Here is a 142647-nt window from a genome sequence, read left to right as displayed (position 1 = left end):
GGCCCCAGCCATGCAACAGCAGGTGCCAGCCCTGGGATCACCCCACATCACTCCTGGCCCCCACTACGTCCTCCGGCCCCTGTCGCATTGCTGCAGGGCTCCAGTCCTTGGGATCACCCTCGCCCACCGCCCCGGCCCCTGCTGCCTTCCTCCCCACCTCCCTACCCAGGGCTTAATTTGTCTGCCAGCTTGCCAGGGCTGAGTAAGTCTGTTGTGAAAAGTGATATTTGTATGTTATTGTCACTTTTCACTGTCTCCCAGCTAGCTAATAAGTCTGCTGCTGTGGAAAGTGATAAACATTGAAATATCACTTTTCACAGTAACAGACTTACTAGCTAGCAAATCTAAGGGAAAAAAAAGAGGCAGCCAAAAAGCAAAAGAAACTACAGCAAAAAAGACAAAAAAAGACAAGACCATGCAAAGTACTTATTTGTTTCTATTCTGTTTAGGTCCAGTAAAGAATAGAGACAACTGTACATTATTTTTATTACTGAGTCTGCAAAAAAACCCTACATCAATAAAAGCCACTGATTTGGATGTGTCTATGTGCATATTTCTTGTTTTCCGAAAGTTAAGTAAGTATTTTAGAAAAAAGTGTGAGAGCGGCCACCAGAAAGAGTTGGTGGCTGCACTCCGAGGCCACCAAACAATTTGTTGTGAGAACCCCTGACCTAGTGCTTTCCACCTGTAGAACTCCAAGGGCTTCACAAAGGAGGGCGGTGTCATTAGCCCCATCTTACAGGTAAGGAAACTGAGGCACAGGGAGTAAGTTGCCCACAGTTGCCCAGCCAGTGGGAGAGCTGGGAACTGAGCCAATGGGTAGAGGCCCTATTTCTTTGGGTCCTGCAGTATTATATATGATTTTATAGCAAGTGGCACTATATTGTTTTGTCCCAGTTGAAAGCACGTTACAATCTAACTACAATCAAGTATCAGAGGGGTAGCCGTGTTAGTCTGGATCTGTAAAAGCAACAAAGAATCCTGTGGCACCTTATAGACTAACAGACGTTTTGCAGCATGAGCTTTCGTGGGTGAATACTTGCATCTGAAGAAGTGGGTATTCACCCACAAAAGCTCATGCTGCAAAACGTCTGTTAGTCTATAAGGTGCCACAGGATTCTTTGTTGCTAACTACAATCAGCTATTCAAAGAGACTTGCAGCATAGCTTCATTATATGAGTATATAGGCAGGTGTTGTGTTTGCTGAAGTAAGGTTAATAGCCTCATTTATGATACAGTAGCTGTCATAACTATAAAGGGAAGGGAACAGCCCTCCTGTGTACAATACTATAAAATCCCACCTCTACCACCATGGCAAGGTTCCTTCCCCACTCTGAACTCTAGGGTACAGATGTAGGGACCTGCATGAGAACCTCTAAGTTTAATTAAAGAAAGAAAGGTAAAAATCATCTCTGTAAAATCAGGATGGAAAATAACTTTACAGAGTAATCAGATTCATAGAGCCCAGAGGAACCCCCTCTAGCCTTAGGTTCAAAGTTACAGCAAACAGAGGTAAATCCTCTTAGCAAAAAGGAACATTTACAAGTTGAGAAAACAAAGATAAAACTAATACGCCTTGCCCGGCTGTTACTTACAAGTTTGAAATATGAGAGACTGGTTCAGAAAGATTTGGAGAGCCTGGGTTGATGTCTGGTCCTTCTTCGTCCCAAGAGCAAACAACCCGAAAACAAATAGCACACAAATAAAAGCCTCCCCCCACCAAGATTTGAAAGTATCTTGTCCCCTTATTGGTCCTTTGGGTCAGGTGTCAGCCAGGTTACCTGAGCTTCTTAACCCTTTACAGGTAAAAGGATTTTGGTGGCTCTGGCCAGGAGGGATTTTATAGTATTGTACACAGGAGGGCTGTTCCCTTCCCTTTATAGTTATGACAGTAGCACATAAAGGGCACAACTGAGATCAGGGCCCCATCATGCTCGGTGCTGTGCAGACCCATAGGCCTGGTCTATGCTACAAAGTTAGGGTGATGTAAGCCACCTTGTGTAGACCTCATGCGTGTCTACACTTCAATTTGTCTCCCACCAATGTAAGTGCCCTGTTATGTCAATGCAGTAACGCCACTGTCCTGAGTGGCATTGAGCCATGATAGAGGTACTGAGGTCGACACAGCCTGACTGTAAACTGTGTCAGCCCTAACCATCCTCCAGCAGCTGTCCCACAATGCCCTGCACTGACCACTCTGTTCACAGTTGTGAACTCCACTGCCCATTGCTCCCTGAGACCAAAAGGCCTGCCCTCCCTTTTAAAGACCCACAAATGTTTGAGTATCAGAGGGGTAGCCGTGTTAGTCTGGTTCTGTAGAAGCAGCAAAGAATCCTGTGGCACCTTATAGACTAACAGACGTTTTGCAGCATGAGCTTTCATGGGTGAATACCCACTTCTTCGGATGCAAGCAGTGGAAATTTCCAGGGTCAGGTGTTTATATATAAGCAAGCAAGAAGCAAGCTAGAGATAACGAGGTTAGATCAATCAGGGAGGATGAGGCCCTGTTCCAGCAGCTGAGGTGTGAAAACCAAGGGAGGAGAAACTGGTTCTGTAATTGGCAAGCCATTCACAGTCTTTGTTTAGTCCTAAGCTGATGGTGTTAAATTTGCAGATGAACTGGAGCTCAGCAGTTTCTCTTTGAAGTCTGGTCCTAAAGTTTTTTTGCTGCAGGATGGCCACCTTAAAATCTGCTATTGTGTGGCCAGGGAGGTTGAAGTGTTCTCCTACAGGTTTTTGTATATTGCCATTCCTAATGTCTGATTTGTGTCCATTTATCCTTTTCCTTAGAGACTGTCCAGTTTGGCCGATGTACATAGCAGAGGGGCATTGCTGGCATATGATGGCATATATTACATTGGTGGACGTGCAGGTGAATGAACCGGTGATGGTGTGGCTGATCTGGTTAGGTCCTGTGATGGTGTTGCTGGTGTAGATATGTGGGCAGAGTTGGCATCGAGTTGGAACAGGGCCTCATCCTCCCTGATTGATCTAACCTCGTTATCTCTAGCTTGCTTCTTGCTTGCTTATATATACACACCTGCCCCTGGAAATTTCCACTGCTTGCATCTGAAGAAGTGGGTATTCACCCACGAAAGCTCATGCTGCAAAACGTCTGTTAGTCTATAAGGTGCCACAGGATTCTTTGCTGCTTCTACAAATGTTTGAAATGCCTTTTCCTGGTTGTCCATCTTGGCAAGCACACCTAGCAGCTTTCCATTGTTGTGTGCAACTGCCCAGCTGACTATGCCAGCTACATGCTCCAGATGTGCTCCAGCCTGGAGTAGACAGGAGATATTGGCTCTCCTGTGCCTGTGGGGAGCAGAGGCTGTGCAAGCACAGCTACGGACCAGCTGTAGAAACATGGACATCTATGAGCAGATTGCATGGAGGATACAGGAGAGGGGAGACGACAGGGACCAGCAGCAGAGCCGCGTGAAAGCCAAGGAACTGCTGCAGACATATCAGAAGTCCAGGGAGGCCAACAGTGAATCCAGTGCCAAGTCGCAGACCTGCCACTTTTACAAAGAACAGTGTGCTGTACTTGGCTGAAACCCCACCATGACCTCACACACCACCATGGATACCTCTGAGGAGTCCAAGTCACAGGCCCCTGGAGGGAACAGCAAGGAAGAGGAGGGCATGGAGGAGGAAGAGGAAGAGGATGGGGGACATGTGACCAGGGGGCTCCAGTGAGGCTGCAAGCCAGGACCTGTTCAAGATTCTACCACAGTCCAGTCAGTCCCAGCAGTCGAGCAGGGGAAGGAACCTTGAGAAAGAGTGTAAATGTATTTCCCATACAGTGATGGTGCCCCCAACTTAGCAGGATACAGCTGTTGAGGTTTCATTCATGTACTCGTACTAGAAGAGATAGCGGTACAGCAAAGCGAGGTAGAGCTGTTATCTGCTTTTCATTGCCCTGCACAGTTAGACGGGGTGGCCATGTGGAGCAGTTTGTTTATGTGCACAGGGATGTCCCTTGAATCCTCCTGAGAGATCTCAATGAAACGTTCCTGGAGGTTCTCTGCAGTTCTCTCCTGAAGGTTTCTAGGGATGGCTGCTTTATTTCCTCCTCCGTGGTAGGACGCTTTCCCACACCAGTCAGCAATAACTTCAGCAGGTGCCATTGCAGTACCCAGGCTAGCAGCATACAGGCCCGGGTGGATTTGGGACCCCAGCAGCAGCTGTATTCTCTGCCTTTGTAACCCTCAGGAGTGAGATATCAGCTAACCCCGCCGCCCCACCTGTGGAACACGATGCCACTGTTCATTGCCATTGGCCCACATTCATCATGCAACTGAGCAATTCCCTCCTCATTTCCCTCACCCTGGTAGGCCACACACACCATGATTGGGCCTGTGACTGGCACCGTGTGCAAGCACTCCAGATGTGTCAAGAAGCATGTCTCTTTAAAACTTTAGGGGAGAAATAATCTATTGTAATAACCTTTGTACAAAGTATCCCTTGGAAGATATCATTTGAAAACTCATAATTTGCTGGTCATTATTGTCCTGGTAAAATATGAGTGGCAACATTGTATGTGAAGTTATAAGATTCTCCTGTGTGGTGGTGTTAACACATGTTCCAAACAGAAGTTGTCAAACAGGAATATGGGCTTTGCTTCATTTGCATTTAAGCAGTAAACAGAGTCATCAAGCAGGAAGGGAAACAAAGGAAGCCCCAACAGGTGAGGAAAAACAGCAGGGAACATCCTTCCACATAGACTTTTTGTATCCTGGTGCCCAGCTGGAAATGTTTTTCAAGAGGGGAATTGAAACTATAAAAAGGAGGAACAAACACTCCCAGGGACCATCCACCCACCTTTTCAATTCACTGCATCTGAAGGGACAAAGGTGGCAGACATTGGACTAGGGAAGGGGTCCTGACCTAAGAAGTTTGGTCAGTAAGACTGCTGAAAGCCTGGAGTGAGAAAACTTTGCTTTGAATTGAACATGGTTTGTGAAGTTAGGCACCAACAATGCTTTATCCTTATTTTTCTTGTAACCATTTCTGATAGTTATGAGGCATAACTTGCACTCACTTAAAATCGATCTCTGTGTAGTTAGTAAACTTGTTTTATCTAATCCAGTGTGCTTAAACTGAAGTGTCTGAATAACTATTTGAAACAATGTGCATTTTATTTCTATTAAAGAAATAACGGACTTCATGTAACTTGGATTGTTCAGAAGAGAGCTGGGCAGTACAGGACATACATTCTGGGGGGCTGTCTAAGGCTCGGTGTATGTTGGGATCACCCTGCAGTTTAGCCAAAGCTGGTGAGAGCCACAGTGTAACCCAAGTGTGGCTGGCAGGCTGTAGCTACACAAAGACACGCAGAGTGTGACTTACCTGCTGGAGGCTGTTTGTGAGCGACCCTGGTGGGAGCTACTTCAGCAAGGCATTGTAAAGCACCCTAGGTTTCAGGGCAGGGGTGACGCAGCCATTCATCAGTCTGGATTGTACCTGGTATGTCACAGAGTGTGTTCTGAATCTGAAGTGTCACTTTCCATTTTGAGGTGACTGTACCAACAATGGTACCTCTGTGTGTTTTATCTGTAGCTACTGTCGTTGAGGAGTTCTCCCTCCACACCTGCAGAACGCCTGAGACAGATAAAGAGGACAAAGAAGAGGATTCAAGGTGACACATTAAATGAGATCCTGCAAGCCAGTGCTGCATCAGACCATGAGCACTGGGCCTGGAGGGTGAATATTGCAGACAGCCTGGAGAAGGAAAGAGCAGAGAGTAGAACAGCCCAGGAGTTCCAGCAAGACAAGGAGACGAAGATGCACCAGACCATAATGGGGCGTCTCTGGCAGTAAACACAAATGCTGCAGACTCTTGTGGACCTACAGATTCAACAATTCCAGGTTCACCTCCCTCTACAATCCATGGAGAACTCCATTGTGGGACCTTCCTACACCCCCCTCAACATTCCACACAGCATCAGGGGCCACATCCCTATCCCTGCCACTCCATACGAGGGGACATTAAAGACAATCACAGCTTCAAATACACTGACCACAGCTGCCAGCTTTCACACGGTAAATAAGCACTCTGGCTCTCACAATAAGCCAAAAACCAAGCTAATCCCATTTCAAAACTAGGCCAAAAGAAGCCAATCCCTAAAAACCCCAACACTCTATGTGACTAGATCCCCCCAGCCTGCAGTCTGGGACTGTGGTGGGCCTGCTGTGCACCCCGACTCTCTCCCCACCTTGCCCCTGCTTGCCGGGAGCCGATCAACAAGCTGCAACAAGCAACAAGCTACATGCTACTAGCCAACAAGCAACTCACAAGCCAATTAAGCCAAAAACAAGCCCAATTTCTATGTTTTTTCCATGGGTTTGGCATGTCTGGCACTGACCCGTAAAAGCCACAATTGGCGTATGTGTAGCTAAAATGGACAAGAAAGTTTTTTCCCCTTCACGAGTACTGTTCTATTAATTTATTAAATTTTTAATGTATTTGCTTTTAAATTGCAAGGATTTTTCTTTCCACTGATTTTATTACAGAATACAATTCTATTATCTGGAACATAATTCATCTTCATTAGTTCACAGCAGAAGCTGCAGAGTGCCTAGCAGTTCTGAAAGCAACCAGTTACTTTTTACTGTACGGTGTGACACAACTCCTAGAATTGGTGACAAATAGTGTAATAATTATAAATGTATAGTAAGCACTGCAAAATTAATAGGTACTGTGACGGACTCAAGCCAGAAGGATATAAGAGGGTAGTGGAGGCAGGTATATCAGCCTCAGAATGAGCAGGTCCCTGTTCCCTGGATAGCCAAACAAGGGCCACTCCAGGCCAATCAAGACACCTAAGACCAATTTAACCAGTTAAGGTCATTAGGCTAATGCCGGCACCTGACCTCAGTTAACTGACAAAGGGTCAGTTAAGGCTGTTAGGCTAATGGAGACAGCTGGAACCAATTAAGGGCCCGCTTATACAACTTTAAAAGCTCTCCTTGCCAGTTCTCTCAAGAGGAGCCCAGGTGAAAGAAGCTGGAGGTGAGGAAGCATTACTGAGCCCTGAGGTAAGGGTGAAGCTTGGAAAAGGGGAGCACAGGGAATTGGCCCAGGGAATCAAAGCAGTGTCAGTGGAGGAGGGAAGCTGCTAACAGCTGCTATCATTAGGGTCCTGGGCTGGAACCTGGAGTAGAGGGTGGGCCTGGGTTTCCCCCTTCTCCCCAGCATGATCTACAGAGATCCCTAAGAGAGGGGAAACAGACTTTGGTCCAGGCAGGAGACCAAATGGTGCCTATGGAGCTCTAAGGAGCAATGGAGACTGTGGGTATTCCACCTTCCCACCTCCCATACCAGCCTGATGAAAATAGCTCAATAAACTGTAACCTTTGCTGCCATACCGGGAAAGGGAGATCATATTGAGGGCCTTAGTGAGCTGCTGAGGCCACTGAATCTGCCAGGAAGCGCGGGACCTACCAATATAGACTTGGAGTTTTGTCACAGAACATTCGCAGTGATATTCATAAATGTACAGCAAGCACCACACTGTTCCTAACAGGCCCCAAACTGCAGGGCCAGGTAGTCCACCACAATGCATTACTGTAGCTCACTGTTAAAGTGCTCTTTCAAAGCCTGCATGAGCTGTATAGCTCCATACTGAGCACTGCTGATAACTTGTGTATCTGACTGTTCAAATTCAACAAACAGCTGCTCCACCTCTGCCCTTCACCCTGGCATCAATTTTTCCCCCTTTGCTTCACAGATAGTATGCAGGACACAGCAGACAGCTGTAACATTGGGATGTTTTTTCTCACTGAGATCCAATCTTGTGAGTAAACAGCGCCACGGTCCCTTCAGTCTACTAAAAGCACATTCAACTATTATTCTACAACTGCTGAGCAGGTAGGTGAATCTTTCCTTGATACTGTCAAGGGGGTCAGTGTCTGGCTTCTTGAGCAAGGGGTAGGCTGGATCCCCCAGGATCACTGCTGGTCTTTCAACATTTCCAGTGGTAATCTGCTGGTTGGGAAAGAAAGTCCCTGCTTGTAGCTTTCTGAACAGCTCTGTATTCTTAAAGATGCAAGGTTCATGCACCTTTGCTGGCCAGCCCACACTGATGTTGGTGAAGCATCCCCAGGGATCCACCAGCGCTTGCATAACCATAGAGAAGTAGCCCTTTCTGTTGATGTGCTCTGTAGTAAGGTGCTCTGGTGCCAAAATAGGGATACATGTGCCATCTATTGCTCCACCACAGTTCAGGAACCTCATTGCTGCAAATCCATCTACTATGTCCTGCACATTGCCGACTCATCAAGCATCACAGCCATGCATAGCTGGTGCAATTAATGGCCCTGTACAATTCCATGACAATAGCCCTCTCAGTGGATTTTCCAGCTCCAACATGATTTCCCACTGACCAGTAGCAATTTGGCGTTACAAGTTTCCACAGTGCGATCGCTACTCGCTTCTCCACTGTCAGTGCCGCTCTCAGTTTGCTGCTCCTACACTGGATGGCTGGGGCAAGCTCGACACACAGTTCCAGGAATGTGGCCTTGCGCATCTGAAAGTTCTGCAGCTGCAGTTCACCATCCCAAACTTGCATTACAACAGGATCCCACCCATCAGTGCTCTTCTCTGATGCTCAGAAGCGGCACTCCACAATCTGCGGCTGCTCCACGAATCCCACCCACAACCTTGAATTGATTCTCACTATGTCCCACAGCAGTCTGTCCTCCAAGAACTGGTCATGTTCCCTGCTGATTCAGTTTTTCTTGAGGCTCTGCAAATAACTGAGCATCAGACATCCTGTGTTGCAACATTTGTGACAATAGTGCAGAGCTGTGCAGGCTCCATGCTTCTGTCAGAGATGGCGGATGGTTAGGTGGGCCATGCCAATTTGTGGGATTTTGAAAAAAAGGCATGGAAAATTATGGGATACAGATGACATTATGGCACTGGGCATCGATATAAGCTCTCCTGATGAGTACATGCAGCACCCACACAAGGAGCCGAGTATGCATGTGCACAAGTGAAATACTAACTATGCTAATACCCAAAGTTTGTAGAGTAGACATAGCCATACTAACAGTCCCTATCCTGAAGATCCTGCAGTCTAATAGACAGAGGGAGTGTTAATGTCCCAGCTTTGCAGATAGAGAACCAAGGCCCGGAGAGATGAAGGCACATTGACAGCCTCACACATGGCACCTGTAGCAGAGCCCAGGTCTCCCAAGGCCCACTCACGTGCCTTCACTGAGTAGTAAAGTGGAGCAGAACCATCATAATCGAAGGTCCATGTCTGAGCTGCATATGGCATAGGACAGTTTGTCCTTTCTGTTCTAAACAGAGCATTAGGTGAACCCTAGCAGCCGCCAGCTCACAGGGCTGTCAGATTTCCGCTGCCATTTGTCCCATGCCTAGTGTTTCTTGCATTGCCATTTGCTCATAGACACCGACTTTCTCTCTACTCAGGGGGTGCTCGACCCCCCCCCCACACACACACACACTCCACCCCAGGCTCGCCCCCACTCCACCGCTTCCTCCAAGCTCCCAACCCTACCCCACCTCTTCCCGCCCCTGCTCTGCCCCCTCCCTGCCTCATCCTGCCCCTTCCCCCAAGCATGTCCTCGGCCCCATTCCTCCCCCTCCCTCCCAGCATGGTTAGACCCACAATAGAGGTTTTTCTATGGGATGGGGAGCAGGCAGATACCGGACACAATGTTGGTATATAATACTCTAGATGCTCTTTATTGATTACAAAACAAACCCTACTCACTCCACATTCACACCCCAAACATACTATACCAGAGTCCAAAAGTCAGAATGGTCCCGATGGCCAGTCGAGATTCTTTCTGATCATAAGATGCAGGGAGCCGGTGAAAACCACATCTATATCCACACAGGGCTCTGGATCAATAAAAGACTCCGATTTGCAGAAATCATAGGCAACCATTTATAGTCCATTCCATCGTGTTATCAGTTCTTTGCCTTTGTTTACTAGGCCTTCTACCCACACAATTCCAAAGAGACAATCCTGGGCAGGCTGCCATGATCCAAGGCGTGCCATTTCCTCCAATTCTTATACAATTTTATATCAGTTGAGCTGGTGGTGTTTCCTTTTCTGCTCATTTTCCGTATTTTTCATGGAACATAACATGATTGGTTTTGCACAAATAGCTCTAATAGTTCTTGACCTTAAGTTCTTGCTTCAGTTGCCAACTTGCAACTCATGTATTCATGTCAAGCATGTCCAGCCCTGGAGCACCCACAGAGTCGGTGCCTATGCATTTGCTGCCTCTTTGTTGTCAGATTTGCATTGGAGATAGGCAGCCCCTAACCCTGTGATGTGTCTCTGGGCACCTGTTGAGGACAGCTGCCATGAGTGACATTCTCTGCTGCTGGGAAGGGCTCTCCCCTTGGACAGAGGAGCTTGGGTTTTGATCCGTCCATCTGGCAAAAGGGTCTTCTTTGCTCTGCTGTTTAGTTGTGTGGTATAGGGGCTGCCATACCCACACCCAGCAGAGCATGGGGCCAGTGGAGGTTGTCATTTAAGGTCACTGGCATGCAGGACCCGTGTGCAATATCTCTCCATTAGAAATTGGGAGGATGCCAGTCCAGGCTGTTTTCTTTGGCACCCTGGATTTCTGCTTCCTTCCCTCATATATAATCTACACCCATCACTGTGCTATCTAGGATCCTTCCTGGACCTCTGTGGTCTTCAGAGAGGCTTTGTCTGTGGAATCCAAATACCCAAGGATTGGGCTTGGGCAGACAGGTGGTCAGGGTGCTTTTGGATCCCCTTGCCCATCGGGTCTTGGAGCACTCTGAGCTTGCATGTGAGATGGCCTCCTCCCAGTGTGGTCTGCTGGGCTGAAACCTAGGAGCTGCCTGGCTGGAAAGGGCAGCAGGGCCAGGCTACAGGCCTGCTCACTGGTGGAAACAAGCAAAGCTTAGCCCCCTCCATGCAAACAGTTGCACAGGCACTGTGGGCTTGGGGAGAGGAAGCCAGAGCTTGCCGTCCCCTTTGCTGAGTGCCAGAGGCCCCTGCTGCTGCCCTGATTGAAGGGGCAGGTGCTGGACCAGCAGGATCAGGAGCCACAGGCCCTGCTCACTGTGTGACCCCACGGTAGGGGGCTACGAGACCCCACAGGGAAGGGGCTGCAATGCCTCACTGAATGGGGCCGTGAGAGCCCTGGGGAATGAGGCAGGAGTGGAGCCTCTCTCTCCCTTGGTCATTAGGACTGAAGAGGAAAGTCCAATTCCAGGCCAATTCAGCGGTGGGGTGAATCAAATGCTGATATTGGCATTGCTGAGGAGGGCAGGGGGGAGGTGGGGCCTGAATTCTGCTCTGACTGAAGCCAAGGCCTGAGAGCAGGACTGGCCCCCTGGGTTCAGATCCAGATCAGTGCTAGGTTAAAATTGCAGGCTGAGGCTCAGGATCAGACCTGATGCAGCCCAACTCCCCTCTGCCCCCAATGGGGGAACCTCCCCAGATCAGCCAACATTGCCTTGGGCCACATCTGAGCAGGGCCTGCCAAACTGCCCTCTCTGGAATTGGATCTGACCCAAATGCAGGATCACTGGAGTGGGGCCAGAGCTGGGGATTAGCCTCTGAGCCCAGGGCCGGCTCCAGACCCCAGCGCGACAAGCACGCGCGTGGGGCGGCATTTGCCGGCAGGGGTGACAGATTGGGCCGGCGGACCTGCTGCAGTCATGCCTGCGGGAGGTCCACCGGAGCCCCGGGACGACCGGACCTGCCGCAGGCATGACTGCGGAGGGGGCACTCCTCCCGCGGTCCAGTGGACCTCCCGCAGGCATGACTGCAGACGGTTCGCTGGTCGTGCGGCTCGGCTGGACCTCCCGCAGGCGTGCTTGCGGCAGATCAACTGAAGCTGCTGGACCAGCCAACCGTCCGCAGCTGCGGGAGGTCCAGCCGAGCCGCGCGACTAGCGGACCCTCACCAGTCAAGCCAGCGGGAGGTCCGCTGCTCCTGGGGCTCCAGGGCGTCTCCCGTGCATGACTGCTTGGGGCGGCCAAATAAGTAGAGCCGGCCCTGTCTGAGCCCCTCAATATTTGGAAGGGCTTGGATTGGGGTTCCCTGCTACCAGATCTACCCCACCCTATCTAAGGCGTGGGTGAGTTCTAGGTGTCCTAGGTGGCAGGGTGCCAGCGCTGTTGCAATCGAGGCCGAGGTGCTAGGGGAGATGTCAGCACCTGGGGTGACTTCATGCCGCTGCAGCAGGCTAATGCCAGCCCTGGGTGACATAAATACAGCTTATGCTAATTCCGCTACTCCCTGATGTGCCTTTTATCACATCACAGAGGATCAAAATATTTCCCCTGTTCTGTGGGGAAGTGGCCTGATTGGCGCTCGCTCCTGGCATCTCTGCGCAGAGGGGATGCCACGCACCCAGCCAGTGGCTGCAGCTGCAGCACTGGGGGAGGTGGGGCAGCCTAGATGCCGACACTCAGCACAGCAGCAGGGAGCAGACCGCCGTGGGTATCTAGGTGGCACATGCTGGGTGCAGCCTCCTCTGTTTGCCTCTTGTGGGTGGTCTAGTGCAGGAAGTGGTGCTGGATTGGCAGCCCCCAGGGGACTGAAGACTTCATTGGGTTATCAGGTGTCCACTGTCCAGAAGGAGCTGACCACAATGCTGACAGACCTCGGCCACCTTCTCCCTGGAACTAGGGGGAGGACAAAGTTGAGCAGCTGCAGGTGCAATCAAACTACCAGGATGAGCTGCTCATCTGCCCCTTCCCAGCAAATACTGCACTGCTGGTGTTAGCAGCCGCTTCACTTCATCCCAGGTCCCTGGCAACCTGCCAGCACAGCCCTAAGTATCCCAGGTCTGGGCACTGGGAAGGGGAGCTGAGCTGCCCTGCCAGCGGTGCCCCAGGCATGGGGAGAGGCCCCCTGGCAGAGTAATTGCATGCCACAGCCCAGGTCAGCCCCCAGAGCCTACAGAGGTTGGGGCAGGGGAGCACCTCTGCTTGGCTGTTGTATGCACTAGGAGGAGTGGCAAGTTCCGCCTAAGGTGGTGCTGGGAGCCCAGCATGCAGGAGAATGGGCTCCAAGACATGTACGTGGCTTATTGTCCAGCCTCTGAGTTGGCCAGGGCCCTGCTATGCTGGCAAAGCGGCTGCCTCTGTGCTTATGAATCACCCCTTTCATCATAAATCAAGAGATTCATCCTCCCAACCCCTGGGAGGCAGGTCAGAATCACCTTCCCAAGGGACAGTGGGGGGGAAACTGAGGCACAGGCCAGTCCATGTATAATGGGCATCCCAGAGGAAGGGCCCCCTTGCTCGGGATGGGGATGGGGAGAGCCCTTGGTTCAGCTTCCCATAGTTTTATCCTCACCTTGTGCTGACAGTTCCCGAGGCGCTCACACCCCACCCTCTGAGGTTCTCTTTCTCCTTGTCGGCCACCATGTGCCCCAGGCTCACTCCATCTCTGGTCTGTCCCAATTCTCTCCATGGCCAGCAGAGGGCGATGCTACTTGTGGAGCAATTCACGAAGTTTGCTCACTTGCCACGATGCCCCAAAGCTCTTTCTGGAAGCATCCACTGTGCCCTGTGAGGCCTGCACCAGCAACATGCACCAAGCTCACACATGCAGGGATCGCACGTGGGAATGCCCAAGCCCTGAATTCAATCTGCACTAGCCACCCTGACATCATCCAGGCAGGACAGATGTGCTTTTTCCAGTGTTTTCCCCCACTAAACACCATCTGCTGGAGACCCTGTTTGAGTAGTGGGTGTGACATTGGCCCAGCCCCATAAAGAAAAGAAAAAACCTGCAAAGAGGCAGGTTCCAGACTGAAATTAGCATCCCCTTGCTCCCTACCCTGCTGTACACACACACACACACACACACACTATTGCTGGTGGGCCAAAGAGTGGAAAGTGGGGCTGGCCCCACCAGCAAATGCTCCTGCTTGGTGTATTGGCCTGCTCCTGGTCTCCCCAGGGATCTGCTCCTCCACCAGGCACCCAACCAGCCGCACAGCCACAGACATGCTGCAGAGCCCAGTGTGGGAAGCAGGCACACCCAAGCCCCAAGCAGGCAGCAGGTGCAGGAGCACTCCCAGGTGTGCTGTAGGCAAGGGCACTGGGGGCCAGAGTGTGGTGAGGCAGCTGATCTTCAGCAGCACCTCGGATAGCCAGGCAGATCCACAGAGCAGCTCCCTCTGCTAGCTCAGCCCCTGCCCACCCCCCTTTCCCTGTTCCTGGAGCTGCCCCTGTCCTAACGGGCTGGGCAGGGGCTCTGGCCTACAGGTCGGGGAGTCACAGAGCCTAGCATCCCCTGGTGCAGCGGGAACCCAACCCTAGCAGCATGGGGCTAGATCAGGAACCTCGGTGTGAAAGCGACCGGCCTAGCGTAACGGCACCAGCTGAGCAACCCGCTCCCAGGAAAGAGCCCACCGGGGGGGCGGGGGGAGGGAAGGGAAACAGGTGCCTGCCAGGCCAAGCAGCTCCACACCACCCAGGGAAACGTGGCTTTGAAGGGGCTCTGGCCCGCAGCCTGCTCTTTAAAGGCTAGTTGCTCCATTACCATGGCGCGCACTCTATTTATACACCTCTAGCAGGTGACCTTTCAGGTGACATTTAATGGCAGGCAGTTACATACAGGAACAGGGACGGAGAAGGAGTTCAGCCCAGCCACAGGCCCTGGTAGGAGCAGAAAGGAAGCGTCCTTCTGAGTGGCTCAGAGTGTATGTGTGTGTGGGGGGTACTGTGGAGTTGCTGTATGGAGAAGTCTTCAGTGGCTGTGAGACCATCCCCCTCCCCCTTGATGCTGCCCTCACGGCACAGCTGGCCGCTGAAGGGCCATTGCCCCTGTGACATTGCACTTCATATGCTTTATGAAAATATGCTTATGAATGTGAATATGATGTAACTGGAATATGCTTCATGCAAAAGGTCTCTTGTAAGGTATCATCACAAAGCTTATAATCTACTGACTGTTCATCCTATTTGTTTGCATGTATTATTTCTATGTCTGGAGTTAGGAGAATAAGATATAAACTTGTATTACTGATGTAAATATATTAAATGGGGGCCATTAAGGGTGCTCCAGAAACAATCAGTTGTAAATGGCCCTAGTTACTTGAAAGCCTTCCTGTGTACATGTGGGCCAGCCCATGGGGAATGGAGACTAGGGGTCTTACAGTGACATGTGACCATGTCACCTGGTACTGGAATCCATCTTAAATCTGATACTTTTCCATTTAGAAGGAGGGGTGGGGACCCAGAGAGACAAAAGATTCCTGCCTTGTGCCAATGCCATAAAAGGAGGTGGAATAGGACAAAAACGGGCCAATCATGAGAGAACCCCTGCTTACCTCCTGAGATGTTTGCTGGAACTAACAAGGACTGTACCGGGGAAAGGATTGGGCCCAGACTAGGAAGGAGTCTAGTCTGTGAAAGAAGCTTATTGGACCATCTCTGAGGGTGAGATTTTTACCTGTAATCAGTTTCTTAGATTTGCATGTTTTTGCTTGATGACGTACTTTGTTCTATCTGTTTTTACTTGAAACCTTAAATCCTACTTTTTTACACTTAATAAAATATTTTTTGTTTATTAATAAACCCAGAGTAAGTGATTAACACCTGGGGGAGCAAACAGCTGTGCATATCTCTCTATCTGTGTTATAGAGGGCGGACAATTTATGAGTTTACCTTGTATAAGCTTTATACAGAGTAAAATGGATTTATTGGGACCGATTAGCCAGATAGACCATAGCTTGAGTGGAATAAGGTGGCCTAAGAAACCCCTGACTGATGATGGAGCCCGGCTGAGAAGGAACAGGGAGGCAGGGCTAAGATAGCGTCAGCATGCAGGCCAAGGAAGGGGGATGCAGGGAGGGAGCTTGTAGCCACTCTCTGAACATTAGAGCGGGAAGGGAGGAGACCTAGGGGAGAGAGTGTAGGAAAAGGCTCAAGGGAATGGCAGCAGGTTAAGATAGTGCAAACCCTGGCTGCTGATTAGAGGGTCTCTGACCTGGAACTGGGAGTAGAGGGCAGGGCTGGGTTCCCCTACCAGCCACTGGGGAAGTGGCACCGGCCAGGCAGCGAATGAGAAGACTGCCTGAGACAATTTGCAAGGATAGACTTTGGTTCCCTGGAAGGAGGAAAAGACTACAGTGACCTGGCCGGAGGGCCAAGCCCTGAAGGAAGAGCACCCGGAGTCACAGAGAGGGAGAGAGAAGTAGCAGGACACGCAGTGAGCGGCAGAAGGGGGCGCTGGCCCTGGAAAGAGCTAATTCCCAGAGTGGCTGGGGGAGGACCCCTAGCGGTGAGTGACAGGCTGTGTAATGTGCTAGGGCAGGGAAGCTGTGCTCATAGCCAGTTGAGCTGTGCGCAGGGCTGGTGCAAGGATGTTTCATGCCCTAGGCGAAACTTCCACTTTGCGCCCTCCCCTGTCCCCGAGCCCCTGCCCTGAGGTGCCCCCCCTGCGGCAGCTCCCCACCCTGAGGCACCCCCCGCCCCAGCTCACCCCTGCTCCGCCTCCACCCCAAGCACGCTGTCGCTGCGTCCCTTCTCCCGCCTCCCAGGCTTGCGGCACCTAAGCTGATTGGCACCACAAGCCTGGGAGACGGGCGAAGTGAAGCAGCTCACCCCTGCCCCACCTCCTCCCCGAGCCCCCATGAGCAGGTCCATGCCGCTGGTGTTCTGAAGGGTGTCCTGGAGACGCTGAGCACTGGACTAGCAGGGGGCTGTGGGTCAGGCTTATGGGGCATTGGCAGAGCTGTTGGGGGAGGCCCCGGGGCTGGAGCAGCAGGATGGGCTGTGGGTTGGGATTGAGGGGCCTTGGCAGAGCTATTTGGGCCTCAGGACCGGAATTGCAGAGGGTGCTGTAGTTCAGGATAGGAGCGTCTGGTCCAAATGCAGCCCTTGGCTGAACACAGAGGTGCAGGCTAAACACCCCCGGGCAGCGAGGCTGGCTGCTGGGATCGAGATGGAGCCCAAGGTATGGGCACAATGTGTGCCATGTTATGCCTTCCCAGTGTGGCCCCTCATCAGGCCAAAGCCCACCTGCCCTGACATGTGCCATGGTATCATGCATGAGGCATCAATGCCAATATGAAGGGGGGGGGCAGATTTTTGCCCTCTGAAAGGGGGAGGAGCAAAGCCTCCTCCCCCTCCATCCCGATGGGAGTAAGAGAAAAATTCTTCATCTGTATCTCTGAGCCAGCAGCAAGCAGGGGCCTCCTTTGACAGATTCAATCCTGGGTGCACCGTGCCGCAGGCTCCGTGCACCAGGAGCCCCCTCGAAGCTGCATTTACAGCTGATCAAATGGAACCAGCTCTGCTTGGAAAGTGGAGGTCAGAAAGACAAGCCTCTGGGGACGTGGCAGAGCGGATGCTCTGCTGCCTTTCCTGGGCAGCTTCAATCCGCCAGCATGCCCTGGATATTCCACCCCAAAGAGAGCAAAGCGGATTAGCTGAAAGAAACCTCCCCCAGCTCCTTCCCACTCCTGGGAGCTGGTGCTTTTTGCTCTCAGAAGTGAGTGATGCTGGAAGTCGTTAATGGGATTTGCAATGTGCCACAGCCTTCCTGCTGAAAACTCCAGTCCAGGTGAATAATTGTCCCTGCACTGAAACCGGGCTCAGTGCCTTGGCTTGGCAGGTGGGAATCGCTGGGGAGCACAGCCAGAGTCAAATCATGTCTTACAAGCTGGGAGGGGAGCTCAGGGCATGAGACTGCAAGAGGAGGAGGCTAGGGTGGAATGGAGGATCTGTGCCCCCACCCCATCTATCCGTGCCAGTTCCTGGTGGATGGATGGGCTGCTGAATGTGATCTGAAATACGTGGCATGGGTTATGGGCGATGCACAGCTGGCAATAGACCCAGCTGCTGTCAGGTCTGTGTGGTGGGGAGATTTGTTGAGATGGCGGGTGGAAGGGCCCTGCACGAAGGGTTAATCGGCTGTGAAGAAGCAACCACAGCATCATCCAGCGCTTCTGGATTCAGCCCCATTGGTGGAGTTTGTCACGGCTCTGCACCTGGCCGGGGGAGCTGCATGGGTGGGGCTCTGGGAAAAATAAGCTCCTCCCCTTGAACTTTGCTTGGTTGGTTTGATGTCTCTTCATAAAAACCTTCTGACGCCGTCCTCCTCATCTCAGCCCAGCAGGAGCAGGTGTGGCCTGGCTCCAGCTCCTGCTCTGACCACTAGGCATGACCGCCCCATCCTGGTTCGTGACTGTGCCTGCTCAGGGATACTGCATGCCAGGAATGAGGGGCACTGGCAGATCTGCAGACCAGGGGATAGAAATGGAATAAGGGATCATGCAGGTCTGTATTAAGGTGCTTGGCAGAACTGGGGATGGTTAGAAGTGGAATAGTGACTGGTAAAAGGCAACAAGCTTACAGTGACTAAAAGGAAAGGCATTTCTGTAATGTGGAATTGAGCTGTGGAACTCACTGCTGTATGGCATTACTGAGGCAAAGAACAGCTGAGGTTCAAGAAAGGATCTGGTATGCGTGTGGATCTCTGTAGTGACAGGAGCTGAGATATAATGATGGGGGTTCTCAGGCCTCAGCCTAGATGTCACACTACCTAGATTCACCTAGGCTGCCGGCTACTGTCTGAAATGCCTCTGTAGCTGCCTGCATCTGCAATGCTATGGGCCCAATTCAGAGGCCTTATTGTCAGGCTCCCAGCATGCTATGCACTGCCAGGGAGTGAAGGCTCCTTCCTGGGCATGCCCCATCAGCCATGCCAGTGCAGGGATGTGTGACATGTACCGATGTCAGGGTGACCCTGGCTGGGGAGGGGCAGCATGTCAGCACCATGAATAGCCAATGACACAGAACATGAGATCATGGTCCACAGCACAGGTACCAGGCCCTGTGCACCCAGCAGTGAGAGCCCCTGCACCTGCCCACCTGGCTCATCCCCTTGCTAGGGTTCCCAGCCAACAGAGGCTGTTCTTGTTCAGCCATCTGAGCAATCTGAGGAGTTTGAAGAACAGCTAGCCAAAAACTCCAAAGGTAATAACAAAATGTTTTTTAAGTAAATCAGAAGCAGGAAGCCTGCTAAACAACCAGTGGGGCCCCTTGATGATCGAAATACAAAAGGAGCGCTTAAAGACGATAAAGTCATTGCGGAGAAACTAAACGGATTCTTTGCTTCAGTCTTCACGACTAAGGATATTAGGGAGATTCCCAAACCTGAACTGGCTTTTGTAGGTGACAAATCTGAGGAACTGTCACAGATTGAAGTGTCACTAGAGGAGGTTTTGGAATTAATTGATAAACTCAACATTAACAAGTCACCGGGACCAGATGGCATTCACCCAAGAGTTCTGAAAGAACTCAAATGTGAAGTTGCGGAACTATTAACTAAGGTTTGTAACCTGTCCTTTAAATCGGCTTCGGTACCCAATGACTGGAAGTTAGCTAATGTAACGCCAATATTTAAAAAGGGCTCTAGGGGTGATCCCGGCAATTACAGACCGGTAAGTCTAACGTTGGTACCGGGCATATTAGTTGAAACAATAGTAAAGAATAAAATTGTCAGACACATAGAAAAACATAAACTCTTGAGCAATAGTCAACATGGTTTCTGTAAAGGGAAATCGTGTCTTACTAATCTATTAGAATTCTTTGAAGGGGTCAACAAACATGTGGACAAGGGGGATCCGGTGGACATAGTGTACTTGGATTTCCAGAAAGCATTTGACAAGGTCCCTCACCAAAGGCTCTTACGTAAATTAAGCTGTCATGGGATAAAAGGGAAGGTCCTTTCATGGATTGAGAACTGGTTAAAGGACAGGGAACAAAGGGTAGGAATTAATGGTAAATTCTCAGAATGGAGAGGGGTAACTAGCGGTGTTCCCTAAGGGTCAGTCCTCGGACCAATCCTATTCAATTTATTCATAAATGATCTGGAGAAAGGGGTAAACAGTGAGGTGGCAAAGTTTGCAGATGATACTAAACTGCTCAAGATAGTTAAGACCAAAGCAGATTGTGAAGAACTTCAAAAAGATCTCACAAAACTAAGTGATTGGGCAACAAAATGGCAAATGAAATTTAATGTGGATAAATGTAAAGTAATGCACATTGGAAAAAATAACCCCAACTATACATACAACATGATGGGGGCTAATTTAGCTACAACGAGTCAGGAAAAAGATCTTGGCGTCATCGTGGATAGTTCTCTGAAGATGTCCACGCAGTGTGCAGAGGCGGTCAAAAAAGCAAACAGGATGTTAGGAATCATTAAAAAGGGGATAGAGAATAAGACTGAGAATATATTATTGCCCTTATATAAATCCATGGTACGCCCACATCTCGAATACTGTGTACAGATGTGGTCTCCTCACCTCAAAAAAGATATTCTAGCACTAGAAAAGGTTCAGAAAAGGGCAACTAAAATGATTAGGGGTTTAGAGAGGGTCCCATACGAGGAAAGATTAAAGAGGCTAGGACTCTTCAGCTTGGAAAAGAGAAGACTAAGGGGGGACATGATAGAGGTATATAAAATCATGTGTGATGTTGAGAAAGTGGATAAGGAAAAGTTATTTACTTATTCCCATAATACAAGAACTAGGGGTCACCAAATGAAATTAATAGGCAGCAGGTTTAAAACAAATAAAAGGAAGTTCTTCTTCATGCAGCGCACAGTCAACTTGTGGAACTCCTTACCTGAGGAGGTTGTGAAGGCTAGGACTATAACAATGTTTAAAAGGGGACTGGATAAATTCATGGGGGCTAAGTCCATAAATGGCTATTAGCCAGAATGGGTAAGAATGGTGTCCCTAGCCTCTGTTCGTCAGAGGATGGAGATGGATGGCAGGAGAGAGATCACTTGATCATTGCCTGTTAGATTCACTCCCTCTGGGGCACCTGGCATTGGCCACTGTCGGTAGACAGATACTGGGCTAGATGGACCTTTGGTCTGACCCGGTACGGCCGTTCTTATGTTCTTATCGCTCGGCACAGCACCTGGGCACTACCAGCACCCTTCTTCCATAGCCCAGCACATGGCCTGTAAGCATTGGGGTCATCACCTCAGCAGGCCTGGAATCGCATGGGGCGAAGGTCCTGGGATGGACCAGATTGCCCAGAAACCTGATCTGATCTGCTGTGGCTGATCCTATGTTTTCAGCGTTATCTCTGTGCCGTCTAATAGCTGCCACGACTGGGCCAGCACTGATGGGGGTGTGTGCGGGGAGGGTGGATCCCAGTGTGGCTGGGTAATGCCCTGGGTGGGGGGAGGCACAGAGAAGGCCAGCATCCCCGCCCATCCCCGTTCTGGGGTGATTCACAGAGCGAGTGGAAACGCAACGTATGCAGCTCTGTTCACCTTGTCTCTTTGCATCAGCCCTGAAAAGTAGGGCAACGCCGACATGACAATCCATCTGCCGCTGAGCTGATGGGCCCTGACAGCACCATGACTGACAAGCGCTGGGGCGTAGCAGGAGGGGTGTGAGGGGGCAGCGAGGGTGGGGAAGTGAGGGGAAGAGTGTGACGACGTCTGTTTGCATAAGCCAGGCCGGATGGCAATGGGCAGTGACAGTGGCAGTGGCCCTATGGCGTTGTACTCAGGACTCAGCAAGCAGAGGTATGGTGGGATCTCCAGTCCTGCTCAGATCACAGCCACCTTCTTCCACCCTCCCCTGGCCTGTACCAGCCCCACACACAGGCAGATTCAGGGACAGAGGGAGACGTTCATCTCCCCACCGGAGCCACCAACCCAGTCCAGCTTTGAGCGCAAGAGCTCCAAGTCCCCTCCCGTCTCCAGCCATGGGCAGCAGAAGCCCCAGTGGAAGCAGTGGGGAGGGTTCAGAATCGAACACTGCACAATGTCATTACGGGGGCAGGAGGAAGGGGGCCTCTGCCCCCCAGTCCGCTCCCATACGTGCATGTTGCTTGCAGCTTCCTGTCCCTTGCTGCAGCCTGGCCCCACCACAGAGCCAGGGGCTGGAGGCTGTTTCCTTCCTCCACTCAGGCGCCCCCTGAACTCCCCTCCCCAAAGGCTGTTGCAGGAAGAGTCCAGCAGGCGGTGCTGGCAGGAGAAAGTTGCTGCTTCTCTCCCAGGAGGCATCTGCTTCCCACTGCCTCACGTGGCAGAGGAGAGTCAAATCACAGGATACCCCTAGTCATGGGGGCAGTATCCCCCAATCCCTGCATCTGTGACCAGCTCCATGTGGCCCTAGAGGTGCAGCAGCTAGGGGAGTCACTGTTCTGCCGCACTGAGCATGCACCAGGAACCCCACTTCCCAGGGAGGGAGAACGGCCAGAGCAGCACAGGTGTGTATAGTGCCACTACGCCAGGGGTGTGGCAGCACCAGTGAGACCTGCATGCTGTCAGGATCCTCAGACCTGGTTCTTGGCTGCTGGGATTATTTGCTTCGGCAGCGCCACAGGCTGGCCAGCAGGGGGAACTGGGCACTCTGGGGGCAAGCCAATGCACCTCAATACTACACCAGTCCTGGATCGCCTTGGAGAGCCCTTCAGGTCTCAGCTTGGGGAGCCATCCCCACCTGCTCAGCTCCTCTCTTTTTCCCTGGCTTTTGCGTGTGCTCCTAATCAGGCTCCGTGCCAGCCAGTCCCCAGAGCTATTCCCAAGTCCCGCACTGCTGCCCCTGCATCTTAGCTGCTGGTTAACTGGAACCGCTTCCTCACTCAAACCCGGGCACTTCACATGCTTCTCCATCCTTTGGATTGCAAACGCTGTCCCCTCTGTTCTCTGCACCTGGGCTCTGGCCCTTCAGACACATCAAAGCCCCACTCAGCCCTAATTGGGACATAAGCTCTGAGCGCTGCTCCAAGCCCTCCAATGCGCAGTGAGCTGCTGCTCGACGGGCTGTGCTAATGTGCTGGCTAATTAGGGACACCTGATTATACAGAGCATCCAGCTCTCAGCCCAGGGTCTCATGTCAATGTTAACGTCACCAGTAAGGCAAATCAGCCACAAATGGGAGGTGGGCAGAGCTGAATGCTCCTCCCTCCCCTGTCTAGCCTGTGCCACCCCTCCTTGGGCTGGGAGCTCATCCACACTAGGCAGGTTTGGGCCTGCTCAAGGCCTCACTGGATAGGCAGTACAGACTTGTATTAGTGGGGCTCATGCCATCACACTAAAAATAGCTGTGTGGCCCCACCCAGGAGTCAGGTGGCAGGTGCCACAACAGCCACATGCTATTTCTGGCGCACTAGCTGGAACCCTGCTAGCGCGAGATGTAAGGACAAGGCCTTTTCCTGTAGCCATATAGTAAGGCCTAAGGCCTTTGTCTGCAGCCATATTAACAGAGCAGCAGCCATTAGCTAAGAAGCAGGAGGTCACAGCTGCACAACCCATCTAAATTAAACCAATGTAATATCAGGCTGTTAAGAAGGAGACCCCATCCTAATAGCACCCACTATCACCAACTAAAGAAACGGATCTTAAGATGGTTAAAGAAAACTTAGTGTGACAGCATCCTGTCTGGCAAGAAATCATTTATCGATAGTTGTGGCTGTGAAATCCTCATTTCATTATTGTTTTATCTTTATGGTCACCACTGCTCTCTTGTTTGCCTGTATGATCTGTCTGGTTCTTTGATTGTTTCTGTCTGTTACATAATTAATTTTGCTAGGTATAAATCAATTAAGGTGGTGGGGTAGGATTGGTTAGAGAATTTTGTTACAATATTTTAGGATTGGTTAGTAAAATGATTGGTTAAGGTATAGCTAAGGAGGACTCAAGTTTCACTATGTAAACTGGGGTCCAAGAAGGAGACCAGCAGAAGGAACAGAAGAATAAGAAGAAGGAAAGACCTGGAAGAAGAAAAACTCACCTCCAAGACACAGCCTAAGATCAGAGCTGCTAAGAATCCTCTGCACGACTGTGACATGCAACAACCAGAACCCAGACGAGACTGACCTTGTCTGGCCAACAGGGAAAGTCTGCCTGCCTGATCAGGATCGGTGAGCATAGCACTGTACGCTTAGCATGTGTATTCTGCTTGGTAATTGTTAATAAATAGAGGATAAGGATATTACTGTGTAAGGCTCTTTCACTGGTAAAAGGTTCTGCAGACCCGCAAAGAGTTTGCCCTGAGCCCTAGGAATTGGGTAAGAGTGGGTGTCTAAATTAAGAGGGTTACACCTTGAGCCCTAGAACTGGGTAAAGGAGGGTGTCCCTAGAGTGTGCGAGTAACAGAGAATTTTGTGCAGGTAACAGTCTGTCTACCCAGGCCGGGACACTTGCTTGCCGCTGTGGTGTAGACATGCGCTACAGGACAGTGGAACCAGTGATGCAGTAGGTGGTGCTCTTCCCTCTGGGCCCTGTGCCAAAGCCCACTGTGGGCTGGTGGTAACATCCTTCAGCTGGGACATAGCTCCCAACCCCCTGTGATCAGCACAGAGCCCCGGGCACTTTTTTTGCATGTGTGTGCAAAAGCAGCACTGTTAATCCTAGAGCCCTATCCCATTCCACTCTGAAACACAGCATCCTGCTGAGCCAGATTCACCCCTGAATACAGGAGTCCCCACACATCTCCTAAACCACCCTCTGTGCTACTGTGCACAGTTAAACAGCTGCCATGTTCCACTTCAGAAGCAGCTGCACTTCAGTGATGGGTTAAATTTTCCCTAGACACCACATCCCCAGGCACCAGATTATGCCTTCTTTTACTGGGGTCATCAGATCCCCTGTGTCCACGTATTTAGTGGCTATCACACAAACTAGATCCTCCCTGCTGACTAGCACCACAGGTGCTCCCATATTCTTGGTGACCCCGCTATTCTCCTTGCAAGCCCCAGTACAGGGGGCAGGCTGGGGGCTGGGATTCTAGGCAGCTCCAAACCCCAGATCTGCCTACAGATCTGCCATTGGGAGGCTGCCATAAATTAAAGCAGCCTGTGAATGGTCTAGTTATGCCAGAGATACAGCAATCCCTAGAATCCTGTGAGCACCAGCCTGACGGGACCGTTGTCCCCTGTCCCAGGCTGGCTGGCTCCTTTAAGGGGAGATGAGCCCAGCCCCACCTGTGACACAGCTCACCTGCCCAGGTGGGGCAGATGAAGCTCATGAGACTAGGGTGAAGGCTGCCTGGGGCAAGCAGGGGAGAGACACCATGGAGACTGGTTTTGTTGCCAGCCTGGGTGGAACAGCAGAGGGTGAGTCCCAAGCCCTGGAAGGAGAGCTGTGAATTTCTGTTAGTCAAGAGGAAAAGGTTTGGCCCTACAAGGCTGCTGGAAACCATGTGACAGATTAAACTAGCCCCCCTTCCAAGAATCTTGTTTTCAATTCCTTGGACTGTGGGAAGTTTAAGGAGTCCTGAAAAGGGGAGATTGTGCTTGGTTGCTGCCTCCAGAGTGCCTCTTCCTGGCCTGGGGTGGCTCTGCAGCATCCTGCCTCAGTTTCCCCTTCTCAGGCCTCCTTAAACTCTCCACACACTCCAAGGTATCAGAAAGGGTAAATAATGCCTCCTGAGCCAGTGCCTCAGGTCTCTGTCAAAGTGATCCTGGATGGTCAGGGGTGGGGGAGGTCTGACAATCCTTGCACAGCCTCTCCCTGCTATGCACAGGTGGGGAACAGCCCCTCCCTGGCAGAGGGGCTGAGACCCAAACATGGAGTGGGGGGAGCCAGGAGGCAGGGGGATGGTAAGGCTGTGTTATCAATTTGGGAGCAGCAGATGTGGCCCCGGATGTGAAAACAGGGGGCCCCTGGTATGTGCTGGAGGGGGCAACCTCTATGGCTGGAGGTGGTGGATTGTCAGAAGCTAAAAAACCCTCTTAGCCTGAGATCCAACCCTGCTGTCACTGGGTACTGGGCCAGGAGCAGGACCGAGCCTCTCCAAATTGCCCCCCAGGCAGAGGCCACAGCCTGGGACGGGGGAGGGGGCCCTATCTGGCCAGGCTGCAGTCAGCATGAAGGAGATTTCCAGGCAGGGCCGGTGCTACCATTAAGGCAAACTAGGCGGTTGCCTAGGGCACCAAGATTTGGGGGTGCCAAAAAGCAGTGCCCCCAATTTTTATTTTATTTTTTTACAACAGTTCCTCCCCAAGCACGCGGTCACTGCTCCACTTCTCCTGCCTCCCAGGGTTGCAGCGCCAATCAGCTGTTTGGTGCTGCAAGCCTGGGAGGAGAATTAGAGTGGGGGCAGCATGCTTGGGGAGGACGCAGAGCAGAGATGAGCTGGGGTGGGGAGGCACTGCACGGCTCCCTGGGGCGGGGCGGAGCTGCTGCGGGGGGGCGCCTCAGGACGGGGGGGAGCTGCCACGGGGGGGACGCCTCAGGGAAGGGGGGCGGGGAGCCGCCGCAGGGCTGGAGGGGGGCGCAAGGCGGAAGTTTCGCCTAGGGCGCGAAACTTCCTTGCACTGGCCCTGTTTCCAGGCATCCCAAGGTATCTGACCCAGAGCAAACCAGCCAGCTGGCCAGTGCCCTCTCCTCCCCAGGTGTGGGATACAGCCCCCCGGCCCATGGGCTGAGCCTCGGCAGGCCCTGGAAGGACAGGGACAGACAGAGCCTGGGGAAAGCAAACCTCAGCTCCTTCCCAATGCTTTGCTGCTGCTGTTGTCATGGTAACCGGGATGGGAGCAGGAGATCCTATTAAAATGAATCCGTTCAAAGCGCTGGCTGTGTCAGGCCCAGGTAGGGTGACCAGATGTCCCGATTTTATAGGGACAGTCCCAGGCCCAGGCACCAAGGGCACCTTGCATGGGAGCCCACTGCTACTGCAGCCTTGGCCATGGCAGGAATGAGTGTCTTTGTTCTCAGCTCTCACATCAGATGTCCCACTGAACTATGCTGTCACCATCGCTTGTCCTCAGCTTGTATTCAGCTCTAGCTGCTGCTTTGGAGTAGAGCTGTGGGGAAGTCCCGGGGGGCTCTGTGGGATAGTGGGGGAGAGGGGGGGACTGTATGTCAGGATTGAGGGGCATCAGCAGAACTGTGTGTGGGGCACCTAGGATTGGAAGAGCAGGGGGTGCAGGTCAGGAGTATGGGGCACTGGCAGAGGTGGGAGTATCTCTACAGAATCTTCTCTCATTATTCTACGCAGATCAGTGCCAGGGGTAGAAATGATTGGTGGTTGTCATGATCAGACATTCTTACCACCTGGTTGCTCTTGGGTGATGTGATGGGGTGGACTAGGCCCAGAGGCCCCCTGCTGGAGGCCTCAGGATCCTGCCACACCCGTCCCAGAGAGGAGCAGAAGAGAAGTCCTCCAAGCGTCCTAGAGTGGTTGCGGGGAAGCATCCAATGAGAGAGACTGCAGGGAGCAGCCAATCAGGGCCCAGGGGGCCCTATAAAATGGAGTTGCAGAGACAGTAACAGAGACAGGCAGTTTCTTGCTGGAGCTAATGGAGGGCAGATGTTGCTCCAGTCTGGCTAAAGGGAACTACAGCCCAATGGACAGCTCAGTGCTAGTAGGGACAAAGGGAGTGGGGAAGAGCTCCTGGCTGGCTGCTGAGCCTGAGCTTAGAAGAGCCCTGAACTAAGGATAAGACATTGGTGAGTGCTGGGGCTATGGGTAAGCAGCCCAGAGAACTGAAAGTAGTTTTGTTAAGGGGACATGGCAGCACATGGCTGCTGTTCTTGGGGTCCCTGGGCTGGAGCCTGGAATAGAGGGTGGGCTTTGGTTCTTCTCCCCACCCACCCCTCCTCATATGCCACTAGGGAAGGGCCTACAATTGGACAGCAGTAAGCCCCCAGAAAGGGATTGAATTGTCAGGAAGCCCAGCTGGAGTGCTAGGGCCAGAACAGAGCCAGAGGGTGAAACCATGGCCTCTAGGGAGGAAGCCCTGGGGGTATGACCTGATACCAGGGCTGGGACTGTCTTAAGACTGCAGACACACTTGACCAGAAAGGGGTTCTTGTGACAGATGGGTCCCATACCATTGCAGGTGACCTCTATGGTATGAGTTTTTAAGAAAGGTGGGGGGGAAAGGTGATCCGAGTAACTATAGGCCTGTCAGTTTGACATCTGTAGTATGCAAGGTCTGGGAAAAAATTTTGAAGGAGAAAGTAGTTAAGGACATTGAAGTCAATGGTAATTGGGACAAAATACAACACATTTTTACAAAAGCTAGATCTTCTTTGAGAAGGTAACAGGTTTTTTTAGACAAAGGAAATGCAGTGGATCTAATTTACCTCTATTTCAGTAAGGCATTTGATACTGTTTCACATGGGGAATTGTTAGTTAAATTGGAAAAGATGGGGATCAATATGAAAATTGAAAGGTGGATAAGGAATGGGTTGAAGGGGAGACTACAACGGTTCGCACTGAAAGGTGAATTGTCAGGTTGGAAGGAGGTTACTAGTGGAGTTCCTCAGGGATCGGTTTTGGGACCAATCTTATTTAATCTTTTTTATTACTGACCTTGGCACAAAAAGTGGGAATGCGCTAATAAAGTTTGTGGAGGACACAAAGCTGGGAGGTATTGCTAACACAGAAGGACTGGGATATCATACAGGAGGCTCTAGATGATCTTGTAAACTGGAGTAATAGTAATAGTACAAAATTTAATAGTGAAAAGTGCAAGGTCAGGCATTTAGGGATTAATAACAAGAACTATTTGTTATAAGCTGGGGAGGCATCATTTGGAAGTAACACAGGAGGAGAAGGCCCTCGGAGTATTGGTTGATCACAGGATGTCTATGAGCTGCCCATGTGATATGGCCGTTAAAAATGCTAATGCGGTTTTGGGATGCATCAGGCGAGGTATTTCCAGTAAAGATTAGGAGGTGTTAGTACTGTTATACAAGGCACTGGTGAGACCTCATCTGGAATAGTGTGTGCAGTTCTGGTCTCCCATGTTTAAGAAGGATGAATTCAAACTGGAACAGGTACAGAGAAGGGCTACTAGGATGATCCAAGGAATGAAAAACCTGTCTTATGAAAGGAGACTCAAAGAGCTTGGCTTCTTTAGCCCAACCAAAAGAATGCTGAGGGGAGATATGATTGCTCTTGATAAATATATCAGAGGGATAAATATCAGGGAGGGAGAAGAATTATTTAAGCTTAGTACCAATATGGACACAAGAACAAATGGATATAAACTGGACACTAGGAAGTTTAAACTTGAAATTAGATGAAGGTTTCTAACCATTAGAGGAATGAAGTTCTGGAACAGCCTTCCAAGGGGAGTAGTGGGGGCAAAAGACATATCTGGCTTCAAGACTAAGCTTGATAAGTTTATGGAGGGGATGGGATAATGGGATAGCCTAATTTTGGCAATTAATTGATCTTTGATTATTAGCAGGTAAATATGCCCAATAGTCAGTGATGGGATGTTAGATGGGGTGGGATCTGAGTTACTACAGAGAATTCTTTCCTGGGTGCTGGCTGGTGAGTCTTGCCCACATGCTCAGGGTTTAGCTGATCGCCATATTTGGGGTCGGGAAGGAATTTTCCTCCAGGGCAGATTGGCAGAGGCCCTGGAGGTTTTTCGCCTTCCTCTGCAGCATGGGGCACAGGTCACTTGCTGGAGGATTGTCTGTACCTTGAGGTCTTTAAACCATGATTTGAGGACTTCAATAACTCAGACATAGGTTAGGGGTTTGTTACAGGAGTGGGTGGATGAGATTCTGTGGCCTGCATTGTCCAGGAGGTCAGACTAGATGATCATAATGGTCCCTTCTGACCTTAAGTCTGAGTCTATTAGCTCAGTCCAGCTCTCAAGAGGGGAGTGTCCCAGAGGGGACATGCTACCCTCACAGATGGCATGAATGAGCCTCCAGGCTGGCAGCCTCAGCAGAGAAGCCAAGGGTTGAATGGGCTCGAGAGACTGAGCCTTTCCTCTCTCCTTAGCAAGAACCCTTCAGGGAAGGGGTGAGACTGGGTCACTGGGTGGGATGAAGGAGGAAGGAGTACTGCAACTATCCAGTAGTACCCAGCCTGTGAGGAGACAGCATCAGGCTGAGATTTCCAAAGCTGCCCTGGGGATTCAGCTGCTCAGTCACAGGAATCAGGTTTTTTGATCCTTTGACAATCTGAGCCTTAATCTCCAGCGCTCTCAACCCATGGTGATGACAAACCAGAGCTCCAAATATAGCCCTAAGCCATGGATCTCAGCTGGGAGCAAGTGTATCAGCTCAGAGGCTGAGAATGGGGGAGCAAGGTGAGGCCATTTGTCATACTCTGAAGTTAGTGTCTGGGTGGTGATTAATTTCCTACTTGCTAAATCCAAAAGGTGATTAAACCACACAGTAATGACAGGATCCAACTGTTCCTAGACAGCTGGGGAGAAAATAGCCTGATGAGCACAACAGGCTAGCTAGCTATAAAGTAATTATTCAATCAGTTGGGGGAAATTGGCTGTACCGCAATCCCCATATAGGGGGCAGCACACAGCTGATTTGGAGTCACAATCTGCCTCCTGCTTGTGCCCTGCTTCAGGCAGGTATGAGGGGGCATCCCCTGTGCCAGCCCTATACCTGGTGCAGGGAAGGTCCCCCCCCCAGCATCCTGGTGTGGCTGTGCAAGCTGGCATGTTGGGGGGTGGCCCAGGTCCCGGCCCCAGCCCTTCTTGCCCATGCCCCACCAACATGCATGAGGGATATGCAGCTGCCCCACGGAGGCAGCTTTCCCCTCCAGGCTGCTGCCCTCAGTATAGCTGGCTGGCACAGGGTATTAAGGGAGCATCTCTGTGCTGGTAGGCAGGTTGCCTAAGACCTCTGAATGTTAACAGCTGAGTTAACCCCTAGATCCAAACAACATCACATTCCCTTTATTGATGAGCCCTCGCATTTCTATAGGGCTTTCTCTTAGAATTGGCCAAAATGTCCCAAATGCTGAATGTTCAGTGGCATTTGATAAGAGTCAAGGAGTGAAACAAGATGGGTTTTTACTAGCATGACCCAGGTTCTTAAACACACAAATGTTCACCCACCCCCGCACCTTACCCCTGGGTCACCAGCTGCAAAGCCTGCTGGAGTCTTCTTGACCAGCCAGGGCCTTTAGTGAATGACAGTGGGTTGGATTTTTGCCCTCCCTTACCTATCTCCTCTGGGGCATTTGTTCCCCTTAGTGCTCATGCAGCCAGCTCAGCCTGCAGACATTTGCTCTGACTGCCAGTTGACTTTCAGTCACACGGACTACAGGACAGAGACACAGTGAGACGCATGCCCCAGGGGTGGTGAGTTACATGGGCCTGTGGTGCCCGTGCTCCAGGAATATTCAGGGCCTGGAGGCCCAGCTCCATCAATGTTTGGGGTGGGCTCTCTCCCCCATCCCTGCCTGCCACCCCAGTGTGCCTCCCCTGGAGCATCTCCCAGCCCCGCCTGCTGCCCCTGGGGAATTTAAAAGGACCCAGGGCCCGGCCACCACCGGCAGTGCAGCAGGGCTAAGGTGGTTTCCTGCCCACCCTCGCTCCACACCGCTCCCAGAAATGGCCAGAACAGCCCTACAGCCTTGGTGGTGGGTGCAGGGGGTGTTTCTACATGCCGCCCCCACCCCAAGTGCTGACTCTGCAGCTCCTATTGGCTGGGAACTGCAGCAAATGGGAGCTGCAGGTGTGGTACCTGCGGGCAGTGGCACGTAGAGACCCCTCCACCCCTTAGGGTGACCAGATGTCCTGATTTTATAGGGACAGTCCCATTTTTTGTGTCTTTTTCTTATATAGGATCCTATTACTCTCCGCCTCTGTCCTGATTTTTCACATTTGCTGTCTGGTCACCCTACCACCCCACCCCCCCCCACACACACACCTACCTAGGAGCTGCTGCCAGAGGGGTGTGTGGGTTGCTTTCAAGAGCCACTCAAGGTAAGTGCGGCACCCCTCATCCTCTCCTGCACCCTGCCCCAGCCCAGAGCCTGCACCCCACACCCAAACTCCCTCCAGAGCCTGCACCCCCACCCCCTCCTGCACCCAACCCCCCTCCCAGACCAGAGCCTGCACCCAAGCTCCCTCCCAGAGCCTGCACCGCACCCCCGCCTGCACCCAACCCCTGCCCCAGCCCAGAGCTTGCACCCATACTCCCTCCCACAGTCTGCACCCTGCACCCGCTCCTGCACTCCTGCCCCAGCCCAGAGCCTGCACCCAAACTCCCTCCCAGAGCCTGACCCCTCCCCCACCCAAACTCCCTCCTGGAGCCTTAGGCAGGTGTGGGGGGGCGGGACTTGGACCCATTCTGGGCACCACCAAAAATCATACAAACCTGCTGCCCCTGTGCCCTGCTGAGGACAGAGGCCAATTTAGAACCCAAGGGCATGGAGAAGATAGGCACAGGTGGTTTTAAAAAGCCTTTCCTTCAGAACAGCCACTCTTTCCTACAGTCAGCAGTTTTCCCAGGCATATTATCCACCTCTACAATGCTCCATAGCACCTCCTGCTGGGGGGGGGGCTGGAGTAGCTGAGACCTCCCCCCTACAGGCATTAATCCTCCACCATTTCCTACCTTGCTTCCCACTGAGAGAGGTCAGGAGGAGGAGCTGTGAGGTTCCCACAGCCATTACTCCTGTTCTGTGTTTGTACAGCCCCTGGCACAATGTAATCCTGGCCCATGACTGGTGCTCTGAAGTATTACCACAACACCCATAATAATAGCAATTAATTAATCCCTACAGTGCCTCCTGCTGGGAGAAGGAGCTGTGATTTCACCCACTGCCAGCCCTGCGATACTGTTCCCTGCTGGCCCTCCATCTGGGGCAGGTGGGGCAACGGGGGCTGGATGTCTGGCATAGAGGAGTGCTGATGGAAAAACTGGTCTAATAACTTCTGGGTTCTCTTCTTTGCTGATGGTATAGCCATTAGGGTTCACATTTTTAAATGTTTCTCCACAACCATGAGGAAAGCCCTTGACAAAGCCCTGGCTGGGATGATTTAGTTGGGGATTGGTCCTGCTTTGAGCAGGGGTTGGACTAGATGACCTCCTGAGGTCCCTTCCAACCCTGATATTCTATTAAATGTGTTTATATTTTTAAAGGAAAACAGATTCCCTCCTAATCGCATAAATCTAGACTTTATGAAAAGACCCAGATATTGTGAGACTTGAATTTTAAAAAAGTGCGAGTTGGCAATGGCAATGCTGCAGGAGGATGAAGTTAACAGTACTGGCCCTCTGTTGGTAACCCCCATTTCAGAAAGCCAGGGAGGATCAGATCACAAAGCTGCTTCTTGTTGCTTTTACATGGCCTGTTTAGTCATGGAGATGGATCCCCTATCTGGAGCCTGTGCTTGTTCTTCTGGTGTTGTCACTGACTGAGTGGGTGTATGTCGCGTCTGTCCATGCACAAGCACTGTGGGTGTCCTCAAGAAACAGAGCTATCTATGCTCCTACTTGGTTATGCTGAGCTGTTTGCTGTTTCCCCTCTAGGACTGTGTGGATGGGGTAGCTGTTATTTAGTAGGTTACCAGACACTTTTTGGTTAGACTCTGTTATTTTCTCCCACTTGTGATGTGGGTGACTGTAGTTTCTTCAGCTCTGGGCTTCCTGGCTTGTAGCTCGTTTGTAACTAATTCAAAGTTCATTGTACCTGGCCCCAAAACTTGACATTGAGGTTATGGATCTTCTACCTGTAAATCTCTCAAGTGTGGTGTCTAAGGCTACCACACAGAGGTGTGGTGATAAACTGTAACAATGCTAAATATTCATTCCTGAATCCACCAGTTCTTTGCTATTTGTCCTTACCCATTCAGTAAGCTTAGTAAACGGGGTGGGGCGTTTGAATTACTATCTCAAAGAGAGTTGCTGAAATGATCCACTTGTGAATAGCAGACCATTACCTCTTATTAGTCCTTTGGGAATCCTTTGTTGTTCAAATTGCAATTTACCATATGCTGTTACATTGTTACTCAAGGTGTTGTGCAACCGCAGTGGTTAAAAAATAGTCTCTTTCCTGTTTAATTCAGATACTCTAGATCTGCACCAACCTTGAGCCAAGGGCAACCTGGAATCTCCCATGATTTCAGTGGTACTTTCCCCATCTGCTTCCTGTATTTATCACAAATGTCAGAGTTGGACACCTTATCTTCAATGCTAGTATTTGTGCCTGTGTTTTCAGGCCATGTTTGTACACTTTTCAATACCCAGTTGAGCATGCTGGAATATGCTTAGCATTTATAACCTAATGCTGTGTCGTATTCCAACACCCTGACCTCTGTAGAATACCATCATATGCAGCAATTTTATCTCTGTTGTCCCAATCAGCTTTTAAGCGGGGGAGTGGCTAGGGAGCCATCTCTGTAGCATTTATACTCAAGCTTTTGTAAGGCTGGATCATTCTGTATTTTGTGTCTGAGCTTGTCAGATTTTGTTTCAGAACTGGGTCATGTGAGAGTCATATTTACTTCAAATGCTTCTTCCTGGCTTTCACTCTTTTGGGGGATTCTTGAAAGCATGTCAGCTATAAGAAGTACACTTAATGAGGACTTCTGTGGCATCGTCTTCTGAAGTCTAGGCGATGTTTGCACAAGGGCTTCTGTGATATAGCTTCCAATAGCTACTGACTTAACTGATTTCTGCTCGTAGCCATGTTCATGAAAGTGCTCACAACCAAAAAATGTTGCTTGTCTTTTTCAGTGTGTGGTGTTTTAGTCAGTGCTTTATCTGTGTGACTGGGCATTCATCTTGCAGAAAGACTGTCCCAGCCCATGTGCTCGTGCATCATCTAAGGTTCTTTGTTAATCTCAAAATATTTTAAATTAAGAGCTATTGCTTTAGCTGGCAGCAGAACTTTCATTTGTTGATAAACCATGCTCCAAATCAGTAGATCATTAGCAATTGTTCTACCCTGTTCAGAACCTGAAAGGTTTTACCTAGGGAAGCGATGGCTTCTCCGTCACTGGATATCTTTCTAATAGACCTGCTGTAGCGCAAACAGAAGTGATGGGCTTGATGCCTGTGACAGTTTTAACTAGGAACTGTCACATGTGGGGGGAACCCCATGCAGCTGACTCCAATTAGCCACTCCTCTCAGAAACTGCTGGGAGTAGGAGGGATCTGGGGGCTATATAAGCCAGACCCAGCTCATTCCAGAGGGACAAGGTGGGAGGAGGAGATGCAGCAGCTAAGAAGATTGGGAGGCTTGAAGGCGTGCCGAGAGAAAACAGCTCTAGAAAGGGGCAGGAGGAGAAGCAAGGGGAAAGATACTGAGTTTGGGAGGAGGTGGGCACAGGCTGGGGCCTGCCACTAGCAAACTTTGCCCTTGCTTGAGAGGTAAGAGAATTTATGGGTAAATGGGACTAAAGACTTTGGATGGAGGTGATGATAAACTAAATACTAATCCACTCTTTTATAAGTACTCATATGTTTAGAGCCCTGCACAGATACAAAATTTGGATCTGCATCCAATCTGTGATCCACAAACATGGTCTGTGGATGTCCACAGGTATAAAATGGATATCTACAGATTTTCAGGGATCTAGATATAAAATTTGGATCCACATCCATCCGCGATCCGTAAACATGGGCTGCAGATATTTGCAGGGCTCTACCTATGTTCTCTGGTGCCCTCCCCCACACCACTCTGTGGTAGTCAGGTCATCATGAGCCACTAGGCAGCGATGACGTTCGGGGCTGTAGAACTCAGAGCTTAGCTGGAAGGCCAGGTCATGTTGGCGATTGCCTGCCGAATTCCCTGGGGCAGGTAGGTATCCGCCAGTTCACAATACAGAAATCAGCAAGTGAGGTTCTCTGGCTTGTGCTATACAGCAGGGCAGTCTAGATAGTCAGAATGGTCCCTTTTGGCTTTAAAAATCTGGGACCTGATACTCTGCAGCACATCAGATGCTGAAATAATCCTGACAGGATGTTGCTTAGACATGTCTCTCCAAAAGGGGAATTGAAGGTGCACGTTTATGTTTTGTCTGTCTGGTTGGCGCTGCCAAACCATTAACTTGCATCCCAAACTGATAATACTCTTCCTTTTTTTAAATCTGTGCGTGCCCCCTCCCCATCTCATGGGAAGTGTTCATAGCGGACCTAATTCAGATCTTTGGGATCTTTACAAATCCTTAACTTATTTGATTTTATTAGTATCCATACTATTAACCTAGTCAGCTGATGTCTGCATGAGCTCAATAACACCTAGTTTTATCATTTGGTCAAGTATTTTTAAACTGTATTTCTCAGCCTTAATGAGACTTTATGTGGGGCATGTATTTTTGACGGTGCCCAGGGATCTATAGCAAAGTATTGTATCATGTCCAGAATACATCTCAGTCCATTAAGGTGCTCATCACATTCTTGAAGAATATCATTTGCATCCTGACCTGAAAGCAAGTTATGCACCTGTTCGATCATCTGCATTTGCAGGTGACTCTTCAACCCAAGCACATGCTTCCTGTTGCACTATTTCAAACCAGCGGTTCTGCCTTCATACAGAGGTGCCAGAATGGGTCTGCCACGGGGCTCTTGTCCCTGCCACGTGAGACAAGCTGAATTTGTATTGCAGCACTGGGGAGTCACTAATCTTGTGCTATATTGCACTTAGCTCCAGGATCTATTTTGAAATTCAGGTTTTGAGCATTTTTTTTGCCAGTATTTTGTTTTCTTCTGACACTCTGTAACAAACGCTTGGCAGATGGGGATAAGAGACTCGTCTTTATTTTCTGACTCCAGTGGCTTCTTTAATACTGAGCTTTCTCCAGCCACAGCACCTGCACCAATCCCTGCAGTGCCTCCTGCTGGGAGAGTCTGGGCTTGTCTACATGGGGCGGGGGTTAGTTCACACTTACTTGAGCTAGTGTGCTCATTGAAAATGCCTGTGTGTGTATATACCCCGCGAACTGCCTATCTGCTGCAAATTCTCCACTTCCCTTTTGAAGTGGAGTAAGGTCACTGCGAATTGAGTTAATGCTGTCTACTGTCTGTATGCATGCAATGCTTCTGGGTGCTGCATTGGCAATTCTCCAGCTGCTATCCCACACTATTTTTTGCAAGCCTCCATGACTGACCTATCTCTTTGCTTGTGTGGCCTCCACTGTTTAAATCCTGCCATTGGGTCAGGATTGGTCCTTTTGCTCCAGGTTCAAATATAGCAGTGATATTACTCCCTGCCTCATAGCTTGGCGTACAATCTGGGGAGAAGTGACAGTGCAGCAAGCTTTTGTTAGCAACCACTGCAATCAGAAACTGTTCACGGGCATCCCTAAGCGGATTGCCGGGAAGGGCCACAGCCGGGATGCTGACCAGTGCTGTATGTAGAGCACAGCACTCAGGGGAAAGGAACAAGAAAACTCGTGAGGCTAAAAACAAGTCCAGCGACAGCCATTTGACCTCGCCATTTTGTGAGAAGCTGGGCAGGTTTTTGCCAGCTCGCCATGGCAGAACTGGATGCCCTTGTGGATGCTGCTATCACTGAGCGAGGCCTCAAGGACCAGCACAGCCTATTGGAGATGGAGGAAGGTGTAAAGCTTTCTCCAAACAGCCAGGATCTCCTCAGAACTCCGGCCCCTGAGAGCAGCCCTTTAGGCAGCCAGCCAGCCAGATTCCCATCCCAAAGGGAACTTGGCATGGCAATATCACTTATTATCATGCTTTACAGCTGTGGTAACTTCCCATCTGCTGTCATTCTGGGCAGATGTGAGCTTCTGAGTCTCCAGCCCCTGCCTGCCTCCCTTCCTCCTCCAGTGCTGTCCTCCTGTGTCTGCCCACTGTTCTCCATAGCGCCCCTGGTGGAAGAGGCTAGCAGGAGGGGCTGTGCTTCCCTTCTCAGCGAGCACTCCTGTACCATACCACCCCACCTCCAGCATCTGCTGACGGAGGCTGGGGATGTGGCGTCCCTCAGCCAGAACTGCAAGGACACTGGTTCACTTCACTCCTAATCTGAGCATTGCCCTGAAGTTTGCAGTTAGCTCTGGGCAGGACTGAGGGCATGTGAAGCTGGTACTGAGTCTCTGTCCTTTGCTATCCGTGGCCCTTTCCACAGTGGTTCAGTGGCTGTGTATCCTCTCCCTGCAGCAGCAGAAGAGAGGAAGGCCAGAAAAAATGAGACACCAGGCAGTGGCCCTTCACCGAACCCAGACAGAGAGATGCTCAATGCTGTGTGAAGAGGAGGCTCTCAAGCAAATAGCATCAGGTGCTGCCTGCACTACAGAGATTCTCATCACAAACCAGCCGCTGTTAAGGACAGCCAGAGCATGCCCCACCTGAGACAGCAGTGGGAACTCAGCTCACAACAGGGCCTCTGGGAAGGCTGGGAGGGAATTTTAATTGGAGCCCCAACCACTTGCAACCTCCTGGCAGCTCTGCCAGCACCCTCCTTTTGAGGAGAGGGTAGAAACACACAGTCCCTGGAAACAAGTGCTCTGTGTGTGGGGCCAGGGAGGGAGGACAAGGAGGGCAGAGAGCTAAACAGACCCCACATGCCCATTGCCTAGGGTGACCAGATGTCCTGATTTTATAGGGACAGTCGTGCTATTTGGGGCTTTTTCTGATATAGGTGCCTATTACCCCCCCCCCCATCCCCATTTTTTTTCCCCCCACACTTGCTATCTGTTCACCCTACCATTCCCTGAACTTCCAAGCACATCCACAGCTACCACACCTGCAGTCCTATGGGACCATTGTACAGCCCGCACCTGTCTGGATACAGGACCCAAGGTAGCTACTCCCACAGTGAGCGGTCTAGATTCTGAGACAGCATTTGCAGCCAGCGGGGCAAGGTTAAGGTTAGAGAAGTTACAAACGCCCAGGGCCCATTCAAGAGCGTGGGTCACAGCTGTCTAAAGCTGGGGCTGCCCCCCTGCAATGCCCTGTGGAAGGGACCTGAGAGGCACCTGCCACAGTGCAGGCCTCTCGGGAAGTGTCAGCCGAGCAGGAAGCTGGCCGGGGAGAGGCATTGCTCTGGCTGGGCTGCTCCGGGTTATCTAATCCCATCCAGCGAGGCTCTGGAAATTCAAAGTGATTAGAGCCAAGGGCACCAGCAACTGCTGTGACAGGGCCGGGCCTAGGAGGTGCCTGGCAGACACCAGCCAAGTTGCCGTTCCCTCAGTGCAATGTCTGTTCCTTCGCCTGCCCAGCTCAGCTGTCCACCCCTTCTCTGATGCCCTGACCCCTGTCGTGGTGGGTGCTCTCTGCCCTCCCCACTTTCACTCTCCTCAGACAGGCAGTGTGCCAGAGCAGATATGACCAGCAGCGGGACCATGGTCCTCAGCCTGGATAGGTGCCTGGGAGCTGGAAGCCAGAGCTATGCAAAGGCTTCTGCAACGGCACAGCCACCAACCCTCCATAATCTCCCTATGCACCAGCAAGCTCCGTTTGCTGCCCCAGCAGAGAGACGTCTTGAACAGGGATCTCGCAGGCTTGTTCTGGGAAAAGACCAGCTGCTGGGGTATCCGAGTGAGAATAGATGTGCTCCCCGTAGCTCTGCCGATGCCCCTCACTGCAGACCCACAGCCCCCTGCCATTCCAGTGCCCCTCATTCCTGACCTGCAGCCTCCGTAAGGCTCTGGGTTGGCACCTGCCCTAGTTCATTCTGTGAGGCTGGCACCCCTGTGCCAACTGCATTGTCTCCCTTGCCCCTACCATCTCTGATTGCAAGGCTCTGCCTTCCCCCAATCTGTGTGTCTCTCTCCCCACTCCTGCTCCATCGGTGTCTCCCTTCCTCTCACATTTCCTCCTTCTCCTGTACCCATTCATCCCTGGGTTGTGGCAGAGGGGACCAGAGGGCGAGTGAGGGAGTGGAGGAGAGTGTGAGGGTTGCTGAGCAGCAAATGGGGGCAGACATTGCTTGTGCTGTGTGTGGCTGCAGGAAGGGACAGGGAAGGTGCTCAGCGATCTCCTGCCTCTGAACTGCAGGGCGCTGCCCCATTCAAGGATGGTCAAGGGCCTTTCCCTTCAGCCTTGATACAATGGGAGATGGGACTGGATCCTCCTGAGTGGAAAATGGAGGCTGCCATCCGGATGCGACACCCCGCGTGCTGTTTTTCATTTCCCAGCCCCAGTCAGCTGACAGGGGTTGGGGTTATGAAAGATTAATTCCCCATCCTGGGGCAGGAGTCAGTATCCATAGACTCCAGTGGCCAGTCCAGGAGGGATTCTTCAGTGAGGCGTAAGGATGGGAGGGCAGGGGAATAGCATTGAAACCAGAGGTCCTTGCGTGCTTGGCTTCTGCTCTGATGCTGGGCAGGGAGGAACCAAGAGAACAGACAGGAAAATAAAGGCAAACTCTGGGGAAAGACAGCAGAGGACAGCGGCACTGGTACTGCCAAACCATTGCAGCACAGCCAGGCCTGTGGGGTGTGGACTGTTGTTAATTTTGATGGCATAAATAGGCCCGAGAATCAAAGATGCTAACATGACCCTGTCACTGTACATCACTAAGCACTGGTTTGGAGTTTCCAGTACGAAGACCTCAGCCCGCACAGTCCCTTAGCAAATGCATCCTTCAAAATCTTTGAAACCTTTTATTAAAGATACAGAAAAAGAAGGCAAAACAGCTAAAGACTTGGAAGTGTAAAGAGGCAAGGAGGGTGAGAGATTATTGGACCAACTTCTGTTGGCGAAAGACAAGCTTTCAAGCCCCACGGAGCTGAAGAAGAGCTCTATGGAGCTCACAAGCTTGCCTCTTTCACGACAGAAGTTGGTCCAATAAGGATATTACCTCACCCAGCTCATCTCTATCATATCCTGGGACCAACACGGCTATAAGTATTAAGTCTTTCATTTTAAACATCTTCCTTTTAGCAGCAGCAGCAAGTGTTTATAGAGACCCCTCCTCCCCCCGCCATTGGACAATCATTTAGACGGTATTAAAGACATAACTGTCCTTTGGAGTGGGGGGAGAAGGAAAAAACTAGACAACATGGTCTGGAGCTGTTGTTTAAGTTTGATTCTTCTTCCTTTAAGACAAAACACGGCAAACACACCCAAAAGGGGAGAGAAAAGAACAGCAAAGACAGAACATGCAGCTTCTGTCTCGAGTGCTGGCTCCGACTTGCAGCCTCAGCGCTGGAGAAACACGGTCCAGCGCACGGTCTGATCAGCCACTCCAAGACCTGGCAAACTTGTACCACCAGCAGCGGGCTGGGTCGGGTATTGCTTTTGGCTGCCTCTTTGGCCACAGACTCTCAAAAGGTGTAGTTGTTTTGGCCAGCTAAGCCTGACTATTACTAAACAGAAGGTAAAAAGAGACAGTTGGACAGTTAATGCTGATTTTCGATAACTCTTGGAGTATGAGGGAAGTTCCAGAGGACTAGAAGAAAGCTAATGTTGTGTTCATATTTAAAAAGGGTAAACAGAATGACAAAGATAATTCTAGGCCTGTAACCCTGTTACTGATCCCAGGCAAGATAATAGAGCAGCTGATATGGGACTTTATTAATCAAGACTTAAAGGCGGGTAATATAATTAATGCCACTCAACATGGGCATATGGAAAATAAATTCTGTCAAACTAACTTGATATATTTTTTGATGAGATTAAAAGTTTAGTTGATAAAGGTAACAGGGTTAATGTAATAGACTTAGACCTCTGTAAGGCATTTGACTTGGTGCTGCGTGACATTTTTATTAAAAAAAACTAGAACGGCACAAAATTAATATTCCCCACATTAAATGGATTAAAAACTGTCTGGCTGATGGGTCACAAAATGTAACTGAAAATGGGAAATCATTGTCAAATGGGTTTGTTTCTAGTGGGGTCCCACAAGGATCAGTTCTTGGCCCTACGTTTTATTTAACCTTTTCATCAGTGACCTGCAAAAAAACATAAAATCATCACTGACCCAAACACTGGGGAAGTGGTAAATAATGACGAGGACAGGTCACTGATACTGAGTGATCTGGATCAGTTGGTAAACTGGGCCTGGTTCCCAGTCCTGCTCCAGGACTCCAGTCCTGCTCCTCTGCTCCGGTCCTGACTCCTGGTTCCTGACCCCAGCTTTGATTTCTGGTTCCTAGCTCTGGCTCCTGCCACTAGGCCTGGCAGCCCGTGTGTTGGTCCATGACATGCATTGTCAAGGTTCCTTCCCCACTCTGAACTTTAGGGTACAGATGTGGGGACCTGCATGGACACTTCTAAGCTTAACTACAAGCTTAGATCCGGTAACACTGCCACCAGCCAGAATTCCAGTGTCTGGCACACTTCCTGTCCCCCCAAAACTTTCCCCTCCCTGGATAGCCTTGAGGCTTTTCCACCAATTCCCTGGTGATACCAATCCAACCCCTTGGATCTTAACACAAGGAGAAATTAACCATTCCCCCCTCCTTTCCCCCACCAACTCCTGGTGAGTCCAGACCCAATTCCCTGGGATCTTAAAACAAGAAAGAAAAAAAATCAATCAGGTTCTTAAAAAGAAAACTTTTAATAAAAAAAAAGGTAAAAATCATTTCTGTAAAATCAGGATGGAAAATACTTTACAGGGTACTTAGATTTATATAGCCCAGAGAAAACCCCTCTAGCCTTAGGTTCAAAGTTACAGCAGAGGTAAAGTCCTCTCAGCAAAAAGGAACATTTACAAGTTGAGAAAACAAAAATAAGACTAACACGCCTTGCCGGGCTATACTTACAAGTTTGAAACATGAAAGACTGATTTATAAAGATTTGGAGAGCCTGGATTGATGTCTGGTCCCTCTCAGTCAGAGAACGAACAACCCCCCAAACAAAGAGCACAAACAAAAGACTTCCCTCCACCAAGATTTGAAAGTATCTTGTCCCCTTATTGGTCCTCTGGTCAAGTGTCAGCCAGGTTTACTGAGCTTCTTAACCCTTTACAGGTAAAAGAGACATTAACCCTTAACTATCTGTTTATGACATGCATAAACAGGGGAATCTCAAATAGGAGTAGAGATGTTATTTCATCTCTGTATCTGGCACTGGTGTGACTGCTGCTGGAATCCTGTGTCCAAGTCTGGTGCCCACAGTTCAAAGAGGATGTTGATAAATTCAAGAGGGTTCAAAGAAGAGCCATGAGAGAATGATTAGAGGATTAGAAAACATGCCATATAGTGATAGACTCAAAGAGCTCAATCTATTTAGTTTAACAAAGAGAAAATTAAGGGGTGACTTGATCATAGTTTGTAAGTACCTACATAAGGAACAAAAATATGATAAGAGAGGGCTCTTCAGTCCAGGAGAGAGAGGTCCAACACTATCTGATAGCTGGAGACTGAAGCTAGATAAATTTAGACTGGAAATAAGGTGTACATTTTTAACAATGTGGATAATCAACCATTGGAACTATTTACCCAGGATTCTCCATCACTGGCAATTTTTCAATCATGATCAGATGGTTTTCTGAAAGATCTGCTGAAGTTCTAACAGGAATTAGTTCAGGGAAGTCCTCTGGCCTGTGCTGTTCAGATCAGACTAGATGATCACAGTGGTCCCTTCTGGCCTTAGAATCTATGAATCTGCAAGACAGGGATGAGAAGAGATCAGATTGGGAGGAAAATAATGCAGGTGGGTGGGGCGCTGAGAGCAGGAACCCAAGTCTCATGTCCCAGGGGCTATTCAGGATTTAGCCAAAGCTGGTGGAGGGGCCAATGTCATCAGGTTCCTCTCACTGGCCTGGACAGGAAGCCTTTCAGGACCGGGACAGTGAAGGTCTAGCCGTGTTCTGGGTGATTGGGATGGCACCCATGATGGTGAAAAGCTCTCCTTCTAGCTGTCCCTGGCCTGGCATCATGACTCCCCATCAAAGTCTGTTCAAGGACTCCAAAAGGGGGTGATGAGCACAACAGCCCCTCCCCTTATGATTTGGTCCACCCATTAGGCCTCATTTCCAACCCACCAATTTTGGTTCCATTCATGTTTGGTTCCATTCTCCTCAGTCATGATGTCGACAGGCCTTGGGTGGTACCAGGAGCCCTTTGTGGTCAGACTAAGCCAGTCGCTGTCTCTAACTTTGGCTGATTTCCCTGAACAATGCACAATGGTGTGTAACGGACTGAGTTGGACTCTTACCTTAGACCGCTTAGAGCTCCAGCCTCTGCACAACAGTATCCTAAGCACCCTCATATGTTATCCTAGTGAGCTCAGGGAGATCACACTTAGCCCTGAGCTTTAGATTCAAGCACAGGGTCAATGTGGTGCTAGCAGAATCCAGGGGGAATTGGGAATCTGCAAAGGCACCCAAATCATTCATTGTCAAAGCCTGCAGAAGCCTGATGCTGGAGCAGTGATTGGAGCAACCAAACTGCCCTTGGAAACCCATACTAGCTGGGTGGCTCCTGACGCAGCATGTGGACTGCTTACCCACTGGTCTGCCTGTTTGGGCCAGCACATAGCCCCTGCTCGCCATTAACCTCTGGGGTAGCTCAGGGTTTCATTCTCCTGTCTCTGAATGAAGGCATTCAGCAGGCTTCATCTCAGCCCATACATACACACAAGTGCACACCCACAGACACACACTTAACCAGCCACACACACCCCCACCCATACATACACACACTAATCACTGAGGCTGTGCTCTTGCTTAGCAGTCCTCCTGGGAGAGGGAGACCTGCACAGCTGATCTGTGCATAGTGCAAACACAGGCTTGTTCTGCCTGGCTGACCTGGCTCACCTCCCAGCATGGAGTGGGACAGCCCAGGAATTCAGCCCTTGTCGTTTGGAGCTGACTGCCCCATTGCTGCCACACAGTAAGTATGAATTTGCCTGGCACATTAAGAGTCGCTAATGCTAGGAGTCAGGGTGCCTCTGCTGGAATAAAACGTGTGAGCCCCGGAGAGTGCATGATGTATTTGCAGTAATAATTATATGTGCCAATGTGGGCAGAGCTCCTCAGCATCTAGTGCACAGGCAGGCTTGGGAAATGGACCTGCTAGTGCTGGTGCTGTCAGATCTCGCCCCTCATCTGTGGGCAAAAGTCAGCAGACATCAGAGCACCGCAGGCCAATAGTTAGCACCAGCTAGATTAAAGGTGACCTCCCAAAGGGGACAAAAAGGAGTTTGTGCCATTTTTCACTCCTTGAGTGTGTCTGACAAAAGCCTGACAGGTTTTTCAAACACACTGTGATGGGGTGTTCCCCCCACACCAGGCCTGAAGGGGTGAAGGCAGGAGAGAGGGGCCAAATAACTGCATAGGCTGCACGTGGAGGGGAACCAGGGCTCAATAATGCTTAATTAGGGATGAAACTCACCTGGGCAGGCACAGGCAGGGCTCCTATAAAACTAAGAAGCTAAGCATAGAAGGGGGTGCATGGGTAATAGGCTAAAGCCACCCCCTGACCAAAGGGAGGTTTGTTAGTGATTATAGAGTCTGGCAAGAAGCCACAAGGTGAAGTAGCCATGGGGAGTGGAGGCAGCTCAGACAGGTGGTAAACCCTGAGGATGGAAGGAGGAAGCAGGACAGAGTCCAGGGAAGCAGCAACCCCATCTGGGAGTCAGTAGACCATAGCCAGGGAGCACAGCATCCCTGGGTGGGCTCCCAGAGTAGAGGGTGGGCCCAGGTCCCCTACCAGCTTCTGGGGAAGTGAGACAGCCTTGGCAGTAGAATGGATGACTGCCTGGACTGACTGAGGGACAGCTTGTCTAGAGGGAGATTGACAGACCCTTGGAAGTGTAGGACTGAAGTGACTCCCTGAAAGGCCAGGTCACAAGGGAAAAGACTGCCCTAAGGGCTGTCCAACTAGTGGCTAACTCCCAGATGAGCCACGAGGAGGTGCCCCATTGGTGAGTAGTGAACCCTGTTAAGTACGGATACACAGAATTGTTCTGCTTGGTTTATTTATTTATTTTTAACCTTAAAAACCTTGGGAATGTCAGCTCTGGTCTGTGCTCTTTGCTGGAGGGTTCTCTGGCTGACTCAGAGGTGAATCACAATCTTTCTTGGCCCTTCGTTGAAGGGGTGGAGGCTTTGACTCTTCAATGAAGAATGCTTTTCACCCAAGTGTTTGAATTAAGTGGCCAGCATAAATAAAAGATGCCCTCCACAGGGCCAGCTCCTCAGCTGTTGTGACTGACATAGCTCTGCTGAGGATCTGGTCCAGAGAGTTTTAAACAGTACAAATAAAATCAGGTCCCATTTCAGTTAATGAAACAGTGCTTCCCTGGGGACCACATGGTGCAGTGGGTAGGGTAACAGACTGCAGCCCAGCATTCTACTCCCAGCCTTGTGACCTTGGCCATCTTGCTTCAGAAAGAATTCTTAAAGGAGGAAGGTGCCCATCTCCCCTTGACTTTCAGTAGGAATTGGGTGCTTAAATGGTCTCTGTGCTTTGGAAAATTGCCCCCTCTGTTTCCCTCCTGTCCTTTGATGGTCTTGTCTATTTAGATCATAAACTTTTTTGAGGGCAGGAACTGCACCTTGCCAGGTGTTTATACAGGGCCTAGTACAATGGGACCTCAATTTGGCTGAGCCCTCTAGCTGCAATGGGAATACAAATAATAATCCCTGATGCCACAAGCTTGCTGGTTGTCCACAGAGTCTCCCAGAGGAGGCAAGACCTGAATTTCTAATAAAAACCTACTCTCCCAAACCTTTCAGGCTTTCTCCCTTCATCACAAAGAAGCAAAAGAAAGGCACAAATCCATGGGTAAAGGTTGCCTCGAGGGAGATGTATTCTCTGCTTCTCTTCTCCCCAGGGTAAGAAATTTAAGGACATTGTTATTTATTTCATCCAAACCAGGTCATGGCCACCATTCTGCCTGCAATGGAGGAGATGCCCTCCAAAGGGACAACTGGGAGTTACCTATCACATGCCTGCACCCCTGCAAAGGGAGAGGCAGGGGTAGTAACTGCACAGCTGCAGCCAGCCTGGAACAAGCATTGGCTGAGTGTGATTCAGAGCCAGCTGGATGATCACAGTGTTACCAAAAGTCCAAGTGACACTTGTAACCCAGTCAATTTAGGGAGGGGTAAACTGATGGAAAGATTACAGGAGAACACAAAATGAGATGAAGAATATGCAGGGTTTTCTAGTCCTGTGGGAACACCCTAGCAGCTGCTTCAGGGTTTCTTGCAGGTTCTTATACTGTAGGATGGAAGAAAGTTTTGATCATGGGTCCCTGGTGCCTTGACCCCTTCCGTTTATATCCAACACTTAATATGCAATGTGGTGGCCGAGCCAGGCTCACTTAGCTGATTCTATGCATGAGCTATGGGCTGAGATGGGTTGAACACTTGCATTTCAAACCATGGCGCTAATCAAATTTGCAGACTCTGGGAAGCTGGGAGAGATCAGAGTAGCTTGAAAATTACCCGGGGGGCTTGTCTGATTTAGCCAGTCACCTCAGGGCAGAGCCTGCGCCTTTTCTCATGCATTAGACAGTGCCATGTGTGCTAGGGAGCTGGGCAATAATTAAAACCTATGGGTGCTCATGAGCAATCAGGAAAACAAGATGGTTGGAGAGAGCAGTGCATGGGGGTGGAGCGCCTCCAATGGCGTAAATCATGGGATGGAGAAACGAATCATAGATTACAAAGCCAGGCTGTTGTGATCACCTAGCCCCTCTCAGTGCTTGACACAGATGATAAATGGAATCAGTCAACCAGGCAGAGCTGCCACCAAACAGGCAAATGGCAAATTGGGTTGTGTCCTGTCTCCCTCTTTCTAGTCTCTTGCTATCTGATCACTGTATCTAATTGCTCTCTCTGATCTCCCTCCCTTTTACTTAATCTCTCTCTCTGTATAATTTCTATCTATCTAATTTCTTTGCCTAATCACTCCTTTAGGACTTGTTTTCACCCAGGCGAGCACTGAAATAACTAACGTGGCTTGAACTCACCCCTGGCATTCTTTCAGCACAAACCTGGGCGCAGATGGCTGTTTCATGTTACAAGTGGTTTAAATGTAATTGAATGAAATCACTCTCTTAATCTGAAGCAAAAGTGTCCACATGCCCTTGTGGAACCCTCTGGTGACTCTGTGTGACCAGTTCCCCGTTTGTGTTGATTCACAGAGAACAGGAGTTGTGATGGCCCCTACCTACAGAGCCTTGGCAGCTCATGCATTGAGTTCAGTCACTGGTGTGTCGGCCCAAATGGCCATCATCACATTGCACCAGAATGGCTAGGGGTGGGAATTAAACCCAATTTCATTGGGTCAGTGCCAGTTTGTGGGTGGCCCTGTGGTGATGGGTGCCTTAGACATATCTAAGCATCTGTTGGATACCATGCTGTGAACAAGACGTGCTGTATGGCTGCTCTGTTCAAGTTGGAGCCTTGTCATTCAAAGTTGGCTGTAAGTTTCAAAGATGTTCAGGGCAGGCAGTGAAGTGATAGAAGGCTGGGCTTGCAAGCCCTATCTGCACAGCCGTGGGTTGTAGAGAACAGAAGCGTCGGTTATCCCATTAGTTAGAACAGGAAGCCTGGGGAGCCAGAAGGACAAGTCAGCTGCATATCCAGCATGGGGAGGGAGCTGAGGGCTGGTTAGAACACAGCCTCCAGGGTACTGAACCATGGGCCAGGAGCTGTACGTGTTCTACAGAAAGCTGATGCACAGGTCTGATGGGAAACCTTCATTCTGGCATTTCCTAAGTTGAGCACTTGACTTGCAACCTTAATGTTCTCTTAACATAGCGTGTCTGAGGGTGGGGGTTGGGGGGTTAATATGGAGGTAGATCCACAAAGCGACTTTGGTGCCTCACTGCCTCTTTAAAAGCCTACAGCCAACATCTAATTCCAATGACATTTTCAAAGCCACCTCTCAGGTACTGCCTAGCCCTCTGCTGGCAGGCATGTGCACAGCTGCCTGGCCCCCAGGGAATGAGCTGCTCAGCCCTAGTGCAAGCTGCAGGGCCAGCGGACATGAAGGGGGATTCTCAAACAAAGTGTTCCCTTGCCTGTCTCCCGGCAGGGACCAGGCCCCATAAAAGACATGCATATGTGGAGTGTTGGAGCTATTGCACTTGGCAGAGCTAATTCAATAGTTAGTGGAGCGGTGAGCAGGCCCATGAACCTAACTGTCCCACAGCCCCTGTGAGAACTGGGCTAGCCTTGCTCTTTCTCCCGGTGAACATTGAATTTATTTAGACAAACTGGAGCAGCTCCAGCAGGAGATGCCCTTACCCACATGCCCAGGTGGTCACCATGCTCACCTTGGGGGTGGAACCTGGCTTCAAGTCCTTGCTCCCAATCCAGTAGAGCAGGGATTGGAATCTGGGGGTCTCACATCCCAGATGACTTTCCCAACCACTGGCCTATTGGGTATAATGGGGTCTCGTTCTCAATTTATTTTTTTGCTGGTTAGCTCTAACCCCAGGAGAGGGTTCTTGGCCAGGAAGACAGAGCAGAGAGAGCACATCCCTTCTGCCTGCCAGTTAAGTGCCCAAGGCCCAGATCAGTGGGACTTAGACCCCTAAACACCTTTGTGAATCTGGGTCCTAAGCCCTACCCCTTTTCTCTGCATTTCACTCCTGCCCAGCCCTGGCAGCCCCTGAGAATGCCTTTCCCTGTCTCAGTCTCCCTATGCATAGGGGGAGCCTGGGTGGCTAACTCAGGGCTGAGAATTCCACTGGGCAGCAGGGTACCTAGGCATTGTAATGCCCATGCTCTATGTGGATCTAGCCCGTAACACATGTACACTTCTGTGCACACACTACAATAGTGTCAGGTGTATAATATACATTTAATGCATAGCATGCTTGTGCGTGGAGGCGGATCTATAGTGCACATGACAGAAGGCTCAAACACAGGTAATGGCAGAGCCCTGGCAATCCAAGAGCCATGATGTGATGCCAGAGTAGCATCAAGGCTGCGCTTTATGGCTCCTGCTAGAGCAGAAGAGGGGCGGGGACAGGATGGTCCCAGGAAATGCCTGTCAGGGAGATGGGGAGAGAGAGGGACAGACAGCAGGTGCCTGCGTTTATGCTAAAGAAGGGAGGCGTTTTGAAGGAAGACGGGAATGAGACAGACACAAAAAGGAGTGCAGGTGCCTTCATTGGAATTCAGGATTCTCTTTATCTTGTCACCTGCTGTGATGCCATCTCAGCCTCAGCTGAATGCCCCCCTAGGAAGAAGCCCCCCCCCAATTAAGTGAGCACAAATTGGAGTGTGGGATTGGTCAATCCCCTTCATTATGCCTGCCATCATTTATCTTCCGGGGCTGACACAGCCTTTGTCTCTCTCCTTCCCCTCTCTCTTTCCCTCTCCCCTTCTCTGTGTTTCCATTTTCCCAAGAAGTCTTTAATGAAATCTGCCCTTAATTAAATCCACATTCATTTGCATAATTACTAGGAAATTGAAATTAGCCCATGGACGTGGCTGGAATACATTTAGGCTTTATCAATCATTCCCATTATGCAGGGCAGAGGGCTATGATGTGGGGCTGAGTCGTGGCAGAGACACTCCGCTGGTTTGGGGTAGGGTGTATGGAGGTGCCCTGGGACCCCCGAGAACTCTGCCAGTCCACCTCAATCCTGGCCCACAGCCCCCCTGCTATCCCAGTGCTGGGCTCCCCATACTGCTCTGCCAATACCAATCAGTCCCAACCTGCAGCCCCCCTGCTCCTCCAGCCCTGGATTTCCCCCCCCCCAGCTCTGCCTGCACCTTTTATTGCTGATTTACATCCTCCCTGTGGTCCTGGGCTTCCCACAGCGCTCTGCTGGTGCCCCTCACTCCCAATGTGCAGCCCCTTTGTGATCTTTTATGTTGGCACTTGTCCTAGCCTTGTGGTGGTGGTGTGCTCCTGCTTTCTGTTAACCTCCAGTGTAGCCCACGGCACCTGGCAGTGCTCGAGCGCTCAGCAGAACTGGTTCAGCTGGCACTATGGCTGTGTGGCCAATGGACAGTATGTGCCACGCATCTCCATGGCAGTCTGGGCAACTCATTTCCTCCAGGGATTTCTCCTTGCCCCACTTCTGCTCCGACCCTCCATCGGCCCTTAGGTAAACCCAGAAGCTCTTGCACTGCGGTCCAGCCACTGCATGGCAGCCACGCATACACCCCGCTGAGAGCGATTAGATCAATGGCTGCTGAGCAGCACGGTGCCGAGTGTGAGTGTTTGCTTTCTCTGTAGGGGCAATGTGAAGAGCAACTTCTGGGGGCGGTGGGGGCGGGGGTTGAATGGGTTGGAGTGACTGGCAGTCTGCTGGCAGAGGCTGTTTGTGTTGGATCACTGGTTCTGGGATAGCTATTATCTCAGTTCAGACCTCTCCCCCTCCCCCCGCCCAGCAAGGACCAATAATGTCCACGGAGACAAATACTTTGAAAAGCCACAAGAATCCCATGAGTCCCCCCCGATTCCTGAGAAAATAGGGCCCAAACAGTGCTTCCAGCAGTGCAAACGCCATCTGCCTGGAGGAGCACTGGAGTAATCAGGGTAGCGGTACAGGGCTTTGAGGGCTAGGCCCTGAATCCAGACCTCAAAGCCACAGCTCTACTCCCCAAATTGGGCAGAAGTAGCCAGAGAAAGGAGCTGCAAGGAACCAGGTGGGAGGTGTGGGCCTCCCCAAGCCTGCTTTAGTTGGGGTTGGTCCTGCTTTGAGCAGGGGATTGGGCTAGATGACCTCCTGAGGTCCCTTCCAGCCCTGATATTCTATGATGCCACAAGACCGGCCCCACGCCAGGCTGGTTCTCTGTCCCCAGCTATGGTTACTCCATTTACCTAAAGCCAGGTAGCACCCCACAATGATAGCAGGCCTAGGGACTGCTCATGTTACTAGCAGGATAACTGAGATCGTATGCTGTGTGCTTCGTGCTATTGCTGCCTGAATGTGAAGTCTTTTATTGCAGCTGAAGGTTGTTGAGTGCTGACTGCTCAGACAGAGATGCCATCTCTGCATTGAGGAATCAAGTCTTGGAGCTATGGGCAGGACTCCAGAATCCTACTCCTGCTTTTTTGCCCCTGGCTTTTCTTTGGGCGATGCACTTCCCTGCTCTCTGCCTCAGTTTCCCTCTCTGTAATGATCCTGTCCCAGAGTCCTGGCATGTGAGTAAGGGTTAATTCATCAATGGTAATAAGGCTGTGTGAGACCCAGGATGAAAGGCATGATAGGTGCTCCAAGCAGTCATCATTCATTGGGCCTGTTATTTATTAATGAATTGCAGGATGCGCTTTCAAACCAGCCCCTCAGCTTTGCAGACAGCATCCCCTAAGCTGCAGCCACATCTATCCGCTTCTTCCAGTGTGCTGCATGTCACAGCTTGGGAACCCACCTGCCGCAAGATGTGAGCCAGGTGCCTCTGCCGCTGTGGTCCTGGCCTGTTCTGACTTGCACAGAGCAGGAACTCACCTCTGTTGCTATGTACTTGAATGAAACAGGAAGTGGCGAATGGAAAATGAGCCTGACAAGCTGCTGGATGATGCCTTCCCTGTGGTTTGGGTGATTCCTCCCATGGGACAATCCTGATGCCAGGGTCTCGGGTGGTAATGGGAAACCACCCAGGTACCCAGCAGTCTCTGGGTTTGCTGGCATGAATGCGTGGCAGCAACTTATACTGCCATTACTACGTTGTCCCAGCTACAATATAAACTACTGGCTGCAAGGCCTTCCCGCCCCACTGCCTTCTGCCTCCACCCCTCACTGCTCCTTTCTGTCATGGGCCAGAGTTACCAGTGCCACGTACGACGGGGGCTGATGATGGTCTGAACCTTTCACTGCTGGGTCGCTGGGTCAGATCCCAGCTCAGGGTGGGACTGGCTGACAGCAGCTCCCTCTAGGGGCTATGTGAGATGGGCTGCTGGACTCAGTCTAGCTTGACAATGGTCCAGGTGTCCGTGCCCTTCTGAATCCCCACTGCGACTGGTTGGCTGAGTCAGCAGGGAGGCCAAGGGTTCCATGGGGCCAAAGCTAAAAGCCCAGCGGGGATGCTTTACACAGCCACTGTCTGCCCTGTACCTGCTCTGGGAATAGAGCTAGATGCGAGGGGGAGGAGCAGGAAGAAAGATAAGCCCAGATTCTAGAAGGTATTTAGGTGCCTAACTCCCTGCCTACCTGGGAGGGTCTGGGCCACCGTCCCCTCGTGAGGGAGGAAAGATGATCTTGTGCTGGGACTGGACTGGGAAGCAGGAGATGTAGTTTCACTTCCCAGTCCCTGGATGATCTTCGTCGGGTCACAGTATCTCTCTGGGCCTCCAGAGACAATACTAATGGGGATAACCAACCTGCCTGGTGTGTTTAGACTGTAAGGGCCATCTCTCAGCCTGTGTTCACGCAGCACCTGGAGCAGTGAGCTCAGGTGAGGCCTCTAGGCACAGCTGTAATATAAATGATGATGATTCCAGTAGAGAGGAAACATTCTCATTCATAGAAAACCTCTTCCTTCAATTTGACCCTTTAAAATGGTCCATTCCGATATGGCAGGGAAGGGGCCGTTTGCCCATGTGTCCAATACATACACATATGCATCCCCCATGCCCTCAGAATGCACCCACTCCCCACAGAACCCGCCTGACCCAGGAAAAACTCAAAACACTTATTGGGATGGATTGTTGGTGTGTTTTCCCCTTGGCTTTATTTTATAGCAATTGTCCTCAATATAGAATTAAATAACACATTTAAAAACCTCCTGCTCACAAGTCAAAGAACTCCAAAGAATTTACAGCCACGTGTTCTCTTTTGATTGTTTGTTTTCCCTTTTCCAGGAGGGGGCGGGAGAAATCCAACGACAGCGCCGTGTCTGCTCATTTTCATTCTGTGACTGCCCCTCTCCAGGCACACAGTGCAAGAACAGAGTATATACACCCAACCAGTTCACAAGACTAAGTCAAAACACAACCAACGGGATGCAGTGATGCTTCATGGGGAGATCAACAAAAACAGCTGATGGAGAAGATGCCCACACTGCTGTACAGATCAGATTCAGTTGGGGAAAACGGGATGTCCAGCCTGTCACATCTACTCTCACCATCGCCTGATCCATCCAGCTGTATCTGTCAGTCTTGCTCAGTAGGTTATGTCCATTTAACACATTCAAGGGCCTTATCCAACTCCCATGGAAGCCAATGGCCAAATACCAGTTGGCTTCAAAAGGAGCAAGGTCACTGTCCTACCTGCTCTGAGTTTCCTGGTGTGGTTGCTGGCATGCTGAATGTCTGGAGAGGTTTGCGGGGTTCAGTGCATGGATTTCTTTCACAGGTTCAAATCAAATAATGTCATGAACCTTTGTCCAAAATTCCTCAACTTTCCAAGGCTTGCTACCCAAGTGAAGGGCTAAACCACCCCCCCACCAAGGAAATATCCATGGCATCCATATAGTCTAGGGTGACCAGATGTCCCAGTTTTATAGGGACAGTCCCAATATTCAGGGCTTTGTCTTATAGAGGTACCTATTACCCCCCCCCATCTCCATCCCAATTGGACACCCTAACATAGTCTCAACCAGATGGAATGGGGTTCTCACCAGGGGCAGCCTGCCTGTGGAAGATTCCCAGCCTGGTTTCTGCTCCAAAGCTGGTTCAGCTCAGAGCACATCCAAGCTCTTAGGAACTATCCCACTGATTGGGAGAAGAGCAAGAGATGCCTTCTTCATCTTGGTGTTGCCTAAACAAGAAGCAAAGGCCTCTGGATTATTGTCACCCCACCAATCACAGCACTGCAATAAGGGCTGCAGCAGGGGTCAGGGAAGGGAGTGATTGGTCCTCTGCTTGGCCACCTTTATAGCAGGTGGGATAATGGGCGCTGACTTGGAGAAACCTGTATATGGGGAGGGATGGACTGTCCTGCCAGAAGCTGCCTTCTCCCTACAAACCCTTCCCCCACACTGAAATGATGAGGGCTCTCAATCCTCATGCTCTAGGACAACAGCTTGGGTCAGGAAGAATTTCCCCCGGTGTGATAGGACTGCACAGCTAGGTGCATTATGGAAGAGGGGACTGACATCTTCAAAGCATCTGGAACTTTAGCAGTCAGGATGCAGGGCTAGATGGGCCATTGAGCTGCTCTAGTGTGAGACCAGGCCAATCACTGGCTGTCAGCCTCATGTACTGGACTCAGTCTGCAAGGGAGCCAAAGGACAAACGTTTCTTGGGATATTTTGGGCTGGACTGAGAATCTGACCAGAAAGACTGTTCCAGGGACACCTCTACGTGGATGGTCAGACACTGATGAGTCTGGCTAAGCAGCTGGTCATTTGCCAGTCATGGGAGACCTTCTCTAACTCAAGTGGGGTCTGTGCAGTGGAGTTGAGGAATTGGATTCTAGTCCAGGGTCTGCATGGGCAGGTGTGTAATATATGTAGTAACAGTGTCTGTTCTCTGCAGCACATGCATTCATTCCACTCTCCTCTGAGTGATGTCACAACGAGACTCAGGGAGGTTGTCAGAAGAGCTGGTTGGAAAATTCAACTTTTTTGGCTGACATTTCAACTTCCGCTGAAAAAACCCCAGGGCAAAATGTTTGCTAAATAAATAAAAATCACAGCCCTTCTTTTGGACCAAGAGTCAAAACACAGGCTCCAGCCCTTCCAGAAAGCAGCCAATACACTTGGTGTTTTTTGTGCTGGCAAAGACTCAGCCCCCTCCCTTCAAATGGAACAGCCCGGGGGGAAACATCACTGCATTGTTACAACAGAGAATCACTTTATTTCTTTTTTTTTTTTAAAGGCCTTCACATCCACTGAGTTTTTGCTTTTTTTTTTTTTTTTTAAACTATATCCATTTTGTTGTGGTTTTTTTTGTCATTTTTTTAATTTGTTTTTTTTTTCTTTTTAACAGTGACAGGAACTGAGGTAACACCTGTGACACTATAACCTCTCCTATAGGAAGAATATCCACAACCTGACAGCCAAAGGAATTACCACCCCCCTCGACAACCTAATAACAACAATGCAACAGAAAAAAATATCTCACACACACATACACACACCCTGAAAATCAACGAACCAACCGGAAAAATAAAAAAAGTTCTATGTGGTGTTCTTATTCCTTATCTACATTATTGCACGAAAGATCAAGGACATTGAGGGACCTAAGGCAAAAAGGAGAAAATGCGGCTCTATTATCTAAATCTGTGCAATGCTACCTCTAAAAAATACTCGAGCCCTGGTCTTCCCCAGAGCACGGGGTGACACCTAAACAGGAGGGCAAACGGATTGCGTTCACCCAAAACGTGGACTGTTGAGAAGGAGGGGGCGATGCTGTGTGTTGTAATGTTGGGGATGGGGGGAGAGGCCCAATGGATGGGATTGGTGACGCTAAGGAATGGCAGGAGATTCAGGGGTCAGCAAGCTGCTAGTCTTAAGGGTGGGGGAAGCCTCTCAGATGCTGTCCCTTCCTCACCATGGATAGGTAGTCATTTGGGTGGATCAGTCCTGCCAAGGGATGAAGCAATGGGCTATCAGACATGGTGCCCCTCGGATACTGTACCCAGAGGTGCTGGAGAGTCACCACTGGTGCTCTGGCAGTGGTGGGGAAGGAGGCCAGGGCTGGGTGTGTGCTATGGTCAGCAATGGTTATACAGAAGACACACCCTCGCTTTCTGCTGAAGTCCAGTGGCACTGGCTGTTGGGTGCCCCGTGTGTTAGGTGCAGGGCTCAGACCATACCCGCCTGCCTGGTGTCTGTTTGTAAACTGCTGTTGCTGCTTAATAGCGTGATAGCCCTTTGTGCAGTAGTGAGTGAGTTGGGCCGTGCCCAGGAGCTGCGGCTCAGGGGGCAGGAGCTGCTGGCCAGTGTGACACCTCCACTCAGCCAGTCCAACTCCCCTCCCCTGAAATGGCCCCGGCTATGGCCCCTGGGGAGTGCAGCCAGCCCTGGGGAGTCTGGGATGGGGGGGGGGGAGAAGGGTGGACAGTACAGTTCTGTGCCACTAAAGCACCAACAGTGCCCAGCCCTCAGCCAGCTGGATGGCGGGACTGACCCTGTCTGTGCCCACACTGCAAGCCACAGGCAAGGGGGCCAAGCCAGATGCCCAACAGGGATCTGCCTTTGCTGCAGTGCTAACCCAAGCATCTACTCACTTCACCCTCCCTTCCCATCCCCACACAAGCCTGATGGTGCTTTATACTTGCGCTAGCTGGCCTGGGCTATAAGCTAAACCTGGGTGCTGATTATGCTCGGACTGGTAACCTGCCCACTTTGCAGTGAGGACGCCAGCTAAACCACTCATGTTCTACTAGTCCTCTGACGACCTTCCCACAATCCCAAAAGGGCAGACAGGTTCCCCATAATTCACTGGGAATGCATCAGACAGTGGCTCAGCTCGCTGCAGTGCAAAGCACCATGGGATGGGTCACCCCAGAAGTCCTAGCAACACACACAGCGAGCACAGCACCAGATGCAGCTGCATCTGGCTTTGCAGTGGCTGTTCACATCATCCTAGAATCTGGGCACTGAGAACACCCCGCCTGTCGCCAGTGTTAGCTCTGCAGGGAAGATCTGCCCTGAGGTGCAGGTGGGGTAGGCACATGGCAGATCATGGGGGCAAGTGAAGCCCCCTGTGGGATGGCAGGGACCTGTAGTCCCTGATCTCAGGCGGCAGTCCCTTTGGTGCATGCCCTTGATTGGGAAAGAGCCCATACGCCTTGCTCTTCCAGTACCCTGGGTACCCTCTGCTCAGGGCCAGAGCTGGGAGGCAGCAGAAGAGAGTCTGGAGAAGGCAGCTGACCGAACCCTGTGGGCACCTCCTGGCAGAAGCCAGAGCCCTAGACACCCCCTCAGGGCCTGGATCCAATGTTTGTGCATGGCCTAGGGCTCTGCAATGAACTGCTTCCCCAGCCCCCTCCCCCCCCAATGCCCACAGGACCCTCTCTGGCTCTGAAGCACCCATATGTGTTAATTCGATCCCCCACCATGGCCCTGGGCTGGGCGTTCAGCCCCCTTGCTCCAGAGCCAGCCAGGCAGGCACCCTGTGCATCCCGAGGGAGGGGGGGTGTTAGTTACTGATTGGACCTGCTAAGGCCCTTCCCCAACTTGCCCATGGAGAAAGCAACTCTGGCCTCCAGGTCTGATTCAACAGGAGACCAGAGCCGTGCTTATATCCAACCCTCCCCCACACACACCTCACTCATCTCTCACACACACACCCTCCAGTCGCTCTCACACAGACTCCCACCTCTCACACACACATACATGCCCATCTCTCACACACACACACACCCTCCCATCTCTTGCTTACACACACACACCCTCCCTTCTCGCTTACACACACACACCCTCCCTTCTCGCTTACACACATACTCCCACCTCTCTCTCTCTCTCTCCCCCACATTACCAGGGCCAGCTCCAGCGTGTTTGCCGCCCTAAGCAATCGGTGGCACTTCTGTGGCAGCTCTACCACCAACTCTTCATCCTTCTGCAGCAATTCAGCAGCAGGTCCTTCCCTCCAAGAGGGACTGAGGGACCCACCGCCAAATTGCTGCCGAAGAGCCGGACGTGCCACCCCGCACCGTTGATTGTTCCAAGCACCTGCTTGCAGCGCCTGGAGCCGGCCTTGCCCATTACATGCACAAACACACATATATCTCCCAGCTCTCACCCCCCGCACCCCTTTCCCTGCGCCCTCCCATCTCGGTGCGGCCCTGCTTGTCACAGGTCAGTCTCCCAGTACACTCTGGCAGTGCAGTCGCCATGGGCCCGCCTGTGGCGCCCTGCCACTACCACAAGGCTGGGGACGTCCCACCATCCTTTGGCCACACCGGGGTTTGCAAACCTTGTCTGCCAGTGACCGAGATGGGACCAGCTGAGTCAGCAGATGCCAGTCAGCCTCCTGCAGCTGTCACAACACAGCCCAGTAATGCAGGTACGTGCGGGGGTTGATCCCACAGCTAGCGAACAGCTGAGCACAGCTGGGAGATGAAGCCCTGCTGCCATCACTGGGCTATATACAGGCTTTGGGCAGGTGGGGTGCTAGCGGGCTCCGGCATGCCAGGGAAACCCAGCCGCCTGCCCCACTCTGCATGTGGCTGTGGAAGGCTCACATTAAGAGGCAACCATGGCGGGGGGAGGGATGTCATTTCCACCTGCCTGTTCCCAAGCCACTGAAGCTACTGCCCTAGATGTGTCTGTGCCTCCATCAAACGGCCTTGCCATGGGCAACTGTTGGCAGTGAGTGGGCTCCCAGCAGAGCCCTGGCTAGGGGAGAGCTAGCTGCAGGGTGTGACAGTGGCTGAACAGGGCTCACCATGGCACTGGTGGGGCACGGAGGGTTAGGGCTGGGAGCTGGCCAGCAGCTTGGGTGTGGACTGGGTCTAAGTGGATGCATTCTAGAGGCTAGGGCAGCTCAGCCCATCTCCCCAGGGGCCCATGGTGCAGCAGCGCCTGGCATACCAAGGACATTGCCTCCCTGCAGCCCCACTCAGCCCTTCATGCCGCTCCTAGTGCAGTGCATGGTGAGTCATCCAGAGCACCCTGGACACAGGGCTCTCGCCTGCCCTGACAGCGCCACCGCCTTCCGTCTCTTCTCTGCAGCACCCCCTGCTGCCTCCAGCTTGTCATGGAAACTGGCCAGACTTTGGGGGCAGTTAATAGCTTTCCCTTCTGGCCATCACTTGGGGGTTTGGCTCCAACGCATCCATCTAAGGGATGGGTGCTGTGCCAACCCCCATGCCAATGCCTACTGGTTTGCCCTGGGCAACCCCACCAGCTGGCTCTGTTTCAGGCTGGCCTCACCTGTCCCTTGTGCCTTCAACCCAGGGGCAGACGCAAGAGCCATCCAGGCCAGGAAGCAGGTGCCAGGCCAAGCCCATCAGGGGTATCTGTGAGCACCCCTTCCCAGGCCCCTGCCTGCCATCCAAGCCCCAGCCCCATACGGCCTAGCACTGCATGCTGATGAGAGCTCCCCATATGGGTCCCAGTGCCCAGCTGGCCCATTGGGGTCAGGGACAGGGGGAGGCTGTTCCCTGGGAAGGGTGATCATGACAACAGCCGGGCCCAGCCGGCTCGACACACACTGACACATGGAACACACCGACATTTGCTACATTTAGCGCTTGCTTCCCCCACTGGCACAGAGAGGAGTGTCCTCAGGATCCCTCAGCAAGGAGGGGAGCAGCAGGAGCTGGGGCTGCCCGACTCCCCACCCCTGGGGGACGTGCCCTGGACATGGCTGGGCTCAGGCTGTCAGAGAACTGGACCTGAGGACACCCCCTTTACAGACAGGCCAGTGGCTCAACCAGGCTTACTGGCTTCTGCTTTATCTCCTGCTCCCCATCACAGACAGCCCTCCAAGCAGGATGGCAGTGGGGGATGGGGCAGAACCATTGCCTGCTTGCTATTAAACAGGCTGGTGCACGCTGCCCCCACAATCTCTCCAAAGGCCTCCTCCACAGACTGGGCTCATGAGCCTTCCACCCAACCCCCCGGAGTCCGCCCTGCCAGCCCCCCGTCCAGGGAAATCACAGGAGAGTCGCCGGGCCTGAGCACGGACACAAAGAGCCAACAAAAGAGTGACAGCAGGCAGTGCTGGAGGGCAGTGCTGCTGCAGTGCCCGCTGGGAGGGTGCTGGCCCCACGCTCTCTCACAGGGATCCTCTAGCAAGATCCAGAGCCCCAGCACCCACCCTGCCCCAGGGGACAATGCACCAGTTTGCATACCAAGCCTTGACAGTGATACGGGCCCCCCATGACCCCCAGAGCCCCACGCCTGCTGCAGCCTTGTTGCTTATTAACTACAAACCACCCATCACTGGCAGCCCCACCCCATCCAATCCCCCAACCCCCTGACACGCCTGATGGTTGTGACATCCCTGCTGAGCCCCTGCTGCCCGCAAGATGGCCACCCATCCGTGTGTCCAAGACTCGGTGCCGATTTCCTCCTCCCTGCACCCCTGTGGCTTCCCGCTCTCATCCCTGTGAAAGTCCCTGCCCACCCCCACAATGGGAGGAGCCTCAGCACTCCTCCCAGGCCCCACTGACAAAGCAGGGGCACAGTGCAGAGTGTCAGGGGAAAGAGCCTCCAACCCCAATCATGGAAGACGTGAGGGGGAGGGGTCGCCATGCCACACATGGTCCTTCCCAGCCACCAAGCCGGGGCCTTTCTGCCTGGCTCTGTGTCTGCACTCTGGCCTTTCCTCCAGGGTTTAGCTGTACGTCGCATCCTCAGTATCAGTGAGTACTAGCAGTGTGAGTATTTTTTGCTTCGGGAGACACAGCTCCTGGTCCCTTTTCACACAAAAAGGAATCCCCTCCGCCCCCCTTGACCCCCATTCACCAGTGGGGCAGGGGTGCTGACATCATCGTTGCAGGCTGTATGGAGCAGAGCCGTGTCGCGAGGACCAGCTGTCCCCTCATTCCCACTGAGCCCTCATCAGACACAAATCTCTATTGCTGTGGCCAGGACCATCTGCCCTTTGCCTTTGTCCTGCCTTCCGTCCGTCCGGCTAGCTCCCCCGGGGGAGGGCAGGCCTGGCTCGGAGGCAGAGAGCCGGGGGCCACTGCCTTCTGTCAGGATGGTTCTCTTGAGCGGGGTAGGGGTGCAGGAGCTGGGCGTCTCATGGCGGTGGGGGCCGGCAGAGAGCTTATCTCCGGCATGCTTGCGGGAGCGGTAGGAGGGCCGGCGGCGCACCTCTGACATCAGATCATACTTGATGAAGTAGAAGACCTCCTTGACGGGGCAGCGCTTCTCAGGGTCCAGGGCCAGGAGACGCTGGAACATGCGCAGGGCGCTGTCTGTGAAGCGCCGCCACTGGGATGGCAGGCCTGCCAGGCGCCCCTTCTGCCACCGCACAAACTCCTCAAAGAAGGTATCCGAGGCAGAGGCTGCCTCCCAGGGGAAGTTGCCAGTCAGGACGCAGAAGATGAGCACCCCAAAGGCCCACACGTCAATGCTGGTGTCCACGGCGAAGCCTTCGGCCCGGCCGGCCTGGCACACCTCAGGCGCCGTGTAGGGTATGGTGCCACTGATGCGCTTCACCCGGCAGCCCACCTTGCGGGTCATGCCGAAGTCAGCCAGCTTCACCCGGCGGCAGTCACGGTCAAAGAGCAGCACGTTCTCCGGCTTGATGTCCCGGTGCACCAAGTTCTTGCTGTGCATGTAGTCCAGGGCCAGGCCCAGCTGCTGCACGCAGCGCTTCACCATGTCCTCGGGGAGGCCCACCTATAAGGGTAGACACAGCGCATCAGCACCGGGCACGGGGATGAGGGGTGGGGGGTCACACGTGGAGTCAGACAGGCAGGCACTGGGGGTTAAGCCACAGAACAACAGAAGCGAATGGATTAACACAGGTTGGCTCTCCTGGGGACTGTCCCTGACTGCCAGGCTGCTCACAAGGTGTATGGGACCCATCACAGACATGTCCTGTTGGCACATTTCAGGTCACACAAAGACTCTCCCCTCAGGAGCTTGAATTAAGGAGGTCCTACTATAATTCCTTTATCAGAGCTTAAGCTCCTCCTTCCCCAGGCCTCCATGTGCCCTCACACAGATGGAAGTGTGTCACTCCGAAATGGCACATGCCCCATGCTCCTGGTTACTGCGGGGATCACCGCCCGCTCCGAGCTCTGTCCCAGACCTGGCTACACTATGTGTCTCTTCTCTGGTCAGTATCTGGTAACGAGCTGCCCAGACCTGGCCGCACCATGCTGCATGACATGGAGCCGTGGCTCTCCTCTGAGGGCACATACCCCATCCACTGTCACCCTTCAATCCCAGGTACAGTTCCCTGCTCCCAGTGGACCCAGAAGTCAATTGGAGGCTGGATCTCAGCTGTGGACCTTCTCCCTGAGAGAGGCCAAGTCCAGTGCAAGTGAGTCTGGAGATCCACCTCAGCCTCTCCTCCTCCTGGGTCTCTCTCTCTAGGGCCTGTTAATCCCCAACAGACAGCGACACCCTGGCAGGGGGCATAAGCACAGACTCCATGGATGCTCCAAGGCTGGAGCACCCATGGAAAAAAATTAGTGGGTGCTCAGCACCCACTGGCAGCCAGCTCCCCTCTGAAGTGCCTCCTACCTGCCTGCTGCCCCTCCGATCAGCGCCTCCCCCTCCCTCTCAGCTCCTCCTGCCTGCCTCAATCAGCTGTTTCACAGAATCGCCTGGTACAGGAGGTGCTGGGAGGGAGGGGGTGGAGTAGGGATGGGGCATGCTGGAGGGAGAGGGTGAACTGGGTGGGAAGAGGCGGGGGCGGGAAGAGGTGGGGTGGAGGTGGAGGCTTGGGGGAAGGGGTGGGATGGGAGCAGGGTCTGGGGTGGAGCGAGCGGGTTGAGCATCCCCCGGACCCGGAGGAAGCTGGCTGAGAAGAGCGATGGAGCTAGAGGGGCTGGTTGAGGAGGCGAGATGAAGGGTGCTTGGCCGAGGCGGTGTGAAAGGGAGGAGAGGAGGTCGTGGTGTCCATGTGGGAGCAGGGAGAGGAATTGCTTAAGGTGCTCTGGGGTTGGGCAGGGTAAGAGGAAGGAGACTGACAAAAGGGAAGTCTAGGCTGAGCTTCAGGAGAAATATCTAAGGTGGAGAGGTCCAGGGAGACATACAATAAGCTCCCACGGGAAGTGGTGGCAGCTCCATTTAGCATGGGCCAAGGTCCTGGAGAACAACCCAACACTGGCCCCTGAGTGGGGAGGGGATGGACTAGGTGACCTAAAAGGCCTTCTCCACCTCTAGTGTCTCTGATGGCAGTGTTGCCTCGGGTCCCTATCCATGTGCAACACAGAAGCTGGGTGGAAATTTGGAAACTGACACCATCCTGAAATGGCAGCCAACAAACTGTCTCCCTCCCTCCCTCCCTCCCACACACCAAGGGTTTGAGGGGGCGATCAGGCGGCTGGGTGAGAACTGCCAGCCACTGGGCAGGGCTGTTGAGTTCAGCAGGGCTGGGGATACAGTTCCCCTTCTTTTCCAGGGGGCAAGGTCTTTACCCCTCACAACCACCTTGGAGACCAGAGCAGGCCTGGTGGAACCAGTACCAAACCCATCCCACAGGGGAGATCTTAGCCAGAGCCCAGGCTAGTCTGAATCCTGGGCCAATGGCAGACACCAACGCCAGCCTCCCAAAGATCAAACTGGTGAGGGGCACACAGGAGCTAGAATTTCCTTTGTCACAAAGGAGAGGGCATTTCAAGGACTCACCCCCCCAGACACACATACACCCTGTCTCTTGTCTTTGCTACAGCACCCGCTGAAGCTGTATAATCACATTTTCCTTTATCCGCTTTACATTACGATTTCATTACACTTCCAATTCAATTATGTCTAATTATATTTGGGGAGATCTCTTTCTCCTCTTTGGTCATCCTTTCTCCTTGGTTCTCTCTCAGTTCTGTCTGCTTATTCCTCCTCTCCCCCCTCGCCTTGTTCATTCAGTGCAGAGAGGGGAAATGTTTTATGATCAGAGCAAGCAGCACTATGTGTCCCTTTGGGCTAGCTCGCCCCAGGAGACGGCTATGAACCCCTGGTCACTGTTGAACCCCCCCCCCCGCTTTTGTAAGGATAATGAATCATAGTCATTAATTTCTTATTTTCATCTAGCATCTTTCAGGATCCCAAAGCACTTTGCAAATGGTGGAGACAAGAATCACTTCACCCACCACTGAAATGCAGCCCCCTCTGGGGTGGGACATGCCAGCAGAGTAACAGCGCACAGCATCACTAGGCAAAGGTTTAGGACAGGAAGTGATGCATAATGCACCCAGTTGCAACTGCATGGCAAACATAAGCAGGAAGGTTGTAGTGACCCCAGTTAGTATTTAACAGCCCTGCTCTTGTAAAAATTGCTACAGGCTCATTAACAGGACACAATTGTCTCATCTGAAGGCATGCTGTCCCCCGGGGTGAGGTCTGATTGCAGAGTCGGGGGGAAGAGCACCACCTACTGAACACCCTGTATATGCGGGAGCCACTAACACCCGAGATGCTACCAAGTCAGAGCTCTCCACTCACTCTCACCTTGCCCAGGTGTACAGGAACCCACAAGGTGCTAGCAAGAGGAGAGTCAGACCCAGGCGCTCTCATACAGGAATGTCAGGGCTTTCCTGTGGAGGTATCACACTCAGGCACCTGCCAGGCCTGAGCCTCGTATGCTGACTCCAGTCAGCACCCTTGCTTAGCACACGAGATCACAGCTGGAGGACAGAGTCTGCCTTTAGGTCTCAGAGTAGCAGAAGTGGGACGGGGGTCAATAGGGAAGAAGGTCTTCTCGTGTAGGAAAGGGGTTTATTGTGCAGGGGAGCTGGGGCAGCTTCCTAGCCGGTACCTGTGGAGGGATGATGTCAAAGAGGTCCCCGCCAGGCGCGTACTCCTGAGCGAAGACGTAGCAATCCTCAGTCTCAAAGACCACGTCGAAGACCTTGATGATGAAGGGGCTGGAGGAGAGCGTGTTGGTGATGCTGAACTCCCGCAAGAAGTTCTTCAGCTTCGTCTTGCTCTTGTTCACGAACTTCAACGCCATTTTGGTGCCTATAGGGCAAAAGGCTCAGGAGAAGGCTCAGCAACATAGGACTCCTCCCAGACCAGTGGGGAGGTTGTGGCGGACACAACGCTCCCCCAAGAGCTCCCAAAGTCATGGCCCCTGGCTCAGGCACCACCCATCCTAGCAGTGTGGTCCCAGCAGGTGCTGCTCTCCGTACCAACCCAGCTCTACATGGCTCTTGTCAGGGCCAGGCCCACATCCACTAGACCTCTGGAGAGGCATGTGCGGGAGACATTGGCCTTTGAGCACAAGGATTGAGATTTTCCTGTCCCTTGAGCATTTTCAAGATTTTAAAAAATATTCCCATCCCAAATCAGAACAAAGAGTTGAAATTTCAAAAAAATGTGCAAACTGAAAATCTGGAGAAAAATTGATTCAGGTCAGTGGAATTGTTTCATTTCCATTTTCTCAATTTTTTCAATATTTGTTTAACTCTCATTAGCTTAAATTTCTAAACAAAAAGTCATTTTGAACCAGAAAAGTGGAATTTTTCATGTCAAATTTTAAACTCTTTTTTTCAAAAACGTTTTGAGTGGAGAAGTTCATCGACGACGCCCCTTTCCCAGGAAACGTATCCATTTGGATGAAAAACATTTCATTGAAAAATTCCTGACCAGTTCTGCTGGGGCCAGAAGCTGGGCAGGGACACTAACAGGAGCATCTGGCATCCTCCCCAAAGGGCTTTGCCCCCCCAGAACTACAGAACAGCCTCAAAGCAGCAAGCCTGGTCCATCGGGAGCTGTACAGAAGGGACCGCCACAGCCTCAGCACACCATGGAGACCTCCACACCTATCCTGTCAGTTCACCGGGGGCAGAGGACTGTGGGCGTGCCAGAGAATAGCCAGTGGAATGGCACACAGAGTGGATCCCTGTGGCCACAGGCCCTGGTAAGAGGCAAGCAACAGGCCATACCTGCTACTCTCCCAGTAGCTGGATGCCCCGACTGTGGGTTGGGGAGTGCACCCCTCATGCCAGTGTAGTTTCTGCAAGCAAAACCCTTTGACTTAGACTGGGGATGTGGTGATAACAAGCCAAGATCCAGCCTGCTTCAGGGGTCCCTGTCTGAGCAACTCCTGACTCCCCCATGAGCTGAACCCAAGCCGGGGTACAGCAGCCTGACACTTCCTACAGCTGGCGTGGCTGGAAATACCCCGAGGTGAGCCACTCCCGGTGGGCATCAGTCAGCCTGCAGCAGATAGGCACCAAGCCAAACAAGAGGGACAAGAATCTTAGTGCTCCCTGACCTGCTAACAGGTCTGGGCTGAACCTCAGATGGCTGCTCGGTTCCTCCACCCCAGCTGTCTCTCCCCTCCCCATCCAGCTGCTCCCAGCCCATGGCTCGCTGAGTTGCCAACAAGCCCTGCCTGCCCAAATGCCCAGGCCTGGCCGCTAGGAGCCGAGCTGGCCTCACCTGTGCTTTTGTGGGACACCAGGTCCACCTTGCCGTAGGTGCCCTTGCCGAGTTCGCGGATGAGATCATAGTGCTTGTTGATGTCGGTGCCGGAGAGGGTGCGGATGGCCAGCGATTGCATGTCCTCGGTGATCAGGGGCACTCCGCAGCAGGCCAGCTTGCGCGACGGCTCCTGCTCGATCGAGCCAGCACTCATCGTCGCACTGCAAGGCAGAGAAGTGGTCAGGGGCATCGCCATATGCTGCTACGCCTGGGGGCCTGCCATGCACACTGCCTGGCCCTCAGCCAAGCACTTGCTGTCACGTGTGGGGAGCCTTGCCCACGGAGCCTCATGAACCACTAGGGGAGTCCTTTGGGGTCTGGGGAGGGCTGCAGGGGCACAGAGACCCACTGTGCTGGATAATTCCCCATCCACGTTGTGCAGAAACAGCCCCTCCTGTCTAAATTCCCACCCACTCCCTCCGTGGCATCACTGATCTTTGCCATCACTCTCACCCCTCTATTCCCTTTGCTGGCTCCCCCTTCTCCATCACCAGCTCCAGAGCGTCAGATCTCTGCCCTCCCTGCTCATCTGCCCAGGCGCCATCTCGTTAGCTCTGTCCATGGTGCCCCATTCCCCTCTTAGTCTGCGTCCCCTGTGGCCGTGCTTCCTTCCAGGCCACCTCCTATACATGGAGCACCCCCTGCATCGAGGCTGGCCGGCTTCTCTAAATCCCCCCAATGGCCCCCTTCCTCCCACAAGGCCTGCCATAGCTGTAGCCAATATCCAATGCACTTGTCCACCTCATGAGTCAACCGCTCACCTCCACAGAGGGGAAGGTCAAGCATGGGGAGAGGAGTCAGGACTCCAGGACTGATGCAGGGAATTCCTGGTGGGTGGGGGGCACAGGAGGGCTGAAGCGTGTAATATGATGTGTATTGTGGTAGTGCCCAGGACCCTGTTGTGCTAGGTGCTGTCCATTATTTGTTAGGGGTATTACAGTAGCACCGAGGAGCCCCAGTTATGGATCAGGCCCCATTGTCCTAGGCACTTTTTGTTATTTATTAGGGGTGTGACGGCAGCACCGAGGAGCCCTGGTCCCATTGTGCTGGGTGCTTTACATGATTTATTAGAGGTATTACGGTAGCACCAAGGAGCCTTGGCTCCATTGTGCTAGGGTGCTGTACAAACACAGAAAAAAGCAGTGGTCCCTGCTCCCAAAGAGCTCAGTGTGTTTGAACTTTATAGAGCTCCCAACCCCTTGTAAGTGAGTCGCCATGTCCCGGGATCACTCGGCCTGCGTGTTACACCCCTTTCCCTCTCCCCTCAGCTTTTCAGTCTGTCAGCTCCTCCCTGGTGGTGTTTGGAAGTGTGGACTACGTTGCAAGCGCCCTGTGACAGGGCTTTCTCCTGGGGTCTGCACACATCTCCCCCTCCCTGGGGCTGTCTGCGAGCCACGCTATAGACAGTGGGGAACTCAGAGGGTCGGGGAGAGCAGGATCCCAACCAGTGGCAATGTCTCAGCTAGCTGGGGATTTCCATAGCATCACCCACAATGCTCTACTGCAGAATTTGGTTGAAGTCACCCTCATTGTGCTGAGGTGGGACAGAGAGCAGGGAGGAAGAGATGGCTGCTTACTAAACAATGAATGTTGGGATACCACAATGAGGCTGTCTGGAAAGGCATTTGGTGTAAGCACTAGAGGAGCAGCTTTACTAAGGGTACAGAGAACAGCTGTCGGAGCAGGTATGAGTCCATCTAGCAGGGGGCAGTGGTGCATGCCCACACCCATGGTCTTGTCCAGCAGGATGGATGCTCTTGTGGCTAAGGTCTAGTACTGGGTCTCAGGAGATTGCGGTTCAATTCCCTGCTCTGCCATGGGCTCCCTGTGTGACCTTGGGCAGCAACTTTGACCCCTCGCCATCTCAGTTCTCCCCCCAAACAGGGTATGGCTGTAAAGCAAGGAGCAGCCTACAACAGAGAGTTTCAGAGCCTGGGTTTTCAGGCCTGTGCAGTGGCACTAGAAAGAACTGTGTAGCTGTACGGGCTCAGGCTCTGACACCCTGATCCAGGGGAAAGCTCGCTGGAGTGGGGCTGAAGGGGCCTGAGCTGTGTTCCTCACTGCCACGGCCTTGCTGCGTGACTGTGAGCACGTCTCCTCACCTCACTTCCCCGGCTGTCGAAGGGGGAATTGTACATCCTGAGCACTAGGAGATCTGGGTGTGGAAGAAGAGCTAAGTATCATTCTAGCATTTGCTATACAATCTCTGTTGGGGCGAAGGGCGGCGGGGGGGGGAGACGCCCGGTGCTGGGGAGGGCAGGCTAGCAAGGTGGATTTCTAAGGGGCCCACATACCAAAGGATCTAGGCACCAGGAGAAAGTTACAGCTCTGCTGCTTGTCATTTGGGTTAGCTGTCATTGCCAATTCTTTAGTCTTCCCATAACACCACATTACCCTCACCCCGGCAGAGAGGATCCAGATGCCAGCAGCACACAGCAAAAAACAAGATGCTGTTACTTATCCCCATGAAACTAGCGACATTTCTGTTCTGAAAGCAAGTCAGGGCACGGAGGCCCAAGCTGCCCACTCTCTCCCCCCTATTCACACTCACAGACAATTTCTGAGGGGGGGCTGGTTTAGGCAGGATTCAGGCAGATGCAGTTGGTGCTTGCCAGGATCTGAAATCTAGGAGATCCTGGGTTATAAACGGGGAGCCTTTGCGCAGCAGCAAATGCACGATGAAGGCCAGCTGGTGCGTGGAGTTTTAAAGAGCAAAACCCCCATGCTGTGCCAACGGGTTTTCATTCACAGAAAGATAGGACCTGATTATGTAGAGAACTGCCTCCAACACAATCCTAATCCCTTCCCCTAGGACAGCTGGTACTGCCTATGATCTCATAGCACCAGACAAAGAGACACTAATTAAGCCTCACATCACCCCTCCGAAGCAGGACAGGATTTTTTATCCCCCTTCTGCACATGGGGAAACCGAGGCACAGAGCAGTGATGTAAACTGCCTTGATTCATACAGCAAGGGTGAGACAGAGAACCAGATTGCCCAGCTTCCAGGCCTGTGCTCACACCACTAGGCCATCCTGCCTCACAGCATTAAATACTCAAATCATCTACAATAATTCTCTCACCAGCTTGAGTGTAGCAAGGACTAGGGTTGATGTGCTGCAGACTTTGGATGCTATGGTGTGCTTCCTATAAAGGAAAATAGTCTGTGCCCCCTCCACCAGACCTTCCCCCTCCACACACACTGTGCTGCTCCTGCTACAGGAGACAACAATCAGCCACTGCAAGGCCAGCTTATGGCCCATCTGTATACAATGTGACAAAGCTGCTTTCTCAGTTTGCTGGCTGGCTTAGGGATTTGATAATGGGCTGCAGAATTTTTCACTATTGGGTTACTGGTTCAAATCAAGCCCAGATCTGTGCTTATCCTGTGAAATGGTTGAGGAGGGGTCTCCGCCACTTCCTCCCATATCACAAAAACGCCACTGATGCCCCCTTCTTGGTGGTCTCCAAAGGTTAAATGAGGACTGAGGAGGGAGGTACTGCCTGGCCCGAGCAGCAGGTACGGGGTGGTTTGCGGAGAGGGTTGTACAGGGAACCCTCCGTGCAGGGAAAAGGCCTGGGTAGGGATTGTCGAATTATGGAAGTCAACGAATGGCTACGCAGGTGGTGTCGGAGAGAAGGCTTTGGATTCTTCGACCATGGGATGGTGTTCCAAGAAGGAGAAGTGCTAGGCAGAGATGGGCTCCACCTAACGAAGAGAGGGAAGAGCATCTTTGCAAGCAGGCTGGCTAACCTAGTGAGGAGGGCTTTAAACTAGGTTCACCGGGGGAAGAAGACCAAAGCCCTGAGGTAAGTGGGGAAATGGGATACCGGGAGGAAACATGAGCAGGAGAGCACAACAGGGGAGGACTCCTGTCTCGGACCGAGAAAGGGGGACAATCGGCGAGTTATCTTAAGTGCCTATACACAAATGCAAGAAGCATAGGAAACAAGCAGGGAGAACTGGAAGTCCTGGTACAGTCAAGGAACTATGATGTGATTGGAATAACAGAGACTTGGTGAGATAACTCACATGACTGGAGTACTGTCATGGATGGTTATAAACTGTTCAGGAAGGACAGGCAGGGCAGAAAAGGTGGGGGAGTTGCATTGTATGTAAGAGAGCAATATGACAGCTCAGAGCTCCGGTATGAAACTGCAGAAAAACCTGAGAGTCTCTGGATTAAGTTTAGAAGTGTGAGCAACAAGGGTGATGTCGTGGTGGGAGTATGCTATAGCCCACCAGACCAGGGGGATGAGGTGAATGAGGCTTTCTTCCGGCAACTAGCAGAAGTTACTAGATCGCAGGCCCTGGTTCTCATGGGAGACTTCAGTCACCCTGATATCTGCTGGGAGAGCAATACAGCGGTGCACAGACAACCCAAGAAGTTTTCGGAAAGTGTAGGGGACAATTTCCTGGTCCAAGTGCTGGAGGAACCAACTAGGGGCAGAGCTCTTCTTGACCTGCTGCTCACAAACAGAGAAGAGTTAGTAGGGGAAGCAAAAGTGGATGGGAACCTGGGAGGCATGAGATGGTCGAGTTCAGGATCCTGACACAGGGAAAAAAGGAGAGCAGCAGAATACGGACCCTGGACTTCAGAAAAGCAGACTTTGACTCCCTCAGGAAGCTGATGGGCGGGATCCCCTGGGAAAATAACATGAGGGGGAAAGGAGTCCAGGAGAGCTGGCTGTATTTTAAAGAATCCTTATTGAGGTTGCAAAGGAACAAACCATCCCGATGTGTAGAAAGAATAGTAAATATGGCAGGTGACCAGGTTGGCTTAACAGTGAAATCCTTGCTGATCTTAAATGCAAAAAAGAAGCTTACAAGAAGTGGAAGATTGGACAAATGACCAGGGAGGAGGATAAAAATATTGCTCAGGCACGCAGGAGTGAAATCAGGAAGGCCAAATCATACTTGGAGTTGCAGCTAGCAAGAGATGTTAAGAGTAACAAGAAGGGTTTCTTCAGGTACGTTAGCAACAAGAAGAAAGTCAAGGAAAGTGTGGGCCCCTTACTGAATGAGGGAGGCAATCTAGTGACAGAGGATGTGGAAAAAGCTAATGTACTCAATGATTTTTTTGCCTCTGTCTTCACAAACAAGGTCAGCTCCCAGAATGCTGCACTGGGCAGCACAGTATGGGGAGAAGGTGACCAGCCCTCTGTGGAGAAAGAAGTGGTTCGGGACTATTTAGAAAAACTGGACAAGCACAAGTCCATGGGGCCGGATGCGCTGCATCCGAGGGTGCTAAAGGAGTTGGCGGATGTGATTGCGGAGCCGTTGGCCATTATCTTTGAAAACTCATGGCTAATGGGGGAGGTTCCTGATGACTGGAAAAAGGCTACTGTAGTGCCCATCTTTGAAAAAGAGAAGAAGGAGGATCCGGGGAACTACAGGCCAGTCAGCCTCACCTCAGTCCCTGGAAAAATCATGGAGCAGGTCCTCAAGGAATCAATTCTGAAGCACTTAGAGGAGAGGAAAGTGATCAGGAACAGTCAGCATGGATTCACCAAGGGCAAGTCAGGCCTGACTAACCTAATTGCCTTCTATGAGGAGATAACTGGGTCTGTGGATGAGGGGAAAGCAGTGGATGTGTTATTCCTTGACTTTAGCAAAGCTTTTAATACGGTCTCCCACAGTATTCTTGCCAACAAGTTAAAGAAGTATGGGCTGGATGATTGGACTATAAGATGGATAGAAAGCTGGCTAGATTGTCGGGCTCAGCAGGTAGTGATCAATGGCTCCATGTCTAGTGGGCAGCCGGTTTCAAGTGGAGTGCCCCAAGGGTCAGTCCTGGGGCCGGTATTGTTCAATATTTTCATTAATGATCTGGAGGATGGCGTGAACTGCACTCTCAGCAAGTTTGCAGATGACACTAAACTGGGAGGAGTGGTAGATACGCTGGAGGGTAGGGATAGGATACAGAGAGACCTAGACAAATTAGAGGACTAGGCCAAAAAAAACCTGATGAGGCTCAACAAGGACAAGTGCAGAGTCCTGCACTTAGGACGGAAGAATCCCATTCACTGTTACAGACTAGGGACCGAGTGGCTAGGCAGCAGTTCTGCAGAAAAGGACCTAGGGGTTACAGTGGACGAGAAGCTGGATATAAGTCAACAATGTGCCCTTGTTGCCAAGAAGGCTAACAGCATTTTGGGCTGTATAAGTAGGGGCATTGCAAGCAGATCGAGGGATGTGATCATTCCCCTCTATTCGACATTGGTAAGGCCTCATCTGGAGTACTCTGTCCAGTTTTGGGCCCCACACTACAAGAAGGATGTGGAAAAATTGGAAAGAGTCCAGCGGAGGGCAACAAAAATGATTAGGGGGCTGGAGCACATGACTTTTGAGGAGAGGCTGAGGGAACTGGGATTGTTTAGTCTGCGGAAGAGAAGAATGGGGGGGGATTTGATAGCTGCTTTCATCTACCTGAAAGGGGGTTCCAAAGAGGATGGATCTAGACTGTTCTCAGTGGTAGCAGATGACAGAACAAGTTGCAGTGGGAGAGGTTTAGGTTGAATATTAGGAACAACTTTTTCACTAGGAGGGTGGTGAAACACTGGAATGGGTTACCTAGGGAGGTGGTGGAATCTCCTAGATGACCTCCTGAGGTACCTTCCAACCCTGATATTCTATGATTCTACAGCAGCTGAGGATAATCCAAGCGTTTCATGCTCCACGACTGTCCTGCAGCTGGATACCCATTGACTGCACAGAATTCACTCTGGAAATCACTTTAGTTAACAGCATTTGGGCAGAAGAAACCAACGCTGCAGTAAAACAAGCCCAGAGACCCCAGCTTCCTGAGCGGGCTGATACGGCTCCTGCTGTTCCTGCTACGAGTAAGAAGCAACAAGCCCAGCATGCACAAACTGTGACCAGAGCGCATTGCTACCCTCCACCAAGGGAAGATAGTGAAATGAAAACAGACATGCTGCAGCTCATGTCCTCCCGGGCCGGTGTGCAAGAGAGGCGTATGACTGCCAAGGAGTGCACGGGTGTGTACAAATTCAAGAGCAGAGGAGGTGAGTGTGAGAGGGATGTGTTTAAGTGCATGAGAAGTGTGTGTTGCAGAATGCCTGAGCAAGAGAGGGCTGCACACATGTGTGAGATCTTCCTGGTGTGCCTTCCCCCATTCCCTGGGACAGAAGCAGGGTGCACCTTGGTTTGAGTTGTGCACTACTGCACTTCCCCTTGAGCTGTTCTCTTCTTGGGCAGGTCCAGAAGCGCTGTAGACAACTGAGTCTCTGCTCATCTTCTCCCACAACATTTTCTTCTGAAGGGCCCCGAAGGGAGTGTAAGTCCCACTGGGGCTGTACCAAGCTCCCAAGTGCTGGGTACTCAGGGATAAAGTGCCCCAGATGCTCAGCTTCTGGCTTCAGAGGCATCCAGGCTTTCCCCCCATGCACTGGCCCTGCTCATTCTGCATTTCCCAAACTGGCTGTGGGAGTTCTCGTTGGGGAGTGCAAAGGGGAGCCCTTGAGAGCACTGGATAGCCAGAGCCCCCAAGGCAAGGCTGAAAGGCCATCTTCCAAAATGCCACTGATCTTGGAGACCTCCATTTTCGGGAGCGCCTGACTTGGGACACCAGGGGCTGGTTCCCGTCAGTGCTGAGCTCCTGGCAGTTCCCATCAGAGTCAAGGGGAGAGGCAGGAAGTGCTCAGCCCCTGGGAAATCAGGCCCCAAGCGGTCACAAGTCAGGTGCCCAAGCTCAGTGGCCACTTTGACCTAAGTGGCTGGGCTGCCTGTGATTGCTGTAGTACTGTATGGCCCCTGCCATTCTAGAGCTCTGTGGAGCAAGAAGGGGCTAGGAAGTGGCCAAGTCCAATTGGCAAACAGGGGGCCAATTTGCCCCTAGGGGATGACATCAGCAGGAAGTACTGGTATTCCACAGGAAGGGAATCAAGCCTTGGGAACCACCACTGTGCTGGGGTATTTGCAAGGCTGTTTCTTGCTCTTCCCAGGCTCTGATGCTGCTTTGAGGTGGTGGTGGGGATTGTCCGGGGCACAGAGAGGCATAGGCGGAGGAGAAATTCAGGGTGGATGCTGAGATTAGACTGTCAGCTCTTTGGGGCAGGGACCTGCTGGTTGTTCTGTGTTTGTGCAGCACCCGGCACAGCAGGGTCCTGGGCCATGTTGGGGGCTCCTACATGCCACTGTAATACACCTAATAAATAATGTACAGCACCCGGCGCTAGGAGAGCCTGGTCCACGACTAGGGCTCTTAGGTGCAACTACATAATACATACTAAATAATAAACATGGTGGAATCACTTGGGGTTGTCTATTGATGTTGGACCCCTCAGACTGGACTCTCCTGCACTTTGCCAGCCTGGCATGAGCACCCCTCTGGGACATCAGCATTCTGGGACTGTTGGTGCAGGTGAGGCAGACACACTGGTCCCCAATGGGCAAACACAGACCATTCCACCTTGACAGCCACTCGGCCACTGTTGCCTAGTACCAAAACCACTGCCCAGCTGCCTCAAAGGGGCAGGGGATGTTAACTGAGTTGGAATGAAGTGTCCAAGCTGTCTCATTCCATAACAACCGAGTGAGATTCCATCACCAGGCACCGACATGCCCTGTGCAACTCTGCGATGACTTTCAGCTCTGCCCTCACCACTGCTGAGTGCTCTGGATGCTGGAGTACATCAGGTCTCACTGCAGCCAGGTGCCTCTCCCCTGAGTGCTCTTTGCAGCAGGGGCTGACTTTTCATTATACAGACTGGGCAGAATTCAATTTTATTTTTTTACCCGTTCCACAGATGCCAGGGATGCGAATTTTTAAGCATTTAAAATTTTTTTAATCAATTTAAATTTTCACAGTCGTGGGAAATTGGGGATGGGAGTGGGGGTCAGACAATTATTTAAGGATCGGAGATGTTGAGATTCAAAAAGTTAAAGCTTTATAAGCATTAAAACACATTGTCAACATCACATATCAGAATAAATATCCTTCAATCAAACTTTAATAAGTTCTCAAGCTGTGTTTTTCTTACTGTGCCTCCCTGTACATTTCAATTATTATCCATGGTAATATTTTTAGTCGGTTTGGGTGTGTACGGTGAAATGGACATTTACCACTAAAAATCCAATCCTCCCAAGCCTAATGAGGTGTGTGTACAGTGCCAAGCACAATGGGTGTCAATCTATAACCAAGGCCTCTAGGCATTTCCAGAACACAAGTGACCACAATTATAATCCACCCCAGCATACCTGTCTCCAGCCAAACCTCCTGCTTTGGCAGCCCAGCTGAACTAGACAGCACTTGTACTGGGACAGGAGGGAAGGGTGCGGGGAGAGGAGCTTACACCTCTCACTACCCCCCCTTTCCCCACCCCATAGTGAGTTTCCATGTTATCTCATGGGGACGCTCTATTATATCACCGACTGTGATGGGACAGCAGGATTTCACACAGTCCTGGCCACTCCTTGGGGGTGACATAGGCACCCAGCTGCCCCACATGCATACTGCAGGGCAATCTCAAGAAACGATGCCAAATACAAAAGGGAATTAAGTCCCATCCTTCCTCCTGGCCACTTGGATCTAATCGGCATGGTCCCAGCCATACAACCGGGCAATAGGAAGCCAGCCTTGGAATATAAAAGATACGAAAGCCCATGAGGCATCCATGCAGCAAGAGGATCTCATGCACAGCTGGGGTAGGGAAGACTTTCTAAGCACCACTTCGAAGGTCATGCAGTTGTAATGCTGCCTTAAGACCAAGCCAACATCTACATGAAACCCCACTGGATGGATCCATCCAGCATGGCCAGCCCAAAGTCTCCTACCAATGCTGACTTGCTCTTAAAGTAAACCTGAGATAGATTGCTGGGGACTGTTTCTTCATTGGTGCTTCCTGCTCTGAGTCCATATCAGGGCAGTAGAGACCCCAGAAAGGCAGGACTGCCACACAGCCCTGATGGAGAGCTATTAACAAAAATATGGATGGGCTTGGTCTACACACTGTTTTTGCACTGCTTTCACCATATTGGTTTAGAAACAGATACAGCTCAAGTAGTACCAACCTCACGTGTGGATGCACTTATATTGGTATCAAGGTGCTTATAGCTGATTCCCACATGGGAAGGGGAATAAGTTATATTGATATACGGCAGCTTTATACTGGTACAACTGCAGCCATACTTGGAGTTGTAACCGGTATAATTATAGCAGTAACAAAAATCACAACCATAACATGCAATTAGACTGGAGTAAAACCTGTGTGCAGAGCAGGTGGGAGAAACTAGGGCAGTGCCAGAGTACTGCAGAAAAGCAGAAGCTGGAGCAATGATCGGAACACAAAGAAGAGCAATCCTGACTATAACTGGCCCCTACATCTAACCTGGCTTTCAAGTAAAACAATGAAACTAAAATAGTAAAGCATCCAAGACCTCCCTCCCTACTGACCTGCACCACGTGTAGTCCCCAAGTGGGTGTACAATGCTACCCAACTCTGAACAGTACAGCTTCACATCCACTTTGGATTCTGCATGGCTGTAAATGGTCTCACTAGTGCAATGGCCAATCAGACCCCAAAGGCAGGATGGAAACACGAGCATCAACTAGCACTGGGTGTTTGCAAAGAACAGATCTGCCCGGATAAAGCTGAAGGCTTTTCTTTTGCAAGATTTCCAAAATCACTGGGCAAGAGGAGAGCAGTTGCTGTTCTACAGTTAGATGTGAATACAGTGGCTTATGACATCTCTCAACATTAATTCCAATTAGCTTGTATATAAACAGTGTCTTGTAGATGGAAAATGGTCTGCAGGACCCTACGCCAAGGTTTACGTTATCACAGCAGCAAAGAGCCTAGGGTAACAAATAGCAAAACCACAGATGGCGGGGAGGTGTCTGCTGCCATGCCCCAGGGATAAACCACATGTGATGGGGTGGACAAAGCCCACACTGGGCAAGAAGGAGTTAACAAGAGCCTGTGGACAGTCAGTCCTGGGAGGGCGGGGAGGGAGAAGAGCTGATACTGGTTCTCACTCAGCGAGAGAAGAGCTAAAGTGGGAAGCTACAGGTGCACATCTACACTGCAACAGAACACCCATGGCCGGCCCAGGAGAGCTGACTTGGGTTTGTGGGGCTATAAAATTGCAGTGTGGACACACAAGCTGGAGGGAAGACAACTGACCCTGGGTTCTCTGTGCTGGTGGAGGGGCCTGCAGGGAGCAGGAAGACTCCAGTTGTGTCAGGGACGGGCCTGCCAGGGGAGCAGAGAAAACTCTCCTGCAGCAGAACCAGCTGGGCGGCGGAAAGTGCTCTGAAGCTCTGCAGTGAGCCTGAGGAAAGAGAGAGAGCTGCCAATACACCCCAAGCCTGTGCAAAAAGTGGAGGCAGGAAGTGGTCCTGGGAGGCAGTGGAGGTCTGCACAGATAGGCCTTGGCTGCTTATTAGAGGATCCCTGGACTGGATGCCAGAGAACAGGAAAGGCCATTGAGGCACCAGGGTAAGTACCCTTGCACCCCCTGATACCAGGGGCAAGGACGAGTGAGTCTGGAGTCGGGCTGATGTCCCAAGGAGAGGTCGATGGTCTATTGTTTGTTGGACTCTTGGTTTACCTCAGAAAGCATGGGGCTGTATGTTACCTGCCCAGGGGCCGAGCCACAAGAAGAAATGACCCACCAGGCTGTGGGGACTGTCTTGCAATGCCCAGCCACAAGGGGGCACTCTGGCAGCAAGCCACACACTGACACCACACAGTAATCAACATACCTAAGGCAGTTCCATGGCACTCACCACATCTGAGCTCTTCCCAGTCCTTAAATGTATTTACCCTCACAACACTCCTGTGAGGCAAGCCTATTGTCCCCATTGTACAGAGGGGGAAACTGAGGCTAAGACTTGCCCAAGGTCACAGAGAAAGCCTTTAGCAATTCAGGGAACTGAACCTACGTCTTCAGAGTCATTTTAGGCTTCTACCTTTACCACTGGCCTATCCTTCCTCTCTAGGGATGAGCTGCAGCTGATACTGAACTAGGAGGTGCTGTGACTATAAGTGAGGGCTGATAAATACAGAGGGACCTGGAGAGATTACTGACATGGGCTCGATCCTGCAGTCAATCCAGTCTGACACAAAGGTCTGTCCACGTGGATCCCATCCTGGGATCAGGGCCATGGGCAGGCAATCCCACTTGTAAAAATGCAGCTAATGTCCTAAAATTGTGCAAAGTCCAGGATCCTGGATGGGAGGGAGGAAGCCGTGATCAGTGAAAGAGAATTAGGGGCAATACCAGATAGCAATTTAGGCATAAGTATTATGGCAAAAGGAGCGGCCAATCAGTGCAATTTTAGGGTTGCACACCCAGACCAAGTAGATAGCCATCTATCTCAATGGGACCTGGCACAACCTCACCTGAAATCCTGGGTTTGGTTGTGGGTTATCAGAAAGACATCGATAAACTGATAACAATACAAACCATCCGGGTTCTAGAGGGACTGACATGAGGAAAGCTGACGAGAGTTAAGCGCGGATTGCATGGCTAAGCAGGGGGACAAACAGAGGGTGCAAACGTCAAGAATGGGAGAGTAGAGCAAAGGGGTATAGGAAGGAATAGTGGGACATTTAGGCTGAAGATCAAGAATCTGTCCCGAATGAGATCTATGAAGCTTTGCAAGGGAACAGGTGGAGACCCCATGGCTTGGCCCAGGTCAAACTAGACTGGGTGAAGCATTAGTAATTATACCATGTAGGGGAAAATCCTGCATTGGCAGGAGGCTCTGATCTAATAGGATGTTTCCATCTCTGCAGGAATCACCACCCTGTCACAGACCAATGGTCCATCTGTGCCCAGCCTGTCTTCAACAGAAGCCAACGCCAGACAGTTCAGAGGAAGACACTAAACACTCATAATGCACGTAAGTGTGCAATGTTCCACCGCAGGGGAATACTTCCGCCTGATCCCATCTGGAGATCAGCTCATGCCCAAGACATGGTTGGGAGCCCTTGTCAGGTGCATTCTAGCCAGGGTAACCACAGAGCCTGGCTCGTTTTCTGAAAGATCTGCTCTAGGAATTATTTGGAGACAGTTCTCTGGCCTGTGTTACCCAGGTCAGATTAGAAGATCACAGTGGTCCCTTCCGGCCTTGGAATCTATGAATCCAAAATGTTCTCCTTTACTACTAGAGATAGGGCTGCAGTAGCTTCCTCAGAATGAAACTGATCTTCCTGAAATGTCTCATGCTCCATCCCATCCCAGGGTAGGATTTTTCTGGGATGTCACAATCATACAGAGCTGTTTTCACACCACTACAGAGCCCAATTTCACATTCTCTAAATCTTTGTTTTTCAAGAAAAATACAAATGTCCAGCCAAGCACATTCTGCAACATATGAGCCCTTAGTGTTAGCTCAGCAGTGATTCTAAGAGCTATCCTGCAGCAGGGAGTTCCAAAAATTAGGTCTAATGCTAATAATGGACTTAACAGAGCCAGAGCTTTAGATCCGACGGTTGCTGGACAGTGATCCAGAAGAACTTTAGTCACTTTTTAAAATCCCAAACTAACCATCCTGCAAACAGCTAACCCAGGCCCTCTGAGACACTGCATCATACGTGGAATCCATGGCAGCGAGAGACACCATGACTGGGTGCAATAAAGCCTCCCTTCATCCGCAGGACAACTGGCTCTTACTGTCCCAGCCACATGGTGGAAACAGCAGTGGTCGCATGGCAAAGGAGAGAGGGAGTGCCACCTAGTAGTTACAGAAGGAGACTGGGAACCAGGAGACCTGGGTTCTGCTCCCACCTCTGCTGCTGGCCAGCTGGGTGACCTTGGGCAAGTCACTTAATTCTCTGGACTTCGGTTTACCCATCTGTGTGATGGGGATAATTGACACTGACCTACCTCCAGAGAGGAGCAGGATTCATTGTTTGCAAAGTGCTTTGAGGCCCTTGTAAGGGAGCAATTTGAGAAAGGTTACAAGCCAGGGGGAGGGACTGGCACCAGCTCATTCAGTGCCACAATGCAAAGACCCCTGTGAGGAGAAGCAGCTCACTGCATCTCCTCCTGCTGGTGACAGTGGCCTGAAGTGCAGGGAACATGTAACATTGAAAGGACACTCCACTGTCTGAGCCCTCAGCTTGCTCCTGATTAACCCCTGCACTGCTGAGGATGCTCCCACCCAGCCACTGACCACCCCAGAGAGGGCTCAGTCAGACCCTAGACAGTCTACTGCCACCCTAGCACCTCAGGTGCCTCCAGGCTGTGGTCACAGGCACATCTGATGAGAAGGCCCCATTGTATTGCTGTGCATCATGGGTATGGTGGGGTGCCCAGCCCACACCAGCATGAATAGGAGCTCAGTGAAGCTACCTGGCTACACCCAGAGGCTGCGCCAGCCCCAATGGCTGATGAATCCCAGCTGGGGGTGAGCATAAAGAGAGGAATGGGGAGCTGCAGAAGAGGGAGGAATTCTCTAGGATGGGAGGATGGAAAAGGGCCTGGAAGCGGTCACCTGGGGCCCACGAGAGGGATGAAAGGTCAAGGCTGAGGAGGGAGAAGGGGGGTTGAATTCATAATGTCCCACTGGGATTTAGTGGGGAGATCACAGGAGAGCTCGGGGAGTCCTAGCCCTGCAAGATGGATGAGCTGAAGGAGGCTCTGGAGAGACCTACTGCCAGGCTCATGGGGGCAGAAGCCTAGGGAGGCAGCAAGGGATGGTCTGAATATGGGCAGACCTTTCCTGCTTGCTTCAGGGTCCCTGGGCTGGAATACAGAGGAGAGAAAGGTCCTGGGTTCTGTCACTAAGGAAGGGGCTGGGAGATCCCCCCAAAGGACAGGGATGACAATGACCGAACTCTGGGAGAGGGGTGTGAGGACCACGAGACCCAGAAAACCTGACGTAAGGACACTGGGCTTCTTGTTGGGTTGGACTCTGTTAGCCCAGCCAGACGGGGCAGGGCTTAAACACCACCTGGCCGAAGGGCCAAGCTGCAAGAAGAGGAGCAGCACAGCAGGCCCCGAGCACCCGTCAGCAGAGGGCCCTAGAGAAGATGAAGCTGGTATGCCGTGCCCAGCCACAAGGAGACGCTACAGTGGTGAGTCCAGTTATCTGCACGAATGTTACCACCGTTATTTATAGCTTGGGCTGTGACTGAGGTCGGGGCCCCCTCGCACAAGGTGCTATAGAGACACAGAGTGAGCCAGCCCCTGCCCAGAGCTGGCCATCGAAACAGACAAGACAAAGGGAGCATCCCTGTTCTACCAACAGAACACGGAGCCAGAGACTAAATGAGGGACTGAGCCCCAATCCCCAGCAAGTCTGTGGTAGACCCCCACCAAGCCTGCCATCGCTAAGGGCAACGAAGCCTGCCAAGGGAGAAGGGCCAGCAGGAAAGGGTTAACCTGCTAGCTGCTGGCAAGCAGTTCCCCAGGTCACTGGCTTTCAGCAAGGCAGCATAGGGCTCCCCAAGTCCCCCTGCCTCAGCTCACCCAGTGCTGAGGTGCCGAGCAGGGCTGGGGGCTGCACTGATGGCAGAAGCCCTGCAGAGTTGTGCCATAGGGCTGGAGCACCCATGGGGAAAAATTAGTGGGTGCTCCGCATCCACTGGCAGCCAAGCTCTCCCCTCCTCACCTCCTTCTCCCCCCCGCCCCCCCGTCTCCCTCCTAGCGCTTCCTGCGCCCCACCCAAACACAGTGCTTTTGGACTTTCTGGGAGGAAGGGGGAGGAGCGGGGACGCTGCACACTCAGGGGAGGAGACGGGAAAGAGGCAGGGCGGGGTGGGGCCTTGGGGGAAGGGGTGAAATAGGGTGGGGCAAGGGTAGTGCAGGGAAGGGAAGAGGCACAGTTAGGGGAGGTCGAGCACCCACCGGGCAGAGGGGAAGTCGGCGCCTATGAGTCACTCCCTTTGGCGATTCAGTGGGAAGGGGGATCTGCCCCACAGGACAATGGAGAGCAAGATAGCTTGTGGGGGGAACAAAGGGCTTCAGTCTCCTACCTGTCCCCTCCCCTTGTGTGTGTGTGTGTGTGTGGCGGGGGGGGGGAATCTCGCACAACAAACCCATTGTGTATTGCTGGGGCCCCAAGCAGCCTGGCCATGCCTCATTGACTGCTTGCATGCCAGGATGCCTGCTGGGCTGCGCTCCCCTCCGAGGGCTGGTGGCTGCCGGAGCTGGCAGGGTTAATAGCTCCACTTGTCTCAGCAGCTGCCAGCTCCTTGTCACTGTATATTAAAGCCTGGTGCTGGTGTGAGAGGGAAAGCACTTCCCTTAGGAACTGGGCCTTTTCGCTGCAGCCCCAGCCCGCTTATCTGGACCGTATTTAGTTATGCAGCATGTGGGTCTCGTCCAGAATGCTCTGCCTGGCATGGCAGCCCACCTGCACCTGAGGCCATGAAACAGACAGGGCTGGGGGATGTGGGGGGCTTGGGGAGTCACGGGCTCTCAGCAAGTCCTGTCACTCATTTCTGCCAGCACTGGAACCTTTCCTGGGCCTTGGGGACCTCATGTCCCTCCTCATCTCCATAGGCAAGGGCTGCATTGTCCTGCCTCTTCATTTCTCACCTGGACCAAGTCTAGATTCTTGTAAATCACAGTAACTGGACTCTTCTCAATCTTCAATGGATTTATCCTCACACATCTCTGGGAGGCATGGCAATCATCCCCATTGTACAGCTGGGAAACTGAGGCACAGAGGCTAAGTGACTTGCCCAAGGACATATAGGAAGACTGTGTCAAAGCAGAGAATTGAACCCAGGTCTCCTAAGGCCTAGGCTAGGGCCCTGGACCAGTCTCTCACTCCCTCATAACTGACCTTGTGCTATTCTGCACACCCGGTGTCAGCAACAGCACAGTGAGAACTCATGGCCTCCTGCCGCAAAAACGGAAGGCCAATCTCCCTTAGTTGTTAGCGCATGCGTGGCAAAGCCACATTGCTAAGCTGATTCCACCCAGGAGAGGGCAGCAGCGCACACATGCACTGGGCAATCTATTGCAATAACAATATGGCATTTAGTCCATCTCCCCATCCCCAGACCCAGGACCAGTACAACCCCCTCTCCCCAAGCCGGGACAGTCTCCCATCACTGCCAGCTCAGGCTGGGGTCTGGCTGTCAAGCTGGGCTCCCTCCTTAGCCAGCTATAGGGATGCCTCTGAGTGAGGCTGCTGACGTGCATGGACTCCAACTAGCCACACTCTGCAGGGCCCTAGGAATGGCCCAGATGCCAGTGCCCATAACCATTTTGCCTGCAGAGACAGGGGGTCCCCTATAGTGGTTAAATCCTGGGCAGGGCATTGAGCAGTCAGAGTTCTAATCCCAGCTCTGCCACGTTTGCCTCACCTAGCAAACCAGGCCAGGTTCTGACAGAAACCTGCCTGCTTTGCTGCTGTGGAGCCTGGGAGTCCAGCCTCCAGGGCCATGGCTCCAGGACAGCCAGCAGGGTGGGCTGAAGGGGAGCTGGCTCCCAACTCCCGGTGGAAGCATGAGGAGTACTTTGAGATCCTGAGACGCAGGTGAAGTGCTGTGTTTTATTGAGCGGGGGCATGCCAGATGAAGCAGTGGTGCTGGTATCACCCGCTGGTCAGCGTGTGTTACGGTCCCCCTCAGTGTCTGACTCGCAGAGGAGCTGAGTCTCCAGCTGGAGATCTTTAGCAACTCGCCCTTTTTGCATTGGCAATCAATCCCTCATTCAATTGGCAGCATGCTGGCCAAGGGGCAGCCATTACACCTGCACATTCACTATACAGCTGCGCCCAGTCTCCACTGGGGTGGAAAGATGGCAGCTGCCATGCCAGGGCCTTGAGGCCAGGGGAAGAGGGATATACCACTCCAAGGTGATAAACACCAATGATCTAAACACACTGAAGTTCAGATCTGACAAGCAGAAACCTTAATGCAGAAATACTGTTGATGCTTGCTCTTTGGACTGCCCGGCACTAATATGAGCATAAATTGGCTGGCTGCTTTAAGCTGTCTTTGAACTGTCTTATCTCCCAGCAAAGACTCAGAGTCACGCTGGAACAGAAAACTGAGGGGAGAGCAAAGAATTCACAGGCTTTCCTTTTGTTTCTTTCTCTCTCTCACCAGCCTCCTCTCTTCATACTTTTCTTTCCTTCTGAGAAGATTGGGTTGATCCATATCTGGATTAGGGGGCTCTGCCACTGACTTTCTGTGTGACCTTGGCAAAGCCCCCTAATCTTGCTCTGTGCCTCAGTTTCCCCATCTGTAAAACAGAGGTAACAATCCTTTTGTCTGCCTTGTCTGTTAGACTGTATGCTCCTTGGGGCAAGGCCTCTCTCTCAGTAGGTGTCTGTACCACACCTGGCACAATGAGGCCCTGATCTCAATTAGGGCACTACCATCAGGTGAATAAAAGTGATTTTCTGTTATAAAACACTCGTCTCCTGCCATTGCTCTGTCAGGTCAGTGAAAAGGCAAAGAGGAAATAGTATGGACAAGAGACACATGGGGTGATTTCTGGATTGTCGCTGTGTCCCCGATGGTATTTCGTCTGTGGAGGGGTGACGAGACAAGAACTGTACAAAGTTCACTAAGAATTCTGCAAAGCCTCTCTCTCCAGGTGTTTGAATCCCACGCTCCCCACAAGTGATGGATGGCTAAGTGGATGGATACAATGCAGCTCTCAGTGAAGTGACAAGGGACACATCATGGGCTCCCTGGTGGCAGAGAACAGGAGCGCAGCAGTGCCTGCAGTGACGCAGACCAGAGGAGCCGCGGGGAGATATTTACCTCTCTCCCCTGCCCATGAAATCGGAATACCATCTCTCTCCTGTTTACAGCAATTGTGTGGACAGTTCATTGGGTCTGCAGGAACGCGGCACAGGCCTTCACCATGCATGAGTGTCACATTAGATGCATGACATTTGGCAGGTTTGGCAAGAGATTCCACCTCTTATGTGCTACTGCAGAAACACTAGGGGCTTGAAGAACCCACAAGGGGATGGGGGAGAACTCACTGGATCCAGGGTGTCTAGGCTGCTCCCCCACAAGCCCCAGTATATGGGTCATGTTGGGGTGGGGCAAGGAGTGGGAGAAGTGGGGGCCAGAGCACATGGGCTGCCCTGGGAAGGCTGCCATAATTTAGAGCAGCCCCGGGGATGATCAAAGTCTTACCTATACACAGTCTTGCACTGGTTTACCAAAGGTGTGTTTTCCAGTCAAGTTTGCATGTAGACAAGGGCTAGGTTACACTGAGGACCCCACTCCTGGAGCAGCCCAAAATTGGAGGCCTGCAAAGATGGCTTTGCACCATGCTGGCTGGACTGACTCGTGCAGGTACAGCCTAGAACTGACTCCCCCCGTAAAGACTCAGGAACACACTTCCATTAGATCTTTGCCTCTGGATCTTTGCCTCTGTGAACACTGTGACGCTGCTCTGCAGTGGTTCAGCCAGGGCCTGCAGGCCTTTTCTCCCGGGACTGGTCCCTGAAACACTCTGGTGAACCAGGCTCTGCACAACCATCCCTCAAGTCAGAGGACGGCCACCGTTGTGGGCAGCAGCAGAGCCAGGTTTTGAGCAGGGGTGCAGGCAGGAGGGCAATGAGTCACTGATGGTGCCATTTTCAATTATACCTGTTGGACTGAAAAGGTGCCACATGTGCACCTAAAGGCCACTGGGGAGGACGGTGCTGCTGCCCCCTGCTATTAGCTCTGCCACTGATTGTGGGTCCTTATTTGTCATATTATCCACAAGCTGCCTTGTGTGCTGCAGCACTGCATGGAGCTTGGCTGCAGCTTGAAGCCCCAATCCTGCAATTAGAGCTGCACTGCTTAACTCGGGTGCCCAAACGTACTTGCAGGCAGGGCAGAAATCCGCCCGCAAGGACCCGACTGCAGGCTGGGGGCCCACGGGTGGGTTGTGGAGGGCAGCTTGGAAGCTCTGCCAGTTTTGAGTTATTAATGTGCGGAAGGAATGTGCTTTCCCTGGTTTTACTCGACCCCAGCTGAAGTCTCACACTCGAATGATCTCAGGAAAAGTGGCTTAGAGGGAAAAAAGGGGGGAGAATTGTCTTAGATCAAAAACATTTTTTTTTTATTCTTGAGCAATTTTTACAAAATACAATTAAAAGGAAATCTCAAACAAAAAGTCAAACTGGTTCTATTTTGTCAGAATGGTTTTGGGGGGTTCGAACGAACCAGCTTGCCAAAAGCAACACGAAGCAACAAATTGTTTCAGTGTCACCAATCTGAGTTTTTCATTGAAAAACAGTTTGGGTAAAAAAAAGTTGGTCCTGACTCCCAGTCCCCTGCTCTAACCACTAGGCCTCACTCCCATTTGTAGGGTGAGGAGAATGTGGATACGGAGCTATGGGGAGCAGTGGGTCCCAGCGGTCCCCATTCAGTTGTCATGGGGGGGTTGCAGGGAGTCCTGGGTTAGTTTCCAGGCTCCCTGTCTAGCTAGGAGTTGCCCCCTCGGCAGCTGCAGCAGAGCAGGGCTAGGTGAATGATTGGGTGTAAATCCACCAGCCCCAGCCCAGCTAGGGAAGGTGGTGTTTCCAAATGGACCCAGACCTTGGGTCGGATCAGGGTCCACTCACCTGGCCCTTCCAAATACCCCTTCTGAATCTCCTGCTGGGGGGAGGGGAGCGAGGAGGGGGATGTGCTGTGCTGGTGCCAAGCCACAATTAATGACTTTCCAAAAAGCAAGGTGAGCAGAGCGAACGAGCCCCATCCATCTCCCTGCTCTGGATACGTCAGCCCCGGCGGCTGCCTGCAACGCTGCACCTGTCTACGGTCCCCGTGTCCTTTGGTAAAAATAGCACAAGCTCCGTCCGTTCCTGCTGTTCCCAGAATCCTCACTGTTGTACCTTCTCCCTGAGATCGCAAGTGGGGCCAGCACTACCGCAGCACTAGCTGACCCTACAGCACCTCCTGCTGGGAGAGGTGGAACAGCAGGAGCTGGGAGCGTCCTCTCAGCTATGCTGCTTCTGCACCACTGCCTGCAGCACCTCCTGTGGGATGTAACAGGCACTACAGTAGCTTCCAGGCAGCACTCCCACCCTCTTGCAATGCCTCCTGGTGGGAAAGCTGCATGCTCAGCTTTCCACTGTGGCTAGAGGCATCTGCAGCCTTCTACATCACCTGCCAGAGGTGCACATGGGGGAAATGGAGCCAGGGCTAACTTGCCAAGAAAGCCCAAGAGCCTGGATTCTGGGACAGAATCAATACTGCACCAACCAGCCTCAGGACAACTCCGGAGCAGTCCTTGGATGTAATGGTAATGCCCCAGGCTCATCATTTGTCGTCATCAGACCTCAAAGTGTTTTACCAAGGATGGAAGAATCATTGTCCCTGTTTTACAGATGAGGAAACTGAGGCCCAGGAAGGTGAAGTGACTTGTCTCAATCCACATCTGATTGGAGACCAGGTTCTGTTCTCAGTTCTGCCGAGTCTGAGCCCAGTGCACTAGCTGCCAGACCATACTGCCAACAAAGAGGAAAGCGATGCCTCAGCCCCCAGGAAATAAGGCCCCTCAACATCACAGACCGCATCTAAAAAGCATGGCCCTGGTGCAATGAGTTCTACACACATGGAGGGAACTGTTCACCAGCTGGGGCCAGCGCCATGGTTCTAGCTGGCGAAACGAGCGAGCCACGGACACATTCACTGGGATGCAAGGAACACAGGAACAGACTCAAAAAGGGGCAGGACTGAGTGCCTGTGCCTGCTGAGAGCCAGACAGCTTCTGCTTGGGAAGCTCTTGCTGGAGTCTGGCCACTCATATAGTGCTAGATACTGCCTGCCCCAAAGAGCTCTCAGTGGAAATAAGAAGTGCAGCCTCGCTTTACCGAGGGGGAACCAAGAGCCGTGGAGAGTAAGCGGGTTGCAAGGCTGCACAGAGGATGTGCAGCAGAGCCAGAAATTGAACCCACCTCCCAGTGCCTGTCCAGTGCCTTAACCACAAAACGGTCCTCCTCCTGAGTTTTGCTCCACGCGCAAAGATCAACCCTCCCGTTTCAGCCTGAAGCAAAGTCTCTCACAGTTAGCGAAGGGTACACCATCCCAGCTCAGCAGAGAGTGGGCAACTAGCAATGTACACAGAATGCGAGTGACAAATGCCGTACGTCATCCTTAAAGCCCAGCTCTGAAGCCTGTGGCTAACCCCCTTCACGCTCTCCAACGATGGCGATCCTATAACTCCCATGTGGCAGCTCCCTCTGTGGGCTCAATGGCTTGATTGGTGCTTCCTACTAGTCAGACTGAAATTGTTCTCTGTTTAAGCACAGGAATCATTTATCTCATTGACTAGGGAGGATAATCCACCCACTTCTTCCTCACTGCATGGCTGCTGTATGTATTTATAGACAGTGACTGTCTCCTGTAAGCAGCCGTCTCTTCTCTCCCCAAGAGTCACATTTCCCAATGCTGCTTTGGCTTTGTCCCTGTTATCCGGCTCTCTCTGGTAGTGTCTGACTTTACCCCATGGCAGCCTGCCCACTGCTAGCTGACAGAGTGTTCTCCCTATTTTAGTATCACAGCCAGGCACGTGCATGACGGAGACAGACCACAGTGGGCCTGTGTGAGGCGGAAGGGAACATAGCTGGGTAATGAGGGATGGGTACATGGGGTATCAGAGCAACCCCCAACTGCAGGGGCCTGGGGCAAGTTTGTGACTGCTCTGAGCACCCCCAGAGAAAGGCTACATACAGGTCAATCAAATGAGTGACACCCCTGGTCCCAACCTCCACACAGTGGCCAAGATTGATACAAGAAAATTGGTGGGACATTGGGCTTCCCCCATTCCTAGCTCCATGCTGGGCCTCCTGCACCGACATTCCTGCATACCCACCCTGCAGCTTGCTAATCTCACGCTGGTGAGCCCACAGGGCTGCTGAGAACGGGCACTGAGCACAGCTGGGCAAACAACAGATTGTCCAGGTCACTGGCAATTCTGAAGAATCGAAAAAAAAAGATTGTTTGGGGTCATCCCCAAAATGAAATTTAAAAAACATAAAAATTTGGTGAATCAAACAATTAAAAAAATCTTTTTCAGGTCAAACAAAACGTTTTATATCCATTTTGATTGTTTTTTAATGTTTTACAAAAAAATTAAACAACATTAAAGGAAATTTCAAAATAAAAAATATCATTTTTAATTGAGAAAAATCAAAGGCTTGTTCAAAAAATGTCACAAAACTTTTTGAATTTTTTTTCAGATTGTTTTGTTGTTTTTTCCCCCCTCAACTGAAACCATTTGACAAAAGCTGCCACAAATTTGCAAACCATGTCAGTGAGGCCAAATCTGCATTTTTCACCAAAGCAAAAAGTTTCAGTTGAAAAACTTTTGCCAAAAGCTGGGAATGGGCGACAGGGGATGGATCACTTGATGATTAGCTGTTCTCTTCGTTCCCTCTGAGGCATCTAGCACTGGCCTGGCCACTATTGGAAGACAGGATACTGGGCTAGCTGGACCTTTGGTCTGATCTAGTGTGGCCGTTCATATGTTCTTTTACCCAGCTAAAGCCCTAGTTAGCAGTGATAGGTGCCCAGTTCTGCTACCTGGCAGGCATGTCCTCTGGTAGAAGACATCGCAGCCTGTGTTTCTGTTTGCCTGGAGTGGAAGCCAAATTCACCCCCAAAGAAATGGAGTTTTATTTTCTCCATAGCCAGATTTCTCCTTACAAATTCTCCAGAGGATCTGCAAAAGGTACATTTTACGGGGTTATCCCATAGCCCTGTTGGTTACTGAGCTAGGGCTGCCAACATGGGCATAGTCTGGAGAGCCGGGGGGCATTGCTCCCCACCCCACCTGCAGGGTGGCAAGTGAGGCAGCAGCCCAGGGCACAAAGCTATGGGAGCAGCTACACACGCTCTCTGTCTCTCCTAGTCTCTGTGTCCCGCGCAGGTCAGGGCTGATCACCAGGGATCCTAGTTTTCCATGATTAAAAAATCCAAAATTCTCAAATTAAAAAAAACAACAACATTCTGCATTTTTCCACAATTAAAATGAAATGCTGAACTTTGGATACCCTAGCCACAATATCTAGAGGTATCAGTTGAACACAATGTTTTACTGATGTACAGCAGAACCCCGTTTATCTGAACCTCCATTATCTGACTCTCCGCATTAACCAAACCCCTCTAAAAAAAAAGCTAATTCCATGTTTTTCTGTGGCAAACAGATTTCTAGGATCCCTGCTGATCACTCTTTAAAGTTTTGTCTGAAACTCTGCCTCAGTTACCCCATCTGGAATAAGGGAACAACACATGAAATTTGTCAAGACCTGGAATATCTCTCGATGAAAAGTCCTATTTAAGTGCAAGTAATAGCATTAGAATTGGGATCCAGACACAAAGTGGTTCTTTTTGGACTGTCTTCCAAGGGCCCAGGGGAAAAAATAATTTGCCAACTACAGGTGGCCTTTAAATGGTTTTCAAACATGTCTATATTGTAGACTGCTTGAGAGGGCCTCTCACATACACATCCCTTCCCAGATCGCTCGCCACTCATTCCCTGCAGCAACTGTGCGCTGTTTGGTTACACGAAGAAGTCATGGAAAGGCATTATTACAGATACAGGATCCAAATCAGCTTGCTTTAATTCAGTAGCTGGGGCCACATGGTTTCCGCCTGTCTGCTGTTTAATTTTAAAAAGTTTCTAGCCTTTACAGTTGTGAGGCGTGTTCTAAATATAAACATGAGGCAGTGGTGTTATGCCGGGTTTGCAGAGAGCATCACAGCCCCAGCTGCTGCTGCTCAGAGTTTTCCCAAGCAGCAGCAAATGAAACTTGGGAGACTCTGGCTGCTTTCACTGATGCAGTACAGAGCTCTGTGGTAGCAGTGGAAATGAACAGCATGGGAAAGCTAGAAGCCCTGGCTTTGCATTTGTTAGTACCAAATCTTTTCCCACAAGCCCCTTTCATCTCTCTCTGCCATTCTGTGGTCTTGAATCAGTCTTCTTGTGTGTTAGAAAACACAAACTCTCCTTTGAAAATTGTCCATAGGACTCCCCGCAACCTCTAGTCAGCAGCAGCTCCAGAGGGTCACTAGTGCTTCCTAATCTGCTAAGGGGGATTCACATGAGGAATGGTGGGAAGAACAATAATAACTCACCCATGTGGATCCACCCCCCTTGCCCACCTTCCACATTTTGTAAGTCTCCAGTTAAGTATTCATAAACAGATGGAGTGAACTAAGACACAAATGAGGCCTTTTGTTCTCCAGACCCAGAGTGAGGGAGGATGAGAAAGCACAAGGCCGCAACCAGGGCAGGGTGAGCGGGGCAGCCACCCAGGCTGCAAAGCCGCAGGGGCGGAAAAATGACAACCAAAAAAAACAGGTCTCTGTGTGAGACCCAAACAAACACCGGGGCAGGTGCCCGGCCCAACGGGCCACCAGTGACCCCACAGCAGCCCCAGCCCTGCAAGCCTTGGGGAGGCACAGAATTCCCCCCGCCCCCAGTCCTATTGGCCTGGCTGTAGCTGCCCCCACAAACCCAGAAGTAAAACTACGCCTATGGCTGCCAAAGGACAAATCAAGACTCCTGCCACCTCCTGCACAGGCCACTCTCTGCCTTGTCTTGCCCTGTTTGTGCTCATCTGTGCCCTGACACTTGATACCTGTCTGGGGCTGACCTACTTCTGTCCAGCACCAGGTGCACCTCTGTCACCTGCTGCATTATTGTCAGTGCACTGTATTCATCTCACCCCCTCCCGACGCCCTGGGAAAGAGGGCTGCGAGGAAGGCTATTGGGATACTTAACAGGATTTAGGAGCCTGCTCCTGGGCAGCAAGGCCACCTACCCCCACACAGGCTCAGATCCCCAATAGCTCAGAGGCACAGGCTGAGAGTTATCCCTTCCACAGAGATGGCCTGGACTCCCTAATAGGCTTTTCCATTTCAGGGGACAGCAGCTTGGCTCCCACAGAAGGTGCTGGTGTGAAGGATGAGGCAGTGGGTTAGAGACAGACATTAAACCCCAATGCTTCCCCTGCATTCAGAGGCAACAGGTTTTTAACCTCTAGGTGCAGCAGTATTTGAGCTCTGCCAGTAAGTAATTGGCAACTCGTTAACAGCCCTGGAGACTCTGTGACAAAAGCTCCCACCAGAACACCAGCATGGAGGGGCGGAGCGTCTGTTTGTCAATTACAGGGTGGGAAACCTCAGCACCAATCAAAAAATTACAGGCCAGGAAACAACCTGATTATTAAATGGAGTCGAAGTCAATGGGTTCAGAGCTGGATCTAACATGAGCAGAGCAGGCAGATGCTAATGGAAACATCTCAGTGAGGCTTGGCTGTATGAGAGTGGCACTGCCCAGTCCCTCGCCAGGTGACCTTGGGCCAGGGGAAATAAATCAACCACCACATTGCCTGAGCTCTTCGGCCCTCACTCAATCCAGTCAGAAAATTGGGTAAAAGGCAGCAACCTGACGGCTTAAACCAGACGCTGTGTCTGGGGTGAGAGCTCCCTGGGGAAGGGAATGAAAGGAAAAAACACCTGCCTTGGAAACCTGCTACAGACGGTGTGAATTACAGCTTGTGCCATGGGAGAGGGCAGAAACTGGGCCAGAGCCCTAGCAGGTGTGAACTGCTGCAGCTCCATTGGGTCAACAGAGGGTGGGTTACACAAGGATCGGGCCCATTCTGTTTAACATCTGCGGAGTTTTGGTTTCATCACTGAACTCTCACCTCACGGTCTGTCTCTGTTATACCCACTTATTAGGTGCCTATCCCCAAAGCAATAACAATAATGAAATACTCTGATTCTCACGCACCTTCCTCCTGGGGATCTCAAAGCACTTTAGCAATGTCCCTGATTGCATCTTCTGGGAGAGAGCATTATCTCCCAGTACACATGGAGAAAACTGAGATACAGAGAGCAGAAGTGATGGGCTCAATGCCACACAGTGAGCCAGGAATAGAACCCAGAGGTCTCAGTTCCTTGTCCCATGCTTTGGCCTCCTCCTTCTTTCTCTCTGGTGAAATTATTTTATAGGTAGGCTATTGCTCTCCGCTGATCACATGATGAAGAGATCTACCATGTCCACTGTCTACCTAGGCCTAGCTAGGAGACTCCAGATCATGCAACACAATCCCTTGTCACCCCACCCAAAGCCAGGGAAACTTCAGCTAGAAACAGACCATTGGCCCAAGGGATAGCAGCAGCTGTATCAGGGGCCAGCCTGACCAAAGACGGACACTCTTGTGCCGGCTCCAGGGGGTCCGCAGCCCCAGGCAAAGCTCTACTCCCACAGCCTCCCACTTCTGAGCCTTCTGCTGCCAGCAGCCCCTGCCTCCATGCTAGAGCTACTGCTGAAGACCTGGGCTCTGATGGCCCATCAGCAGGTGCAAGTTCTAGAGCACCGCACGTGTCCGCTGGGGGAGCTGATGGCAGAAGTGCCATCGCTAACCACAGCGGCTGGGGACAGAGGAGGGAAATGAGGCTCCATCTGCACCAGCACCCCTTTGCTCCCACCGCCCTCTGTTGCCATCACTGGTGGAGCTGCAGTGGTGGGAGTCCTAGTGGACAGAGCTCTGGATGGCGGCTGGTGTTTTAGGCACTGTGTTGTGTAGCCTTGCCTTGAGCAGGGCTGCTGCCTCGAGCCCTGTTTAGACAACACTCCCACCCCTAGAGCTGAATGGCAAACGGACCCTAGTTTGGACACAGCCATGGGAGAGTGAGGGGTCCCTGAGATCAATGGGCCCTGGAGCACCTACTGCTCTATGAAGAGCCACCAGAATCTCTGGCTAGTCCATAGTCCTGGACGCTGGTGTAATGAGCTGTGTCCCTGGTTACACTGCCTGTAGGTGAGGCCCTGTTGACCAGACCCCACAGCAGAACCCCAGAGTTCCTCAGCATCATTAAACTGGTTTGCTGGCTCTTGTGATGTTTGCAGATGGCCCTGTGGGCTAGGGTCACTAACCCCTTGTAAAAGGCAGCAGGGACCAGTGCACCTGTGATTCATCATCTGTCCCCTAATTGGGCTTAAAAGATCTCATCTAGGCATCCAGAAGTGAGACAGACAGGCAGAGAGAGCGTCAGGAGAGAGCTGCCTGAGAACAGAGGAGGGAGTATAGAAAGTTGCCTGCAGGAAAGCTCTGAAGGTGAGCAGTAAGTGACAGCTGTCGGGGATGAGTTCTGTGGAAAACTAGAGCCAGGTGCCTAACTCCCCTTGGCTTTCAGTGGGGAAGTGCCACACCTCTCCAGGGCACTTTTGAAATTGTCCCCCATAGGTTTGTATTTAAATGCAAGTGGCGATGATGGCACCGTTCTGGGGCCTGGGCAGTGGAATAGTGGCAGAGGTGGGCAGCTCCATTCTCTACTCACTGAAGTGTCTGGGTAGCTTCCAAGTGGCCAGGCCTCGTGCTGGCCCTTTGCACAGGGTGAATTTCACTCCTTGTGGGGGATCTAAACAAAGCACCTGCCTGTTTAAGACCAGCTGTGCATCAGGCTGCTCCATGACCATGGCTTGGATAGAAGCTTTCCTCCATCAGCCTGACCCCCAGAGGTGCTGGTTTGCAGCCCCACCTGGTGGATCTGAAAGGCAGTGGATTATGTAAAGCGATCCACCCCCCTTAGCAAACCTGAGATAGGAGCATACAAGCCTCATGCACCCTCCTAGAGCTGCCCCACCACTGAGGTGCTAATTACTCACGGGCAGGGCATCTGCTTGTAGTGACTGACCTGAACCCAGTCCAGCAAAAGCTGGGAACCTACAAGATATTTCCTGCACAACTTCAGATCCCACTGGGACAGGGAAGGGAGTGCATAGCCTAGCCTAGGTGGTTGGACACTAGATTAGGACTCTGCAGACGTGAGTTCTAGTCCCAGTTTGATCCCTGACCCACTGCATGATCTGAAGCAAGTTGCTTTGCTCCTCTGTTTTGTCTATTTAGGGCTGTGTCTCATGCTGGGGTTGGACAGCTCCTAGTGCTCAGAGCCCAGTAACAGAAATAACAACAGGCAAAGCAGGCAGCCCTTCCAGCTTCCCAGCTGTGCTTCCCCACCCGGAGCTGTCTGCACATTTCCCTTCGCTTCCTGCTGAAACGAGAAAGACCGAGGGCAGTTTATCACACAGCTCATCTCCCAGAGCACGAGTCCTTGTTCTGTAGGGTAGCAGGGCTGTGTAAATCAGTATTTAATTTGGGTGTCTGTGTGAGCTGAGAGTGTTCAGGAAAGCTGCCAGAGCAACACCCTGGAGTGTCTGGAGAAGTCTCTCTCAACACGTGCAGGGCATGCTTCACACAACACCAGCATCTGCCAGTGCCTCAGTCCTGACCTAGAGGGACCAGAGGTTGGAGGATGACCCCTTCTCATCCCATTAGCCACAGCATTCTTGGGCTCCTTTAAAGCTGCTCAGCAGTACCAATGCCTGCATGTTGGTTTTAGTTATGGAGCTGCTTGTCTATATGGAACAGGACTGGAACCGGTGAAGTTAGACCATAGAGAGATTAGACAAAGAGACCAGATTAGATTCCAGATTTCGGTCTTGGTTGGAACCAAGAACTGCACAAAGGAAACAATAAGGAAAAAATATAACCCATGTCAAACCTTCAAACAGATTCAGTTATCTGGGCAGGGACTGTCTGTCTGTTCTGTGTTCGTACAGCACCTAGCACAATGGGGATCGCAGGCCCCTGAAACTCCTGGGTTCCATCACAATATACATAATCAATATATGTTTGTATTACAGAAGCTCCTAGAGGTCTGAGATGCGATCAGGGCTCCACGGCACTAGACACCAGACAAACAAATAACAAGGGATGGTTCCTGAGCCAAAGATCTTGCAGTTTAAACCGACAAGAGAAACAAATGATGGAAGGGGGACCAGGCAAAGTGATCTACCCAAAGCTACCCTGTAGATCTGAGGCACAAGTGGGATTAGAACTCAGCTCTCCTGAATCTAATTCCAATCACCCTGCCTCAGTTTAGCTTTGTTTGATCCAAATCAGTTAATCCACCATTAATGTTTAAAGATGGGTGAAAACTGGATATTCCACTTTGTGGGAAATACCACTACAGTTGACGCTTATTTGCAGCAACACTTTGTAAGTGCAACCAACACTTACAAGTAACATTTCCCCCAGGAACACTTTCCCCTAGATGACTTGTCGACACTCCCCATAACAGCAACAGTCGCATATGGGAAACATAAAAAGAATGAGGAGTACTTGTGGCACCTTAGAGACTAACAAATTTATTTGGGCATAAGCTTTTGTGGGCTAAAGCCCACTTCATCGGATGCATGCAGTGGAAAATACAGTAGGAAGATATATCTAGAGAGAGAGATACACACACACAGAGAATATGAAAAAATGGCTGTTGCCATACCAACTCTAAGGAGAATAATCATTTAAGCTGGACTATTAGCAGCAGGAGAAAAAAAAAACTTTTGTAGTGATAATCAGGATGGCCCATTTCAAACAGTTGACAAGAAGGTGCGAGTAACAGTAGGGGGAAAATTAGCATGGGGAAATAGTTTTTACTCTGTGTAATAACCCATCCACTTCCAGTCCTTATTCAAGCCTAATTTAATGGTGTCCAGTTTGCAAATTAATTCCAGTTCTGTAGTTTCTCGTTGGAGTCTGTTTTTGAAGTTTTTCTGTTGAAGATTTGTGACTTTTAGGTCTGTAATTGAGTGATCAGGGAGATTAAAGTGTTCTCCAACTGGTTTTTGACTGTTATGATTCTTGACGTCTGATTTGTGTCCATTTATTCTTTTGCGTAGAGACTGTCCGGTTTGGCCAATGTACATGGCAGAGGGGCATTGCTGGCACATGATGGCATACATCATATTAGCAGATGTGCAGGTGAACAAGCCTCTGCCATACTATCAGATATATATACACCTCTACCTTGATAGAACGCTGTCCTCGGGAGCCAAAAAATATCTTACCATATTATAGGTGAAAACGCGTTATATTGAACTTGCTTTGATCCACCGGAGTGCGCAGCCCCGCCCCCCTGGAGCACTGCTTTACAATGTTATATCCAAATTCATGTTATATCAGGTTGCGTTATATCGAGGTAGAGGTGTATATATATTCCTAGTGTATTTTCCACTGCACGCATCTGATGAAGTGGGCTTTAGCCCACAAAAGCTTATGCCCAAATAAACTTGTTAGTCTCTAAGGTGCCCAAGTACTCCTTGTTCTTTTTGCTGATACAAACTAACACGGCTGCTACTCTGAAATATGGGAAATACAGTAGACCAGTGGTCCCCAACCTTTTTGGCTGGCGGGCATTTCGGCAGCGACGCCTCTCGATGACGTCACTTGTCGACGGCAAGCGGCGTCAGCGAGAGACGTCGCTGCCGAAATTCGGGAGCGACGCCTCTCAATGACATCACTTGTCGGCGACAAGCATCGTCATCGAGAGGCGTCCCCAGGCCAGGACGTGGGCGCATTAAGATGCCCCCGTGGGCGCCATGGCACCCGCAGGCACCGCATTGGGGACCCCTGCAGTAGACCCTCATTAGTAGCAACATATCTGTGCCCTTTTGCTATGTTCCTCCTAAGTGACTGTTGCTGTTATGGGGAGTGTCGACAATTCATCTAGGGAAAGTGTTCCTGGGGGAAATGTTCCTTGTAAATATATATATTTAAGTTCCAAAACAACATACCCCAAAAATTCAAAAATTTCCTGCAAAACAAAATTTTGGAAAAAAAACCAATTATTTCAGGTTGAGCAACACATTTCATTCCAATTTCAACTTTTAAAAATCTTTTTATATTAAAACCCCCCCTGATTTTGTTTTGTAACAAAAAAACAAAAAACAAAAAACGTCATGTTCCAAAAAAGGATGGAACAGGAGTTTTGATATTATCAAAATGCTTTGTTTTGTTTTCTAAACAACATTTCACTGAAATTAATACAGTTTTCTAAATGCTTCGATTTCAAACCAAAAAACACATATTTTGGTCAAAAAACTATTTTGATGAAAAATTTCCAACCAGCTCTATTAATTTTTCCATGTAAATACTAGTTACATTCATATTCTTACTGCTGGATATTCTTGGGCTCTTTTCTGTCTTAAGGGGCAGTCAGTAGCTAAGTAGGTTTGTACATGGATAATTGACTTAGCCCTCCACAAAGATGGGTCCCGTCCCCGTCCCCCCCCACACACACACACACACAAATAAATAATTATACTTTGCACTTCCCTAGCAAATTCCATCGGACAGCTCATTACACATATTCATTATTTCAATCTCACAACAGCTAGGTTAAATTTTGCAGACGGGGAAACTGAGGCCCAGAGTGGCAAAGTCATTCACAAAAGTCACAAGTTGAAACAGAAGCAGAGCCCAGGAGTCCTGCTGTGCCACTCCATTTGTTAAACCACATCCCCTCCTTCCTTCCTTTTCAGCAGCAACCTTCACTATAGGTCACCTCAGCATATCTGTTCTTTGTATAATGATCTGTGTTTTTCTTTCGTCCTCTTTTTTCCATGGATGCAGCTATAACCTTTAGTGTTGATTGCTTTGTTAAAAAAACAACACATAAATTACAATGTGGGGGAAGAAAGGGACTATATGCATATGTCAGGGAGGCAGTGTGGTGTGTGACTAGAGTCCTGGGACTGCTGACCTGCTGTTTGACTTTGGGCAAGTCACATCACTTCTGTGCCTCTATATCCCCCTCCTGCTCTTGTCCTTGTCTATTTAGACTGCAAGCTCATTGGGGCAAGAACTGTCCCTCCATAAGGCCTTGTCTACACGTAGTGACATGTAGGGTACATGGAGCTATGCTCTGCAGTGAAAGGCAGGCTGAGTCCACACTCACTGTTATGGGTACACATGGCAGCGAAAGGCTCCAGCAGCGGGGAGCTGCCGGAGCCTTTCCCCACTGCTGGAGTCTTTCACTATAGCAGGGAGAGGCTGAGACAGTGGGGCGCTGCGTAGCTAAAACTAGTAGTGTAGACATGGGAAGCATTGCATGGGCATGCAGAGAGCCATGTGGGGTATATATCCTTGGCTTCAGGCAAGCAGGGCCTCTTCTTAACTCGCCTAAGCCATGCCTCACCCTCCACACTGCTCTTTACACACCCGTGCTAGCTGGGTTTGCAGAGTATGTACTCTACATGCCGCTGAAAGCAGAGCCGTAGCCTAAACGTTTGTACAGCAGTTGACACGACAGGCCCCCGATCTCAGTGCAGACCTCGAGGCAATATTGTAATACAGACAATAATAATCTGGTAATCTGCAAAAATTACAGGACAGCAATTCCTGGAGGGAATTAAGGCACAGATTCAGCACACTATGTCCTGCCACCAAACCCCCGAGCCTGTCCCTCTTTGTCCCTAAATCCTTGTCCAATGGACATGTTGATCTCAACCTTCCAGCCCCATCTCCATGCTGACAGATTCCTGGGGACAAAGTCTCAGCTGCTGTAATCTGTCACAATTTGGTGGGAGTTAATGGAGCTCCACCAGTTTAAACCAGCAGGATATTTGGCCCTTGGTTTCTCACTGACTCCCTACCATGATGGTCTCTCTGAGGCCACCAGCAAGCCTGATTTCAAAGATCCTGCTCTAACCCATCCCTGGGTAGGCCACACCAGCTGTCTCTTGTACAGATCCGGCCCCTTACCTGAGCACCTCACGATTTTTAAATGTATTTATGCTCACAGCACCCCTCTGAGGAGGGAAGTGCCATCATTTTATAGATAATCTCTCTGTGACTCAGCTGCTAAGTGTCCTCCCAAAGGTCACACAGGAAGTCTGTGGCAGAGCAGGGTATTTAACCCACATGCCTTGAGTTCCAGGCTAGCTTCCTGGCCACTGGATCTGGGTTCAATTCCTGCTAATGGATTATGGGATCTCTACCTGTCATTTGCCAATACCATTTTCTACACTGCTTCTTCTGGTAACTCAGAATCAGCATAAGTAATTTCCAATAAGGCTTTTGTACCATAGGATTCATCCCAAAAGCAAAAATTAACAGCCACATAATAGACCCTCACAGATTAGAATGTGTGCAGTGTAAACAGTCATAAGCATAAATATTGCAGTATAGCCCCTGGAAAACATAGGCATTCAGTGGATATTGTACTTAATTAACTGATTAGGAGCATAGGAGAAAAAAACCCTTCAGTTCATAATTATGGTATCATGAAAGCCCGGTCAGTAAGATGTCATGGATACTAATGGTCAGGTTGGCTGGCCATGAGCAGTACAGCGGGCAGCAGAGTAACTCACAGGACAGGTCATGTTATATAGATAACATGACTAGACTGTATCTCAGCGGAGATTCGATATTTGTACACGGGCCGATTCATAGGAATTGCCACACTGAGGCAGACAAATGGTCCATATCACTAATATCAGGTAACTCAGAGGATGGTATAACCATCACTGCCCAAAGAGACCATCTACAGACGCAATATACCATAGGACAATATTTCTTCCTGACCCAAGCTGATGTCATGAGGCATTTGGATTGAGAGTCCTCATAACCAGTGTCACAAACTTTGCTATTCTTATTCTATCTGTCTTGGCGCATATACAGTTCCTGTCACTATATCCGAGCAGCTCAAAAGATTTATCCTCAAAAAACCCCTGGGAGGTACGGAAGTATTATGCCCATTTTACAACAAAATATTAAGTGACTTGACTAAGGTCACACAGGAAGCATGTGGCAGAGCCAGGAATGGAAATCAGATTGCTTGACTGGCTATCCAGTGACTGAGTCTCATTCCAAGACCATCTTCCTCACCCTGTATAAAGGTCTAATCATGCCTTAATCTTTCTAGCCTGTTTACATCAGTGATATCCTGTAGCAGGAAGTTCCACAACTTCCCCTCAAAAAGCAGCTCTCTTCATCCATTTTAAGTACGCTGCCTTTTAATTTCCAGTGACCTTTTGTTCTCGTGTGATGATGAACTAGGAGCACGCACGTGGCACTCACTAGACAAAACTAAATCTGAATGCGACGCTGTTCAAGGTAATGATGTTATAACATTTTCTGCATCATTCTCCATCCCCTTCCTATCTCACGCTAACATCTAATCCACTCCATTTTCATGGCTGCTGCACATTGAGCAGGCACCTTCATTGTGTTATCCACAATGATGCCTAGATAATTCTCTGTAGAAGTTACAACCAATTCAGATCCTCAAGGAGTGGACGAGTAGTTTCAATGATCCCTTGACAGGAATATCAGGTTGCCTGTGATAACAGGGCACTGTCCTATGTTCCTTCCAATGGGCACAACTTTGGCATTTTTCTATGCTGAATTTCATATCACCTGATTTTTCCAGATTCTTCTGGAGAGCCTGCCTCATAATGCCTCTGAACTAAGTTAAACCATATAGGGCCTGATTCAGTTCATACACCGCTGTAAATCTGGTGTGACTCCTTTGTAGTTAATGCAATTACACTGGTGTATGTGAGCTCTCAGTCCTGCTCTCTGTGTTGGGAGCAAATTTTTCCACTTTGGAACCCAGCCCCCGTTTCTAGGTTAATAAATATATCGGATACGGGTCCTGGTACAGACCCTTAGGGCATCCATATGTAATGTTTCCCTCCAATGAGATCTCTTCATGTCTCATGTCAGCTTTTAATCAGCAACAGGACTTCACCATTCTCCCCATGGTTATCAGGGATCTTGAATAGCATCTTATGAGGCTCTTCCCCAGAAGCTTTTGGAAAGAGAAAATAACTGATCTCCACCATTTCTGCTCTACCCACTAGTTTGATCATTCAGTGCTAACAGGTGAGACAAACACCTTTCTTCTTATGGAAGCCATCCCTAAACTATTACCCTCATTTCAATGCTTTGCAATTCTCTCTTCCATAGCTTTTCTCTACTGTTTTCCCTGGCCTATTATTTCCAAGCACACCCTTAGTATGGCACCTTTTTATAGAGATGACACAGCATTGGCTGCCTTCCAGTCCTCCGGCTTCTCAGCACTTTTTAATGATAAATTACGAATCTTTGTTACTAGCTCAGTTCTCCATTCTTTAGCACACTCTGAAGAGTGACTTCCAGTGCTGGTGATTTATGGGAACGCAATCATTTAGTCTTCTTTCAACCCCACCACCCCCAATTCTTCCATCTTCTCTGGCAATGTCTCACTTTCACCACCCTTGAAGAGTATTCCCATGATAGGTATTCGCCCATTATCTTCTGTGATGGAGCATCAGGGTAGCTGACCTCTTCTTTACTTGCACTGATGACCAGGACACCTCACCAGAACTCTTCTGATGTAGAGGCTGACTACCAAATGTGTATTCTTGTGACCTGCATCATGGGTTTGGGTCTCCTACTCTTATCACCTCGAGCAGTCTCTGTGGCGTGGATCCTTAGGCTATAGCCCTGCTCCCTGTGTATAGTTCATCAGAGCATCTCGCTAATCGTTCCCTACCCACCACAGAAATGCCTGTGGTGTTGAGATCTTACCCCAATCCCAGCCTTTCCAGCTCACCCAGGTATGTCTCAAACATCCCAGCTGATCTGCAGCTGATAGTAGCTGTGATTTGTAACAGGACAGCCCATTTTGCCGAAACTCTTGTTATACCTTATTGGATTATTCCTCCTTGTCCTCGCCCTACCCTTCCCGCAGGGCAATCCTAGCCCATTCTACTGGATACATACTGCCGTGGAACTTGTATCTCTGATGTCCCCAGCTGATGATGTCCATTGTCTGACTAGAGAGCTTCTCTATACCTGCCAGCTCCCCCCCTTCCCCCACCCTCTTGCGCCCAATTTAAACAGCCTCCAAAACTCTTCTTTGCTGTCATTGCCAGCAGTGATTAAGAGCCCTCCTTTCCCCACAACCTAATAAACTCGGTCCCTCCCCTGAGCCACAAACTGTGGCTCTTCTATCCTCCTGTATGTGGGACTAGAAGAATCTCAGCGCACAAAGTCCCTAACCTCAGCCTTGTTTCTAAGTATCTACAGGCAGATCCCAGGTGCCATGTCCTATTAGTGCCTGCCACTAGTGCTGCCATTTACCATGCCCACCAATGCCCCAAGTCTCTGTAAGAGACTTTACACAGCTCATGAGATCCAACATCCCTCCTCCAATCACCCCGCACCCAGCTCTCTCTGCACCTGGTAAAAGCAACATCCATCCAATGCACCAACTCTCTCTCTTTCGCCCAGAGAGATTTGCTCAGTCTAGGACAGGGGTCGGCAACCTATGGCATGCATGCCAAAGATGGCACACGAGACAATTTTTAACGGCGCGCTGCTGCCTGCCGGAGTCCCGAGGAGACACAGCCAGTGAGGGGCAGAGCACGCGCCCCCCAAGAGAGGAGACACCTCAGCGGCCTGCCCATGGGCTCCCGCATCCCCTTACCCGGCGAGGAGACCTGCCCGGGGGTGCGGAGGGGCCCGCTCACCTGGGCCGCTTTGGTATAGGTGGCCATGGTGGATTGGCAGCGCGCCGGGGGAGCAGGTTCGCTGCAGGACCCAGTCCCGACTCCCGGCAACAGGAGGCGGGGGCAGTGGAGGTGGGAGAGGTCAGCGGCGGTAGCAGCAGCGCCGGCTGCTGAGCGTCCCCAGGAGGAGGCATCCAACCGTGGCCAGGGACCTGTACCTGCTGTTCCTGAGTTGGGAGGAGCGGAGAGCCCCACGGCCGGGCGGCACTGAGTGCGTAGCAGGTGCGGGCGAGCGGGAATCGGTGGTGGGCAGAGAGCCCTGGGCGAGGAGCTCGCATACCTCCGGAGCGGCTCCTCCAGACACAGCCAGAGGGGACTCTCTTGCTGGGGTGCGCTAGTTGCGCTCGTGCAATGCGCCGCGGGGCCCCGAGTGGGTGAGCCGGCTGGGGGCCACAGGAGTGGGGGGGGCCTCTGCCCTGTCCCCCCCACACACACACACCCAGCCCTCTGCCCTGACCCCCCACACACACACACCCAGCCCTCTGCCCTGAGCCCTGACCCCCACCCCACACACACACCCAGCCCTCTGCCCTGAGCCCTAACCCCCCCCCCACACACACACCCAGCCCTCTGCCCTGAGCCCTGACCCCCCTCATACGCACCCAGCCCTCTGCTTGACTCCTTCACACCCCCCCCACGACCCCAGCCCTGACTCTGGCACCCCCCCACATACCCAGCCCCCCCCCGCCCTGATACCTGCACCCCCTCACATGCCCCCAGCCCTGACTCTTGCACCCCCTCACATATCCATCCCCCCCACCCCCCATGAACCCCCCACATCCTGACTCTTGCACCCCCCACATCCCCACCCTGAGCACCAAATGGGAGCTCTTGCACACACACCCCACACATTCCCACCTGCACCCCTCACACCAGATGGGAGCTGCCCAGGTAAGTGCCCCACACCCAAACCTCCTGCCCCAACCCTGAGCCCCCTCCCTCATTCTAGCTCCTGGCCAGACCCTTCACTCCCTGCCCTGTGCTCGGTCCACTCCCACCCTCAGCTCAGTGCAGAGAGAGGAAGAGAATGGGCCAGAACCAGGGAGAAGGTAGGTACCAACTGTATGTGGGCAGGGCCGGGACCCCAGACCGGCAGCGGGCTGAGCGGGTCTGGCAGCCGGGATCCCAGCTGGCAGGAGCCAGCGGATGGAACCCTGAGTGGCAGTGGGCTGAGCGGTGGTCTGGGGTCCTAGCCACTGGCCCCGCATGGCCCGCTGCTGGTCTGGGATTCTGGCTGCCGGACCCTTGCCAGCCGGGGTCCTGGCCACCCAGGCCCGGCTCAGCCCGCTGCTGGCCTAGGTGAAAGAACCCCAGACCAGCAGCAGCCTGAGCGGGCCGGCAGCGTAAGATCAACATTTTAATTTAATTTTAAAAGAAGCTTCTTAAACATTTTGAAAAACCTTGTTTATTTTACAATACAATAGTTTAGTTATATAATATATAAACTTATAGAGAGAGACCTAAAAAACATTAAAATGTATTACCGGCACACGAAACCTTAAATTAGAGTGAATAAATGAAGACTCGGCACACCATTTATGAAAAGTTGCCGACCCCTGGTCTAGAAGGAATTATTATCCTGCTCAGCCTATGCCAGATGGTGGCTCCCTGGAGGGATAGCTCAGTAGTTTGAGCATTAAACCCAGGGTTGTGAGTTCAATCCTTGAGGGGGCCACTTAGGGATCTGGGGCAAAAATTGGTCCTGCTAGTGAAGGCAGGGGGCTGGACTCGATGACCTTTCAAGGTCCCTTCCAGTTCTAGGAGATTGGTATATCTCCAATTATTACCTTTTATCTCTTCATGCTTCTTTGATCTCCCTTCCATCCCAACACTGCCTTCAACTGAAGGTAATTGGCAGGCCCATTCCAGCAGGTCTCTAGATGCCATGAACCAGATTCTCAGCTAGTACAGCAATCAGAACAAAAGCCTTATGCCAATTTATAGCAGCTGAGGATCCAGCCCCATATAGGCACATCATGCACCCTGCTGTCCATCTGGTAGGTCAGCAACCCTGGCCTCTGAGCACCTTGAGTTGCTTCTACCCTCTGCAGACACAATTTGGCCACATGGTGAGTAGGTGGTCAATGGGTATTCAACTGGGTCACGCTCACCCTTCCTAAAGCAGAGCTGATTCTTGAGCTAGACTCTAGCTCAATGACAGGTTCTTTCCACTGCATCCTGCTAAGAATGAAGATAAAAAACAAAACCCAATCAGCTCTCACCTTTCCTGCTACGCCCCTCTGTTTGTCCAGTTCAGGTGGGCAGCTCACCCCTTCACTGCCTGCCACTTGGACTGCCACTACCTAGCTTCCGATCTCGCCACTGGAGATGGCCTCTTGCTCCTCTTTCTCTTTTTATTTTTCCTGCCTTTTCTAGCCCAATCCATCAGCTCCATCCCAGCAATCAATTTCGTCAAGTCAACAGAGTCACCTCTATTCACAGTCCTCAACCAATCACTCCAGAGCAAAATCACTCTCCTGTCCTCAGGAGCCATTACAGCCATGCTCTCCCTCGCGGCTCCACTGCACAGTGACTATTCAAAAGGCACATTTGGAAAACTAAAGCCCACTAAACTCTTCACCAGTCCTTACCCCTGGATTTCCATTGCCACTCAGGCTCCAACTCCTTTCAAGCATGACTCACTCTGTTTCCATCTCTGGTTCAGAGTTTCTATAAGCTACCAACAGGAACTGATCCCTGCTGAGATCATTTGGTTCCTTGACAATACAGCACAATCAAGCAACTGGGCTCTAGTCCCCTCCCAAGCCGGGATGCCATCCCTAGGGTACAGGCAAAGCTGAATGACAAGCAGCACACTCAGGCCGGAAGAGAAGACTCCAGCAACAGCAGGACCATCAGGCAGAAATGAAAATAAATGGCCACGCACGTCACAGCCACACCAGCTGCGTTCCCTGTCTCACCAGCTACCCCAAGCAACTGAATAGCTGGGCCACCTGGAAAGGCTGAGCCCAAGAACCGAGTGAGAGGAAACCAAGAACTATCTAGCTCTACGACACATGTCCCAGGAGGTGATCACCCTGCCATGCTTAAAGAAGGTGCTGGGAGGCCCAAAGGGCAGGTGAGTCACGCCCCCCCACACACCCCCCCCCTCCCTTTAAGGCCAATGACATCAGGAGATGTCACCAGGACAAGATATTATCTCCTCAGCTCACAAGGACCGCTGTTAAATGGCTCCATTAACTAGTATGTACAGCATGTTGTTTGCCAGGAGAAAACAGCCCTGGCCAGTTCTCAAGGTGTGTAATGATGGAGATATTGCTCTGCACCTATGGAGGGAGGGGATATGCCACCTTCTGAAAATCGGCACTCCTCCCTCAAGAGAGATTGCCAGCTCGGCACTTTGACTTACCTACCTGGGGGTGGAGGACAGGCCATCTTTGGGACAGTGTTTCCAATAGCAAAAGATTCTTCCAGGAGGGTTTCACAGCACAAACATTGGAGCACTTTGGCATTGGAGCACTTCTGGAAGCATTAGAAAGCCTCAGAGGAGGCAGTGCATGATATATGGGGACTTCCGAATATAATCCCTCCTCCTGCTCTTCACACACACACACACCCATACCGCCTAAAGCCAAGCCCTGAAATCCATGCAGCAATCTGACAGAAAGTTTCAGCAATTCACAGAAGGGAGGTAAACAAGGGATCAAATAAGTAGCCCTAGGCAGCGCTGAAGATTCCCTCCTAGAACAGCAGTGAGGATTTAAGGCAACAAGGGGAGGTACGGGGGGAATTGTACCTAAAAACTGGCTACAAGGACCCTAAACTCACAGGAGAAGTACAGGTGGCAAAGAGGAAAGCTGCTGTGGGAGACAGGTGTGCATAATATGTAGGATCTTGACACTGCTGGGAACTTGTCACCTCAAACACCGGCCCCTGGATACACAGGTACTAACAGATTACAGTGAGTGGATGGAAGAGACCAATTCAAACGCTGAGGTTGTGCCAGCTCTGGGAGAGCTCAGGGGTGGAGGGACAATAGAATTTGCTCCTGGTGCTGCTACCAGCTCACTGACATCCTAAACGGCCAGACAGAACCACAGCCCGAACCAAGCCATACCCGATGCTGCTCTGTATTTACTCCAGTACCCATTACAGGGCAGGGGGAGGGACACCTGAGGTGAAGGGGGGAAAATCAGGATTAGGCGGGATCGACATCCATTGATAAAAGGAGAGGCTGGATCCCTGTTTCACCGCCACTCCCCACCATGTCAATTTCCATGCCAGTAGTGGGGGGGGGCGGTTTCCAGAGCAGGACAATCAGGGGGGAGGCTTCGCGCCGTCCCCATGCAAAGCCCCGATCTAGCGCATTTAGGGCGTGCAGGCAGAGCCCTTATGGATGGCTGGCCTGGGGCTGGTGCCGCCGAGCGCAGGCAGCCCCCCCGCCCCCCGGGAGCGATTGAGGGGGGGAGGGGGGACTAGGCTTTGCACACAGGAGAGACACAAAGGAAAGGGCCCTTCAGACGAACAACAGGGGGCTGGAGCGAGCTGCGGAAGGGGAGCCCAACCCTCCCTGCACCTGCCTCCGCCCGGAGCATCCGCCTGCAGCTGCACAATGGGGGACAGACAGACCGCCCGGGGGGGGGGGTGTCTCCAGCCTCCCAGCGACCTCCTTATCCTAGCAGGGCCCTGCCCGGGCTGGGGGCTCCCGGCGGCCCGGAGGGAGGGGCTGCCGCTGCATTGTCCGGCTGGGCGCCACCTGGACCCGCACCCACGCCGCGAAGGGGAGATCTGGTCCCCAGGGTGGCTCGGAGCGCGGCCTTACCTGGGTGGGGGCTGGGGCGAGCCCCCGGCTCCCTCACACACGTTCGCCTTCCCTTCTCCTCGCCCGCCGACGATCGGCCCTGCGTGCCCGGGCGGGGCTCGCTCCCTGTGCCCCTGGGGGGCCCCCGGACGGGGCTCGGTCTCCGCCTCGCCTGGCTTCGCTGGGGGGCTGGGACATGCCCCCTCCGCCGCTCGCCTGGCTCCGCTAGGGGGGTCTGGTCCTCATGGCCCCGGGCACGGGGCTGCCGCCGGGTCGGGTCCGGAGCGCGGGCCGGGCCGGGGATGGAGGGAGCGGCTCAGGCGCGGCAAGCGCCCCGGGTTGCTACAGCTGCCGGCGCCGGGCGGGGTCCTCGCTGGTCCCCGGACAGCAGCAGCCGCGCAGCCCGGCCGCCGCCGCCTCTCCGCTCCATCGCGGCGCCCCCCGGCCCCTGGGGGGACGGTCTCTGAGCCGCCTCGCCCCTGGGATCCCTGTGCGCCCCAGCTGCACCGCCAGCTCCCCGCTTTGTCCTGGCTCGGGGCGTGTGTGTCTGGGGACGTCCCCCCGCCCCGTCTCTGCCGGGAGAGCTCAGCCACTGGCCTCCTTCCTCGCCGCGCCCAGGCTCCGCCCCCGGCGGGCCGAGCCCGCCGGGTCCTAGCGCTCCTGCGCCGTCGCCTTCCTCTCACCTCGCCCGTCCGAGGATGTAGGTCACACACGCCTGGATCGGCTGCCAAAGGCCCGGGCTCGCCTCGGCTCACGGGCGGGGTTAAGCGGGGGGCGGCTGGGTTTGTTTTGGCTGGAGCGGTGTCACGCTCTTGTAGGACTCAAGAGCAAGGGTGAGATGAGCTTCGCTGTCTCTGCAGGAGACACCCGTTGGTGGGCGCAGTGTCGCCCAGCTTCTCTGTTCCTGGACAGATGCAGTGAGCCACAACCACAGCTGCGAATGGCCAGCAGGAGGCGCAGCTCAGGCAGTGCAATCCCCTGCTCAAAGGAGATGGGGGGCAGAACTCAAGTTATTTGGGGGTGCCAGTTATTCAGAAAGAGAGGGATAGCTCAGTGGTTTGAGCATTAGCCTGCTAAACCTACTGTTGTGAGCTCAATCCTTGAGGGGGCCATTTAGGGATCTGGGGCAAAAATCAGGATTGGTCCTGCTTTGAGCAGCAGGGGGGGGTTGGACTAGATGACCACCTGAGGTCCCTTCCAACCATGATATTCTATGAAAAAAAAAGTGGAAACAAGAAGGGATTGCTATGGAGAAGTACAAAAGAACAGCACAAGCACCCGGGGACAAAATCAGAAAGACTAAGGCCCCAAATGAGTTACAGCTGGCAAGGGACAAAAAGGGCAATAAGAAGAGGTTCTTTAACTACATTAGGAGCCAGAGAAAGACTGAGGACAGAGTAGGTCCTGCACTTAGTATGGAAGGAGAACTGATGACTTTAAGAAGGCTGAGGTGTTTAATGTTTACTTTGCTTTAGTTTTCACTAAAAAGGTTTATGGTGACCAGATACTCAAAACAATATTCATAAGGGACAAGGAATGCAGGCCAAAATAGGGAAAGAACAGTTTAAAAATATTTAGATAAGTTAGATGTATTCAAGTCAGCAGGGCCTGATGAAATTCATCCTAGGGCAGAGGTGAAAGTGGGCCAATACGGGCCGGTACAACGGTACCATAAGAAGTGGCCGTTCCGGCCTGTACACAGCCCACGTTAAAGCACTTTAACGTCACTGCCCCTTTTGTCCCCAATATTTTAAGTGTCTCATGTTGACGTGGCTGACATAGTCAATTTAATTTTTGTGTTTTTTTTAAATATTTCATCTAACTATTTTAGTTAAAAACTATTTTAACAAAAACAAACCTGATTTTAAAAAACTTGAATGTTCAACTACATTCAAAAATTCATATGCTTGTTTTGTTAAAATATTATGTGTTTGCTGTTGAAGAAAAAATCCAGAATACATAGTTGTTGTTTTAGTTAAATAAAACCATTTAAATGTCTGTCTGGTGATGTTCTCCTCCTAATACAGCATGGCAAGAAAATCCTCCAAGTATTAATGATTAACCTGTTGAACTGGAGATAGTTCACCTCCCAATGACTTCATAAATATCTGCTTCAATTACCTTTGGTAAATGAAACAACCAAACAATCTTTCATTTTCTTATATAGCTGTAAAACTAATCTGAAAAGTTTTCAAAATAAATCACTTTTAAAATGTATATTATGTACCTTCTAAAAATGAAACCTACAGCTATCTCTGAGTTGTGAAGAATATATTAAGGTTATACCAACCAACAAGAATGCACTTTTATATAGAAATCCATGATTAAATCAAGTCTTCCTGACTAGTGATTTAAATCATGATTTAAATCAATTTGATTTAAAGCAAATCCACCCTGATCACATAGCTGCAAAATGGGGAATAACCAGCTAGACAATAGTACTGCTGGAAAGGATCTGGGTGATATAGTGTATCACAAATTGGATATGAGTCAACAATGTGATGCAGTTGCAAAAACGGCTAATATTCTGCAATGTATTAACAGAAGTGTTCTATGTAAGACACGGGAGGTAATTGTCATGCTCTGCTCAGCTCTGGTGAGGTCTCAGCTGCAGCACTGTGTCCAGTTCTGGGCACCACACTTGAAGAAACTCAATACATTGGAGAAAGTCCAGAAGAGAGCAACAAAAATGATAACAAGGTTTATTAAACCTGACCTGTAAGGGAAGGTTGAATACCTGGGCATGTTTAGTCTTCATAAAAGACAACTGAGGGGGGACCTAATAATAATCTTCACATCTGCTAAGGGCTATTATGAAGAGACCAGTGATCAATTGTTCTCCATGTCCACTGAAGGCAGGACAAGAAGCAAAGCAGCCAGAGAGATGTAGGTTAGATATTAGAAAAAACTTTCTAGCCATAAGGGGAGTTAAGCTTTGGAATAGGCTTCCAAGGGAGGTTGTGGAATCCCTGTCATTGGTGTTTTTTAAGAACAGGCTCGACAAACACCTGTCAGGGATGGTCTAGGGTTACTCAGTCCTGCCTCAGTGCAGAGGGTTGGACTTGATGACCTCTTGAGGTCCCTTCCAACCCTACATTTCTATGATTCAAGTTCCTTAATCATGAGGCCCTCCTTTCTCTTCCTACAGTCTCCTGCCTCAGTCACCAAATATCTTCCAACTTCTGCAACAAAGGAACAGGAGTCTTACAGATTGCAGCCTCCTACACTACCTAGTTCTGATCCATTCACAGTCCATTCTGTGCTCTGAATGAGGCAGGGGGCCTGTGGAAAAAATAGTATCTGATCATGTCCTTAAAGACTTTAGCATAATGCATACACACAAGGGGCACAGTATTAAGGTTGCACAGACTACCTTAATTATCACATTTCCTAATTTTTGAGTGCTTGACTTTGCCACCTTACTTGTGACTATTCAATATAGTTTTATGTGTGTAATTTCTTAGGTTTTTAAAAAAGCAAACTGAACAAATTCCATCATGTAAAATGATGCTGACACCCCCATATGGTTCATCACATGGTCACTTTTAGATCCACCAAACAGACCTCTGCCAGTTCAGCTATAGGCGTAATCTGCAGCAGTAATAGATTGTCATCCTTTATATGGATCTGCACTAAAAGGGGGAAGAGAGACACACTTTGCATGGGGACCATTGAGAGCACAGGAAAGACAGTTTCCCAGTTCTGGTGCCACAGCATTCCCCAGCACCTGGGAGCAGCAACTGCAGGGAGAGACCTACTCAACAGCTGCATCCCTGGGCTGGAGCATGCTCAATGCAGATGAACTCTTCAGAGAGTCTGACAAGTCTCTACATAGCATGTGCAAAGAGAGATTTTTTCGAAAAAGGTTTATAATTTGCCCAAATTTGGGCAGATTTTTGCAGGGATGGCAAAAAGGTGACCCACCTTCTCAAGCTTCTCAATCAAAGAGCTAAAAGATCTTTTTAACATAGCAAAACAACACCTTTCCCCTAATTTTGTTCTTAGAAATGACTGGAACATTTTAGCTGAACCTTGAAAAGAAAATTCATCTTGAGGCAGACACCCAGCATGGAAAATTTCAGTCCAAACAGCTGAAGTTTGGTAACGTTTTCAAACAGCCGACAAGAAGGTCTTTTATAAGGGCAATCTTAACTAGAGGTGGTAGTACAAGCTCTGCCTATAAATGTAGATAACAATTAGATGAAAGACAGTTAGATAGTCCTTCCTGAGCAAGCCCTAGACAAGTCCTCTCTTTCCTTTTGTCTCCTTCCCACCCTACCATTCTTGGAATGACTGACAGATCTGGTCAAACTATTCATTACAAATAATGGGCCAGCTCCTCAACCAGTTTAAACTGGCACTGCTCTGATGTCAGTCAAGCTGCATGGATTTCCCCCAACTGAGAACATGGCACTGGATCTGTTACAAATGCAGACCTGTGTTTGGTTTGCAACTCATTTGAAAGCTCACTCTTTGTAAGTATTAGCTGAAAAATTTGGACCAATCGTTTTCACGCCATGCGTTGTCCACAAATGATTCATTCTATTCATTATTCACATTCTGTGGTTGGTCTCTCTTAGGGGGGTATATAAACCCCACATCCCCTGAGAAGGCCTGAGAGCTCTATTAGCTGCACCTTGTTACACCTGGAGGGTGTGTCAGGCTCAGGGAGGAGTTAAAAGGAAGGAGCTGAGAGTGGTGGGGTGGTGGAGACCCAGGAGTGAGGTGGCCTGGAGTGCTTTCTCTATGGGAAGGACCTGTCTGAAGCCAGCTGGAGGAAGAACTGTGGGGAAATGTACAGGAGTAGTGTTAGCTGCTGTGATGGGCCTTGAACAAGTAGTGAGGTTCCAGGGAGGGATCCTTGTGGGTTAGCATTCAGTAGAAGAGTCAAGAACTGGGAGGAACTGGGAGGAACGTGAGATGGATGAAAGGCTCAAGTCTGAGATGGGTCGAAGTTGCTTAGTTTGTATTTTGTCTGGTCTGGGGGTTTTGCGAGGGACCTGGTAGCCAGCATCCTGGAAAAAGCTTGGGACTGACAAGGAGCCCTGGAGGGGTTGAAGATGTTGTGCTGATTGCCATTATTTTGGGACACAGATAATGGGATGGAACCACAGTGTGACCTGCTGGAAGACAAGCTCACTGCTGAAGTCCTGGGGATGAGAGCAAGGCAGAATTGCTGAAACACCATGTCACAGGGGATGCTGCAGGATGGTGAGTTGATGACAGCCCCTAATGTGCATGGTGTTGTTTCCTTCCCCAATTGGATGATTGAAATGGTTTAAGCACTTCGCCACAGGAGTGTTGGGAACATCACTGGTGTTAAAATCCGCTGACGTGTTCAGGCTTTGGGAACATTTTTTGTGACCTCCGCCTGTTATCCAAATTCCAGTGAATAATGAAACGGATGGCTCCCAGCGCATGTATTGTGCAAATCATGGTTCCTTTGTCATTCTCATTGCCTGGCCCTTCAGCCATTTCCTAGCCAAAACATTCACTGTTCCACGCACTGTTGCAAGGCCTGCGATGTCCATAGACATTCCTGAATTAAGGGAAGCAGCCTGACTAGGGGAGGAGGAGGACCCTGCTGGAGAAGGGGAGGAGGGAGTTTCTCTTTACCTCCCCGTAACTCCACCCTGGGGTCATGTGCTTTCCCATGCTGGGACCTGCTCCTGCACCCAAAGCCTACAGGAGATCTCTCCCTCAGCTCTAATCTGAGTCTGGTTTAGTGCACAGAGCAGTTAGGTTTTTTATGAGTGACTTTAAACCAAGAGGCTGAATCAAGATCTGACACTTCTCTTTAATTTATTGCCAAGCGCTGCTATATGACACCAAGGGTCGGTCTGCACTAGGCAAAAGAGGCGCTGCCAAACAACCATTTCTTGGATGACTCGGCGCTTTCAGCACTTGGGCATCCCCATGCAGTGCTTGTGCTGGGATGAGGCTTCTAGCCCAGGCCCATGTGAACTAAGAGCTGCAATCGTTTGGCCCCCATGTAGCTGAGAAGTCAGGAGCCTCATGATTTCTCTGGGTCAGTCAGTCCCCTTCAATCCATCCCACTGTGCAGTCCCCTGCTCCAAGCCACACTGATGGGCATCTGTTGTTGTTATTTCTATGGCAGTCGCATCTGATCAAGGGCCCTGTTGTGCTAGGTGCTATATAAACACTTAGCCAGAGATCACCCCGGCCCTGAGGAGCTCACAATTGACATGGACAACGGAAATGTCACAGATGGCAGAGATATTATACCGCTTGCCCATGGTCACACAGAGAGTCTGTGGCAGAGCCAGGGACCGAACCCACATCTCATGCCCATGCCTCTTCCTCAGCCTCAGGACCATCCCAGTCAAAGTGAGTGTGAGCAATGCCACAACCCCATCCCCCCTGGAGCACACACAGACAGGCTGCCACACCTGGGCTAAGAGCAGCTGGTTGTTTTGACTATGAGTGACTCTAGGCCCAGCGGTTGTACCATTGGGATCTTAGGGGGACATAGGGATTGGGACTGTGACCCAAATTTCTGCCCACACCACTGGAAGCTGGTTCCAACCACTGGAAACTGGTTCCAACCAAACCAAGATTACCCTCCATTGCTGCAGAGCCTGTGCCTAGCTCGGATACCAATGCAATTCATACATAGGATAAAACACATCTAATTTGTGTCTTGACTCCAAATCCTGACACCTCTGATTTCCATGGCCTGACTCCATAGGCGAAGGGTATCGCAGGCCAGGGGAGGCTGAGCCTCCCAAAACTGCCACCCGTAGCCCCGTCCCCACCCACACTCCAACCCGAGGTCCCCTCCTGCTTCCAGCCACTTCCTCCGTGGCCCCAGCCCAGGCAGGCTGCTCCTCTTCCCCAAAGTAGGCTGGGGCTAGGGCTGGCTGGCCTGTGGCCCAGGACTTGGGGAGTGGAGGCCAGTGCTGGGGCCCCCTGGGGCTGGGGCAGGGGGAGCTGGCAGCTGCGGTGGGGGGCTCAGGACTCTGGCAGGAGAGGGAGATGGAAGGGGCAGGGGAAAGGGGGAGGGGAGGGTCCTCGGGCAGAAGGGGCAGGGCTGGGGACTAGCCTCCCCAAACAGGCGGTTCATGTGCCAACCATGCCTGAAGAGCGGAATCATACATCAGGCAAATGACTAGGCACCTTAAACGGAAGCAGAGACAAATGCAAACACCTGCTTCACCCTGCTTGTTTCTGTTCCTCTGTAGAGACAGGCAAAATTGCAAGGCAGCTTGGCATTGAAGACATTCTCTGCACTTAAATATACACAAGATAAGGGCTTGTAAAACCACACTAGCCTTCCTTATGCTCTCCATGCTCGGATCCTGCCTGAGGGAGCTACTAACGCAATTTGAAGCAAAAAGACCCCCCCACACACACTAAACCACCTTCCATAGAATCATACAATCATAGAAGATTAGGGTTGGAAGAGACCTCAGGAGGTCATCTAGTCCAACCCCCTGCTCAAAGCAGGACCAACACCAACTAAATCATCCCAGTCAGGACTTTGTCAAGCCGGGCCTTAAAAACCTCTAAGGAAGGAGATTCCACCACCTCCCTATGTAACCCATTCCAGTTCTTCACCACCCTCCTAGTGAAATAGTGTTTCCTAATATCCAACCTAGACCTCCCACACTGTAACTTGAGACCATTGCTTCTTGTTCTGTCATCTGCCACCATTGAGAACAGCTTAGCTCCATCCTCTTTGGAACCCCTCTTCAGGTAGTTGAAGGCTGCTATTAAAGCCCCCTTCACTCTTCTGCAGACTAAACAAGCGCAGTTCCCTCAGCCTCACCTCATAAGTCATGTGCTCCAGCCCACTGATCATTTTTGTTGCCCTCCGCTGGACTCTCTCCAATTTGTCCACATCCTTTCTGTAGTGGAAGGCCCAAAACTGGACACAATACTCCAGATGTGGCCTCGCCAGTGCCGAATAGAGGGAAATCATCACTTCCCTCGATCTGCTGGCAGTGCTCCTACTAATACAGCCCAATATGCTGTTGGCCTGCTTGGCAACAAGGGCACACTGCTGACTCATATCCAGCTTCTCGTCCACTGTAATCCCCAGGTCCTTTTCTGCAGAACTGCTGCTTAGCCAGTTGGTCCCCAGCCTGTAGCGGTGCATGGGATTCTTCCTTCCTAAGTGCAGGACTCTGCACTTGTCCTTGTTGAACCTCATCAGATTTCTTTTGGCCCAGTCCTCCAATTTGTCTAGGTCACTCTGGACCCTATCTCTACCCTCCAGCATATCTACCTCTCCCCCCAGCTTAGTTTCATCCTCAAACTTGCTGAGGGTGCAATTTATCACATCATCCAGATCATTAATAAAGACATTGAACAAAACCGGCCCCAAGACCAATCCCAGGGGCACTCCCCTTGATACCAGCTGCCAACTAGACATGGAGCCATTGATCACTACCCATTGAGCCCGACAATCTAGCCAGCTTTCTATCCACCTTATAGTTCATTCATCCAATCCACACTATTTTAACTTGCTTGCAAGAATACTGTGGGAGACCATATCAAAAGCTTTGCTAAAGTCAAGATATATCACGTTCACTGCTTTCCCCATATCCACAGAGCCAGTTATGTCATCATAGAAGGCAATCAGGTTGGTCAGGCGTGACTTGCCCTTGGTGAATCCATGTTGACTGTTCCTGATCACCTTCCTCTCCTCCAAGTGCTTCAAAATGGTTTCCTTGAGGACCTGCTCTTAATCACAAGACAATAAATGTTCTGCTGATAACCAACCTCTCAGGTCCCCACCCAGCCACTGATTTGAATCAAGATCATCCTGTCTGCTACTTGGAAGGAAAACAATAAAGTTCTGAGAGCAAATTGAAAGATCAAATCATTTTAGACCCAGCACAGAGACATGCCAGACCCCCTAGGTAGGAGGGAAGAGGTCCACTTTTTTTTTTTAGCCACATCTGTATAATTGTTCCCCCATTCTGTGCTGCCATAAGCCTCCTCCTCTGGTGTGTTTCAAGGGGTGGCTATGATTGGTTCACCAGATGTTTAGCTGTTTCTAGATCAGAAAGTGTTTAGCTGTTTCTAATTCAGGTCTGAGTAGCTGCGTATACAAGCATGCTGGAAAAGGAGCTAGCCTTGAGGTGAAGGTACTAGAATGGCCCTCAGGAAATCCAGATTTCATTTCCTGCTCTGCCCAGGCTTCTTGTGTGACCTCGGGCAAGTTGTGATTCTCTGTGCCTTATCTCTACTCAGCCCGCGAGCTCCCCAGGGCCTGCAGAGATCTTTACTAGGCATGTACAGCATGGAGTACTAAGAGGCTTTGATCTTGGTTCATGTGATATTGGTCACAACAAGGATAAGATCAGAGTAATTATAGCCAAAAACTCCTCTCCACAGAGGTCAGGAAAGCATCTTTCCCCTGCACAGAGGATGGTGAATAAAGCCAAGCATGCACCTAGCCAGCTGCCCAGTGATCCTGCATCTACCAGACTAATAGTTTGATCTAAGATAGTGAATCCTCTGCACCTGCATCTCCAGCCCTCCTGGTGTCACTCCGGCTGGCTAACCCCCATGCTGAGTGACACGTTCCCCTCCTCACTCTTCACAGACACAGGCCTTGCAGGCTGCCTCTCCTGGGCACCAGAATCTTTCCAGGAAGTGGCTAATTCTTGGTTGCAGAGCCAAGCAGTTCATTTAGAGCAATTAAACCGGAGCTCAGCCCCGAACAGCTTAGCAATTTCTCCCCTGAGCAGCTCTCATGCAGCAGCTGGGGCTGTCATCCTGCACAACGTACTTTGCTATGGAGCAGGCATGTGGGTCATGCATAGATTGAATAATAATAATAATAACAGCACTTAACATTCGCATAGAGCACTCCATCTTCAAAGCACTTTACAAACATTAACCAATTAAGATCAAAGAGATGAAAGGGGCCTGATCACGAAGCCCATGTTCTCACCAGTGCTGTTTCAAACACATTTTCCACCTAACACAGTTTGAGGCTGCACCTAAACCATTTTATAAAACCCAGACTCTAGTACAGTCTCTCAGCAGTTTCAGCCAGGAGAGTTATTAACGAAACTTCCTGCCCACACTGTGGTAGCAATAGTGGTCCTAGGCGTTGATGGTTAGGGAGTGCACTAGCAAACAGGTGCTTGAAACTTTGATCAGGGTTCAAGACACGGTATGGACAGAACCTAAAGGCATCTTGCTGGTCAGTTGGCACCTGTTGTAGTGACCTCAGCCTTGGTAATAACACAGGCAGTACCCCAGGGACATGGAATGAGATAGACAGATGACCTCGAAGTGAATCTGTACCAAGGAATATAGAAGGCATGTTACTCTTGGAATAAATCTATCCATTGTTCTAGTAATGAATTTAAAAACTGCCAGGTATATTACAGTACCCCGGCTGAGGAATAGCTACCCCTTAAATGGATAGGGATGGGCACAGACCAGGCGTGGGGCTGGGAAGGGAGCTGGCAGAGGCTGTACAAACTAAAACTGATTAGAGGGGAAACACATGGGAGAGAGAAGACCCCAAGGGAAAGTCCAGTAGGTGCCATTAAGGTCCTCTGGCGGGTCTCTGTTAGCGGAACCAGGAACCCCAGTAGCCCCATAGATCCATTGCTCTATCCCAAAACTTAGCTGGCCAACTGGAACCTGTTGGAAATTTTCAGTGGGAATTTCCCCTACACGTAACTCAGCCCAGACATCAGAACTATGTGTAACGCTGATCCAGACATGGGCGTCAGCAGCAGGGATCAAACCTGGGACCCCTGGAGCTAAACACATGAACTATAAAAAACATGTCCGCTAGCAAAGGCTATAGCAGGCTCATTATTCTCTAGGGCAGGGGTGGGGAAACTTTTTGGCCCAAGGGCCACATTTGGGAATAGAAATTCTATGGTGGGCCATGAATGCTCACAAAATTAGGGTTGGGGTGCAAGCCAGGAAGGGGTGAAGGCTATGGTTGGGGGTATGGGCTCCGGGGTGGGGTCGGAAATGAGGAGTTCAGGGTGTGGGGATGAGGAGTTTGGAGTGTAGGAGGGCGCTCTGGGCTGGGACTGAGGGGTTTGGAGGGTGGGGGATGGCTCAGGAGTGCAGGCTCCAGGCAGTGCTTACCTCAAGTGGCTCCTGGAAGCAGCAACATGTCCCTTCTCCAGCTCCTATGCGGAGGCGTGGCCAAGTGGCTCTGCATGCTGTCCCATCCACAGGCACTGCTCCTGCAGCTCCCATTGGCCAATGGGAGCTTCAGGGCTGGTGCTTCGGGCTGGGGCAGTGTGCAGAGTGGAGCCCCCTTACTGCCCCTTCACATAGGAGCTGAAGTGGGGCTATGCCACTGCTTCTGGGATCTGTGTGGAGTGGCCCCTGACCCTTTTCCCCAGCTGGAGCTCGAGGGTGGGATTAAAACGGCTGGTGGGCCATAGTTTGCTCACAAGGCCATAGTTTGCCCACCCCTGCTCTAGGGGCCCTAGCCATCACAAGAGGGGGTCAGAGCACCACTCTGAGCAAGCATGGGATTACACATTACCAGTAGAACCCACTGGCCAGTGTTTGTCATACATCCCACTCTCTGCTGGATCTGTAGAGCTTGTGCATATATCACAGGTCCCAGCACTTCAGGGCAAGCAGTAGAGACTAGTGCGTTCAGCTCTGGAGGTGCCTGGTGCCAGCAGAGGTGGCAGCCATCACACCCAGCCTTTTGTAACAGTTCCCACTGCTCACCGACCTTTCCTTCTCTGCTACCTCCTCTCTGAGGATCTCAAACCTGCAGTAACCTCCCAACCTCCCTGGGATGCAAGTGTCTTTCCCCCATTTTGCTGACGTGGGAATCGAGAGGGGAAAGGGGCCTGGTTTTCATGGGTGCTGAGCACCCTAAATCTGTCAGAGTTCACAGGAGCTGCAGGGGCTTTCCCCACTGCAACGCAGGCTCCAGGCGACTTGCCCTCACCCAGGGCGTCCTCGGCAGCCCCAGGAATGGAAGTTAGGAGGCAGGCTCCTGCTCTGAGCACAGACACTCCTCCTGCCAGGGTGCTGCTGGGATGGGGTCTGGGCTCAGATGTGGTCGTTCCCTTTTCCGCCAGTGGTGCCCCCTGATCTGCTGCACTGGGCGGGGGACGCTCACCAGGAGCTGCAGGCTGCCCAGCTCCAGTTGAACAATCCCCCTGCACTAAGGTAGCCAACAGCCCCTTACAAGGGGCGTCTCTTACGTCTTCCTCTCTATGCAGGAAGATCAGGAGTGGTGGAGTGCTGCAGAAAGCAGCAAGAAATAGCCCTGGTTAGCATAGGTGAGTCCTGTTTATTGGTATTAATACTAATAACGATGATAACAACAACAATATCAGGGGAGGGGTGGAGCAGGGAAGCTAAGAAAACAGTTTCTGAAATACAGTGTTGGCAACCAGCCCCTGCCCAGCCCGCACAGCCTAACCGAGCAGAAGAGTGACTGGACGCCAGTCCAACATGCACCACCCACTCAGATGATGGGGGGCTTTCGCTTGCTCCACATCCTGTGTCCTGGGGCATCAGAGCCAGCTGCCCCCTTCTGGCCCTGCTCACTTCAGATCTAGCTACCTCCTCTCCTCAGCACTTCTAAGGCACGTGTTGGAGATGTTTTCTGGCCTGTGTTCTCTAGGGCTCAGACTAGACTGACCCTTCTGGCCTTGGAATCTCTGAATCACCATGTCTCCTGGCATGCCCCCGCTAAGGCTGACTCATTATCACCTGCCTCCCTGCTCTCCTTATCCCTGGCCTCAGCACTGCCGAGCCAGGATGCAAATCCTGAGTCACTCACTCGCCCTCCAGAGCAGGGCGGTGTCCCATGGACAGTGCCACTGACCTCCAGCAGGAGGCCATGTTCTCTGGGGGATCAGTGGAGCCTTGTATGCGCTAACTTTAAATCCCATCTGACAGCTGTTTATGCCCCTTCTGACCTGTCTCGGTGCTGGAGTCTCAAACCATCCACCCCAGCATCTCCTGGGACGTGACTGCGTGTGGGCTGAGGGCAGCCCCCTGACCAGGACAGCAGTGAGCTGGTTTGCTTTGCTATTCCGGCCATTACTCACCCTGGTTCTCTGCCTCCCGCTCACAGAAAGCAGTAGCAGGTGATGAGTCCGCAGCACGGGAGCGGCTTACAGATGACAGCTCAGCCCCACTGGTAGATGGGCGCAGAGCAGAGTTTGTAGGAACTGTGGGGGACAGCAGACGGGAGCACAGCCTGGTCATGCTGCAGCCCAGATCCACACCTGAGCTCACTGTTCCCCAGCCGCGCGGGCGGGGGGGGAGGGGGGAGTTGAGAAAGGCCTGCAAAACACTTCAGTGATCCAACCCCAAACAGACAGTGGGCCCTTTGCAGAATTCCACCAACTCCTCCCATCTCTACCAGGGTGCCCCTCCACCCCGCCTCAGTACCGACCCTCCCCATCACACGAAGAGGCAGCCCATCTCCAAGGGCTAAAGGGAAATGGTTGGTTGGTATTTTAGTGCAACGATGCACTAACCTGCATGTTTCAAGGGAGAACAGGCTGAGTGGGCTTGATGGGTAGTAATGATGTAAGGCAGGGTGGCTCAGTGCATGGGACATAGGGCTAGGCGGCTGGAGAGTCACAGATCTGGGTTCTCTGCCTGGCCCTGCCACAGCCTCCCTATGTGACCTTGGGAAAGTCACATGTCCGCTCTGTGCCTCAGTTTTCCCTTCAATACAATGGGGATTCTCACCTTTGCAAAGTGCTGTGATGGTTACAGATGAATGGTGCCATGCCAGTGCTGAGGGTTACTGTTAATTCATCCTCATGCCTCAGGGCATAGACTGATCCCTGGCTGAAGTCAGGAAGACCCCCATCCCCATGATATACTGTATAGTTATGGGGTGCAGGGGGAGGGTTATGCCTTCCTCTGAAGAATCACTGGCTTAAATGGACATTGGCCTTTTTTTGCTGAGGCAGACTATGGGCTAGCTGGACCCTGGTCCAGCCATATTAGCAGCAGGAGAACATTAATAGCTCCTGATCCTGAGGTAGCAGATCAGATCCAAAACTTTACCGCACAGTGACATGTGACATGACCTTCAGTTCCAAATAATCGCCAGGAAGCTCCAGTTCAGCCACTCACTCGGATTTGTGAGCATGTCTCAGCCCTGACCCAGCCCCAGGCGCTCTGCACGGCCAGCCAGTCCAGTCTGCCCTCAGAGCCCTGGCTGCTCTAAAGCTGTGTGGGCTGGGAGGGGACAGGGCCTCTAGTCAGGGGGCCCAGGGAGAGAGAACCCAGACCTCCTGAAAGTGTGTCTGTGGAGCCCCCAGACTCCAACAGAACAGCCACATGCAGCTTCCAGTCACTTTTACAGATTTAAACCTCTTCATTAGGCATGAAAATAACTGCTGAGCTCAGCCACTTATTCGGGGGCGGAGAGGCTCCATTTGCTGGGAATTTAAAGGGTTAAACTAGCCCCTTTGCCCAGTGTTTGTGCCTGCTACTTACCATTGCTAGAGCCCCCTCTGGTTCCCAAATGCCCTTGTGTTAACTCTTCAGATGCCAGGTCACTTTACAACTGAACAGAATCTCGTGGACAGGCTAGTTCCAGAACAGGATTAGAGAGTGAATGAAGGGCCAGATCCTGACATGCTTACACCTCTCGAGTGGCATCTTACTCCACAGCGAGCCCCATTGATTTCTATTACACTACCCCTGGAGTCAAATGCTCTGCATCTTGTTGGCAGAATCTGGTCCAAAGGAAGTGAACCCCCAGCAGCCAAAGGATAAAACGGGTTAGATGTGTTACAATTCCGCAGGCCATAACACTGACCGTTACAGCCCCCAGCTCGTCTGGGAGAGAACACGGTGCCTGGAGAGCTTGCCAGGCGGGGGACTGCTGGGCCTCCAGCGAGGCATTTGTCTGTATGCGCCATGCACCGCCAGCCTAGAGGTCACTGCTCTGTGAACAGCTTGGAGAGAGCTGGAGGGGCCAATCACCATTTAGAGAGCAGCTGTATCTGCCGGAATGGTGCATGTGCAAAATGTGGGACATTCAAACTGCCCCGCCCCTACCATGCACAGGCTGCCTCCCCAGCCCCGGGACAGCTCCTAATACCAGGGGCAAGGAGCACCGGATGCCAACACAGAGGGTTGCTCTGGGAATGGAGAACACCCTGGTCCGGCAGGAGGAGATTTTGCCTTCATCACCCTCTGGCAGGACATGGTATGAGCTGGCCCTTCCTGGTGAGCTGGGGCACCCACTGACCCTTCCCCAATGAGTGGGCAGAGGAGATGCCTGCAGTAAAGCAACATGTGCTCAGCTCCTCCACACTTCTCCTATTGTGGGAATTTGAGGTTGAAGTGCCCTCTAGTGTGCATCCTGCATCCTGCCGTGCAGCAATGTGGCCTTGCACTCCCAGCCTGCTCAGTCAGCACTCCTGGTGCTTGGAGCCAAAAGCCAGCGTGTTCTTTGCTGTACAAATTCGGCAGTTATGGAAAGTTTGGCTCTTGGGTCACTGAGCGACAGCTCAGGAAAGCCAGGCCTAGTACAGACAGGTGGCAGGAATACCACACACAGAGCTCTGCCCATGCTCCAGGCGGCTCCAGCCCTGCCCCTCTCCAGCTCTGCAATGCCCCTGGGTCAGGGCCTGCAGCACCTCCCATAGCAGGCTTTGCTGCATGCAGGGGAGAGCACTAGCCAGAGGCTATCCAGGCCCCGCTCACCTGGGCTGGGGAGGATCTCAGCATTCCTGCCTCCCAGCTCAGGTTAAAGGCTCTGGCAATCCCCACAGGCATATGCATGGGTCCTAGTTCATCCCAGTCCCAGAGGAGTCATGGAGGGGTTCCCAGGGCAAAGGGTGGGGCCTTACCCCTAATCAGATGTCCATGGGCTCCCCAGAGCTCTGAAGGAGGGGTGAGATCTGTGTGCCCACAACCCTCCATCTGCTAGTTAGCCTTGGACCAAGGGGCTTAACCCTCTGTGATGGTCTGTCCTACAGGAGATGGGCAGGCAGGGAAGGAAGGGGGTTCACGGGCATATGGGGTTGCAGTTTGTGGCACCGGAATGACCCACTGTGACCCAGTCCTGCGGTCAGAGCTCTGCACATGGAAGGCTCCCCCACTTCATGTGACAGAGGCTCTTGGGTCAGACTGTGCCAGGACTGGCTGGTTCCAAATATGACTCTGCCGTGGGGTGATGAGAGAGAACAAGCCCATCTTGGCCTACCTGTAGTAATTGACTGCCTAGGTGTCTGCTTGGCAGCTAATTGACTAATGAGCACCTGGGCTTGATAAAAAGCTGCCATAGCTCAACTAAGGGAGGGTGCTCCTTGAGAGACAGACTACCCCAGCCACTGGGACTTGCCTGTCTGGTGCACACCGTGCTGCCCTGAGGAGCTGCTGAATGTGGGAGAGGAAGCTGAACTGAACCCTGATGTGGACTCTGGAGGGGCTGGGACTTGCGGGTCTGAAGAAGAAGTGCTTAGACTCTGGGAGTTCATAAATCAGAATCCCACAAAAGGGGGTCTCCACTTGAAGTACTTGGGTCTGAATAAGTCACTGAGGGAGATTGGGAAAATGCAACTTCAGGGTCACCACGTTGTGGGTGTGAGGGTGGTGTCCCATTGCTGGCCTCCTGCAGCTCTGCCTGTCTGAGGCTGTGGCTACACTAGGGAGGCTCTTCCTGCATAGCACTGGAGTGTAGATGGAGCCTGCACTAACAGAAGGGCTATCCTGTGGGGTAGGAACCTCCCTGAGCAACAATAGCTAATTCAACAGAAGCATTCTTCCATTGCCATAGCTGTGCCTAAGCTGGGGGTCAGGCTGAAATTGGGGGGGGGGGCGGTTTCCACCCCTGGCTGATGTAGCTATGCTGTCATAATTTGTCATTGTAGACTAGACCTGAGTCTGCAGGCAGCCTGAAACAATAGCTCTGAGCTGTTCCTGTTCAGCCCAATGGGGTGTTCACCCTGAGGCCTCATGCTGGTAGCCCTGTTAACTGTTTTAGTGCTTAACAGGAATCCCCAGCTATTCTTGGAATGTGAGTGGAGCTGTGAGCAGGCACTGCAGATGGTGAGTCACCTGGTCCTGGAGGCTCTGTTACAGGATCTGAGAAAACAGCTGCTTAACTTAGTTTCAAGCCCCATTAACAAGTGGTGCTTTATTTCAACAAGAGGTGGCAAGCATCACTTCACAGCACAGAAATAGCCAGGCACTTGCACCTTCCCAGCTGCAGGGCCCAGAGTGGAGGGAGTGCCTCCGCTCTCTGCCAGATCCAGCTGCTGCTGCTTGGGCTACATCCCTGTACTAGTGTCTTCCCCTCCTTTCAAGCCTCTCACCCAAGGACTCTGCCAATCCCCTTTGTTCAAACTCCCAGCTCATTTCCTTAGCTCCACCAGTGCCCCCTGGTGGGGGAGAAGAGACAGGACTTCTCTGGGGTGACTAATGAGGATTTGTTACTGGTGCTGCAGGACACAGACAGACCTTGTGGTTCTCACAGTCAGTGGTGAGCTGGAGCAGGTTCCCAAGAACCAGTTGCTAAAATTAGACCTCCGTGGAGAACTGGTTGTTAAAGGGCCAGGGGGTGAGCAAAGAACTCCAGTCCTTGGGCCGGACCATCCTGTTGCTCCCAGGATTCCCAGCTGGGGAGACTGAGGCTCCCCTGGCCCTTCCCCCGCTTACCCCCAGCTGCAGCATGGGCAGCTCAGCTGAGCTCTGGAGTTGCTTTGAGCTGCCGGCAAGGTAAGGGGGGAGGGGGCTGCAAGCTCTAGGGCTGCTGGGGGGGCAAATGGGGCAATTTGCCCCAGGCCCTGCAGGGGCCTCTGACCCCACAAGTATGTCTCCGCCTGCCCTGGCCCCTCCTCCGCTCCCCCCCTTAAATCAGAACTTTTTATAGGGAACCAGTTAAAATTTTGGCAGCTCATCACTGCTCACAGTAATTACCCCACACAGCTGGGGTCTGGCCTGGAACAGGTTGCTTACTACACTGCATGGCTCACCAGCCCCCATCCTGTCCCATTCCTGGCTGTGGGCCCCCCTAACTCAGCATGCCTAGTGCCACCTTTCACCCTGCTTCTGCAACATCTATTCTAGTCAAAACAAAATCCACTGCTCTCTAACCGCTCCGTGCCCAGGGCTTGGTGTGTTCAGCTGTCCAGGGCAGAAAGCTTGTGTGTCTGTGTCCTGGACAGCACTGAGCAAACAGCAGGCCATCTACACATTCTAATCATGTGTAATGATGTCTTGGGCTTCTATTCCCCTTGCTGCATATGGGGCTCAATCAGAGCCTGGCTTGGCCTTGGCTACTTAAAGGGACAGACGCACTAACGAACACCCATGTAGCACTTATTGGCAGAGGAGCTCAAGGGCAGAGGGGTATAATCAATCCCGCTTCCGCCAGTGAGCAAACCGAAGCACAGAGCATGAAGTGATAGGCCCAAGGCCACTCAGTGGCAGAGTGGGGCCTAGAACCTGCTCTTCCTGATTTGTAGCCTATTGTGTCAGCTGCTGGATCACCCATGGTCAGGCCATAGGAATAGCCCCACTGCATAGAGAGGGTCGGTCACTCAGTGACTTCTTGCACCCTTAGCTGCAAGGCCATCCATCCCCATTCCCTGAGGGCTTCCTTGCAGCTGGCCTTGGAAACATGATCACCATCCCTTTACAGGGAGGAGCCAGGACTAAACAGAGGGGATGCCCTCCCCTAAACCTTCTGCTAGGACTGGAAATGCAGTCTCCCATGCCTGCTGGGTAGACAGCCAAGCCCACCTGCGATGGTGGCAGGACAAGGCGTGTGCGCTTGCATCTCATTGAACATCCAGGCATGACAGGCAGCAGTGGCCTGTGTGGAGCTAATCTCCACCTTGGGCCAGCCTAGACACCTGTAATCCCCAGATAGGGGATTATCTCACATGAGAGCGACACTGTAAAGAGCAAGGAGAGGAGAGAAATACCTTCAGTGCCTGGGCTGTTCCTGTGGGGATCTTGGCCTGATCCCAATAGAGATTCTATGGATCCGACTGCAGCAGCACCTTCACCTGCCAGTGAGATCCGTTAACCGCAGAACCATCAGTGTGTAGGACACTTATCCTGTGCAGGACAAAGCCCCGGGGAATATGCTGTCGGGAGCAACCCAACGCACAGATAATCCCTGGACTGGAGCCTTGTTGCCCTCCATTTCACCAGGCATCACAGTGGCAACCTGGGTTCTCTTCAAACTTAATCTCTCCGGCCGCTCTGTGGAAAGAACTTAACTAAAGGCTGCAGCATGGCTGCAGAGCTGGGATGGCAGCATAGATGCCGCTGGGGGACGAGCATGGGGAAGGAGCCAAAAGTGGATCCACTTCAGCTCCATTAAACGCGGTCAAGTCCCCAGTGATGGGGCCAGGATGGTAATGGGCTAAAGGGGGGTTAAATAAGAGGGAGTGTAAAGGACAACTAGTACAACTCCGGCCCAGGCCAGTAGCAGCTGAAGTCCATTTACAGCCAACAGCTGATCCTGGCCTTGGTGGTGGCTTTACTCCAGGGCTTGGGGGACCCATGTCCAGGTCAGAGGTCGCACCGTTAGCCCCCTTGCTAGCAGTCTCCACAAGGAAGGGCCACAGCAGCGACTGGCCTTGGAAATGGAAGGCCCAAGGCATGGCAGAGTGGCAGCTCGTGTTGAGGCAGCCTATGCTATGAATAATTTGAGGCCGCGAGGCTGAAGAGCTGCCTGTCGCCTGCGTTTAACTGGAATTAAACATGTAGGGGAAATGAACCGCATGAGGCCTCTAGAAAGGCACCAGGAGTGACAGCATAGGTGCTGACTTACTCAGATCCTGCAGGGTGCTTGACCTCTCTTCCCGACTCCCTGCTCTGCCCCAGGCCCTGCCCCCACTCCACCTCTCCGTCCCTGCTCCTCCCTCCCAGCGCCTCCTGCATGACACTGCATAGCTGATGACAGTGGGTGGTAGGGAGGGAGAGGAGCTGATCAGCGGCGCTGCCGGGGGAAGGGAGGCACTGAGGGGGAGGAATTGATGGGTGGGGCTGCCAGCGGAAGGGAAGCACTGTGGAGGAGCTGGCTGCTGCTGGGTGCTGAACACCCACTTTTTTTTTCCATGGGTGCTCCAGCCCCAGAGCACCCATGGAGTTGGTGCCTCTGAGTGAGAGAGCGTGGGAAAAGAGAAACGAAAGATAGGAGCCAACAGGCGACATTCGCTGAGCACAATAATTCAGGCCAGCCCGTCCCTATGGGGAAGATCCTGGGCTCCTAAGCCCTTCAGAGCACAGGCCATGTTAGCTATCACAGCTCCATGGAAGCAGGCTGTCCTCTCCTCCCCAGGCTCACAGCATCCAAGCTGGTCAGTTTACCATATAATCTGAGTCCAAGGGGCAGCAGCCATCCAGGTAAGAGTGTCTGGCCCAGGCCTGGCCCAGGATGCAGCTAGAGTTGCTAACTCTGAAGGAAGCTATTCCGAGAGATTTTTTTCCAACATGACGTAATGTCATTTTCTTAAAATATCCTATTAAAATCTCCCAGCTTGCTTTCAATAGTCACCGGGAGATCTCTGCCAATTCCAGGAGACTCCAGGCCAATCCTGGAGGATTGGCAACCCTAGGTGCAGCAAGGATCAGAGGCAGGCCTGAACCACAATGCTCAGCCCCAGATCACACAAGGGTGCTGGGATCCACATGTCTCTATAATCAGCCCTTGCTTAGGAAGCACCTGCCTCCTTCTAGAGTGATACTGTCCCCTGTCCTACGCAAACAGCCACCTGGGTGTTTATTCCTGGGCAAGGTGACTCACGGCGATCAAGGCGCCAAAAATAGGATTTACACTAAAGGAACGAATCCCCCAGCTTCCTGAGCTGGGCTGAGTCCTGCAGTGGGGTCTTGGCAGGGTAGCGGAAGGAGGGACTGGCTGCAGCAGATCGAAGCCCGGGGCTGGCGAACGACACGTGGGTGGAACATGAGGCCGGCTGTAAATAAGGTACAGTCGAAGCGCCAAGGTTCTGTTGTTGTTTTTATAAATAAGGCAGAAATCTCCCAGGAGACGAGGCGATGCTGGGTGAGCACACGCACCCAGCCCAACGGCACCGCGACAGCTGTAAATAATGCAGCGGGGAAGGGGGCGAGGAAGAGACTCATAATTACCACGCTGTCAAAAGCAAACAGAGCTAATGGGGCCGACCGCAGAGCTGGGCTGCTCCAAGATGCCTATCGATAACAGGGGCTCTGAGCATCCTTAATAGCACTGGGGACGGAGCGAGCTGGGGAGTAAACAACACCCAGTCAATAACACTGCTTCCCAGGGAGTCTGGACTGCAGGTGGGGACTAGAGAGAAGGGCATGGATACAGACCCCCACAAGAGCTCTGTTCACAGGGTCCTCCCGTCCCTGTTAATGCTCAGGAGGAAGACACACAAAGGAGCAAGCCCAACAGCAAACAGTACCCAGGAAGAGCAGGGGTGGGGCTGGCACGCAGAGCAGGGCATCGCTCAACACACAGCTGGCGCTGTCTGTAATGACTAGGGTGACCAGACTGCAAGAATAAAATATCAGGACACATGGGGGTGAGGGGGGCAGCCACAGGCTCACAGCCCGCACTGAAGTCCGGGAAGGTGCACAGTCCTAGGAAGCTGTGGGTTTGGGGTGCACAGCCCAGGCTCTGGCCCCCACCACAAGCTGCAGGTAAATCCGGGGTGCAGGGCCCCGGCTGCAGCCCCCAGCTGCAGTCCCACCGCAAGCCGCCCGCCACAAGTTGTGGGTCGGTTTGGGGTGCATGGCCTGAGCTTTGGCCCCCACCACAAGCCACGGATTGGTTGGGGACGCACGGCCCCGGCTCTGGCCCCTTCTGAAAGGGGGGGGTCTCAGGGCTGGGATAGGGGGTTGGGTGCAGCAGGGAGTTTGGGGTGCTGACTCCGGAAGGGAGTCTGTGTGTGGCAGGGGGCTCAGGGCTGGGCTTTGGGGAGTGAGAGATGGGGTGGGCTCCGGGTGAGGCTTACCTCAGGTGGCTCCCTAGAAGTGGTGACAGCTCCCTCTGGGTCCTAGGTGGAGGTACAGCCAGGTGGGCACCGCCCCTGCAGCTCCCTTTGGCCACAGTTCCTTGCCAATGGGAGCTGCGGAGCAGGTGCTCACGGCAGGGGCAGCACGCAGAGCCCCCCTCGCTGTCCCTGTGCCTAGGACCCAGAGGGATCTGTTAACACTTCTGGGGAGCTGCGCCAAGCCGGGTAGGAAGCCTGTCAGCCCTTCACCAACTGGACGCCTGGCAAGCAACCCTACAATATCAGGACAAATGGTGTCCTGATCCTACATCGGTCGGGACATGGGACAGAGTTAAATATCGGGACAGTCCCAATTTTATCAGGACATCTGGTAACCCTAGTGCAAAGACGCCTGAAACCCAGCTTAACCAGCCACTGGGTAATCTCCAGGTGGCCTAGAGCTGGGGTAACAGCAAGGGGTGTGATCCTGAGGCTGATCTGACTAATGCCAGGAACCAGACTGATCTCCATGTAGCCCCAGAATCCAGAGTCACAAAGGAAGGACCCTACGGTTCCTAAGCCACATTGAGTGCAGCTGTACTGCAGTTCGGAATTGGGCCCTTCACTGGGTGTGGTTTACTGGGTAGAGCAGGGAACTCTGAATTCTTGGCTCTGCTCGGTGCCTCAGTTTCCCCATCTGTACTCTGGGGATAACGACACCAACTCTCCTTGCAGACAGGGCCGCCAAGAGGATTCAGGGGGCCTGGAGCAAAGTGGGGGAGCTGTGGCGCTTGTACTCACCTGGTGGCGGTCTGGGTCTTCGGTGGCATTTCGGCGGTGGGGGGCCCTTCAGTCGCTCCACGTCTTCAGCAGCACTGAAGGGCCCCCCCCGCCACCGAAATGCCGGCTGAAGACCTGGACCGCTGCTGGGCCAGGGCTCTCAGGGCCCCTGCAGGGCTCGAGGCCTGGGGCAAATTGCCCCACTTGCCCCCCCCACTCAGCCTGTGGGCGGCCCTGCTTGCAGAAGGCTAAAGGAGTAAGTGCCTAAAGCATATGGAGACCCTCAGAGGAAAGTCAGGTCCTGTCTGGATGTGACCTGGGGGAGGCTGGTCTCCCAGCCTGGGACTGACTGCCCTGCTTTCCCATTCAGCCTGCACTGTTCGAACGCTGCCTGGCTTGGCTGCTCCCTTCTTCCCTTCCATCTGCCTGTTGAATTTTAAAGCATTGCCAGGTATGGGAGGTGGTCCCAGTGCCAACCTGGAATAATCAGTCATTACATTCTGGGAAGGCAGCCAGCCCAGGCTTGCTGACTCCATGCTCAGCTGCTCTGTTCTCCCAGCCTCTTCCATCTTCACCTGCTTCAAAGAAGCTGAAACTTCCCTGAGAGGACTTGCCACTCTCCCAGGGGCCTAGGGAGGATGCTAGGTGCAAGGAGTGTGCAGTGAGCCACTTACAGCTCGGCCAATCTTGGGAAAATACCCAGGTCTGCAGGGTCAAAGGATCATATGGGATGGGCACAAGGCCCTCCTTGCAGTGAAACCAGGGGGTGCGCAGAGGAAGATGGGGGCTGTTTTGGAAGGCAGCTGTTGGCTGAGCGGGGAGGGCTGGCATACTGGATCACTTGGCAAGTTGACTGAGCAGGACGCTGGGATACAGAGAACAGGATAGGGGCTTCCTGCTTAAGGTGTGATGGGCCTACCACTATTGGGCAAGCTGGCACCTGTGCCCTTTACCTCAAAGAAGCCACTAAGCTCTCAGTGTCTAGGCAAGATTATTGTGTGCTGATAGCGCATGGAGTGCTAAAGGATAGTGGGCATGCAAGGGCAAGAGGCCCTGGGCACCCCTAGCCCTAACAGCTTGGTCTGGTGGATACTGCAGGGGACTGTTCTGTGCAGGTTCTTATACTGCACTCATCGCCGTAGTAGCTGGAAGACAGGATGCCTGGGTTCTATTCCTGGCTCAGCCCCTGACCTGCTATGTGAGCTCAGGCGGGTCCCATTCCCCTGTCTGTGCCTCTAGGGTGCAAGGGCCAGATCCTGTGTTGTACATCACAGCAGGTGTGGGACAGGGGAGGGCTGTGTGTCACCTTTATGCCTCCCTAATTCTGGGCTGCTCTGTTGGCTGGATGCAAGTTAGAGCAGCCTGGAGGCTGCGCTAGAGAATGGCAGCTGCCTTCTCCAACCAGTCCCCAACACGCCCTGGCCCTGCCCTTCCACCTACCCGATGGGATGAGCAGTGGGGATGGATGGATTGATAGATGACATAGGGATGCCTATATTTTCTCTGTCCTGTAGGAATTCTCTGGAGGGCATTCTAGATCTTTTCATACAGGAGCCTTAGTGGGGGGCCAGGATCTTGCCCAGCTACACTGAACACATGCATGGGAGGAAGATTGATGAAAGGCTGAGAGATGCTCAGGACTCCTTGGTGAAAGGGGCAGCCATGGGGATTTTCAAAAGCCCCTTGATTGTGATTAATTTCACACATACCTCCCCAAGAATGAAAGCCTCCTCCGCAGGGTGACCAGACATCTGTCCTGATTTTGAGGAGTTTGTCCCGCATCCCGACCAAAGTACGGTCGGGACGCCATTTGTCCCGAGATTTTGTTTCCTGATCTTCAGTGGCAATTTGGCGGAGAGTCCTTCAGTCGTGAACAGTCTTTGGCGGTATTTCAGCAGCGGGTAATAAATCTTGCCACCAAAGACAGAAGCACCCGCCACTGAAATACCACCAAAGACCATCCACGACTGAAGGGATCTCCGCCACATTGCCGCCGAACTCCCGGACGGGTGAGTGTAAAAAAAAATGCCCTCCCTGTGGCAGTCCTGATATTTTCCCCTTAACGTCTGGTCACCCTAACCCAACCCCAGGGAGCCTTACGGTCTGCTGGCCCTGGCACACATGGAGCAGGCATGGTAGACACACCGCCTTCCTATGCCACCAGAGCCCTGGCGGGCATGGAGGCCTGTACATCACTCCCCCCAAGCACACACCCGGCTCGCATGATCGGAGCAGAGGGGATGGGGCTGCAGGCAGGCAGGCTCATGTACCAATGAGCAGCTGGCAAGTCTAATTTTAGGCCTCGTGACCTTGAGGGAAGCGGCGCCTGTTCTGCTGAGTGTGGCGTTGTGGCAGCTGAGGTGGTGAGAAGCGCTGGCTGCTGAGACTCTGAGATACGCCTGAAAATAGCTAAGCACAGCTCAGCTCAGCCGGCGGTTCCTCGCTGCCTGCTAGGGACCGACGCCTCACCAGACCCGTCCCATGGCCCGATTCCTCTGTGCATGCCTCATGGCCTACAACGCTGGGCTCCAAGCCTGGAGCCTTGGCCTGCTCTGAGTAGCCAGGCCAGGGGAGGGGAAGAATCTATCTCAAGCCAGAGGCAGGGCCATTCCACAGGCCCCTGTGTGCCCCACACATCCTCCCTGTGCTGGTAGTGGGGATGGAAAGATTTCCCAGCCCGGCTATGTCTGGTTTTGCACAGCTCTGTCCCTCCCGCTCCACACACGCACACCCCTCTGTGTAGCTGAACCACACCCATGCCCCCTGCCAAGGGACCCTGCTGAACTGCCTAGATCTTCCCCTGAGCACACTGCCTGCAGTGATGCTCCATCACCATTAGGGGGAAGTGGGACCAAGCACCATTATTCTGCCTAGCTGACCCTTTTCCAATGTTGCAGCCGGCTGGTTGTAGCCGGCGCCTGAGTGTGAATGTCCAGGCAGGGCTGAGCATCTCAGCATGGAGCCTCTGGAGAAGGGCAGACATTTCTTTACATCCCCTGCTGTCTAAAGAGCCCAACAAATCCCTTGACAGTGGTGCCCTTGGGGAGCTTGCAGAAACTCGCCAACAGCTCTTGGCACCCAGCGGATGGGCCAGGGCGAGCAGCATGAAGATGGCTGCAGTTGCCTGCTGGAGCAAAGACGCTGGACCCCAGGCTGCAGCGGAGAGCGCATGACCCTTCCAGCAGCAAAGAATCCTGTGGCACCTTATAGACTAACAGACGTTTTGCAGCATGAGCTTTCGTGGGTGAAGACCCACTTCCACTCGCCTGCATCGCAGAGCTCAGCATTTCTCCTGGCGTCTCATCAGAAACAAGCAAACAGCCCAGATTCAGCCCTGCCACTGCTGTGCCCTTTCCTGCATGGGCTGGCAGGGAGCTGGCCGCCCTCAGCTTAGCCCCATTGAGCCCCAGCACCGGAGCCAAGTGACCAGCACGAGATGTATTACTGGCATGCAGCGATGCTCTCCCAGACTCAAATCTCCCAGGCCCAGGGCTTGTCATGGTGGTGAAAGGTGCTGGGTTGATAGGCAGGGGGCTGCAGCTCAGGAGTGAGGAGCATTGGCGGAGTGGAGGGTGGGGAGGGCAGGCCTGGAGTAGCCAGGGCTGTGGGTCAGGATTGAGGGGCACTGGCAGAGCGGGGTGTGGGTGAGGGAAAGTGCTGATGCCTGCCAGTGCCAATAGCTCCCCAACATTATGGGCACAAAGTCTCCTTCTGGTGGGGGGAGGCATGTTGTGGGGAAATGACAGCCAAGAGTCTGAGGGAATGGAGCAGCAAAGTGATGAAAATAAAGAGATGCAGCCCCCCACCCGATGCAGACTGGAGAGGGGCCAATGTCACATGAAGGACTCAGAAAGACTGGAGCTGCACATATCTTCCTCCCTCCCCCGGTAGAAGTGAGCCCTTGGTTCAGTGACTGTCCCCTGGGGAGGAGCAGGTATGCTGGGGCCGGGGAGTTAAAGGGAAATGGCAGGCTGTAGGCCATCTCCCATGGCGGGGGGAGGGAAGGATGCCCCCACCCCACATACACCTGGTCCTGCTCAGCTCCTGGCAGCCAGTGAGTCCTGCTGCCTGGGAGGAGCAGCTTGGGGAAGGCATATGCCTGCGTTCGCACCTTGCATCCCCGCCATCTGGTTCACTAATTTGGGGGCTGGGAAGCTGGGACACGTGGCTTGGCTGCCAGTTGGGTGGGGGGAAACAATTCCCAAAGCAGCAGAGTGGAAAGTACAAGGGAGGGGAGTGCCAGAGCCTCCGGGAAAGGGACACCCCCAAGCCCAGGGCCTGCTCACAGGGAGCCCCCACCCTCACCCCCTAGCCTGTGACTAGCTCTCTGCAAGGCCAGGAAGCCATGGGAGCAGGGGTGGCTCTAGACATTTCGCTGCCCCAAGCATGGCGGCACGCCACGGGGGGCGCTCTGCCGGACGCCGGTCCCGCAGGACCAGCGGACCCTCCGCAGGCATGCCGCCAAAGGCAGCCTGCCTGCCGCCCTCCCAGCGACCGGCAGAGCGCCCCCCGCAGCATGCCGCCCCAAGCACGCGCTTGGCGTGCTGAGGCCTGGAGCTGCCCCTGCATGGGAGTTCACCACACACCTACCTCAGGTCTGTCTGGAGCAGCCTCACTCATTCTGGGTTAACAGCAGTGTCAAAGAGAGCAGAACCAGGTTCTGGCCAGAAAGCCAGGTGTGCGCTTACCTTCCGCCCCTCCACTCCCCATTTATCACCTCCTTAACATGAATGGGGCCCGATTCTGATCTCATTGCCACGGGAATCAGCCCAGAGTAACTCCTCTGATTGCAATGTGGGCAGGGGATCAGACTATGCCCCATGGGGTGGCAAAGCAACTGGAGATGGAAAGGGAAAGCTGTGGGCGGTGACCCTTGGCAGGGGAGGGGAAGGTAACCCTAGGGAGGGGAAGGATCCAGGGTAGTGCTTTGGAGGGGATGCAGCTCAGGAGTGGGGAATGGGACAGCTGGCGCTGGTGGGGAAGCCAGGACTCGGGGGATCAGGGGCCAGACTTCTTGCCTGACCTTGGCCACGTCACTTAGGACTCAGTCTCACTGGCGTAGATTGGGAGAAGCTCTGGGGAGGTTAATGGCATTCCGTTGGCTGGAGAGAAGCACAGCCCCAGTCTCTCAGGGCCACAGGTCCCCAGCGTGAAATGGGAAAAACAGCCCCTCCTTTCTGCCCCCTCCGTTTGGTTTGTCTGTTGAGATTGTAAGGGCAGGGCAAGGACTCTATCGCAGCCCCAAACACAGTGCGGCCCTGATCTCAGCTGAAGCCCTGGGCACTGCTGGAATCTGACAATGACAATGAACAGCAGCCATCATCCAGCAGTGCAGTCTCTGTCCGGGGGGGAGCAGCGGGTGAGGGGGAGGAGCAGAGGGGATACAATCTACAGCTAATTCACTCCAGACTTCCCCCCAAAGCTGTGGCCAGTCCACTCCAGATCCTGAGCAGTGGGCCCAGCATGCACCCTGTGGAGAAGCTGGGTGGGGCCCGGAGCTGCCCGGGGAGAGGGGTTACTCCATTTGCTGTAGCTTTGCTATGTACCTGTGCCGGGGGGCAGGGGGTGCTGGCTCCATCAGGGGCTGTGCAGTCTTTCTGATGGCTCAGCCTTGTGCATGCTGGGTGCCCAGGGCCTGAGGGGCTGGGGCCAGGGCCTGAGCTTCCAGGTCCCACACTGAAGTCAATATGCACTGTGGGGCACTCAGTACCTCTGAAAACCAGGGATCTCGCATAGGCACTGAAAATTGGTGCCTCGGTAATTAGAGGCCACCTGTGAACATGCAGTGGCACCCGCAGGATAACACCTCTGTGCCCAACATCTCTGTCGCCTGCTGATTGGGCCCCACAGCACAAGGCCTGATGGGCAAGTGACCTATAAGCCCTGATGACACGAGTAGGCAATGGATCTGGCAGGACCTTATTCCTCCTCCCAGCCACAGAGCAGTACAGTGCCAGCTAGCCCTGCTTCCCTCTGGCCCCTGAGCACTGTCTGGCCAGGAGCAGCCCTCTCCCTGGGCTGCCCTGCCCTGCTCCTCCAGTCTGGCATGAATCCTGGGGCCCTGCCTGTAGGGGGCGCTGTTTCCTGGGCTGGGGAATTTCCCATGGCAGTATTGACATGGGCCAGGTTATACTCTCGGGTCCAGCTGTGTGCGCTGAAGGATCCCCACTCCCTAGCACACAGAGGGACCCCTTGCACACAGAGTGGGGCCTGCTGGAGCACAGCGCGCGCAGGCATGGAACAGAGGTCCTGACACCAACCCCCTGCAGAGGCAGGATGCTAATTGCTATCCATAATCCAGCTTTGTTTCCATTCTGCTGCTTGGTGCTTTATCTTCGCCACCTTGAGCTGGGCTCTCTGCCCCTCTCCCCTGCTACGGAGGTCAGGGCCTGCTCAGCCCATAGATGGGAGACCTCGGAGGAACATCTAGGGAAATCAGAAGGGTTGCGGATTCCTGCCCCTGAATCAGTACTTGTCCAATACCTATGGGGCTCTATGGGTAAGATGGGAAACTCCACCCTCAGTCACATGCAGTGGTTAAGGGTCGCGTGGTGCTTTTCACAAGGGAAGAGAGGGTTAACCTGGCCCAGATCTAATTAGGACTGATTACACTCTGCCTCCCTAAAAGCCTGGTGCAAATGATTATGGTCTCTTCACTTCCTGTCCTAGCTGGCTGTGCTCTGTGAAACAGCTGCTGCTGCATCCCAGCCTGGAGGAGGCTGCATTTCACCCATCTCCTACCAAGCTGCACCTGCCACCAGGTAAATCCACAGTGAGCAACCACCACGCCTGGAGAAGCCAAGGCTGGAGCTGTCTGGAATACACTTAGCCTGGCAGATAACATGCATCCACAGTACCCTGGGAAACACATCCTGACTTCTGCAATGTCAGCAAGCCGGCACCACAGACCTAGTCATTCCCTCAGTAACCCTCCCGGCCCCGTCTGAGGCCAGGACCTTCCACGACAGCCGTGGCAGGCTGGAGAGCTGAGCAGACAATGCCATCTGCATCGCTGGCAGAGGGGGCAGTGCTGAAGCCAGGCTGCATCGCAGAGGAGCAGAGCTGCGTGGCACAGCCCAGTGGACACTGCTTTGCAGGAGTTGCCCCCAGGGAAAAGGCACATCCCAAAGAGGGTGGCAAGTGACTGTAGGCTTCAGTGTGGAGGAAGGGTGAGGCTGGGGGAACACCGGGTTGGGTCTAATCAACAAGCAGGCACAGTCACCCCTGCAAAGGTTCCATGCGAGACTGCTGGGACCTGCATGGAGGAGAAGGGGCTGGCCAGAGGTCAGAGCCCTTCCCCGGGTTTCAGGTCTGTGTGCCTGGGCACTGCGAATGGCAGGAGGAGAAGCTGATACAGTCCTGGGTTGAGGAAGGTGTTGGCTCAGGCCCTCTGAATACCCAGGTGCCACTTTGCCAGGGATGCCCCAGGATCAGGCCCTGAACAGGGATCACTGTCCCAGCCTCGGGAAGGCATTGACACGCACAGGAAAGGTGACACTCACTGCATTAGATAAATTCCACATAGGACCAGCATAGTTTGCCACACCCAGAGCTGGGCTCCTGTTCCAACATCTGACCCTATGCATGGCAAGGAGATGCATAGATAGACACACGGGCACTGAGACAGAGATGTACCTGTCCACAAACACACTCCCGCATGCCTTAACATGAGTGCTCCCCAGATGTACACATGTGCACCCCCAGACAGCCTGGGAAGGGCACACCCAGAGAGAGACACACCCACCCAGGCAGTTCTGTACAAACAGCCTGGATGTGCACACACACAGAGATGTTCACACACATGCACGCCGACATGCCCTCGCACAGACATGTGTGTACACATACACACCTCTCCCTTCTCTCCCGTATGCTGCAGGTTCCCCTGTTCCAGCTGGAAAGATGCCCAGGTCCCAGCTGCTCGAAGCCACATCCTGAGGGAAGATGGGGCACTTGCTTGAGAGAAACTTTTGACAAAGTGAGGTTTATGAGCCCATTCCTGGGCAACACCCTGTGAGCTGGCCTTGCTGCCCCAGGACACTCACGCATCCCCTCCCTAGATCAGCTGGACAGTCCCATTGGCTTTCCCCACATGTAGGCCCACACCCCTCCTTCGGAGAATGCCCAGGATCCCTTCCCTGCCCAAGCTCTGAGTGACTCAAGGCCCCAGCCCCTCGCTGGCCCTGGGTGCTGGGGAGGGAGGGAGGGAGAGCAGGCAGTATTGAACTGACCTGTTCAGTTGCAAGGGCTGTAGCTCCTCTTTCTGGAAGCAAACGAAGCAGAAGGTATCCATTTCCTTGCTCCCACAGCCAGTGCACCACAGTGGGGGCAGTTCCAGGCTCGGGCATGCCGCATAGGTGTTGGCATCCTCTTGCCCCTCACCAGTCTGCCCGGAGGCCAGTGAAGCCAGAGTCAGCAGGTCCTGGGTCTCCTGGACCAGTTGCCAGGAAGCGTCATCGTGTGCTTTGTCTCCCAAATTACCCGTCGCTCCTTCTGACACGGAGAGGTCACGGCTCCTCCTGCCCCGCGCCCTCTGAAGTGATCCTGTGCCCTCAGCCTGTCTGACTGGGAGCGCGCTGGGACAGCACAATCCCACCCAGGCGTTGTGACTCCTGTCCCACGCCGTCCTCACTCAGCAGCCAGACGGGACCCTGTACTCTCGCTCCCATTGATGGCCATCTTTGGGGCCACTGCTGTCGCGCTTTCACTGCGGGACAAGATGGGGCTGTCCCCTCAGAAGGACTCCCTCCTCAGGCAGCTGGGGAAGGACAAGGAGGGCTCAGTCTGTAGCTTGAGGTGGAAGAACCTGAGCTGAGGAGTTTGGGGAGGACGCACCAGCACAGAGACCCCACAGCATCCCGCTGCTCCTCAAAGGCAGAAGTGTGGGAGCATGGCCACCCACCTCCAGGGGCCAGTGCTGGATTTCAGCCTGTGGCTGGATCAGTGGAGCTGCTGTCGCTGGTCCAGCATGGAGGGTGCCGGTGCCCAAAGGCAGATCCTCGGTGCCCAGCACTCAGCCTCAGCTGGACTTTTCAGCATGATCTGCCCTTGGGAAAGTTTCTCCTTCCCTCCGATCTCCTCATCAGCCAGCATCAGCCACGGCTCTCGGCAGCTCCGTGGGGCGGGAGGGGAGCAGTGTGCATGGGGGAGTGGAACTCCTTGGCAGCGTTTGGAGCCGGGGCTGGGGGAGCAGCCTGGGCTGGCGGGTACACACGAGCTCGCACAAAGAAAAGTTCTGGCCCTGCCGAGACACAGCTCTGCGGGGCTTGTCTGGATGACAGAGCAGCCAGCTCGCTCTGACAGATAAACCAGTGTGCGGGTATTAATAGCTCCAGATTCATGCGGAAAGGTTAACTCCTTAGCTGCCAGCCCCAGCCCTTGCTCACACAGGAGATGCTGCGCTGAGCAGCTACAGCACCAGGCTATTTCCCTTTGGCTTGACTTTGGGTGGTCAGGGCTGTCCCACATCACAGGCTCACTGCATTGAGACAACTTCCTTCCCAACACAGCCCACCTACGGCACACTACCACCCACCCGGCCACCCCCTGTTCATCCAGCCAGCTGGATGGCTCTAGTTCCCCTCTCCCCATGCTGTCTAGATCCCATATAGAGTTGAGCATCACAGACCCTCTGCCTGCCTTTGCCCTGGCTTCCCCCTGCTCTTAGTCCACCTGCTCTCCCTTTGCTAAAGTGTTGATAATCTCTCTCCTTTCTCCCTCTGTGCCAGCAAGCCAGCCCCTGTCATTGGGGATGGTTGGGGCAAATCGGTTGAGTTCAGACTCAAACTGTTTCCTTCTGGCATGAAGTCCCACCACCCAGGGCCCCTCTCCCCTGCACAGTGTCGCCCCGGGCTCTGTCCTCTGCAGCAGCCCTGCTGTGGGTGTCAGAACTGAAGAGCTGGTCTCTTAGGTACAGAGACCCCAGTTCATCAGGGGTTCTAAGGATCAGGGCCAGGACCTTGGATTTCATTCAATATTAAATGGGGGACTCAGGTGGGGTGGACATTAATCTCATCTTCCTGCACTAGACATGCTCCCCCTCCTTTCTCTGCAGTGCGGGTATGGCCGTGAGCTTATCTGACCTTGGGACAGCTCATGTGTGGGGCTAGCAGGGAGATTCACAGGATCAACCACACAGCTTACCACAAACTCTTGTGGAGGAAACGCAGCCTAGTCCCTGGCACAGAACAACCCCAGATCTCCCTATTGGCCTCACCCAGGGCTAGCATGGCCCTGGGCTAGCATGCAGCTTCCTCCCACCCCAAGAGGCCACTAGAGTTAGCTGATGAAGGCAGGATGGTCCACATTCCTGGAGGCCCAACAGGGAAGATGCATATGTCAGAGCTCCTTAGATTGTTCCTTGTGACACATGTGCCTTGATCTTACTGGGGTCCAAGACTCCAGTTCCAGTTCTACTTCTCCCAAGGATTGGGCATTTCAGGTGAGCAGAGGAACCCAGTTAGAACACAGAACATAAGAACAGCCATACTGGGTCAGACCAATGGTCCATCTAGCCGAGTCTTCTGACAGTGACCAATGCCAGATGCTTCAGAGGGAATGAACAGAACATGGTAAATATAAAGTGATCCATCCACTGTTGTCCAGTTCCATCTTCTGGCAGTTGGAGGCATAGGAACACCCAGGGCCGGCTCCAGACCCAGCGCGCCAAGCAGGCGCGTGGGGCGGCATTGTCCCGGCAGGGCGGCATTTGGCTCCGGCGGACCTTCCGCAGTCATGCCTGCGGGAGGTCCACCGGAGTCCCGGGACGAGCGGACCTGCCGCAGGCATGACTGCGGAGGGTCCTCTCTTCCCGCGGCTCCGCTTGAGCTCCCGCAGGCATGACTGCAGCAGGTGCGCTGGTCCCGCGGCTCGGACGGAGCTCCCGCAGGCGTGCCTGCAGATGCTCCACCGGAGCCGCGGGACCAGCGCACCCACCGCAGACACTTCTGCCCCGGCCGCGGGACCGGGGAAGGGCGGCGAGCGCACCGCCCTGCTTGGGGCGGCGTAATTTCTAGAGCTGCCCCTGGGGACACCCGTAGCATGGGGTTGCATCCCTCACCATCTTGGCTAATAGCCATTGATGGACCTATCCTCCAGGAACTTATCTAATTCTTTTTTGAACCCAGTTATATTTTTGGCCTTCGCAATATCCCCTGGCAATGAGTTCCATGGGTTGATTGTGTGTTTTATGAAGCACTTCCTCTTGTTTGTTTTAAACCTGCTGCCTATTAATTTCATCAGGTGACCCCTAGTTCTTGTGTTATGCGAAGGGGAAAATAACACTTCCCTATTCACTTTCTTCTCACTACTCATGATTTTATAGATCTCTATCATAACCCCCTTTAGTCATCTCTTTTCTAAGTTGAACAGTTCCAGTCTTTTTAACCTCTCCTCATATGGAAGCTGTTCCATACCCCTAATCATTTTTTTGCCTTTCTCTGTTCTTTTTCCAA

At 52.2% G+C, this 142647-nt stretch overlaps 1 protein-coding gene and 1 long non-coding RNA gene across 5 annotated transcripts; one reads left to right on the top strand and one right to left on the bottom strand.

Moving 5' to 3' along the window:
• The first annotated feature begins 27207 nt into the window (after positions 1–27207).
• Positions 27208–56403, top strand: LOC123344684. 2 transcript variants are annotated; one of them, XR_006572620.1, is made up of 4 exons: positions 27208–27416; positions 46279–46377; positions 53318–53621; positions 55388–56403. It is a non-coding gene; the product is annotated as an uncharacterized LOC123344684 (long non-coding RNA). The 2 variants fall into 2 exon arrangements; XR_006572619.1 differs by lacking the exon at positions 27208–27416 and adding an exon at positions 44959–45464 and having other exon boundaries at positions 55388–56402.
• Positions 56404–60825: 4422 nt separating this feature from the next.
• SBK1 (SH3 domain binding kinase 1) lies at positions 60826–140446 on the bottom strand. 3 transcript variants are annotated; one of them, XM_044980975.1, is made up of 5 exons: positions 139426–140446; positions 139047–139128; positions 66418–66620; positions 64790–64992; positions 60826–61704 (listed from the first exon to the last, which is right to left on the bottom strand). In XM_044980975.1, exons 3-5 carry the CDS (start codon positions 66611–66613, stop codon positions 60916–60918), a joined length of 1188 nt encoding a protein of 395 aa, XP_044836910.1. In that variant the 5' UTR covers positions 66614–66620; positions 139047–139128; positions 139426–140446; the 3' UTR covers positions 60826–60915. The 3 variants fall into 3 exon arrangements, with proteins under 3 accessions (XP_044836910.1, XP_044836908.1, XP_044836909.1); XM_044980973.1 differs by lacking the exon at positions 139047–139128; XM_044980974.1 differs by lacking the exons at positions 139047–139128; positions 139426–140446 and adding an exon at positions 108540–109093.
• Between the last annotated feature and the right edge of the window lie 2201 nt (positions 140447–142647).

This window comes from Mauremys mutica, chromosome 11 (genome assembly GCF_020497125.1).
Source record: "Mauremys mutica isolate MM-2020 ecotype Southern chromosome 11, ASM2049712v1, whole genome shotgun sequence".
NCBI lineage: Eukaryota > Metazoa > Chordata > Testudines > Geoemydidae > Mauremys > Mauremys mutica.
This window is presented reverse-complemented; position numbering and strand designations above follow the sequence as displayed.

Bases quoted from the DNA above. Each gene is read 5' to 3' on its own strand.
- SBK1 (XM_044980973.1), bottom strand. From the start codon at position 139,487: ATGGATACCTTCTGCTTCGTTTGCTTCCAGAAAGAGGAGCTACAGCCC. The intron at 66,621-139,425 runs GTCAGTTCAATA...TCTGCCTTGCAG, and splicing joins CAGCCCTTGCAACTGAACAG to TGCGACGATGAGTGCTGGCT. The intron at 64,993-66,417 runs GTGAGGCCAGCT...TTTGCCCTATAG, and splicing joins GGTGTCCCACAAAAGCACAG to GCACCAAAATGGCGTTGAAG.